The 109433-nt window shown below is 35.8% G+C and overlaps 1 long non-coding RNA gene and 1 pseudogene across 1 annotated transcript; one reads left to right on the top strand and one right to left on the bottom strand.

The window, feature by feature from the left end:
- Positions 1 to 8094: 8094 nt before the first annotated feature.
- Positions 8095 to 10079, top strand: LOC133327239 (pyruvate dehydrogenase phosphatase regulatory subunit, mitochondrial-like; annotated as a pseudogene).
- A 31081-nt stretch (positions 10080 to 41160) lies between these two features.
- LOC133327238 (uncharacterized) lies at positions 41161 to 107419 on the bottom strand. Its single transcript, XR_009754221.1, has 3 exons — positions 107293 to 107419; positions 80268 to 80434; positions 41161 to 41249 (listed from the first exon to the last, which is right to left on the bottom strand). It is a non-coding gene; the product is annotated as an uncharacterized LOC133327238 (long non-coding RNA).
- Positions 107420 to 109433: the final 2014 nt, after the last annotated feature.

Genomic DNA, 109433 nt, shown 5'->3' with positions numbered 1-109433 from the left:
AGCCCCAAAATTTCGCATAGAGTCGTCTTTTGTCTGCAGGCAGGTCAAGTTCGAAGATGGGCTATATCGGTCCACGTTTAGGCATAGAACCGAATTCGGTGAAATTTGGTACTTTGAGTTCTTATTGGGTAGCAAATATCCCCACTAAAAATTATAAATATAGGTCCATTTTTTCGGACAGCCCCCATGTAAGGGTAACCCCAAAATTTCGGTATTTTGAGGTTCTTGAGCGTGTTTTTCAACAGAATTCGCTGAAATTTGGTACTTTGAGTTCTTATTGGGTACCAAATAAACCTACTAAAAATTATAAATATAGGTCAATTTTTTCTGGTACCCCCCATATAACGGTACCCCTCAATTTTCGGTATTTTGGGGTTCTTGACGGCGTTTTTTAACGGAATTTGCTGCAATTTGGTATTTTGTAGTCGTATATGGTAACAAATCTCCCTACCAAAAATTATTAATATTCGCCCCCTTTTTGGGATAGTCCCCATATAACCCCCTTTTATACCCTCCACCATAGTATGGAGGGTATATTAGTTTTGTTTTTCCGTTTGTAACGCATCGAAATACTCATTTCCGACCCTATAAAGTATATATATTCTTGATCAGCGTAAAATTCTATTCGGTATTTTGAGGTTCTTGAGCGTGTTTTTCAACCGAATTCGGTGAAATTTGGTACTTTGAGTTCTTATTGGGTAGCAAATATCCCCACTAAAAATTATAAATATAGGTCCATTTTTTCGGACAGCCCCCATGCAAGGGTAACCCCAAAATTTCGGTATTTTGAGGTTCTTGAGCGTGTTTTTCAACAGAATTCGCTGAAATTTGGTACTTTGAGTTCTTATTGGGTACCAAATAAACCTACTAAAAATTATAAATATAGGTCAATTTTTTCTGGTACCCCCCATATAACGGTACCCCTCAATTTTCGGTATTTTGGGGTTCTTGACGGCGTTTTTTAACGGAATTTGCTGCAATTTGGTATTTTGTAGTCGTATATGGTAACAAATCTCCCTACCAAAAATTTTTTTTATACCCTCCACCATAGTATGGAGGGTATATTAGTTTTGTTTTTCCGTTTGTAACGCATCGAAATACTCATTTCCGACCCTATAAAGTATATATATTCTTGATCAGCGTAAAATTCTAAGACGATTTATGCATGTCCGTCTGTCCGTCTGTCTGTTGTAATCACTCTAGCGTCTAAACGAATTGAGATGGAGCCCCAAAATTTCGCATAGAGTCGTCTTTTGTCTGCAGGCAGGTCAAGTTCGAAGATGGGCTATATCGGTCCACGTTTAGGCATAGCTCCCATATAAGGATACCCCCATTTTCGGTATTTTGAGGTTCTTGAGCGTGTTTTTCAACCGAATTCGGTGAAATTTGGTACTTTGAGTTCTTATTGGGTAGCAAATATCCCCACTAAAAATTATAAATATAGGTCCATTTTTTCGGACAGCCCCCATGTAAGGGTAACCCCAAAATTTCGGTATTTTGAGGTTCTTGAGCGTGTTTTTCAACAGAATTCGCTGAAATTTGGTACTTTGAGTTCTTATTGGGTACCAAATAAACCTACTAAAAATTATAAATATAGGTCAATTTTTTCTGGTACCCCCCATATAACGGTACCCCTCAATTTTCGGTATTTTGGGGTTCTTGACGGCGTTTTTTAACGGAATTTGCTGCAATTTGGTATTTTGTAGTCGTATATGGTAACAAATCTCCCTACCAAAAATTATTAATATTCGCCCCCTTTTTTGGGTAGTCCCCATATAACCCCCTTTTTATACCCTCCACCATAGTATGGAGGGTATATTAGTTTTGTTTTTCCATTTGTAACGCATCGAAATACTCATTTCCGACCCTATAAAGTATATATATTCTTGATCAGCGTAAAATTCTAAGACGATTTATGCATGTCCGTCTGTCCGTCTGTTGTAATCACTCTAGCGTCTAAACGAATTGAGATAGAGCCCCAAAATTTCGCATAGAGTCGTCTTTTGTCTGCAGGCAGGTCAAGTTCGAAGATGGGCTATATCGGTCCACGTTTAGGCATAGCTCCCATATAAGGATACCCCCCATTTTCGGTATTTTGAGGTTCTTGAGCGTGTTTTTCAACCGAATTCGGTGAAATTTGGTACTTTGAGTTCTTATTGGGTAGCAAATATCCCCACTAAAAATTATAAATATAGGTCCATTTTTTCGGACAGCCCCCATGTAAGGGTAACCCCAAAATTTCGGTATTTTGAGGTTCTTGAGCGTGTTTTTCAACAGAATTCGCTGAAATTTGGTACTTTGAGTTCTTATTGGGTACCAAATAAACCTACTAAAAATTATAAATATAGGTCAATTTTTTCTGGTACCCCCCATATAACGGTACCCCTCAATTTTCGGTATTTTGGGGTTCTTGACGGCGTTTTTTAACGGAATTTGCTGCAATTTGGTATTTTGTAGTCGTATATGGTAACAAATCTCCCTACCAAAAATTATTAATATTCGCCCCCTTTTTGGGGTAGTCCCCATATAACCCCCTTTTTATACCCTCCACCATAGTATGGAGGGTATATTAGTTTTGTTTTTCCGTTTGTAACGCATCGAAATACTCATTTCCGACCCTATAAAGTATATATATTCTTGATCAGCGTAAAATTCTAAGACGATTTATGCATGTCCGTCTGTCCGTCTGTCCGTCTGTTGTAATCACTCTAGCGTCTAAACGAATTGAGATAGAGCCCCAAAATTTCGCATAGAGTCGTCTTTTGTCTGCAGGCAGGTCAAGTTCGAAGATGGGCTATATCGGTCCACTTTTAGGCATAGCTCCCATATAAGGATACCCCCCATTTTCGGTATTTTGAGGTTCTTGAGCGTGTTTTTCAACCGAATTCGGTGAAATTTGGTACTTTGAGTTCTTATTGGGTAGCAAATATCCCCACTAAAAATTATAAATATAGGTCCATTTTTTCGGACAGCCCCCATGTAAGGGTAACCCCAAAATTTCGGTATTTTGAGGTTCTTGAGCGTGTTTTTCAACAGAATTCGCTGAAATTTGGTACTTTGAGTTCTTATTGGGTACCAAATAAACCTACTAAAAATTATAAATATAGGTCAATTTTTTCTGGTACCCCCCATATAACGGTACCCCTCAATTTTCGGTATTTTGGGGTTCTTGACGGCGTTTTTTAACGGAATTTGCTGCAATTTGGTATTTTGTAGTCGTATATGGTAACAAATCTCCCTACCAAAAACTATTAATATTCGCCCCCTTTTTGGGGTAGTCCCCATATAACCCCCTTTTATACCCTCCACCATAGTATGGAGGGTATATTAGTTTTGTTTTTCCGTTTGTAACGCATCGAAATACTCATTTCCGACCCTATAAAGTATATATATTCTTGATCAGCGTAAAATTCTAAGACGATTTATGCATGTCCGTCTGTCCGTCTGTTGTAATCACTCTAGCGTCTAAACGAATTGAGATAGAGCCCCAAAATTTCGCATAGAGTCGTCTTTTGTCTGCAGGCAGGTCAAGTTCGAAGATGGGCTATATCGGTCCACGTTTAGGCATAGCTCCCATATAAGGATACCCCCCATTTTCGGTATTTTGAGGTTCTTGAGCGTGTTTTTCAACCGAATTCGGTGAAATTTGGTACTTTGAGTTCTTATTGGGTAGCAAATATCCCCACTAAAAATTATAAATATAGGTCCATTTTTTCGGACAGCCCCCATGTAAGGGTAACCCCAAAATTTCGGTATTTTGAGGTTCTTGAGCGTGTTTTTCAACAGAATTCGCTGAAATTTGGTACTTTGAGTTCTTATTGGGTACCAAATAAACCTACTAAAAATTATAAATATAGGTCAATTTTTTCTGGTACCCCCCATATAACGGTACCCCTCAATTTTCGGTATTTTGGGGTTCTTGACGGCGTTTTTTAACGGAATTTGCTGCAATTTGGTATTTTGTAGTCGTATATGGTAACAAATCTCCCTACCAAAAATTATTAATATTCGCCCCCTTTTTGGGGTAGTCCCCATATAACCCCCTTTTTATACCCTCCACCATAGTATGGAGGGTATATTAGTTTTGTTTTTCCGTTTGTAACGCATCGAAATACTCATTTCCGACCCTATAAAGTATATATATTCTTGATCAGCGTAAAATTCTAAGACGATTTATGCATGTCCGTCTGTCCGTCTGTCCGTCTGTTGTAATCACTCTAGCGTCTAAACGAATTGAGATAGAGCCCCAAAATTTCGCATAGAGTCGTCTTTTGTCTGCAGGCAGGTCAAGTTCGAAGATGGGCTATATCGGTCCACGTTTAGGCATAGCTCCCATATAAGGATACCCCCCATTTTCGGTATTTTGAGGTTCTTGAGCGTGTTTTTCAACCGAATTCGGTGAAATTTGGTACTTTGAGTTCTTATTGGGTAGCAAATATCCCCACTAAAAATTATAAATATAGGTCCATTTTTTCGGACAGCCCCCATGTAAGGGTAACCCCAAAATTTCGGTATTTTGAGGTTCTTGAGCGTGTTTTTCAACAGAATTCGCTGAAATTTGGTACTTTGAGTTCTTATTGGGTACCAAATAAACCTACTAAAAATTATAAATATAGGTCAATTTTTTCTGGTACCCCCCATATAACGGTACCCCTCAATTTTCGGTATTTTGGGGTTCTTGACGGCGTTTTTTAACGGAATTTGCTGCAATTTGGTATTTTGTAGTCGTATATGGTAACAAATCTCCCTACCAAAAATTATTAATATTCGCCCCCTTTTTGGGGTAGTCCCCATATAACCCCCTTTTTATACCCTCCACCATAGTATGGAGGGTATATTAGTTTTGTTTTTCCGTTTGTAACGCATCGAAATACTCATTTCCGACCCTATAAAGTATATATATTCTTGATCAGCGTAAAATTCTAAGACGATTTATGCATGTCCGTCTGTCCGTCTGTCCGTCTGTTGTAATCACTCTAGCGTCTAAACGAATTGAGATAGAGCCCCAAAATTTCGCATAGAGTCGTCTTTTGTCTGCAGGCAGGTCAAGTTCGAAGATGGGCTATATCGGTCCACGTTTAGGCATAGCTCCCATATAAGGATACCCCCCATTTTCGGTATTTTGAGGTTCTTGAGCGTGTTTTTCAACCGAATTCGGTGAAATTTGGTACTTTGAGTTCTTATTGGGTAGCAAATATCCCCACTAAAAATTATAAATATAGGTCCATTTTTTCGGACAGCCCCCATGTAAGGGTAACCCCAAAATTTCGGTATTTTGAGGTTCTTGAGCGTGTTTTTCAACAGAATTCGCTGAAATTTGGTACTTTGAGTTCTTATTGGGTACCAAATAAACCTACTAAAAATTATAAATATAGGTCAATTTTTTCTGGTACCCCCCATATAACGGTACCCCTCAATTTTCGGTATTTTGGGGTTCTTGACGGCGTTTTTTAACGGAATTTGCTGCAATTTGGTATTTTGTAGTCGTATATGGTAACAAATCTCCCTACCAAAAATTATTAATATTCGCCCCCTTTTTGGGGTAGTCCCCATATAACCCCCTTTTTATACCCTCCACCATAGTATGGAGGGTATATTAGTTTTGTTTTTCCGTTTGTAACGCATCGAAATACTCATTTCCGACCCTATAAAGTATATATATTCTTGATCAGCGTAAAATTCTAAGACGATTTATGCATGTCCGTCTGTCCGTCTGTTGTAATCACTCTAGCGTCTAAACGAATTGAGATAGAGCCCCAAAATTTCGCATAGAGTCGTCTTTTGTCTGCAGGCAGGTCAAGTTCGAAGATGGGCTATATCGGTCCACGTTTAGGCATAGCTCCCATATAAGGATACCCCCCCATTTTCGGTATTTTGAGGTTCTTGAGCGTGTTTTTCAACCGAATTCGGTGAAATTTGGTACTTTGAGTTCTTATTGGGTAGCAAATATCCCCACTAAAAATTATAAATATAGGTCCATTTTTTCGGACAGCCCCCATGTAAGGGTAACCCCAAAATTTCGGTATTTTGAGGTTCTTGAGCGTGTTTTTCAACAGAATTCGCTGAAATTTGGTACTTTGAGTTCTTATTGGGTACCAAATAAACCTACTAAAAATTATAAATATAGGTCAATTTTTTCTGGTACCCCCCATATAACGGTACCCCTCAATTTTCGGTATTTTGGGGTTCTTGACGGCGTTTTTTAACGGAATTTGCTGCAATTTGGTATTTTGTAGTCGTATATGGTAACAAATCTCCCTACCAAAAATTATTAATATTCGCCCCCTTTTTGGGGTAGTCCCCATATAACCCCCTTTTTTTATATTAAAATAGTTATCTGATTTGTTACGCGTTTTAATAGTTATCTGATTTGTTACGCGGGCTATATCAAAACTTGGACCCAGGGACCCCATGTTGGATTTCTATATTTGCTTTGACATTAGAAACATGTGTGCAAAATTTTGGGCGCCTATGTCAAGAGGTTCGTCAGTTAATGAGTTTATACCCAATTTTGGGTAAATACTCAAAATAGGGGTACCTTTGTATGGGGGCTACCAGTAAACGTGGACCTACATACATAAAATTTTGCATGGACATTTTGTACTCAAAAAGAACTCTCTGTGCCAAATTACAGCCAATTTGGTTGTAAAATGCGTCTAATAGACAAAAATTACCTTAAATCGGGAGATATGGTTATATGGGGGCTATATCAAAACTTTGACCCAGGGACCCCATGTTGGATTTCTATATTTGCTTTGACATTAGAAACATGTGTGCAAAATTTTGGGCGCCTATGTCAAGTGGTTCGTCAGTTAATGAGTTTATACCCAATTTTTGGGTAAATACTTAAAATAGGGGTACCTTTGTATGGGGGCTAACAGTAAACGTGGACCTACATACATAAAATTTTGCATGGACATTTTGTACTCAAAAAGAACACTCTGTGCCAAATTACAGCCAGTTTGGTTGTAAAATGCGTCTAATAGACAAAAAATACCTTAAATCGGGAGATATGGTTATATGGGGGCTATATCAATACTTGGACCCAGGGACCCCATGTTGGATTTCTATATTTGCTTTGACATTAGAAACATGTGTGCAAAATTTTGGCCGCCTATGTCAAGTGGTTCGGCAGTTAAGTTTTTACCCAATTTTTGGGTAAAAACTTGGGTATTTACCCAAGTATTTACCCACGTCTTTAAAGTATCGTAAAACTATCCATTCTTAATCGATTTGATAACAGAAACCCGGAAATAGTGTGTAAGATGTTGTATTACCGATTCAATATAGTAAATACCCAAATAAATACCCACAAATGGGTATTTATCCAATTTACCAGGTATTTTCCCTTTGGGTATTTACCCGATTATTCCCCATCCGATATTCCCCATCTTCGAATTTGAACTAAGATTGGAAGAAATAATAAGAAGGACAAAGTTTGGAAGAAATCTAAATTTTTTGAAGCGCATTTGGTCCAAAGATACATGGGGTCTAGAATCGATATTTCAATTAGCCACAGTGTATAATCATCCGTTAAAAATTACTGAATTCTTTATTATGGTTTACATAATCCCTGTTTAGAAATGTCGGTATAGGTCCACTTTTTGGTATGTTCCCATTATTTTCATTTCTAGTACCTGTCAGTATATCTATGGTGGAGGGTATCCAAAGTTCGGCCCGGCCGAACTTAACGCTTTTTCACTTGTTATATTTTACTCAATTTCATACCATTTCATTTTTCACAAATTTCAGAATGATATGTGTACGGGATGTTTTAATTGAGTTCAAATATATATGTACTTCACACAGTTAATTTTGTCCGATTCCATTTTAATGGACCTTCAAAAATGCTACGTCTATTCCATTTACAGGATATTGTACATACGAGCATCTCTTGTATGTACTTAGGTACATGGTGTGGTGAACTTTCCTTAATGGTTTTTATTTATAAATTACCTTCCTTCCTATACAAACACTCCTTGTTGTTCCACATTTGCGTTTGCAGATGAAAGGCGTGTTGACTAGGATTTATCTAAAAGTAATATAAACACAAACCTAAATCGTTTTGTTGATTGGGATAATAGAAATCCAATAATGATCAACCCATCTAAGACTAAAGGTAAGGTCACACTAGGCAAATATTTGACTCAAATGTCTTTTATTTTGTTTGGCCACAAAACGTCAAATTTGTGCACTCACATTACACTCAAATATTTGACACATTGTTTGCTCAAACAGCAGGCAAATAGTGTCAAAGAACGAAATGGGAAAACTTGTTTGACCTGTGGTCACATTTGAGCAAATATTTGCACAATAAAACAATTTGATCAAACTGTAAAGAAAATTGCTCGATATTTTCCAAGATATTGTAGAAGAGGAAGAAGCTTTGTTGATTATGTGCTATGGAGCAGCGTCAATTATTGTATTGGAAGAAGAAAATAAAGTTAAAGAAACCGTGGATTCCTGAGTGGGTGCGTCGTAGAAATATTATTATATATAAATTTAACTGATTACAAAAAATAAGCAAATACAAAAGAAACCGAAATTTGACTAGAAATACAAATTAATAACAAAACAAAAAACCAACAGCACTTAATTTGATAAAAAAATAACAATTAAATCAAACAAGAATCGTATGATTTCATTTAATCGCATGAAATCCTGTGGTGTGGCCTGGGATATTCCATGTGAGATTTTAAGTTTTAAACAATGTTAAGAGAAATGTCCGATTATTGAGGTTAATGACTTACCCGGAGGCCTTTGGATACAACATCATTTGGTATCCAAACACTGCAAATGGATAATGGGTGAAACACCGGAAATACAAAATTACTATGGTTCAGCTGACATGAAAACAATTGGGATGTCCGCAGCTAGTTGTATTGGTCGGGCCTTGGCGGATTTAATTCCACCGAAATTGATATACACATATTGGATATTAGTCGCTTCCTTGGTTTACACAATAATGAAATTAATTATCCATTTAAAGAGTTTATGGCGGGTCGAAATTTGCGCATGTCTCCCATATGTATATTCCTCGCTGAAGGAGGCCGGCGCCATATTTGGCCAAACAACGGGCTATGAAAGGCCAAATAGTTTCGATCAGAATGATAAGAAGGGTAAGATGGTGGGCTATATGAGAGGCTAGAGGAGATATTTTAAATATTTCTGTCTCTTTAGATGAGTTTGGCATACCACATTTCCGTATTGCTGAGACCAAAACCTTCGGCAAACCCCATTGTTTGATTTGGTGGCTTCCGAATATAATGCCTTCCGTGTGCGTATCGGTTTGGCTGATTATAGCTCATTTCCAAAATACGATTTATTGTCCAAGGGCACAGAAGTTGTGGATTTGCTGCAGTACTTATGCTCAAATGATGTTGATGTTCCCATGGACTCCATACAGGAATGCAAAATGAAAATGAGAGGTTATGAAAATTATTGTTCTTGGCAAGGCTCTCGGAGAAACAGTGAGTTTTGGGTAGATCTTATAGAAGTATAATTAATGTATATTTTTTAGCTACATGATGATCACCCCAACCATTCAACATACCCGACCCATGAGCTGGATACGCAAAAAAAAAATACCAAATCAATTATGTTCCGGTGTCAATTTGGCAGATGTCACTTCCATGTATACGGCCATCTGTATTTTAGGCCCATATACACGTGTATTGGGAATTCTCCTTAGAAACCCATTGATTTCATTGGCCCTGCCGCTTTGGAAAAGCAACGTGAAGGGGGCGTCAAACGTATGTATATCTAGTTGCTGCTCAATGATCACGATCATGAAATGTATGTTTGGTGTTGGGGCAACGAACACATCTATAGGGATGGTAAATATTGTGGTATGGGGTTTTGTACGCAATTTCGATGAACAGGGCAATAAATTGCCAGTTACCAATGATTATGTCCTGTCGGGGCACTATGAAGTTGAGGTGGCCGGTATGCGTTTTGAGGCCAAGGTGAATTTGCATTCACCGAATTTACCCACCAAATTTCCCGATAAGGAACGTGAAGCGTATTATGCGACATGTTATAAACCGCATCAAGCTGATTTGTTTATGACAAAGCCATAGGTATAAAATAATAAAAAAAAACACAAATTATATGTTGATGTTAACATAAAAACAAATTAAAAAGGAAACAAATTCTTGTAATCAATTGTAAAATAAACGATTGACTGTATTCTCTTATACAAACAAAAATATGTTATATATAAAATAAAAAATAAATTTTTACTGCATACAAAATATAATACAATTTATTTATTATTATAGAAACAACAAGCTGGGATTCAGCCTGTCTATTTAAAAAAATTATTAATGTTTTATTGCAAAGATGAGATTAAACAATTTTGAAAAAATTTTATTTGGTAAGAAATAATAATAATAAATTAATAAAACTCCTTATGTTTATCAGATAAATTTGATTTACATAACCTTGTCCCATTGTAAGAAGCAACTCTATATGGGACCAAATGAAAAATTTAGTATGGGTTGTAGAATGACATGTTTATGGACCCAACTTCATGTAAATGGTCCTTCAAAAAGGGGACGTCTGTTAGGATTCATCTGTTGAATATACCCAAAGTGGTGAAGGGTATCATATAGTCGGCCCGTCCGACTTTACTACTTTCCTTACTGGTTTTAAAGATACTTTCTATTAAATTACAATAAAGTAAATAATCACACTCTCTTTAGGCTTGAATAATATTGATCTCAATTTTGTAATTTTCGAATATTTATGTTAATTTTTTTTATAAATAAATGCATATGTGATGTGTTTTTGCACTGCGGTAGTGCATTTATCACCGAAGTGGCCGCAAATTTCCCGCCATGCATTGTCCCAGAGCATCCTATTGTGCTAAGCACCACAAACATTGCTCTGATTCCACCAAGGCAATGAGTTCTAAAATATCTTACTCTGCCAAATCCTTCATCACTTTTGGTTTTTGGCGTGGATTTTTAATTGGAATTTCATATTCCGAATCCATTTGTTTGTTAATATATATATATATAATTTTTTAATTTTATTCTTTTTCACACAAACAAAAAACTTTTGCTTATGTATGTTATATTATATTGGTCAGATATTTTTGATGAAAATAAAAACCAGTGGCGACTGGACAATGAGTTCTAAAATATCTTACTCTGCCAAATCCTTCATGACTTTTGGTTTTTGGCGTGGATTTTTAATTGGAATTTCATATTCCGAATCCATTTGTTTGTTAATATATATATATATATATATTTTTTTAATTTTATTCTTTTTCACACAAAAAAAAACTTTTGCTTATGTATGTTATATTATATTGGTCAGATATTTTTGATGAAAATAAAAACCAGTGGCGACGGTCTTTTTCTTCATAGGCGATCAAAGTCATTAATGCCGGAATGAAAATAAATCTCCTAAGGTAGGCCAATTATGGAAGTCGCCATTAAAAACTTCAATATCACAGGACAGTAAGTTTAGCCTATGGCCATAATTATCCTCACCATCTGTTGGCTGATGCGTATCACTTGAATCTGCGTGAGGAGAAGATTTAGGTGGAGCTCGAAGTTAATCTGATGTCCTATAGATAGTAGCGAGAACCCTAGGTAAACCAATTTTAGCTACATCAAATTTGGTTTCAGCAGCAGTGATGTCTTCACTTAGACTATCTCGGTCTGTCAAATCATTGAGACATTTAATTGAAGAATTAATAAAAACACACAAACACTATTTCATTGTGTTTGTGTTTTTTTATTTTTTATACAATATGTGTGGAACACGAACATGAATGGAATAAATGAGAGAGAAAATATCCTCTGTTTTTGTTTTATTTTGTTTGCTATTTTTTAATGTAATTTACAGAGGGAAACGGGCGGACATTTAGGCGCTTAGGAAACGACCGACGGTTTTTTATTTAGATGATTAATAATCACATCACTCTTTCTTCTTGGTATGTCACTTTATTTGAAAAATAAATTAGGATGTATGTGTTGTTAAATAAACATTGTAATGATAATGATTGAATGGTGGTGATCGTTGACCTTTGCAAGTTTGATGTTATCCTCGACGATGCCGATATTTTCCTTCGTGAAAGGAGAAACAAAAAAGACGAAAACTAGTTAAAAACAATCCGCATTCATTTGACCAATGTTTGCGTTGATGGAAGAAATAAAAAGAAATAGAAATAAAAACAAAATAGAAAAACAAATGGTTTGTATGCTTAAAAACGTTAAGATAACGCAAAGCGGCGCTTTGACAAAGCTATTCGTTAGGTTTTGCTTTTAGAGTAAGTGATGCAAATGTGGTATAGGTATATAATTTTGTCGGTTGAAGTTTAAAAATAATTTTTTACAGGTGTATTTTAGTCGTTAGTACTAAAGCATTAAAATTATTAGTATGTACTAAAAATCAAATAATATGTGTGATTCACCACATAATCACCAATTTAGGAAAAAACTAGTCATTTCTTCAATAAATACAAGTGCTGGTAATTTGGTATACCTTGAGTCTGTATGCGCAAGACGAATTATCATTACTCCTTCAAACATTTGTCCTCTACGAAAGCCTACCAAGAATTACAAAGTTGACAAACGAATAAATATAATCATGTTTTTACATGATTATATATGAAAAATTATATGCCACTCAACGTATCCGCTAAAAATGTTAACAGACATAAATCTCGAGCTAATTCACATTCATTAAATACAATAAATTAAATAGGATATCAATTGGAAGTGAAAATTATACTACACCACATTAACATCATATAATATAACATATTACCTGCATTTTTTAAATCACTTTTAATGAAGTTTTAAATATTTGCTCAAAAATCTCTTAAATTGTTACTATAATATTATTTTCAGGTTGATTTATGGAAAGACAACACATGTAGCATGTTAAATAAAATTACAATTTACTCTGATAAAAAAATCAACATTTGGCAATCTACGACAATAACGACGACGGCAAAAATATGTTTATTTAAGTACCCACACATACACAAAACCAACGGAAACTATATTCAGGTGCACAAAACTAAAAACAATACAAAATTATATTTTTGACGGTTTAACGTTGCCCTTTGATTTTGGAAAGGACAGTTCATTTTTGGCAACCGAAAAAGCAAAATCAATCGTGAAACCCCACCCCCCCTATAGTGAAACAAAACAAACATACATGAAACATGTGAAACAGAAAATTACAAAATACATCAATTATAAAATAAAAGAAAAAAAAATATAACAAAGTGTCATATACAAAAACACATGAATTACAACACAAATTGTTAAGTTAAACAAGAAAATAAATAAAATAAATTGAAATTGAAATAAATTAAATTGTACATAAAAGTATACTACACAATATTAAAACTTAAGCCTAAAAATAAATAGAAGAGAATAAAATAAAAACTACAATTTTCCTAATTTAAACCTAAATATTGCACTGTCCCTAATAAAATTTGAATTATCATTTACATAACCTAAACATATATATTGCACTTTCCCTATTAAAATATTGAAATTAAATTACCTAACCTAAATCTAAATATTGCACTTCCCATATCACATAAACTACAATTGGAAATTTGAAACTACAACAAAGTGTATTCTATATAAAATAAATAAATTTAATTTGAATAAATTTAAAAAAAATAAAAAATCACATTTTAATTGGCAAAAAAGACAAATTTGCATAGGGTAGTCCTTTGTCGGCTGGCAGGTCAAGTTCGAAGATGGGATATATCGGTCATATTTTATAAAATTTTTCACAAACAGTTTGCTTTCCAGGTACACAGTATTCCCATTCGCCAATTATCATGTTGTAATCAGACAATTTATTTTCTATTGAATGTACTCTTACCAATTTATTTTCATTGTAAGATTGTGACATGATTTTAAATCTACTGATTCAGACGTGTCAACGAGCTTGTTGTTCTGGTTATTATCTTGCAACATCTCCAATACACAAGGAAATTTGTTTATATGCAATAATAAGCTCTCTGATATCGACATAAAAGATGCCAAAGAACACATCTATATATGAAATAAATGATTAAGGGTTTGATGCTTATAATTATTTCCGGTAACCTAAAAGCAATGACCTCATATTTTATATTCTTCGAAGTATAAACTGTTGTCCCACCAATTGCATCAACCCTACAGCAGTAAATTACCGTAAATCCGTCAATCGAATATACTATGGCGAGCAGAAGCGAGTAAATGTTTGCACTTTGGATACTTTTTCGTTGTAAAAATACAAGCACACAAGTTAAAAAATGGTCGGACCGAACTTTGGTAACCCCCCACCATAGGTATACTGACAGATACTTGAAATATAAAGAAATGAAATATATATATGTAAACCATTGTGTACACCAAATATAAATGAATTAATAAAAACTCCAAAGCGTGAACTGATACTAATAACACCTGTAAATTTCGAGCGCAATATTTTTGTTTTGTGTCTCAATTCTTTCCGCCAGGATGTATAATTATATGGAGGAGATGCCTAAATGCTGGCCGATATATTTCATTAACGTCAGGTTCGTGTTTTATATCACGATTTCCTTAAAAAGCGGAATGATTACAACCAATGGCTAAATCGTCTTTGAATTCCATAATTTGTACGGTAAAACTAACCAACCCCTACAGACGGAACTAATCAGCTAAATATTTTAATATAAGAAGGGGGTTATTTAGGAATAGCCCCAAAAGGGGCTAATATTAATAAAATACAAAATTTCAGCGAATTCGGTTGAAAGACGCGCTCAATAACCCCAAATTACCGAAAATTGAGGATGTCTTATATGGGGGCTACCCGAAATAATGGGCATATACAATATATTTATAATTCATAGTGAAGAAATTTGGTACCCAATAAGAACCCACTGAACCAAATTTCATCGAACTCGGTTTAAAAATGCGCTTTAACCCCCAAAATACCGTTATATAATGACTACCAGAAAAGTGGACCGATTTTTAAAATTTTTAGAAGAGTCATTTGGTACCCAAAAAGAACCCAATGTACCAAATGTCAGTGAATTCGGTTGAAACCCGCTCTCAAAACCTCAAAATGCCGAAAATTGGGGGTGCCCTTATATAGGGGCTAACCGAAAAAATTGACCTATATTTATAATTTGTTGTGGAGAAATTTGGTATCCTAAAATAATCCAATTTGTCAAATTTCAGCGATTTCAGGGTGTCATTATATAGGGCCTACCTATATATATGCACCTATATATACCCTTATATGGGGGCTACCCGAAAAAATAGACCTATATTTATAATTTTTAGTGGAGAAATTTGGTACCCAAAAATTATCCAATGTAGCAAATGTCAGCAAATTCGGTTGAAAAACGCGCTCAAGAACCCCAAAATAACGAAAATTGGGGGTGCCCGCGAATCACCATTAACTGCTTCGGAGTTACCTGTTGTCGCGTACCCCTTCATTGGACCCTCACATTATCCATCCACACGGCGGAATAGAGCAAGCACTCTGTTCGCCTCGAGCCAGATAGTAGCCTGTTACCTAATTGTTGTTGTTTCTACACGGAGAAATTATCACAACAAATCACGATATTAACACCAGGTACGTGAACTCAGATTTCTGTCAAAAGTGAGCTACGGCGAGTGTTAGTATTTTTCGTCTGTTTTTGGAATTCGTGTCTGTAAAATTGAACTAAAGCCGATATTCAATTATCTTACGCGTGTGTTACTGCTAAACCATATACAGTCCACTCTAGACGTTGCACGTGCTTTTACATCAAGGAGTGGCGAACGATTGAAACACGCTCTTCCTCTCAGATAATGACGTCGTGAGTTCGATAGTTTTCAATGTATCGCGATCGATTAAGTTATAATGAATGAACAAGCATTTACAATCTCTCGCAAATATTCACATTTTTACGAAAAATTCACGAACGATACAATTTCTCTGCAAGCGTCGCCGATTCGATCTTTCGCGAGAATTCGTTGCTGATGAAGCTCATTTGAAAAACTCAAAAAACAAATGTTAGCGAGCGCTGTTAAAAGCAATAAAAAGGAAAACAAGTGAAAAAACGTTAAGTTCGAATTTTGGATACCTTCCACCAAAGATATACTGACAGGTACTTGAAATGAAAATATAGGGAAAATACCAAAAAGTGAACTCATACCGACAATTCTACAAACCGATTATGTCAACCATGATACAAATTTAAGAAATTGTTAATGGATAATTATACCCTCAGCCTTATGGCCAATGAGGGTGTATACACTTTGACACGGTGATTATGAGCCTCATCGAAATATTGGTTCTAGATCCCATGTTTCTTTCGACCAAATTTGTTTCATCCAAACTTTGCCCATGTTTTTATTTCTTCCAAACTTAGTTCAAGTTCGAAGATGGGGAATATCGGTTCACTCCATCTGGTACCTCCCACAGAGGGGCTAGGCCTAAATGCGGGTTACAGTTCATATATATCTCATTGTCGAACTTTACGTTCTAGTTTTTTATTTTTTAACAGATTCTTAGATCCAAACCCAAAACGCGGAACCAATTAGATAACTATTTTAATATAAACAAGTGTAAAAGCGTTAAGTTCGGCCGGACCGATCTTTGGATACCCTCCACCATAGATATACTGACAGGTACTTGAAATAAAAATATAGGGAACATAGCACAAGTGTACCTATACCGACATTTGTACAAACCGAAACACGCTCTTCCTCTCAGATAATGACGTCGAGAATTCGATAGTTTTCAATGTATCGCGATCGATTAAGTTATAATGAATGAACAAGCATTTACAATCTCTCGCAAATATTCACATTTTTACGAAAAATTCACGAACGATACAATTTCTCTGCAAGCGTCGCCGATTCGATCTTTCGCGAGAATTCGTTGCTGATGAAGCTCATCTGAAAAACTCAAAAAACAAATGTTTGCGAGCGCTGTTAAAATCAATAAAAAAGAAAACAAGTGAAAAAACGTTAAGTTCGAATTTTGGATACCTTCCACCAAAGATATACTGACAGGTACTTGAAATGAAAATATAGGGAAAATACCAAAAAGTGAACTCATACCGACAATTCTACAAATCGATTATGTAAACCATGATACAAATTATAGCCTCAGCCTTATGGCCAATGAGGGTGTATACACTTTGACAGGGTGATTATGAGCCTCATCGAAATATTGGTTCTGGATCACATGTTTCTATCGACCAAATTTGTTCCATCCAAACTTTGCCCATGTTTTTATTTCTTCCAAACTTAGTTCAAGTTCGAAGATGGGGAATATCGGTTCACTCCATCTGGTACCTCATCTAAACTTTGCCCATCTTATTATTTCATCCAATATTAGTTCAAGTTCGAACAGGGGGGATATCGGTCCACTCATTCTGCTACCTCCCACGCAGGGGCTGGGCCTAAATGCGGCATGCAGTTCATATAAAAATAACTAAGGTTAATTATCGAACCTTATGTTCTAGTTTTTTCGTATCTTCCGCAGATGAAATGATTACAACAGAGTCTTAGAACCAAACCCAAACACGGAACAAATCATAGAACTATTTTAATATAAACAAGTGAAAAAGCGGCCGGACCGAACTTTGGATACCCTCCACCATAGATATACTAAAAGGTAGTTGAAATGAAAATGTAGGGAAAATACCAAAAAGTGACCTATACCGACATTTCTACAACGCGATTATGTAAACCATAATGTGAACCATGATCCAGACAATTTTGATTTCATGCAACCTGTGCCTATCTTATTATTCTTCCAAACTTAGTTCAGGTTCGAAAATGTGGACTATCGGTCCACTCCCTCTGATACCTCCCACACAGGTGCTAGGCCTTACGTTTTAACTTTATCTCGATATGCTCCGCAGGTTAAATGATTACAAAGAGTCTTAGAACCAAACCCAAAAACGCGTAACAAATTAGATAACTATTTCAATATAAACAAGTGAAAAAGCGTTAAGTTTGGCCGGGCCGAATATAGGATATCCTCCACCATAGATATACTAACAGGTACTTGAAATGAAAATATAGGGAAAATACCAAAAAGTGGACCTATGCCGACATTTCTACAAACCGATTATGTAAACCATAATATAAATTTCAAAAAATTTTAATGGATAATTATACCCTCAGCCTGAGGGTGTAAACACTTTGACACGGTGAAAATGTGTCTCGTCGAAATATATTTGTTTTAGACCCCATCTTTCTTTGGACAAAATCCGTTTCAGAAAATTATATTTTCATCCGTCTTACTATTTCTTCCAAACTTAGTTCAATTTCGAAGATTGGGAACATCGGTCCACTCCTTCTCGTACCTCCCGCACAGGGGCTAGGTCTAAATGCGGTTATAGTTCATATATATAGTTCTTTATCGAACCTTACGTTCTAGTTTGTTATCTCGATATCCTACGCGGGTGAAAAGATAAAATAATGAAAAGCGTTAAGTTCGGCCGGGCCGAACTTTGGATACCCTCCACCATAGATATACTGACAGGTACTTCAAATAAAAATATAGGGAAAATACCAAAAAGTGGACCTATGCCGACATTTCTACAAACCGATTATGTAAACCATAATATAAATTTCAAAAAATTTTAATGGATAATTATACCCTCAGCCTGAGGGTGTAAACACTTTGACACGGTGAAAATGTGTCTCGTCGAAATATATTTGTTTTAGACCCCATCTTTCTTTGGACAAAATCCGTTTCAGAAAATTATATTTTCATCCGTCTTACTATTTCTTCCAAACTTAGTTCAATTTCGAAGATTGGGAACATCGGTCCACTCCTTCTCGTACCTCCCGCACAGGGGCTAGGTCTAAATGCGGTTATAGTTCATATATATAGTTCTTTATCGAACCTTACTTTCTAGTTTGTTATCTCGATATCCTACGCGGGTGAAAAGATAAAATCAAATCAGATAACGATTTAAATATAAATCAAGTGAAAAGCGTTAAGTTCGGCCGGGCCGAACTTTGGATACCCTCCACCATAGATATACTGACAGGTACTTCAAATAAAAATATAGGGAAAATACCAAAAAGTGGACCTATATCGACATTTCCACAAACCGGTTATATAAACCACAATGTAAACAATAAACCAAATTTCAGAAATTTTTAATGGACAATTATTCTCTCAGCTTTATGTATAATGAGGGCATATACACTTTGACACGGTTAAAATGGTTCTAGATCCATGTTTCTTTGGATCAAATTTGTTTCAGAAAATTTCGATTTCTTCCAAACTTTGGCCATCTTCCAAACTGAGTTCGCAGGTGAAATGATTACAACAGAGTGTTATATGGGGACTACGCCTAAAAGAGGTTGACTATTAATAATTTTTGGTAGGGAGATTTTTTTCCATATACGGCTACATAATACCAAATTTCAGTAATTTCGGTTGAAAAACTCGCTCAAGAACCTCCAAATGCCGAAATTTGGGGGTACCTTTATATGGGGGCTAACAGAAAAAAATTGACTTATATTTATAATTTTTAGTGGAGATATTTGGTACCCAATAAGAACCCAATATACCAAATTTCAGCGAATTCGGTTGAAAAACGCGCTCAAGAAACCCAAAATACAGAAATTTGGGGGTACCGTTATATGGGGGCTACCAGAAAAAATAGACTTATATTTATAATTTTTAGTGGAGACATTTGATACCTAATAAGAACCCAATATACCAAATTTCAGCGAATTCGGTTGAAAAAAAACCCCAAAATACCGAAAGTTTGGGGTACCCTTATATGGGGGGCTACCAGAAAAAATGGACCTATATTCATATTTTTTTGTGGAGTGATTTGGAACCTATTTAGAACTCAAAGTATTAAATTACAGCCAATTTGATGGAAAAATATGACCAAAATCCCCAAAATACTGAAGATTAGGAAGTACCGTTATATGGCGGCTACCAGAAAAATTGGACCTATATTTATAATTTGGTGTGGCGATAGTAAGTACCCAATAAGAACCCAATGTGCCAAATTTCAGAGAATTCAGTTGAAAATTTCAGCACCCTATCTAAATTCCTTCGGAAGATAGCATGATTACAACAGACGGACGGACATGGCTAGATCGTCTTAGAATTTTACCCTGATCGAGAATATATACTTTACAGGGTCGGAAATGAATATTTCGATGAGTTACAAACATATATAAATTAATATACCCTCTATACTATGGTGGAGGGTATAAAAAAATGGGGTTATATGGGGACTACCCCAAAAAGTGGGCGAATACTAATAATTTTTCGTGGAGAGATTTGATACCATATACGACTACAAAATACCAAATTGCAGCCAATTCGGTTGAAAAATGCGCTCAAGACCCCCAAAATACTGAAAATTAGGAGGTACCCATATATGGGGGTAATTGAAAAAATTGACCTATATTTATAATTTTTTGTGGAGAGATTTGGTACCTATTAAGATCTCAAAATACTAAATTACAGCCAATTCGGTGGAAAAATATTACCAAAACCCTCAAAATTTTGAAAATTAGGAGGTACTGTTGTTGGCGTGATACCGAGATGCAGTGAAACCCCAAAAAATAAAGAAAAGAAAAACGATAGAATGTTTAAGTATATATTTTCAATCTTTATTGTAAAGTAGGTGGGTTTCGTGAGAAACAAGACTTTACCTTAGCGTGCGTGAACTACGATAGCAAGAGATGTTTAGCAACGAAAGCGAGAATGTAAGTGTTTACTCTACGAGAGTTCGAAAGCAAGTTTAATCAACGAGAGTTAAAAAGCAAGTGATGTTGCGATGGGCAAGAAAGCTACAGCAAGGCCGTGATCAACGACTACGACCACAGCATTGGAAAGGGCCTCTCTGCATCCGAACTAAGCGAATGTGGCTTCCAGGAGATATAGTAGAAGAGAGCGAAACTCTCCCCTAAAATCCGAACTAAGCGAATGAGGCTCCTGGAAGATATGCAGAGAAGATTTCCCCATTGGGCTCCGAAGAGCGGCCAATTAAAGTGGTTAATTGTAATGCTGCAGAAGGGGAAACAATGTATCGAACATATACATTGCCGTAAGCAATGTATCGAACTTAAACAACTGTTATATGGAGCTATCAGAAAAAGTGGACCTATACTTATAATTTTTGTGGAGACATTTAGTACCCATTAAGAACCCAATGTAGCAAATTTCAGGGAATTCGGCTAAAAAGACATGCCCAAGAGCCCCAAAATACCGAAAATTGGGGGGTACTGTTATATGGGAGATGTGCCTAAACGTGGACCGAGATATCCCATCTTCGAAAATTTCAGCACCCTATCTCAATTCCTTCAGAAGATAGCGTGATTACAACAGACGGACGGAAGGACATGGCTAGATCTAATAGATTTTTTATTGCCTCAAATTTCTTAAACATAACCAAAATTACAGAAATTATTTTAACGAAAAAATGTGAACAAATATAATTTTTTGATTTATATTGTTTAAGTAAAAATCTATTTTGTATGCATGTTTGGAAATGCATGCTTTGGACGCTCGTGTTCATTGTGTTTGTTTTGCATACTCATTAGAAAACTGCATACTCCTTATTGATACAACTTTGAACTGTCAGTTTTCTAATGAGTATTGTTTTTGTGCCAACGACACTTTGCACCATTGTTGTTATTGTTCGACTTCTCTTGTCACGTTCGCTTCGTAACACAGGTAATCTGTCCATCCTAATTATCTTCCCCTATTATTATTCATATCAATAAAATTCTGGAATCAGAAGCTAAAACGTTCGCGTTTTATTTCTTTCCCTTTTTCGAAACGCAATTTCGGCGCCTTTACATTTTGATCCATTCGAGCCGGACGAGAGCTGTTGGATTTATTTCTAATTGCAATTGCTTGTGTTTTCACAGATTACCAGCATCAACATCATAATCACCTTCATCAACTTCATCATCGTCATCTTAATAAACATCAACAACAAATCAGCTAGGTGAGTGCAGTGATTTTTCCTTTTGTGAGCTCGAGGAAAAAAATAAGAATAAACATAAAACTAAAACAAACAAAAAATCATAAAGTTCGACGGCCTATTATTTTTTGCAAAAACAAATTCACAGGCCGCTTTACAACGTTTGTCGTTCCGTGTGACTATCCGTCTGTCGTATATTAGTCGCGGACGGACAAAAAGTGATCAGTGAAAAAAGAAAAAAATGTTAAAATTCTTCCAATTTAATTTATAATTTTGTTCTAAAAAGTGAGTGGTTATTTTTAATACATTTTCCATTTACAATTTTTAAAAAATCCCATTTGATTTATTAAGTGAATTTATTAAATTATTTCAAAAGTAAATAACAATAACTTTTAACTCCCCCACTCACTCTAATATTCATTCAAGCATTTTATTAGAATAGCAAGAAAAAAATAACCAAACACAAAAAAAAAAAAATATTCGCGTTAATTTCTTTTTTCGCTGATCAACCATACACAATTATATTTACATACATACGCTGGCTAACGTACGTACGTTGGTTGTCACCAAATATAATTATATTTACATAGTTAGGTTGGCTGACATACGTACGCTCACGGCCAACCACTAGCCTGTTGTTTGACCATACACACACGCTATACACATACATACCATTGGTTAGGCAGCCGTCGCTTGCCTTGTTGAGTTATTTTTCTTTCGTTTCTTCTTTGTTGCGTGTACGCTACACACATCGGGTCGGTCGAGTGTGGTTAGTTAACACGTTTGTTACAAGGTTGAACATTTTTGATTATTGAATTAATAGTGTGTTTATGATTAGTTGAAATATAATTGTGTAATATAATCACGCCTTTCACCCTACAGTCCGCATTGATCGAAACTCATATAAATAATAATTTTTGGTATTATTTATATTGAATTTAATAAAAATAATATAAATTTTATATATTTATATATATTTATATTTGTAAATCATTTATTTTGATTGAACTTTTCAAATTCAGTGGAAGTTTTATAATTAGTTTTAAACTTTTCCGCAATTTTGTGGATTTTTCGTTATTTTTTCTGGAAAATTAAGTTTTTTTTGTGTAGTTTTTTGGCTACAGTTTTGAGAATATCATACGTGTTTCGGCATTTATCAAAAATTATTCGTCTTTTTGGTTTTTAATCACTTTTTTGTCATTTTTCGATATATTCTTTGGACATTTTTCGTAATTCTTTTGGAAATTTATTGTCAATTTGACAATTTTGGATTGTTTTTCGATTAATTTTTATCGTTTTCACATATTATTTCGAATAGTTAAGTTGTTTTAGCTAATTCGAGCAGATTCTTTTTGAAAATCGTGATAAATTCGTAGGGAATCTTTGCACATTTTGCTGTATTTTGGGGAAGAATTTGGTTTTAGTAGCGATCTAAAATTTTCGTCGGCTTTTTATTGTAAAAGCTTTGATTCCAATTCGAAATAAATAGTCTTTTTCTTGACCATTAGTTTTTTATATTTTCTCGTGTTCGTGCGATTTAATAGACAATTGTAAACATGCCTTCCACTCCTCTCAACACCTACATTAGAGTTTCGGATGCTCTAGTGAAAATGTGCGACAAATTACGGGCTTTGAATGAAGAAGATGTAGATATCTTTATCTTAGAAGGTAGAAGTGCCGAATTGAACAAAATATGGGGAAATATAGAAAATTCGTTTAAAAAATGTATTTTCTTCTTGGAATGGTCTGAGGATTCGTGTCAGGAAGATGTCGAGTCGCTAGAATCGAAACAGGAGGTCGTTATAAATCGGGATCCGTCTGATATTCCTCAAGAAGTCCAGACACAGTCTGCACCTCCTAGGGAAGTCCAGGCTAGCGATACTGATTTAAATGAAACGAATTCGTCCACCCACACTTGTCGAAATGTGGGTATTTAGGCTTCTAGCTCCCCAATATCAAGTATTGGGGATCCTAGAGGTAATTCGAGTTTTAATGGTGAGCCAGAAAATGTAGACATTGTCCATAATTTAGCGCTGCCTCCTTGCGATATTGATGTTTCCGAGGGAGATTTTCTTTCGTGGCCAACATTCAGATACATTTTGAGCGCGGTATTTATAAACAATTCACGGTTGAGTGATATTGAGCGTCTTTGTCATTTGACACGAAAAACTAGAGGGGAAGCTCGCGAGATTGTGTCCAAATTCCCCTTAACGAACCGCAGTTATGGTCTGGCGTGGAACGCATTGAAAGCCACATACGATAATCCTCGTTTGTTGATTCATAATCAGTTTCAAATATTATTCGCTCTCCCGGTACTTCAAGTTGAGACAAGTTCGGGTCTAAAACAAATCCAGCGTGGTATCAATGGTTGCTTGTCCGCAATGTCCATTTACGACGTACGGATAATTGGGATCCGTTCTTAGTTTTTATTTGTCTTCAAAGGCTTCCAAAAATTACGCAAACATTTTGGGAGCAAAGTGTAAAATACAAGTCATCTGTTTCGCTTTGGGAAGACCTCGATAGGTTTTTAACGGAACGGATCCAAACACTCATGTGCCTCCATGGTATGCGAGGAAATTATTCGGTTAAGAAATCTATCACAAATCTATCAAAAACTTCAAACTCATGTGACGAAATCGTACCCATCGCAAAATGTTCCCTCTTCTCCCAAAAATGAGTGTCTCATCTGTCCTCAACAAACCCATCAGCTTTTTGAATGTCCTAGATTCAAACATATGTCACTTTCAGCTAGGTTTTCTACTGTTAAACGTCGTAGATTATGCGTCAATTGTTTGCGTAAGGGACATGAGGTGAAAAATTTCATTAGTCGGTATCGGTGTTCGAAATGTAGGCGAACCCATCATATCTTATTGCACAGGAGTGAGTCGGCCCCAATTCAACTCCTACCGTGTCTTCGCAAATCGAAACTCTATCAATCCATCAAATCCTGCTTCTCGAGATTCATCCACGTCGTCAGTGGTATCTCCACAAGTATTTCACGTGTCTCAAAATAAATCTGTTCTGTTGGGGACGGCTATGGTAAACATTCTACATTGTGGTGTATCATTCCTCGCTAGGGCCTTAAAGACGACTCTTAGGCGGGGTCTAGCCTAAGAGTCGTCTTTTGTGACCGATCGTTTGCAGAATAGGTTGAAATTGCCTGTATGTTCAACAAATGCTACTATCTCGGGGGTGAATTGTGCAATTTCGGCCAAATCTCGAAAAGTTTGTCCACTGAAAATTGGAAGTTCGTGCGATCCCGCCGTTATTTTGGAAATTCGTGCATTGGTTTTACCGTAAATTTCTGGCAATTTACCCTCGTTTACGGTTTCGTCGGATCTAAAATCACAAATGCCAAGTATTCGTCTGGCTGATGTTAATTTGTTCGATTCCCACCCTGTGGATCTTTTATTGGGAGCCGATTTGAATCCAAAAATTTTGTTGGAAGGTTGCCATTCTATTCTTTCTGGAACATTGCTTGCTCAAAATTCTGTTTTCGGTTGGCTTGTCACTGGATCTATCCCATCGCCGGAAATTCAGACCTTTGCCACCACAATTGACATTGCAGAAGGGAACACGCTTAATACAAATTTGTTGCGCTTTTGGGAACTAGAAGATACTCCCAAACGGAAAATGACGACCCCTTCAGATCGTATCTGTGAGGAAAATTACGTAAAGACCACACGTAGAGGCAAGGACGGTAGATATATTGTGACTCTACCATTGCGATCCGAGTTCGGTGTAGACATCACTTTAGGAGAATCTCGCTCTTATGTCCTCAAGCAATACATTCGGAATGAAACCTAATTAATTAGAAGACCCGACGTCAAAGTTTCTTACGATAAGGTCTTCATCGAGTACTTGGAACTTGACCACATGAAACCAGTAGATAAATCGTCTTCCAGTAATTCTTGGATTCCACGGGCTAAAAATTTGATCCGGTCTGTAGTACACAGTTGCAAAGTATGCATATTGGAGAAAAAACGGCATTGTAGTCAAATAATGGCAGCTCTTCCTCCGGAAAAAAACCATAATAAATAGGGCCTTCACTACTACGGGTGTAGATTTCGGTCCCTTCGATGTCAAATCATTCACAGGTCGTGCTTGCAGGCTTACCAAAGGATATGTTTGTGTATTCGTTTGTTTATCTACCAAGGCGATTCACTTGGAGGTTGTTTCGGATTTGTCAACGGATAATTTTTTGACCGCACTTCACCGATCTGTAGCACGTCGTGGGTGTCCAAATTCGATATTTTCTGACAATGGTACGAATTTTGTGGGAGCCTCTCGTGAATTGCGTCGCAATTTTCGAGAATTTATTCGTGAAAGTCGTGATTACATTTGCTTTTGCTACCCGTGGACTTTCATGGCATTTTATTCCAGCTGGTGCTCCACATATGGATGGACTCTGGCAAGCTGGAGTAAAAAGTTTTAAGCAACACTTTCGAAAGCAAGTTCGAAACGTTCGGCTTACATTTGAAGAATTAGCGACTATATTGGCTAGAATAGAGGCATGTTTGAATTCGCGCCCTCTTTGTCCGTTATCAGATAATCCTGACAACTTCGTAGCATTGATTGATCGGCGCCACGTTACTACCTCCTCCTGAACCTGTCGTAGTTCACGAATCTATATCGTTTGTGAATAGGTTTCGTAAAGTTCAAGCGCTTGCGCATTTGTTTTGCACTCGATGGAAGGAGGAATATTTGAAAAATTTGCACATGCGATATAAATGGAAATTTCCAGAACGGGAAATTGAAAAAGGTGATCTTGTTTGTATTCGTCACGAACAGCTTACACCGACGTCATGGAAATTAGGCCGAGTAGAAAACGTTTACCCGTTCGAATTGTCGATGTTCGGACCGCAAACGGCGTTGTAAAGCGGCCTATTTCTAAATTAGTCACTTTGACCGAACAATTAATCTCTTCATCGAACTAAATTCCCATATTTCCCTAGTAGCATGGATTATTCAAATCTCTACAACATCGACATCGTGAGCGAAATCGACGCTCTTTTGGAAAGAGCTGACAGTCTGGGATTGCAGTCTTCGGACGGGGTCGATGCATTGGTGCATCCTAGAGCTTCGGTAAAACTAAATGAATCCGAAACGGAGGCCGTTACTGCGGATCAGAAAAATGAAATACGTTTGTCCGAACCCGTTACTACGGGTCCCTCGTTCGCGCCTCCGTGTGTTAATCTCGACGCCAACCGGTCCGAATACGTATCTTTGGGTTCTTCTGCGCCCTTGGGCCATGTTCGTATGGTTTATACGGGGAGTTTGTCCGTAACAGCGGCCGATTCGAATGCTCCCCATCGATACAGTTGTCGTATTTTCCAACGCCGCATGCAATGCATTTCTTGCCATGACGTTGGATTCGCGCCTTAATACTGTGGCCAAATACCGGGACTGTACTCACTGCCTGGGAAAATGGCACCCAGCCCGAGATTGCCATAGCAGGAAGGCCTGCAATAAATGTGACGGTGGTCATCACTCATTGTTGCACAATGATCGAAAAGATGTGGCACACCCGTCAACCGTTGTTCCGTCCGCGTCAAAGTTCAAAGTCACGTCCGTATCCCATTTTTGTGTCTCGTCCTAGTTCAAGTTCCGAATCACGTTCGTCCGATGATTTCCACAATCTATGCCGTTCAAATGGTCATTCACTTTGCACTTTGCCGTTACAAACGGTGTCGACTATATCTCCAAGTCTAATAGTGAGACTTAAATGTGTCGGACCGTCCTTCCCAGTACGTGCGGTACTGGGAAGGACGGTCCGAATTAAAATTCTCAAACACTTCACCGCCTACCATATTATTATATATTACTTTAAGTAACGAGTCGTAAATTGAATATCTGTATTACAACATTAATAATGTTGCAAGGTAGTTGCCAATGTTTAAGTAAGAATCTATTTTGTATGCATTGTTTGGAAATGCATCCTTTTAACTCTCGTGTTCATTGTGTTTGTTTTGCATACTCATTAGAAAACCTAATACTCCTTATTGATAAAACTTTGAACTGTAAGTTTTCTAATGAGTATTGGTTTTGCGCCAACGACACTTTGCACCATTGTTGTTATTGTTCATATTCTCTTGTCACGTTCGCTTCGTAACACAGGTAATCTGGCCATCCTAATTATCTTCCCCTATTATAATTTATATCAATAAAATTCTGGAATCAGAATAACTATTTATAAAATAAAACTATTTTAAAATGAAAATGGGATTATAGGGGACGACCCCAAAAAGGGGCGAATATAAAAATTTTTTGGTAGCGAGTTTTGTTACCTAATACGACTACAAAATACCAATTTCCAACGCATTCGGTAGAAAAATACGATCATGAACCCCAAAATACCGAAAATTGGGGGTACCCTTATATAGGGGCTATCCGAAAAAATAGACCTATATTTATAATTTTTTGTGGAGAGATTTGGTACCTAATAAGAGATCGAAATACTAAATTACAGTCAATTCGGTGGAAAAGTACGATCAAAACCCCCAAAATACTGACAATTATGAGGTACCGTTATATGGTGGCTACCAGAAAAAGTGGACCTATATTTATAATTTTTGTGGAGACATTTAGTACCCAATAAGAACTCAATGCACAAAATTTCAGCGTATTCGAAAGTTGGGAGGTACTGTTATATGGGGGCTACCCGAAAAAAATTGACCTATAATCATAATTTTTTGTGGAGAGATTCGGTACTTATTAAGAACTCAAAATACTAAATTACAGCCAATTCGGTGGAAAAATACTACCAAAACCCTCAAAATTCTGAAAATTAGGAGGTACTTTTATATAGGGCTACCAGAAAAAGTGAACCTATACTTATAATTTTTTGTGGATACCCAATAAGAACCCAATGTAGCAAATTTCAGGGAATTCGGCTGAAAGACGTGCTCAAGCACCCCAAACTACCGAAAATTGGGGGGTACCCTTATATGGGAGCTATGCCTAAACGTCGACCGAGTTATCCTATCTTCGAACTTGACCTGCCGACAGAAAAAGGGCAAACTTATGCAAAATTTCAGCACCCTATCTCAATTCCTTCAGAAGATAGCGTGATTACAACAGACGGACGGACATGGCTAGATCGTCTTAGAATTTTACCCTGATCAAGAAGATATATTCTTTATAGGGTCGGAAATGAATATTTCGATGTGTTTCAAACGGAATGACAAAATTTATATACCCTCCATACTATGGTGGAGGGTAGAAAAATATCGATCCCTGTTTTTTGAATATAAATGGAATAAATATACTTAGAGCAGTAATACAAGGCTCCTCGAACCAGCGCAAATGAACACAATGTTTATATTTAAAATTACAAATTGTCTCGCGGCAATTTTATTAATGGCAGAATTATAATTCGTAAATAATTTGCTTCCGATTGGGCAATACAATAGTTTAATATTATAAAAAAATATGATTTAATTTAAATAGTTAATAAATTGTAGTTAACCTATTTTGTATATGCAGCGCGGCAGAATTAATATTGGCTTAACGAACGATCAGATAAACGATATTAATTACAAATGATCAACAACAGTAGGCATCAAAGTAATATCTTCCTTTGTACATAATGACTCTGCATGCGTTGTGCGTTTGATATAATATGCACGCGACAACAACAACAATTAGCAACGTAACGGAGTCAGAATGTAAACAAAGTTCAACGACCGACTGCTGTTGAGACAAATTCTGACCTTGGATTAGAGAAAAAGAGAAAATACAAAAATTACAATTAGAACTAAATGGGGATGCCAGTCGGGACAATTTAGGAAGAACAAGTACTGATGCCAAATTAAAAATTAGCAAAGGGGAAATTATGTTTAAGTGCAAATATACAAAATTAGGTATATATTAAATTAGTAACAAACTAATAAAGAATAATAAATAAATAATAGGTTGTTCTCCAACACACGTTCTTGTTGGTTTATTAGATGTATTTATTTTATTGTTTCTTTAAAATCTACTATTTGATGAGTTGTTCGTTAGGAAGTCGTCACCTATACATTTTAGAGTAAAATCCACTTATTTCATGAGTTGTTTGTTGGGTTGGGTTGCGCTGTTTTACTAATACCCTCCACCATAATATGGAGGGTATATTAATTTTGTCATTCCGTTTGTAACTCATCGAAATATTCATTTCCCACCCTATAAAGTATATATTTTCTTGATCAGGGTAAAATTCTAAGACGATCTTGCCATGTCGGACCGTCTGTTGTAATCACGCTATCATATGAAGGAATTGAGAGCGCGCGCTGAAATTTTGCATAGGTTTGTCTTTTGTCTGCATGCAGGTAAAGTTCGAAGATGGGATATATCGGTCCACGTTTAGGCATAGCTCCCATATAATGGTACCCCGAATTTTCGGTATTTTGCGGTTTTTGAATTTTGGTACTTTGGGTTTCTATTGGGTACCTAATGTCTCCACTATGACTGTAGGTCCACTCTTTCTGGTAGCCCCCATATAACGGTACCTCATAATTGTCAGTATTTTGGGGGTTTTGATCGTATTTTTCCACCGAATTGGCTGTAATTTAGTATTTTGAGTTCTTAATAGTTACCAAATCCCTCCATAAAAACTATGAATATAGGTCCATATAAGAGTACCCCAAATTTTTTTTTTGGGGTTCTTGAGTGTTTTTCTACCTTTTTGTGGTAGTCCCCATAAAACCCCTTTTTTATATTAAAATATTTACCTAATTTGTTCCGCGTTTAGGGATTGGCTTTAAGACTCTGTTGTAATCATTTCACCTGCGGAGGATATCGAGATAAAAACTATAACATAGGGTTCGATAATGAACTATATGTGAACTTCAACCCGCATTTAGGCCTAACCCCTGTGTGGGAGGTACCAGAAGGAGTGGACCGATATTCTCCATCCTCGAACTTGAACTAAGTTTGGAAGAAATAATAATATGGGCGAAGTTTGGACGAAATCAAATTTTTCTGAAACAAAATTGGTCCAAAGAATATTTCGATGAGGCACATTTTTAGAGTGTCAAAGAGTATATACCCTCATTAGCCATAAGGCTGAAGGTTTAATTATCCATTAAAAATTTCTGAAATTTGTATTATGGTTTACATAATCCGTTTTTAGAAATGTTGGTATAGGTCCACTTCTTGGTATGTTCCCTATATTTTCATTTCTAGTACCTGTCAGTATATATATGGTGGAGGGTATCCAAAGTTCGACCTGGCCGAACTTAACGCTTTTCCACTTGTTTTTATTATATTGTTCAAATCAAGCCAATGGACAGTGATTGTCTTTATGAGTGCCAATTGCTACTGAAACCTTAGAAACTAATTCCTAAAATCTAGAGTTACTTTACAATTCATAAATAGGAAAATAACCATTTTCTACGTTTAAGACCATGTTCATCGACGCTGCTGTCTGGACGATTGTTATTTTATGCAGTCACACTACTGAAACTTGGTGCGCTGCTTAGCTGCCGCTGTCAAAGAGTATTATGTTTTGTTCATGCAGCAACATTGTTGCTGTCTGTGTTGATTCAACATGATGATATTAAAAGTTTATTTCGCATCTTCTAAAACATAATAATAAGAAATTATTGAAAAAATACATTTTATGTGCATTTTTTTGCAATACAGACAGATATCTACTTGTACAAAACATTTGTCCATATATTCGATATAACCTAAATTATACGCCAAATATTTTACTGGAAACTATTATAAAAATCTTCTTCAATATATTTAGAAATAGATTCGTCATTTATCCTTATCAGTTCTCTTAGTTTTTTTTTCTTTTTTTTTTTTTTTGACAGTTGTTGGTGTGATACCGAGTAGCAGTGAAACCCAAAAAATAAAGGAAAGAAAAACGAAATAGTGTTTAGTGAATATTTGTATTGTATCGAACATATACATTGCCGTAAGCAATGTATCGAACTTAAACATTGCCGCCCACCTTGCCGCGCTAGCTGCGTGGCAACCGGTATTAAATTAGTACGCGACTTATACTATGGTTAGTAATTGCATTGTGAATTAAATGCATCGATATGTATAGTAGTTCAGTGTTATTGAGCAGGAGCGGATATAATTCAATTTGAGATTATTCATTTTTCGACTATTTTGACAAAAAGAATACACGATGAAGTTTTTCTTTACTATTTACAACTAATTTAGTCTCTGGTCGACGAACAATTCCTTATTGGACCTTAGTGATTGCTCATGACAGAGCACAACGAGTTATTGAAATTCATATTAGCTAAGTATATTTCAATTTTTTTCTATTGTGGAATAGAAGTAAATATTACAAATTTTAACTAGAGAAGTCTATTGATAAGACTTAGAGGGATATCGACTATTATTGGATACTGTGGCGAACGAGGAAGAGCGACTAGATAGATGGCCCGATGTTAGTTGAACAGTATCGAAAGGGAGCTAGAAGTTAAGCAAGCCTCTGTGAACTAAGAATGTAAACAAATTCTGTCATATAACAAACGCGACAACACAAAAACGAGAAAGAGATGCCAAAATGAAGCAGAACACAAAGGAAGAATGACTTCTAAGAAACTGCTTTAATTGAAAAGCAGACGAAGATATATACAAACCTTTGACGATACAACACTCTGAATTCGTAAACAACTTCATATCAAAAGTCTCGAGTAAGTTTTTCCCCAAGAAAAGGCAGATATAGATAGAGTACGGAGACGGCTGTTCTCAAAGAGACATGACTAAAAACGATGGATAACCAACAAATTACAATTTTAGAGAACCAAATATTCGATACAAAGGCTACGAAGTATTGATGTAGTATTGATGTATTTCCATCATGAATGGGAATCACGTGAACGAATTCTGCAAGAAGGCAAACAAATTGGCAAGAAAACGCCACGACAAATGGTTGACGTTCAATCTATGACAGCGATAGCGACTAAGAGCTTTGGGGAGGAGTGAAATGTTCGAAAGCAAGGAAAGACCGATCTAGCAACGAAAATCTAGGTACGCGAGAATTACGAAAATTATATGAATTTTGATCGGACTCAACGACTATAATTCCTCTCACAGAACATGTCCGACGGGGAAGGATGCTTCAATTTGGGAACATATGGAAGTCCCCAAAGTCGGAGTAGTGTTCTGTGGCGAGATTCATCCTCAGCAAAATCCAACGCAGTACTAAAGACCTGGACTGAGGACGAAGGCATAGAACCCGTCAGAATCCTGCCGAATATCGTGTCTTGGGCTAAGAGGGAATCCAAAACATTTCGATGCGTCCCTTCCTTCAAGATCTTTGGATACAAATCTGCGCCTAACAACAAATCTGCAGGTCTACAATTGAAGAGGTGGGCATCAGCTAAAGGAAGATGGGGCAAACAAGAAGTAAGATTAGAACTAAGCGGCACTGAAGGAAGATTTCCAGATATTTTTGGAAGAACGAAAGCAATTGCATCAACAAATAAAGAAGAATCTAAGCGAGAACCGATGTGAATTGAACAATTTTTCTTGGAAGTGGCATAAGTTGAACTATTTACCCCAGAAACGGTGGCAGAGATTGACTGAGTGTTCAATTTGAGTCGTTTTTGCAAATGTTCAGATATGAATGAAGCCTCTGAACCAGGGTCGATAAGAGCGCGAACAGGGTACGAAACTTGACCATAGCAGTACCCAATAAGACATTACGATTTTGGGTTGCATGGAACACTTGACTATTCAATACCCTCGGATTAGCGCCAGTGAAAGTGGAAGCTAGATTACCATCAACTTGTGGAGTATTTACAATATTTGTCGCAATAGGATTCGAAGGCCTAGACGATAGGGGAGAAACAATACTAGATGACTGAGGAGAACCAATCCTAGATGATGTGGGAGAAGCAGTAGGCCTATGCAACAGAGTATGATGGCGAATTTTGCAAATATTACAATTATGGATACTGGCACAATTTTTGACGGAATGTCCTACAGAGAGGCAATTTAAACAACAACCTTGTTTCTTAGCCGCTTCAAATCTTTTTTCAAACAAAAGAGTTCTAAATTTTGGACATGAGCGTAATGAATGGGATTCATTTCGACAAAGAATGCAGTTGAACTTTGATTTAGTATTAACAACAGAAGTAGCTACATGGGTTTTAACTTTACTTTTCGAAATCGGACTAGAAGGAGAACCTCTCATGTCTCGTAAACAAGCTAAAGTTTGAATCCTTTCAGTAAGGAATTTGTTTAAGTCTAGCCACGACGATAGCGAATATTTATCTTTTATACTCTGCTCCACAAGGCTACAGTTAGTGATCCGTAACTACATAATAGACAGATATAGCAGAAATACAGCCGTTGATACCACGCTGCAGAGTTTTCAAATTTGAACTTGATTCAGATTCTAGTACGGGAAGGTCAAAAAGAGCTTGAGATGGTTATGCACTAGTACGTATCCTTCAACGACTGCCAAGCCATAGCGAAACTTTTATGGGTGAGTGGAAACTTAGACACGATTTCCCTAGCTTCACCTTTTGTTTTCTGAACTAAGTGACAAAGTCTCTCAATGTCACTTAGGCGAGAGTTATTAATAAATATTGCAGAGAACAGGTCACAGAATGTGGGCTACGACAAGAAATCTCCATGAAAATCATTAATCTCACACGGCGGTAAGTTGAGATTATGCATGGGATTTGAGACATTAGGCGGCAAACTCCAATTAGAAATATAAACTTCTGCAGGATTTGGAAAATCAGCTTGAACCCTATTTGAAATATTGAAATTATCACGAGAACTATTAACATCATTTGTGAAACCTGGCTGATCAACAGGTGGCCGATTAGAAGTACTACCAACTTGTTGTAGATTTGGAGCTAAAGTAGTTTGCGCTGTGCTAGCATTAACAACGACATGAGTTGCAGGAGAAGATTTTACCGACTTAAGATTGTGAATCTTTTCATTGATCTCCGACAAACAATCAATGAAACTTAGGTTTGATGATTGGTACTTCGAATCGGCAGAAGAGATTTTCTCAGATGTTGTACCCTCTAGTGTCAACAAATAGTCAATACACTTGTCGTAAGTGTCTTTGACTTTAGACCATAATTCTATAAGTTCCGAGCTTTGAATTTCAAGGCTGAAAATCGTATGACTTTCTGGTACGAGGCAATAACTTTGATTACATTATCTGAAGCACGAATAAATTGTGTCAATGGAGTGACCGACATGATTCTATAGAAAAACAAACGATAGCGAAGCAAAAAAGTCCAAAAAATCTGTATTTTTACTATTTGAGGTGGACTAGAACCGAATGTAGGGTACACACAGTCAAACTTGCAAAAGGATCGATGAAAAATAGCAAATATAGTCGATAGGATCAACAAAAAACAACAAATTTGTGAAAATTCCAAAAAATAGGAACAATAATTTTCGAAAATAATTTGAAAATCGCTATTACCGAAAGTAGGGTGCACGAAATTTCAAATTATACTATAATTTTACAGACAAATTATTTTTTGTTGTAAAATTAAATATTTATTTTTTTCGCAACAAATTACGATTTTTTCAATAAAAATGTCCAAATAGAGTTTTTAATTAACCAAAAATTAATGCGTCTATAAATTGCCGAAAGTACGGTACTTTTTCGTAAAAGTCCAAAAATCTACAATAGACCAGCAAATATAATAATAATTTTTTATAAAATATTTTTTAAAATATTATTTATAAAATTTCACAATTTTGTACCACGTACCCACTGTGCAGTGGTGAATGACGAATACCGCACAAAGGGAATACAACAAAAGCAGTGTTGAGTGAGCGTCTAACGCACTACAAACAGACCAACGACAACGAATCAACAGAGATGTGTGAGGAGAGCAAGATCTTGTTGGTACGATTGTTCGTTAGTCGGCTCACACTAAACAAGGCGGCTGGAATGCGAGAATGATATTTGTTGTTCATATCACACGATCAACAGAACAACGACAACGATCCAACAGTGAGAGTTGGGGAATGGATATGTTTTTGGTGTGATTGAGTGTTAGCGAACAGACGCTATAATAAGGCGCGTGGAATATTAGAATATTTTTGTTGTGTTTAACGAACAAACAAGGAGAGTTGATGCGATATTAGAATTGTTGGTAGGTTTGAGAATAACAAAACAAATTAGAAAAGGGCACGATGAGTGTTCGTATTGTTGTTAGTGCTTTTTCTCAGTAGTGCTTTTTCTATTTAGGAGCACGCCTTAAGGCAATTGTAGGGCGACCAATACGTGACGTAGCGAAAAATATAGCAAAAAATGGAAAATGTATTTTTGTAAAGCGAAATGTAAAAAACGAAAACACTCGCGGTATGCTCAATATTAAGGAACTGAACTACGTACCTTTGAGTTTATGATGTATTGTTGTTTGTGGATGATGATGCAGTTTTTGATGTTTATGGTTTTGGTGAATATGATGATGAGATGTTGTGTATGGTGAGTGGTGATGATGTTTTTCTCCTTTAAAATAGCGACAAGTGTGAAATTGTTGGTAGATTATCCGACTTAATGGGATCAAAATGCAACAACAATGCTAGGAAATATCCGGCTCGAACGGATCAAAATGTTGGCGTGATACCGAGTAGCAGTGAAACCCAAAAAATAAAGAAAAGAAAAACGAAATAGTGTTTAGTGAATATTTTCAATCTTTATTGTAAAGTAGGTGGGTTTCGGGAGAAAAAAGACTTTACCCTAGCGTGCGTTAACGACGATAGCGAGAGATGTTTATTCAACGAAAGCGAGTGAGCAAGTGATGTTGCGATCGGCAAGAAAGCTACAGCAAGGCCGTGATCAACAACTACGACCACAGCATTGGAAAGCGCCTCTCTGCATCCGAACTAAGCGAATGCGCGTCCAGGAAATATAGTAGAAGAGAGCGAACTCTCCCCTACAATCCGAACTAGGCGAATGAGGCTCCTGGAAGATATGCAGAGAAGATTTTCCCATTGGGCTCCGAAGACGGCCAATTAAAGTTGTTAATTGTAATGCTGTAGAAGGGGAAACAATGTATCGAACATATACATTGTCGTAAGCAATGTATCGAACTTAAACAACAGTTGTAAGAAAACGTTGTATGTACGTTACCATCAAGACCATCTACATGAGCACTACATTGGTTCTTTACTTCGCATTATTAATTTCCCTCCATTATGACGTTATTATAATTAGAAAAATTATATTAGAAGTCTTACCAGTCTTAGAAAAAGGGCATCATCACGCATATTATGTTTAATCTAAACATATTTTTTATTAATTTCTTTTTTTTTTTTTTGACGTTAGAATTTGACTCGTTCTATTTGTATGCATCTTTGTGATTTCCATCACAAATATGCATTGCCAAATTCTAACTAGTGATATATACGATTAAGCGCCACTCTGCAACACTCTCGCTTCTCTCGTTGCTTTAAACGTCACTTACTTTTCGTATTTTATTTCGTCCAGCCACTAGCAACCTTTTTTGTAGGTTATATTATTTACGATAATATTTCTAATTTTTTTAATATAAACCCACTGTCAATATTGACATCCAAATTCTAACTCCATTTGTTTCATTTATTTTTATTTTTTCATATTGCTGCGCAAACAATTGATCCTGATCGAACCGGATAATTTAATCGTTCACGACAATTAATACAAGGGTTTCTTCTTCTTCCACTTTTTTTAGAAGACAACCAACACCACAAAATCACACAATCACCAGTCTCATTCTCACTCATTATTTTATTATATAATAATAAAAAGAAGTGAAAAAGCGTTAAGTTCGGCCGGGCCGAACTTCGGATACCCTCCACCATAGATATACTGACAGGTACTTGAAATTAAAATATAGGGAACATACCAAAAAATTGACCTATACAGACATTTCTACAGTCCGATTATGTAAATAATATTTTTTAATACATCCGTACATCCGTAAAATTGAATCAAATGGTGAAATCTCCACTTTTCTGCGTTCCAGCAAAACAAAAAGTAATTGCGACTGAAATAGATATAGTTTTTCAAAAAGTTTACTGTTCGACCGATTCTACAATCGTCCTTTCCTGGTTAAAGAAACCCCCCTCCACATGGTCGACATTCGTTGCTAAAAGGGTATGCAGGATTCATGAAAATGTTGGTCAGAGAAATTGGCATCTCGTGCGATCTGAAGACAATCCTGCTGACTTAGGCAGTCGAGGCATTTCACCCTTGGAGTTGTCATCGTCACAAATTTGGCCACAATGGCTTCGCCAGGATAGATCCAAATGGGATATTCAAGATTTATCTGTACTTGATACAGATATTGAAAAGTGCACTATAAACGCATCCATCACATAAAGGTCGACATTCTTTTCAAGAAAAATATCCTACAAGTTCTGAAATAAATATGGCTAGATTACGTCTTGTTATGATAGCCCAGAAAGTCCACTATGCAGAAGAGTATAACTGTTTATTGAATGCCAGGTCGATATATGCTAAAAGTTCCCTTTTACCATTGAATCCTTTTCTTGACGATAGAGGCGTTATGCATCTCAGTGGACCCCCAACGCTTGTATATTCAGAAAGACATCCAATCTTATTACCCTACCACTTTCACTTCTTTTAATTGAAAATTTGCACAATATTTCCATTCACGGTGGAATTCATTTAGTCTTGTATATGTTACGCACGCAATATTGGCTACCTCGAGCCATTTCGTTAATTCGTAAAATTATTAGGAAATGTAAACCTTGCTTACTAGAGAAAAAGGTCATTCTCCCAAATTATGGCATCTCTGCCTCCGGAGAGAACAGCCATCACAAGACCATTTGAAACTACAGGCGTAGATTTCGCTGGCCTTTTCGAAATCAAATCTTTCACAGGTCGATATTGTAAAATTACGAAGAGCTATGTATGTGCGTTTGTCTGATTTTCTACGAAAGCAATTCATCTTGAAGCTACATCAGATTTGTCAACGGCAACATTTTTGGCCGCCTTTCATAGATTTATTTCACGGCGCGGGTATCCTAAAACTTTATTTTCCGACAAAGGTACCAACTTTGTCGGCGCTTCAAGAGAGTTAGATCGAGAATTCAAAATTGTATTTCTGTAAAGTCGGATAGGATTTGCTCTCAATATAACCACCAGCAGCTTTTATGTAAATTCATCCCAGCTGGAGCACCACATATGGGTGGGCTCTGGGAAACTGCAGTTTTAAGATTCATTTTCGTAAACACGCTAGTCATTTTAAATATACATTCGAGGAGTTATCAACAATACTTTCTCGAATTGAAACTTGTTTAAATACAAGGCCATTGCGTCCTATGAATGATTGTGCATTAAAGCCGATAGCATTAACTCCACGTCATTTTCTAATAGGGTCTCCTATTCTGACGACCAGTAGCCAAGTTGGTCATTCTGACCAATTAAAAAATTTGCAAATTCTTAAATTCGCAGCCTCTCTATATTTTTTCGTAGAATGGAAAATTTAAATGAGATGGTAGCCACTTTTCTGCCTGATTATGAGGATGATGTCCCCATGGCTTACGGGGATAGAGAAGATGACGACATTGGTATGGTTCCGCTCACAGATTTGGACCCCACTCCAGTAAATGAAAATGATTCCGAAGCTGCACCTGCCGCTCCTCCTAATGAGGTTGCTTCGAAGAAGAATTGGTAGTCCAACCTGCTGTGATCGGGATGTCTTCTGAGCCAGCAGCTCCTCCACGGGAGATTGCACCTGTTGGTTCAGATGGACGCTCCTCTGGAAACGACCCAAAGGCTTCGGCGAATTCATGTGAGGACTCCGAAGGTTCCAGAAGGTGCACCAGAAGCACCACCTAAGGAATTGTGGTGGCTTTAGGAGGCTACCACTAAATAAGCGCATCCGGACCATGGTCAAACTACGTGTTTGTTCCAATTGTTTGGGTGGCAGTCACGTGCTCCAGAATTGTAAGAAGGACCCAGAATGCGAAGAGTGCAGAGGCAGACACCACACACTACTTCACCTGTCCGATCCCTCTTCCCCTTCCGCAAGGTCGTCCGAGTTCCCAAAGACGTAAACGTGCGCCTGCTTCTGCAGGTTCGTCCGCTCAACCGACTCAAGTGAACCCCGTCCGCAGTCTGGCAATACAGCCAATTGTAACATTGGGCCCAACCATAATTGTTCAAAGACGTAAACGTCCGTCCGCTTCTGCTGGTCCGTCCGTTCCACCGACTCAAGTGAATCCCGTCCGTAGTCTGGCAATACAGCCAATTGTAACATTGGGCCCAACCATAATTGTTAAAATTTTCCTGGGTTCACGGCGATTCCCCGTCCGAGCACTTCTGGACCCATGTGCAGGTAACAGCCGAACTTGCAGTTCACTGGTCCAGTCGTTGCGACTTCCTTCCATCCCGTAGGACCTGATTGATTTTCCCAGATCAGTTCACTGGTCCAGTCGTTGCGACTTCCTTCCATCCCGTAGGACCTGATTGATTTTCCCAGTTGTTGGTGTCTGCCCCGGTGATGAACTTCACCCATTTAATTTCTCCCATCGAATCCGCTTCAGCGGACGCAGCTTCGCAATTTGAAGGTATGATGCTAGCGGATCCTCAATTTTTCCGGCCGTCGCGAGTTGACTTGGTGCTGGGTGCAGAAAATCATGAAGACACAGACCTATACTACACCCGGAAGCCTATGGGCCCAACTGACTACACCCGAAGCCTATGGGCCCAACTTCTGTTTGGGTCTTTGCCAGAAAGCTTGCCGGTCCAGAGGTTTTTTGCACAAATGAATGTAAAACTTGTTTTTTGAAAAAATTAAAAAAAATAACAGAATAAAAAAAGTTGTAATCGAATAAATATATTTTATTGTAAATTTTGAATAACTAATTTGCAACATAGTGAGATGTTGCAAGGCCGGCGGCAAATGTTTAATCTAAACATATTTTTTATTAATTTAATATGTTTGTACGTTAGAATTTGACAACACACTATTTGCATGCATATTTGTGATTTCCATCACAAACATGCATTGTCAAATTCTAACTAGTGACATCTAAGATTATGTGCCACTCTGCAACACTCTCGCTTCTCTCGTTGGTTTAAACGTCACTTATATTTCGTATTGGATTTCGTCCAGCCACTAGCAACCTTTTTTGTAAGTACTATTATTTACGATAATATTTTTAATTTATTTTAATAAAAACCCACTGTCAATTTTGACATTCAAATTCTAACTCGTTTTGTTTCATTTATTCTTATTTTTTCATATTGCTGCGCAAACATATTACACAGAAAAATAAATAGTACATTACCTTTAAACCTTTTGCTCTGTTTATTGCTCTTAATGGTCGTAATACACGTAGGACTCTTAGAATTTTCACGACTGAAATCGCATTCGAACTAAAATATAAACAAATGAAAATGTTAAATAAGTTGTGAATATATGTTCCTCTTGTATGAATGGCTAATAAGGTTATGATTTTTTGGCTCTTTATATCATACGATTTTTTAAATCAATTTATTCTTTTTCAAAACGGAAAAAATATTAAATCTTATCATTTGCAAGTATAAATACATCACAAAATGAGATATTCATGATAAAGATCTAAAGCGAAAGTTGCTTTCTATCGAAATTATGTGTAGACGTCGCATTATGCCATCTACCATATGGTGGAGTTTTTATTAAATTTTGTCATTTATATATATATATATATATTCCACAAAATTTTTGTTACAAACATTCATTCGATGTGTGTTTACTTTTTTATGATCTTTTTATACCCTCCACCATAGTATGGAGGGTATATTAATTTTGTCATTCCGTTTGTAACACATCGAAATATTCGTTTCCGACCTTATAAAGTATATATATTCTTGATCAGGGTAAAATTCTAAGACGATCTACCCATGTCAGTCCGTCCGTCTGTTGTAATCACGCTATCTTCTGAAGGAATTGAGATAGGGTGCTGAAATATTATAGGGTTGTCTTTTGCCTGCCGGCAGGTCAAGTTCGAAGATGGGATTTATCGGTCCACGTTTAGGCATAGCTCCCGTATAATGGTACCCCCAATATTCGGTATTTTGGGGTCCTTGGGCGTGTTTTTCAACTGAATTCGCTAAAATTTGGTACATTGAGTTCTTATTGGTTAGCAAATCTCCCTACTAAAAATTATAAATATAGGTCACTTTTTTTCTGGAATTTGCTGAAATTTGGTATTTTGTAGTCGTATATGTTAACAAATCTCCCTACCAAAAATGATTAATATTCGGTCGTCCCCAGAACATAAGGTCGATAATTAACCTTATATATATATATATGGACCGATATTCCCCATGTTCGAATATGAACAGGTTTGGAAGAAATAATAAGATGGGTAAATGTGGATGAAGTCAAAAATTTTTGAAACAAGTTTGGTCCAAAGAAACAAGGTGTCTAGGACCAATATTAAGAACCATAATCGCTTTGTAGAAATGTCGGTATAGGTACACTTTTTGGTATGTTCCCTATATTTTTATTTCGAATACCTGTCAGTATATCTATGGTGTAGGGTATGCCAAGTTCGGCCCGGCTTAACGCTTTTCACTTGTTGTTTCTTGGTTTTAACAGAGATCGCGAGCGGACAACGTCTGGAAGCAGAACTCTGAAATTTGGTATGCAGCTTTGACTATAATGAGCGGAATTTTTTAATTTAGTACTAACTATTATACTAAAAACACACATTTTTTTACTATTTCAATAAAACTGGCTAATTTACAATACGAATTTAAATTATAAATAAAGACCAAATGTCCTAACGCTGAGTGAAATTAGCAAATAATTGACGAATTGTCCAAAATACAAAAATTTTATGGTTTTGGAAATTAGTGGTATACTATAAATTGTACTTAAATTCATCTCCAGTTCGTAGATGGATGATAATCGATATAAGAAACTCAAAACATAAATTACACGTGAAGTGTTAAATGTTACAAAATATAGTATTTTGTCAGTTACGGTAGATAATAATAAAGCATTAAACTCTGCAATATTAGACGAGGGGCACATTATTCCGACCAATTATGACATGCAAAATGATCGAAAAACTTCGCCTTACATAACAACTTGGGTTGGGAGTTCATGATGCACGAAAATTTATAATTTAATGTATTAAATATTTTGAACTACGGAAAATGTGTCTACCCATATGATTGCCTTAAAGATATGGAAGTACTCGTACCAGCACATTTGAGGGCAAACTATGAATAAAAGAGCAACAGTTTCATTATAATAGAATTATGTTCACAAAATTGCGATTTTCCCAACATTAATATATACAAGGAAAAAAATTGGCGTCATTTTCCAAATTCAAAACTGAAATTTGACATTTTTTGCAGAATTTCTATGATCCTTGCTTCCTAATATAAAGAATGAGTGTATTTAAATGTTCTTTTGCTTCTTAAAATGAAAAACATCTACCATAATTTTTGCCCCCAAAACTAAGATGTTTATGTTGTTGACCTTCAATTTATTCCAGTGAATAACCTGCCTCTTGTCATAATCATCCTCACAAAGATTGCAGCTAACAAGTAGTGATCGTGATTTTGATTACTAACACCATCAATTGATGTATTTTAATGTTATTTTTCTTCTAATAACAAACAGTGTAATGTGATACCCTTTTTCTTCCTTATATAAAGAGCGGTGTGTTTTGACTTGTTTTGTTTACAATGAGCAAGTGTCTGCCCGAATTTTTTGTTTGTTGTTTTATTCCCTTTATGCCATAAAATGTTTAAGTCAGAGGAATTCACAGAGATTGTAGTTACACATTATTTCACCTTTCCTAACCACATGTATATATAATTTTTATTTCACAGTATTGAGTATGATGGGCGTGTGTAGGTTTGTGTTTACACACAAAATGTTTTTTTATTTACATTATTATTATTTCCATTTGTAGAAAAAATGATTGAATGAGTATTAAGCAGAGAATCACCTATCACCTATTTTCATTCTCAAAAATAAATGATATTGTGCCTCTCGTGATGTTTATATGCGAGTTGTTGGTTTTAGTTGTTGACCTACATTGATCGAGAGCTCAAATATGACCATTTATACTAATGAAGTTTGTATGCAAATGATACATGGTGCATTAAACTATCAAAAATCAAAACCATAGTAATAAAGCCATATATGTTTATAAAAAATATTCAAATGTGTCTTGTGCACTGCAGCCTATTGGTATCGCAATGATGTATTCGGATGTTTCTTAGCGCCTGATATCAATAGCTCGTTTGTCCCATATATGTTTTCCCCATTTCCAATAAAATTCTCCCCAATACCGAATCTTCATAGATTCTAGCAAGGCAGTTTTATAAGTTTGTTACCTCCTGACTCAACTTCCCGAGCGGTGTCAATCACGTCTACTACTTGACACCACGGGCATATCCTCGGCAGGTTCCCTCAGCGGAGACTGTAGAATGCAGATTCCACTGCTCGGTGGTTGTTGTTCTGCTCTCCTTGCTTGGCATTTTCTCCTATTGGAATATGTAAATGTAGCAGTAAACGACAACCGATTGCTGAGGATCACCGAAATCCTCTGTACATGCATTGCATGAACCACAGCGTTCACTTGTCGACCAACCTCCTTAGAGTTCACTGATCGACCATAGAGTTAAGTAGTCACATAACGTCTACGCGTTATTTTTAACAGGTCTTAGAGCCGCGGCGCGCCGCCATAAATTACGAGAGGTAATTTATTTATTGAAATAAAGAAAAGAATACCACCAATAAAGCCAAGATATTTAGAATATTATATTAACAACTCTTGTGTTTTATTTTCTTTGTTATTTCTTTTCTATTCCATACACTATAACTGCTTGGGAGTTCTCTGGTTGCCGCTTCACCCCGCTGTCAAGAGTTAATTACATTGATCAACCCCATCCACACACAACCACGGCAAGGAGTAAAACAGCCCCTCGCCTAAACAATTGGTTGCATGGAGCCGAATTGAAGACATCCGCCTATATGTTATTGTGATAATTTGTAGTAACAACATCCAAACCTCTTATCCACCTTTTATTCGTTTGGTTAATTTACAGAATTTGCCTCGTCATTTTGCAATAACAACACACGTGCATTCCACGCGCCTTTTTCTAGCGTCACACAGTGGGTTAGAATAGCCTGTTTACTTAGATTAATTAAAAAATAAAATTTTAAGTATCGTTAAAATTTTATGCACGCTTTTACAGTATATAAAATTAGTACATCACTTGTCGTTAAAATAAATGTAAAAAGTGGTATGGTGTTTTTGTAGTGAAACTTCAAAGTCAAACTTCATATAAATTTTAGTGCCAAAAAATGCTGAAAAAAGTGAAAACGTTCCGTTGCAAATTTTATTTATTTTAAAAAGTATTGTAAAAGTTAAACATTTTTCAATGGAACCATGAAGTTCAGGTTATTGTGCGAATACTTCGTTAACATTTGAGTAGCAAATTCTGTTTGGAAGCGATTTAGATGTAGTTATTTATATTGACAATGCCAAAAAAAATTAATATTTCTATATTTTAAATTTATATTAAAGATGACATAAATATATTGTTATATTGCAAAATTTTGCGATGCCCTTTTGTGCCTTTTAGAAGCCATGCATTGTTTAATACAAGTGTTGTAGCAGTTAAATTAGCTAACAGTCGCAATGATCTCGCGACTGATGCTGTTGTTGTGTTTTCTTGTTTTTCATGTTAGTTTTTCCAATTATTTGTGCTTTTCTTTTCCGTATATTATTGTTGAAATTTTTGTTTCTGTTAATAATATTCTTCATTACAATAATATTTTGTTTTTGTTTATTTTATTAATATTCTTTGTTTTTACAAATAGTGATTGTGTTGTGCAGTTTCAAGTAATCGGGTAAAAGGGATTTTTGAAAGGGGTTTTTATTAGCTTTTTTTTGTAGATACAAGTTTGAACGTCGTCGAAGCTTATGATGAATTCAAGCGCTCAAACAATGAATGACAAGATGACATTTTTAGCTGAAAAAATGAAAAAAACGCTAAAAAATCTGCCGAAATAACAAAAATAGATGATAATTTAATAAAAATCCACGTGCTGGTTATTGCTGTATAGAGTGGCCATGAGATTAATAATAAAAAATTTCAAATAGACGACTTTTTGTTGAAACCTTGTTGATACCTTTTTGTTGCCTACCACTTTGCACAAGTTCAGAATTTTTTTTTATCAGATCTAGTAAAGAATACCCATATATACAGAAAAAATATTATATGTTCTTGAAAATAACTGTATATGTGGTGATAATATTGAAATAAATGACGTTTACCACATTTTATACAGGTGTATGACGTTTTCGACGTTTACACCTTTTTGAATATCACAGTCGAAAACCTGAAAATTCGTCATACGGGCCATCCCTGGCTGCGGATGATGATGTGGATGATTAACTTTAAGATGTATAAAATTCAATGTTTAAGTTCTCATATTGTATTCCTTGCACTACATACCTACACTGATATTTGGCATTACATAATAAAATTATACTCAAATATACTTTTAATGGTATTAACTGAAAAATAAAGAAAAATTATCCAAACATAGCCTCCCTGATTTTATCCAAGAACGCATGCTACTCTAACCCACTGTGCGTCACCTAGGTATAATAGACTCTCTGTTGGGTCTTTGTCGCTGCTAGCGTCGCTTGTGCTTTATTCTGTTTTGTGTGATATTCGTTATTCACCGTACTATAGCACAGTATTTTTGGACTTTGATACATAATTATAGTACCAAAACATACTAAATTAGTATTAGTTACAATTTTTAAACTTTTGTCAAAAAGTCAAATTCGCCGAATGTGCCCCTACCCGGGGTAGCTTAGGCATTTTGTGGAGCACATTCGGCGTCATAGCCTGATAATTTTTACCGCTATAGATCTTGTTGAAATTCATATCCTCTACAGGTTTTATTTTGTTTTAATATGTGACCCAACGTTTGACTTTTAAGGCTATATTTTCTAACTGCGGACGTTGACGACTCAAGACCACACACACCATCAGAAATACCTTTTTTCTATCGCATTTTCGTGACTACAAGTACGTTTGGTCTTATATATGTAATTTCGAGCCCTTTTAAAGGAATATTTGTAAAGACAGATTCAAAAACATTTTGCCCGAATGTACCTCGAAGTTATTTTTTATAATTGTTTCCATATTTTTCTGTCAATCTCCTAAAAACATTATACTTTTAATTATTTTTATAAGAATTTACATTGTAATCTTTTAGCAATACTGCCATAAAATATGAAAAGTTGTATGCACGAAAAACTTACGAAATGGAATGGAAATATTCTAAAACATCTCTAAAATACAAAAACCCTTGCTAGAAATTTCAATCCTTGCGACATTTATTTATTTCCATATTCGATACCTATGGATCAAAGCTAGCGATGTACAATGAAAGCTTCATATCGAAAACGCCATTGCTGAAGGTGCCCCAGGCTCCCTTACTTGTTTTACATATTAGTTTGGCAATTTTATTTATAGTTGTCGTGTTTTTACTCAATAGCTATGTGTATTTGAAATATTGTTATAGAATTATCAAAATATTTAGACATTTGTATGCTACAATCGGCAGTAGTTACATATATCCAAGAAAATAATCTGCTAAAAATATTGTTTTTTGACAATTAAATCTATTGTGGTTGTGATTTTACACATTATTCTGCTCAGTGGAAATATTCTTTTTTACATTTCGGACAACCGCACCCTATTACTTACATTCACCTCCTCAAGTACACCCTACAATTGGTAGATTTGGTTAAGTTTGAGGAAATTAAAAAAAATACTTTTTTAGTGGTCTTTATAAAGTAGTTTGACATTGTTAAGAAATTCTCTAAAATTGCCTGCACTTTGTACTACACTAACATAGACATTTGCAATATTAAAAAAATTTCCATATTTTGTGATGTTTGCTGCAATATCTTTTTTGCTATACCATCTTCGTTAAATTTTAACTATTATTTTAATATATCACCAACTTACTGAGTTTTTTCTCCTCTTTTCATTGAAAAATGTCTATAACTCCTCTCACCCGCTTCAAAAGAGCCACTGACATTGTCCTAAAACTTGTGGAAATCTTTGAATGAATTCCAGAATCCCAGTATTCTGCATACAACCTCGAAATTCGCAATACAGAAATTCGAGAGTTATGCGATGAAGTTAAGTGCACTAATGATGAGTGAAAAACATACATTGCGACGTCGAAGAAAAATAAAATACTGCATTTATTGCGTATTCCTAGTGGAGTATTATCGAATTACCCGAAATGCCAAATGCATTTTTAAGTTTCTTACTTACAACATATACCTTGGATGAAGGATCTATAATGACACGAGTAGGATGCGTTTTTCCATTATGAATTATATTTACTACTGCTGTTCCCAATTGCATATTTCTGTCTTGAGGGGGGTGAAGTATCGGTGGATTAAAAACTTTTGTATTCGAAGAAGGGTACCACAAATTAGATGGTCAAATTTTGACTTTGGGTAAAGTCGGAGAAAGGTTTTCAGAAAAACGGGGCAACGAAGTCTGTCATCGACTTTTGACATTTGTAAAAGCCGGAGGTGACTTGGAGAAAACAACAACTTTATTGATTATTGGCTCGTGTAGAAGGCTGTGGTGCCTTTGCTCGCATGTAGTACAACTACGTTTACTATTGCAGATTTTAACTACATGACCACGAGACAAACAGTTTACGCAACATTTATTTTCTTTAAAAATCGAGAATTTGTCCTCAAACGAAAGTTTTAGACTCTGGTTAGGACAATTGGAGCAAGAAGGAATTGAGATAGATCGACAATATTTGGTCTGCAGTCAGGTCAAGTTCGAAGATGGGCTATATCGGTATAGGATTGTGGTATGTAGGAAGATTTAGAAATTGCTACTACTGTGTACTAAATTTGGTACAATTGTGGGTCAATCGATAGAGTTGGAATCCTGAAATTTTGATTATGGTTAACTACGAAGGTGAAGAATTGGGGTATGTAGAAAGTTTTGGGCTATATCGGCCAAAAATTATTAATATTCGAGCCCTTTTAGTTAGCTGATTAGTTCCGTGTGTAGGGGTTGTCCCTACACAGTATGCCATAGTATAGGGGATAGTCGTTACTCGAAATAGTAAGCCATCGTTTGTAAGCATTCCGCTTTCTAAGGAAATCATGAAAAAACCACGAACCTGACAATAATGAAATCTATTGACCAGCATTTAGGCATCTCCTTCATATAATTATACCTCCTGAAGGAAAAATTGAGACACAAAATAAAAATATCTTGTTCGATATTCACATATTTCGGTCATTAATTAGCCATAGCCCTCATAACTATAACCCCAAATATTCGCTAATTCCTACAGTATGTAATGTAACTTTGTAATCTAAATGCATGGTATATTCTACCATGCGTTATTTGTATCAATCCCCGCTTTGGGATTTTCATTAAAAATTGCTAAAATTTGTATTTGGTGTACTCAGTGGTTTGCATAAACCGGTTGGTAGAATTATCGGTATAGGTTCACTTTTTGTTATGTACCCTATATTTTCATTTCAAGTACCTATGGTGGAGGGTATCCAAAGTTGGGCCCGGCCGAACTTAACGCTTTTTCACTTGTTTAATTTAATTTTACTTCCCCATTATTTCGATTTACGTCGGTGTTGGGATTGACTTAAAAAAAATTCCTAACATATATCTTCAGTTGTAGTTTGCTCGCGTGTTAATATGTTAACTTTTTTAGACTTAGGGGTATGTCCAGTTTGAGAACTGTGTGCTGCTTATTTTTCTTATCTAACATGTTATCGTTTTTAGTATCGTCATTGTAGTGCAAACATATATTTACATATATATTTTGGCATAGGCTGAACTTGTAATTGCTCCTCTGGTGGAGTTTTTGACTTTGTCAGCCTGAAGAAGTTGTTGTTTTGTTAAACCAAGTCTGTAGTGTTCTTTGTCATATAGATTTATATTTGCGAAACGTTCCGATAAACCAAGTACATATGTGTTCTATAAGGAGAAAGTTGTCAATTTATACCTAAAGAATCAATGTGCATCTTATATGCATCGATATGTACTTTCATGCATTCGAAAAAATTTAATTTATTGCTGCAATACGTATTAAGGGGACCAAACCCATTCTCGGTTTCAAAAAATTTAATTATTTATTGTGTTAGCATCAGGTGACAGCAAGAGGGCTTCTCAAAATTTAAACGCGTTTTTCTCCAAACAGCGTTTTTGTGAATGGCGGGCACGATAACTCAAAAACTAATAACCCAATTGATTTAAAATTTGGGGACGTTTCTCTGTGAGGGTATAGCTATCGTATGAACTAGGATAAAGTCAATCGGTGAATATCTTCCTTATTTTTTACCTTAGTTTGTGGTCAAAAATAGGCGATTTTCAAAAAAAATTTCGAAGTTCCACCATTTTGTTAATTGTTGTGAGAAGTCAATAATAATTCATATGAGAGCCAGACAAGTACTCTTTCTAACACCGTTGGCATTTTCGGATTCCGATTTTCCAGCAAGGAGTTATCATGCCCGCCATCAAATATAAGGACATTTCTTTGATAACAAAAAACAACAACATTTTTTGCAAATTATTTTTCTTCCTTTATTAAATCTTAAAATATGTATGTGCAAAGTTACAAACCTTAACATGCCTTGGTATTCATTTACCAGCCCATTTAAAACCTTAAAAATAAAAAAATTGAGAATGGGGGGTTCCCTTAAAAGGAGCCATTTCAGTTTATAAAGAAATTGTTTCAGCTGTTATTGGAAGATTACGCTGCTAATTGGTGGATAGGGGTGAAGAACACAGTAACCACTTTTAGCGAAGCAATAAATGTCATAAAAACCCTTTTTCTCCAGGGACCGAAAATAACAGTTATTTTTTAAAATGTGAACAAACAAATCTTCATGTTGGAGACATGGGACACCTATAGGTCATATACCAATCGATTCGTCTTGAGAAAACACTCTCCGTTCCCATGTTAAGGCTTATTATTCAACGGAAAAAATAAACGTCGATTTTTAACTGTTAATAATGATTGTTATTTTTTCCGTTAAAATTAAAAGTCTTTTAAGGATTTTTATTTTTTCCATCAAAAATAAAAGTCTTTTTGGGATTTTTATTTTTTCGTCAAAAATAAAAGTCTTTTTGGGATTTTTATTTTTTCCGTCAGAAAATAAAACTCTTTTTACGTAAATAAACATATAGAGTTTGGTACCAGTTATATAACCTTTGACCTAATACTCAGGGGAATGATTCTTTAATTAATATCCATGATTTGGTACACTAGACTATTTTTTTAAAATTTTATAACAAATATGTTTTATCTTTGATCTTGATTACTTATGTGTACACTTATTGTAATAAGGACAGTGATTTATAAATTGTAATTTTATAACTGATTACAAGTTGTATAAGCTTCTTTACGTAAAAAGAGTTTTATTTTCTGACGGAAAAAATAAAAATCCCAAAAAGAGTTTTATTTTCTGACAGAAAAAATAAAAATCACAAAAAGAATTTTATTTTTGACGGAAAAATAACAATCATTTTTAACAGTTAAAAATTAACGTTTATATTATCCGTTAAAAAATAAATACTTAAAGTGGATTTTTTTTATTTAGGCCCCAAAATAACAGTAATTTTTACCTTATTTGATATAACTTATAACCGTTACGGTCCCTGTTTTTCTCCGCCATTACCTGACTGGCGCATATTTTCTTCAATTTACGAGACCAGACAACAGGTAATTTGAATTGTGGGTGAACCTATAGAGTTGGAATCCCGAAACTTGGATTTAGGATCACTGTGAGGGTGATGAATTGGGGTATGTAGAAAGTTTTGGAAATTCGTACTACTGTGTACTAAATTTGGTACAATTTGAATATTGGGGGAACCGATAGAGTTGGTATCCTGAATCTTGGATTTAGGATAACTGTGGAGGTGTAGGATTGGGGTATGTACGAAATTTTGGAAGCTGGTACTACTGTGTACTAGATTTGGTACAATTTGAATTGTGAAATTGTAGAATTTTTGGATTTATGATCACTGTGGAGGTGTACGGTTGGTTTAAGTAGGAAGTTTTGGAAATTCGTACTAATGTGTACTAAATTTGGTACAATTTGAATTGTGGGTGAATCGATAGAGTTGGAATCCCGAAACATGGATTTAGGATCACTGTGTAGGTTAAGGATCGGGGTATGTAGGAAGATTTGCAAATTGGCACTATTTTATACTAACTTTAGTACAATTTGAATTGTGGGTGAACCAATAGAGTTGGAATCCTAAAACTTGAATGTAGGATCAGTGTGGGGGTATAGGATTGGGGTATGTAGGAAGTTTTAGAAATTGATACTACTGGTAAATAATAAATGGAAATAGTAAATAATATTTAGGCAGTCCTGTAATCTATTTGTGTATTGATGTTACCATAAACATGCTCTCAGCGGGTGAGATCACTACATTGTTGGTTTACGTGTTGTGTGTGATAATGAAGAATTAATAGCAGCTCATACACAAAGATATTGGTGCGCTCTTTTCGTAATGTATACAAATGGGCACACTTCTCTATAGGGATAAATTACACCATATGCACAGTGACAATTGTTATCTCTTATGTGTATAATATTAGGCTAAGTTAGATTAGTTTTGGTAGTTCTTAAGTAGAAATATTGAATAATAACATTATAATTGAACTGACAACCGACAAATCAAGTTGTATAACTTTTCTCCCGCTGTAACAATTATATTTGTTAATCAAATGCAAGTCAAACTGTAAATGGGTAATTTATGATGCAACCAAAGGATAACTATTACAAACCTGAACCCAATGTCCCATAAATCAACATATTGCAACAAAATGAAACCCATACAAAACCGAAATTAACGTCATATCATATAGTTTTGAAATTTTACGTGTATAATATTAATTTGAGCTCTTGCAATGTGGTTTCTTTGTTTTTCTTTAAAAAAGAGCGTTTAGACTACAGATTTAATGGTGATAAAGTTCATTACATATATATATATATATATTGCGTTCGACCATTCTTTGAAAAGTTCAGAATTGATCAAATATGTAACAATTGCACATAGGCATATTAATTTAAGGTTAGTAATTTTTGTTACTAAATAAACATTCAAAACCACCTCGCTAGAATCTTATGATGATTCGGTTATGGGGAGAGATTTCATTAGAAATGGGAAGAACAAATATGGCACAAAGGAACTATTGATTTCCGGCGACAATAAACTTTCGAGATCTTCATGGTTATACTAAGGAAAAAAGGAACACAAAGGGAATATACGACATATTTGGTCTGTTCCAGTACCTTTTTAATTGTAAATCTAGTAAAAGGGAAACATTTCAAAATTGCTCTCAGAGTACAAAATAATTTGAAAAACTCGGGAACGCAAATCTAGTAAATATGCCAAAATTAGATGACAATAATTCAAAATCAACATAACAGCTAATCAGAAGTAGGAATTCCTGCTTACCATTTTTACTCGACCAAATTTCTCGAGTAAAAAGTTTACAAAGAGAACGCCATTTTGTTTTGTGCTCTCTTAAATTTGAGTCAATGTTTTACCAGTTTTGTGGGTTGAGGAACGGCTTTCGAGTAAAAAGTTGCAAAACATGTAAAATGAGTAGATTCTTTTAGGTTCTGGAACGGAACTATTATTAGTATATAACCATTTAATAATGTGATTTTAACTTTTGATAGTTTCATCTCATTCAAAATACTCCTTATAATCAATCATGTATCAATTGCATACAATATTTATAAGGACATATGGACATATTTGGGCTCACGATCATTTCTTGTTTACTATAACCTATGTAAGGGTGATAATGAGGGGATTTGTTGAGAAATGTGGACATATAACGACAATTTTACCAATCGATTTTAGTAAACCAAACCAAATACAAATTACACCAATTTTTAATTATGAAACGGATTAACTCTATTTTGATTCAAATTATGTATTTTATTTACGATAGTGTAAACACTTAGCTCATTTAACATTTAAATTAACGGTCACTTATGTAAATAATACCATAAGATTACACCTCTGAATCTAACACCCTTTTATACAACCAACACTAGATTAGAATCTTGCTTCTCATAAGTAGTACCTAAGCTCAATCTAATTTCAATATAATCGCTATACTCCGATTCCGGACTCTCCGACTAATATTCGTTAAGCAAACACTGAAGGCTTAAGATAATTAACCACGCTTGCCCAAGTTGATTGACTTATTTTAGTGAAGACATTTGGTACCCAATAAGAACCCATTGTACCAAATTTCAGCGAATTCTGTTTAAAAACGCGCTTAAAACCCATAAAACCGTAAATTGGCTGTATTGTTATATGGGGACTACCAGCAGAAGTGGACCGATATTTATATTTATAAAAGAAAAAAATGTACCTAAGTTCAGCGAATTCGGTTGAAAAACGCGCTTTAGAACCCCAAAATACCAAAAATCGGGGGTGCCCGAATAAATGGGCCTAGATTTATAATTTTTAGTGAAGAAATGTGGTACCCAATAAGAAAACTTTATACCAAATATCTGCGAATTCGATTTAAAAACGCGCTTAAAAAAATCAAAATACCGTAAATTTGAGGTATTGTTATATGTGGACTACCAGAAAAAGTGAACCGATATTTATAATTTTTAGTAGAGATATTTAGTACCCAAAACGAACCCAATGTACCAAATTTCAGCGACTTCGGCTGAAAAGCGCGCTCAACAACCCCAACATATCGAAAATTGGGCGGTCCCCTTATATGGGGACTATGCCTATGCCTGCAAAATTTTGGAGATCTATATCGGACATGGCCAGATGGTCTTAGAATTTTACCCTGATCAAGAAAATATATATACGTTATAGGGTTGGAAATTATTATTTCGATGAGTTACAAACGGAATGACAAAATTAATATCGCTTTATCTACGTTCGTTCGAACAGTACCGCGCAGTGTTGTTGTTAGTGCCTTATATGCCTATAGGAATCTACCTACTACTATTTTTCTTTACGCGAAAATAAAACACCAACAAAGTGCATCAACCAGCAGTGCAATGATCCGTGCTCTTATTATTCGCAAAACAAATACTAGTTTTTGTTATTGTAATTTCTAAAAAATAAATAAGAAAAAAACTATGAGCGATACCCTACACAACTACCACAGAACTCTATCTTTCTGCGGATTTTTATTCCGAGCCTGGGTAATATTTCGTGATAGTTGAACCGTCTTGCCCGATAAGAGGTCAACAGCACCTCATTCTTACACTGACATATTTTCCGAAAATTACCAATATTCAGTACAGCCCTCTTATTACTTGTCCATATTCCTTTCACCGTGGGTTGTGTTGTGATTTTCGTCTCATAATTGTAGCATATGGATTGAATCGAAAATAAAACACAAAAAATAAGTTTTCGGTAAACTTCATCCCAAAATTATTATCTGATCATTGTACTTGAACCTCATGGAATATTTCAAAGCTATCGGTGCTATATTTCGCCCTCTAGTGTGGTAATGGTTTATTAAATAATATCTGAATGCGTAAGCACATGTAAATATTTACGTGTAACTCATACATCCGAGTACATACGACAATACAATTGGTATGAATTCAAAGGCCAACCACTCCTCTTTGATATACTATCATCTTCTCTATGTCCTTCAGGAGTAAATATATACGCTAAAGTCAGGATCCATTTGACCCGCTAAATATTGACCGATCTTTATCAAAACAGGCAATCCTGGTCCAATCCCCTTCTCCATGTAAAAAATCAAGATGTTTGGGCCATAATTGCTGCCTCTAGATCGACCAGAAAAACCGACAAAAATTAAGTATTTCATCCATTTCATCCCCTTAACTTTAACCGATCTCCACCAAAAACAATAGGGGTTTTCATTGGGCCGAACCCTTCCTACAATCAAAATTTCGTGAAGATTGGTGCATAACTGTGGCCTGTATCGTGTTTACAAATTATGATGGACGGAGACTAAAGAAACTGATGAGGATCAGTCGCGTGATCCGAAACTGTAGTCTTCCCTGCCTTATCCCTCGGCTAATAATGCCAAACATTCCCCACTAATAAATAGGTGTTTTTTATAAAAACAAAAAACTGGGATTCAGCCTGACTATTTTGCAAAGCCTATATACGGTACACTGATTAAATATCTCACAACATCATATCGCGTTTTCAACACTTATTATACATTTTGCGGCTACTTCTGAAGAATTACTTTGTTCGTATTGTTACAAATTTGAGGGTTTTGAAATATATCTGCACAAATATATTTGCACAAATTGGTGCTTTTGGACTCATTTCACCAACATATTAATGTTTTTTAGTAATTTTTGGACTTCTGGTAATTTTTTGTTTTGTTTTGCTAATTTTATTAATCGGGCAATATGTCGCTTACTCCTCTCGACTTTTCATCCAAGCAGCTGACGCTCTAGTCAAGTTCTCTGCAGAATTTTTTTACCTACGGGATGAAGACCTTGAAATCTATACGCTGGAGATTCGCTGAAGCAAAAGAAGTTTGGAGTAACGCGAAACATTTATCTGATAAGTGTTTAAACAATTTGAAAACTTTAAAAGACGCGTGTTCAGATTATTCCACTTCAGTTGACTCTAGGTATGAAGTTGCTTATAACACTTTTCTACAAATGCTATCCGCAATTAATAGAAAGATAGATGAAATTAAAAATAGGTCGAAAACTATAGTTAATCAGCCACCAGCAAGTGATGCCAATAAATCCGCTAGTCCTAGGGACGTGGAGGGCTCTTTACATAATGATAGCTTGACTCATAGTCTTAATTTGCCTCCATGTGATATAGATGTGTTCAATGGCGACGTTCTTTCGTGACCCACATTTCTCAGTTGTCTACATTAACAATTCTCGCTTAAGCGAAATTGAAATATTGTGTCACCTTCATAAGAAAACCAGTAATGGTATATTCTACATATGTATCATAAAAGACGTCGCCTTTTCGAAGGAAGCTATGTTATATCTGAATCGATTTCAAGGGAACTTGCCAGAGATTACTTGATATTAATTTCAGTACGTTGTGTCAATCGGCCTAGGGGGCTTTAGTGCACCATTTACTTAAAATCGGACGAAAATATATGTATGAGGTGATTGAAATATGATCCGATTTTCACGAATCTTTGCACACATAATTTTAGACGTAATTCAGTACGCTATACCAAAATCAAAAGTTATATATATATATATATATATATATTGGTGTAGCATAAAATGGGACGAAAATATATATGGGAGCTATATCTAAATCTGAACCGATTTTCACGAAACTTTGCACACAGTATTCTAGATTTAATTTAGTACCATATGCCAATATTCTTGCAAATCGAAACATTTGCAGCGGCTTTGATGGAAAATTTACCTAAAATCGGGCGAAACTATATATGGGAGCTATATCTAAATCTGAACCGATTTGCACGAAACTTACCACTCGTCATTCTACACTTGATTCAGAACGCTATGCTAAAATTCGTGCAAATGTAATGATTTTCACGGACTTTGGTGCACCATTTACTCAAAATCGGACGAAGCTATATATGGGAGCTATATCTAAATCTGAACCAATTTTCACGAATCTTAACACACATCATGCTAGACTGTATTCAGTACGCCAAAATTCGTGCAAATCTAATGATTTTCAGGTATTCAGTACGCCAAAATTCGTGCAAATCTAATGATTTTCAGGTACTTTGGTGCACTATTTACCTAAAATGGGAGCTATATCTAAATCTGAACCTTGGGCCAAACCAATGGGCTGTGCCAAATTTCATCCAATTCGGGACGGACATGCATAAATCGACTCAAAATGTGATGCATATTCTCAAAAGGAACCATGGGTCTATCTCGATTCCTTTTGCCTGTTACAAACATATGCACAAAGACATAATACCATGTACCACAGTGTGGTGCAGGGTATAACTAGTGGGGAACCTCGAGACATAGTCTCTAAAGTTTCATTGATGCATAAAAGTTTTAATAAGGCTTGAAATGCATTGAAGGAAGCATATGATAATGTGCGTATTTTAGTAAACAATCACATAAATATTCTTTTCGATCTTCAAGTCCTTCCACATCATCCAGTAATCAATTCAGAGAAACAAACTACCAATTTAAAGGTGGTTTTGAATGCCTCAAATAAAACTTCGAATGGTAATAGCTTGAATGATATGTCGGTCCTACTCTTCAATTAGATTCAGTTCTACTCATTCTGAGATGGAGAGTATTCAAATATGTTTTCAATTGCAATATTACGCAAATGTATCGCCAAATTCTAGCTGATTCACACACATATTCGGCGTATTTTTTTCCGGGATTTTCCCGACAAACCAATACAAGATTTTGAGCTGTAGACCGTGACTTTTGGTGTCAATTGTGCGCCATATCTGGCTATCCGTACTTTCTTGCAGTGTACAGATGACACAGAGGACAAATTTGCTCTTTCTGCACATATCCTGCGTAAATGCATGCACGTTGACGAATTATCTATCTTCAGCTAAATTTGAGTTGCGGAAATGGACTTCTAATGATCTTCTATACTAGAATGTCCTCCAGCTGAACGCCTAATCGTCACTAAACTTCTCGGTTTTTTGAAGCCAGCAGTTCAAAGTCTCTCGGCATTCGTCGGAATGCTCAATTAGATGTATTTTATTTTAATATAAATCCACTTTCTAAAAAATCTAGCTATACCGCTGAGATTGATATACAATTTTGAAAAACAAGCATTTGGACCGATTCTACGATCGTTCTATCATGGTTGAAGAAAATTGCTTCCACATAGTCAACTTTTGTTGCGAATATCCAGAATACAGGACAACGTTGGTCAAAATGTTTAGCATCGTGTATCTTCCGAAGATAATCCTGCTGATTTGGGAAGTCACGGACTAACTCCCGATGAATTGGTTTCTTCTCAAATTTGGTGGCTCGGACAGCATTGGCTCTGTTGAAAAAGTTATGAATGGAAGTTGGGCGACTTGTCCGCTCTTGATGCGGAGGTGGAAATTCATGCAATTTAAAGTCAATTCGAAAATTTCGTTTATGTTTTAGATCATTTGTCGTTGTTAGATAAGGCTTTACGAGTAGTATCATTCATTTTATATCCTACTACTCAAAATATCGTTCAAGGACAAGCTCCTACGAGGCATTGTGAGGCGTCCGGTGGTTACGCTGGTCGCTGTAGAATGAAAAAACAAAACAAGATGTTCGCTACTCTTCCTGATTGTGAGAAAGACATCCCCATGTCGAATGAGGAAAGAGATATCGAAGATGTGAAAAAACCGTATCAAAAAAAAAAAATAAATAAATAAATAAATAAAAAATAAAAGATTACTCGCAAAGAGTATTTCACCTCGAAAACGAGCGAAGCACTTGTGCTCTTATTTCAGTGGCAGAGAAAAATGGAGTACTCCCGCTCGAATTCGATCGAGTTTCACTCACTCTTATTTCGGAGCTCTGATTCATACATATCACAAATGCATTTATTTATTTATTTAAAACATAAATGTTCGTAAATTTCAAATCGAATCTTATTAAAGCATTAAGAGGCATAAAAACAAAAAAAAAATCATTTATAGAAGCCAAAAGTTAACAAAACCGTTTTTTACCCCAGTTTACTGAGCATGTTCAAAGGTACTCCACCTATGTCATTTTACGGATTTTTTGTGGGTAATATAGAGGAAGTGATGCAAATGTGGTATAGGTTGGTAATGTGGTATAGTCACTTTTTTGTAAACTGAAAATTTTGGAATAACTGAAACATGTTCTATAGTTTGCTGTTCTAAAAAAATAAGATATCACTGATCTCTTTAATTTACATAACTCACGTTGAGAATCAGTAGCAAAAATTATTTCTTTCATGAAATTTTTGGTTTGACAGGAGTATTTTAATCATTATTATTAAAGCATCTAAATAATTAGTATGAAGTAAAAATCAAATAATATGCGCGATTGCACCACATAATCACCAATTTAGGAAAAAAACTAGAAATTTCTTCAGTAAACACAAGTGCAGGTAATGTGACATAGTCTCCTTACTTTTTGAAACATTTGAATCACAATGCTAAAATACAAAGGCTATGAGTTTTAACAACATCTCCATACAAAAATATAATTTTGCCATGTGTATACATTAATATATAATAAAAATTAAAGTTCTACTCAAAGTATCCGTTAAAAATCTTAACAGACATAAATCTCGCGCTAATTCGCATTCATTAAAAACAATAAATTATATAAGATATCAATTGGAAGTGAAAATTATACTATGCCACATTAACATCATGTGGTATACCACATTACTTGCACTTTTTTAAATCACTGTTAATGGAATTTCAAATATTTTCTCAAATATCTGTTAAACTGTTAGAATAATATTATTTTCAAATTTATACATGGAAAGGCAACACATGTAGCATGTTAAGTGTAAAATTTCAATTTAATGGGATAAAAAATAAAAATTTGGCAATCTAAAAAGAAATGGGTATACCACATTTGCATCACCTCATATACATAAAATAAAATACATTAGTTATGTTTGAAATGAATGAATGCAAAAAAAATGCTCAACGAAAGGAAACGATCACTCTTCTTCCTGCGCCATTACAATAAAAAAATTAAAAAGTTACAATGACACTGCGACAACATGGACACTCATCTACATTTTTTCGACAACTCAAGAAGCTACCCCCAAATATAGAAATTGTTGGCGGGTGGTACACCAAAGGTACATCATCAGGACGCATTATAAACTATCACTCGACTCAACCAAGAAGTATGAAAGTGAATTCTGCAAGAAGCCTTCTAAAGAAAATAATATACATCACGGACGAACAATAATAGGAAAAATATAGAAAAATACACAGGAATACTGAAGAAAACAGCTATCCCCTACGATTAATAGACGACATAATATATGAATATAATAATAAAAACAAGACACTCCAAAATCCGACATCCAAACCATCAATTTTATCAGTGTACCCTATATACAAAACTTGACGGAGACAAAAAACTTGAAAAACATAAAAGCACACTACAAACGATATTTAAACGAACAAAACCAAAAGCAGACAAGCAAAAACAAAACAATATGTTGTATGAATTAACATGTGAAGGCAGCAGAAAAGTGGATGCGGGCACAAGAATTTTAGACAAAACTAAAAATCCAAATAAAAGATATACATTAGAAAGTCTAAGAATACAACGAACTGACAGATCAATAAACACGAAGGAAGACAATCCTAAGGTTCAGTATTCAATAGCAATAACTTAAACACCAGTTCTGTGATATATTTATGTTTACTGTGATTTTATTTCTTTTATTATTTATTTTATTTAAATGTTGTGGAGTCCCGTTTTTTAATTTAAGTAAATAATAAACAAAATCAAAAATAACAAAATTAAGTTGAAAAATAAGTGCAATATTCATAAAAAGCAGTATATTGATAAGAAATTATAATTTTTAGTTTGTTAATAGATCAATAAAAAACTGCTGTTGAAAATTTTGCAAAAAAAAGCCAAAGAAATGTCGAACAATATATGAAATAAAAATCCAGTGTTTATTTCGATCAAAACAAAATAGCCCAACAAAAAGCATCTATAATTAGGAAAATATTTAAACCGAAAATTTATGAGCGCTGTTCAAAGGTGCCCCCTCTACGAAACAAAAAAAACGGAATATAACCAATTCGGTGGAGCCGTTATATAAGGGGCCTACCCTGAAACTTGGGTCAGTACATAATAATTTTTTGTACCCCGAAATTTGGGTCAAACGGAATGACAAATTTAATGTACACTGCACCTTATAGTGGATCTTGGATCATTTGGGTTCTTTTGTAAGAAGTTCGAAAGACTATTTCTAGCTGATACCTGCTATTTATATTTATTTATCGAATACTCCTGTTTAAATGATTGAAGAAATTATGTCATTGTTTGGAATTCACATGTGTATTTATACAGACCTTCGAACATCTTTTATAGGACCGCCATTTCTAAATTTTTGTAAATTGTATAAAAATTAGGGTGACATTTGTTTGTTGGGATATGTGTTTACTCTTTTAGGTAAGCCAGCTTAATATCTTTATTGTTGTTTTTAAAAAATAAAAAACAAAAAGTAAACACACATCCCTACAAGCAAATGCCACACTGAATCTAAAAATAGACAGCACGGTCATTTGAATGGTCATCGAAACATGTTATGTTCATTCTCTGCAAAGTAGAGATACATAACAGTGGAGTTATGGCACATGGTTACATGTTCGGCCACAACATTTTCTGAGACTTTTAGAGAATTCTCATACAGAGCGTTCTCTAGAAGTACTTAAGCCTGACGTTGTGGACGAAACAAAATTGGATAAGAAGGGGTTTTTGTTTAGTGGAGTGATACGTGACTCCCTGGGACCCAAGCAGAAAACTAAGAGAACTGATGAAGATTTGTGGCGAAATCCGAAACCATAGTCATCTCTGCCTTTCCCGAAAGTAATCAAGCACGAAGATATGCTATACAAAGAGAACCCAAAATACCAAATTACAGATTCCAATTTAATTTCAACAGAGTGCCCCCTCTTGGCTGATAAAATCTCGTTTTAAAATTTTTTCGACCCGCAACCAATTTGTTGATGTGCCAATCTTGTAACAACAGTAAAGTTTTTAACTTTTGGCTTCGATTTCTCAAAATTTCAAATGGGCTAATAAGACTACGAAATAACTGTATTTTATACCATATTAATTTGTTTTATGTCATTTTGTTTTAATAAATTTTAATATGAATTGTTTAATTTTCGAACATTTTTGTATATAGTGTTATATATATATCATATATATATATATATATCATATATATATCATATATATATATATATATATATATATATATATATATATATATATATATATATATATATATATATATATATATATATATATATATATATATATATATATATATATATATATATATATGTACCTATTAGTTAAAAAAAGTGTTCAAAAGTGGCCCCCTTTCCCCTATTTTTTTTTTTTTTGGGTCTCTTGTAAATATTTCAAGGTATTTGAAACTAAGTGGCAAATGTAACACAACATATGGGGGAGTGTTTATAAAGACTAAACTAATTGAATAAATCTAGGGCGACTTACAAAAAAGGATGGTCGAAAGGTAACTCACTGTTAAAATTAGAATTGGTTACTACACATCTCATTTATGTATTAAAGCTACTACATTCCTTTTAATTTCTTCTTTGACTTTAAAATTATATTGAACAGTCTTGTTAATACTGCGAAAGAGTACAGACGTACTCCACCCAAAAATTTTCGACATTGTTAAAACAAAACCGCAAATCAAGTAAACATATTTTTTCAACTACATAAAGTTATGCCTGTGTGAATTTGGAAATAATACATCTGTTATTGTTAAGTTACAAAAACAAGTGCACGTGTAGTTTATTGCAAGTGCATTCATTTGTACTTAAAAACAATAACAAACAATGGATAAATCAAGTGCTTCGACTGACGATGGAAATTTTTACCACTAACAAAAAGCATAAACTGAACGCTGAGGTTGAACATCAAAACAATTGAATCATGCACATCAAGTAAAAACAAGAAGGGCTTATAGATTCGTAATAAAAAAATCTGCATCATACCACACCGGTTGAAGATATCAAGGCTTCATGTTTATTAAAATGTCATCATGTTTGGAGTATTACAAATATAAAACATAACAAACGCTGTGAAGTGTGCCAAAGTCGTCTGCATACCAAACTTCCGGAAAAAAGACCACTACCAAAATTGTAATTTGTACTGCACATAAAATCTTATGCAGCATCATTATGGTTCAACGAAAATAATATGACGCAAGTTATTGAAAAAGTATTAAAGAAGGAAATTCAATTGACAACAACATTTAGAAATATGATGTCTCTTCTAATCAACAAACTATGCAACTAGATCAAGAATACCTATATGGAATGCCAATGGATTAAGAAATAAAATTAATGAAATTGAAATATTCCTTAATACCACCAACTTTGGATACCCATAGTTATACTGACACCTCCACCATAGGTATACTGAAATGAAAATATAGGGAACATACCAAGAATGTAAACCTAAAGTTTGAAAAGTTATATGAGGCTATGCCAAAAGGGCGACCAATATGGATCACATAGTGCAGGCATTAGTGAATATTTGGTATTATCGTTATATGAGGGCTATGACTAATTAATGACCGACACATGTATATTTCGAACACAATTTTTTAGTTTTGCATCTCAATTCTTTCCTTCAGTCATTACATGGAGGAGATACCTAAATATCGTCAGATTCGAGTTTTTTATCACAATATGTTTAGAAGGCGGAATGATTACAACAGATGGCTAAATCGTCTTAGAATTTCACACTTTGTAGGGTAAAAACTGACTATTCCGAGTAACGACTATTGCAGAATACGCCTATATGGGGACAACACCAATACACGGAACAAACCGGCTAACTATTTTAATATAAACAAGTGCAAATGCGTTAAGTTCGGCCATTCCGAACTTTGGATACCCTCCACCATTGGTATTTGAAATGAAAATATAGGGAACATACCAAAAAGTGAACCTATACCGATAATTCTACCAACAGGTTTATGTAAACCATTGTGTGCACCAACTACAAATTTCAGCAATTTAAATGAAAACCACAAAGCGTTGACTGATACTAATAACGCATGGTAGAATATATAATCCTCACACTTCTGCAATTTAGATTACAAAGTTAGATTACACTGTAGGAATTTGCGAATATTTGGGGTTATATTTATATGAGGGCTATGGCTAATTAATGACCGACATATGTCAATTTCGAAAAAATATTTTTATTTTGTGTCTCAATTCTTTAATTCAGGATGTATAACTATATGTGGGATATATTTCATTATTGTCAGGTTCGGGTTTTTTATCACGATTTCCTTTGAAATTCTGTTTTCAAAGGAAATCGTCACAACCGATGGCTAAATCGTCTTAGAATTCTATAATTTTTAGGGTAAAACTGACTATTTCGAGTAACGACGATCCCCTATACTATGGTAGAATACGCCTATATGGGGACAATCATATGCGACTACAAAATACAAATTACAGCGAATTCGGTTGAAAAAAGTGCTCAAGAACCCCAAAATACCGAAAATTGAGGGTGTCTTATATGGAGACTACCGGAAAGAATGGGCCTATATTTATAATTTTAGTGAAGACATGTGATACCCAATACCAATATCAGCGGATTCGGTAAATTGGACGTACCGTTATATGGGAGTTACCAGAAAAAGTGGACCGATATTAATAATTTGTAGTTTAGACTTTTGGTAACCAAAAATAAACCAATATACAAAAATTCATAGAATTCATATTTGAAAAACGCGCTCAGAACCCCAAAATATCGAAAATTGGGCGGCAACCTTATAGTTGTAGGGTCGGAAATGAATATTTCGATGAGTTACTAACGGAATGACAAATTTTGGCGATCTATCTCAATTCGTCTAGACGCTAGAGTGATTACAACAGACAGACGGATAACTTTACGCTGATCAAGAATATATATACTTTACAGGGTCGGAAATGAATATTTCGATGAGTTCCAAACGGAAAAACCGAACTAAAGTTAATTTATAATTTATTTTAAAAGATTTTTATTATACCCTCCACCATAGTATGGAGGGTATATAAATTTTGTCATTTCGTTTGTAATTCATCGAACTATTCATTTCCGACCCTATAGAGTATATATATTTTTGATCAGGTAAAATTCCAAGACGATCTAGCCATGTTCGACAGTCCGTATGTTGCAATCACGCTATACGGTGCTGAAATGTTGCATAGGTTCGACTATTGTCTACAGGCAGGTCAAGTTCGAATATGGGATATATCGAACCACATTTAGGCATAGCTCCCATATAACAGAACCCCCAGGAGTGCGTTTTTCAACAGAATTCGCTGAAATTTAGTACATTGGGTTCCTATTAGAAACTTAATGTGTCTACGAAAAATTATGCATATAAGTCCACTTTTTCAAGTAGCCGCCATATAAAGGTACATCCTAATTTTCAGCATTTTGGGGTGTTTGCTCGCATTTTTCCACTGAATTGGCTGTAAATTAGTACTTTGAGTTCTTAATAGAATTATTAATTATGAATATAGGTCAATTTTTTGGATAGCCCCATATGAGGGATTCTTATGCGCGCTTTTCAACTGAATTCTCTGCAATTTGGTATTTTGTAGTCGTATATGGTAACAAATCTCCCCACCTAAGATTATTAATATTCGTCCCCTTTTTGGAGTAGTCCCCATATAACCCCCTTTTTATACCATCCACCATAGTATGGAGGGTATGTAATTTTGGTTATGTTAAAATAGTTATCTAATTTGTTCCGCGTTTTGGGTTTGGTTCTAAGACTTTGTTGTAATCATATTATCTGCGGGGGATATCGACATAAAAAAAGTAGAGCGTATTGTTCGATAATGAACTATAACCCAAATTTAGGCCTAGCCCCTGTGTGGGTGGTACCAGAAGGAGTGGACCGATATTCCCCATCTTCGAACTTGAACTAAGTTTGGAAGAAATAAAAATATGGGCAAAGTTTGGATGAAATCAAATTTTACTGAAACAAATTTGGTCCAAAGTAACATGTGGTCTAGAACCAATATTTCGATGAGGCACATTTTCACCGAGTTAAAGTGTATACAATCTCTTTAGCTATAAGGCTGAAATTTGGTACAATGGGTTCTTATATGGTACCAAATTTCTACACTAAGCGCGCGTTTAAACCGAATTCGCTGAAATTTGGTACAATGTGTTTTTTTTTAGGTACCAAAAAGTAGCCCCCATATAACGGTATTTTTTTTTTTTGGGGGGGGGGGGGGGTCGGTTTAGCGCGTTTTTAAACCGAGTTCGCTGAAATTTGGTACAATGGGTTCGTATTGGGTACCAAATTTCTTCACTAAAAATTATAAATATAGGTCCATTTTTTTCGGGTATCCGTCATATTTTCGGCGGAGCCCGTTTGAGCCCGTTTTTCAACCGAATTTGCTGTAATTTGATACTTTGTAGACGCATATGGAAAGAAAGCTTCCTAACAAGAATTATTAATATTCGCCCCATTTTGAGGGGTAGTTCCCATACAGCCGCCTTCTTATATTAAAATAGTTAGCTGATTAGTTCCGTGTGTAGGAGTTGTCCACCTATATGGCGTATACTAGTATAAGGTATTGTCGTTACTCGAAATAGTCAGATTTACCCTACAAATTATTGAATTCTAAGACGATTTTAGCCATCGATTGTAATCATAATGACATGTATCCGCAAGCATTTAGGCATCTCCCCCATGTAAGTATACCTCCAGAAAAAATAATTGAGACACAAAACCAAAATATTGGGTTCGAAATTGACATATGTCGGTCATTAATTAGGCGTAATAAATATGACCCCAATTATTCGCTAATTCCTGCACTATGTAATATAACTTTGTAATCGAAATTGCAGTAGTATGAAGATTGTATATTCTATCACTGCTGGCTCCCACAAAATTCGTTACTTTTTCGCAGTAGGCCATCTTGGGGAGCCCACGCCTCGCGGCAAACCTTTTCAGAGTAAGAATTAAAGCATCAGAATATAAATCAGATATTAATTCTAAGTGAACCGCTTTGGACTTGAAGCAAACGAAGACGGCTATATACATTTTGGTAGGTATTCTTCCGCGAGGTTTTAAAGTTATATTTACGGGACCACAGAAGTCTACGCTGATTATTAAAAATGGACGTAAAGCTCTCACTCTATCAGTGGGAATATAACCCATTATTTGGGTCATTACATTCTTACATTCTTTTCTGAAGCTTTGTGCATTCAACAGTCTTCCACCTACTCTTTGTGCATTTAACAGTCTTCCACCTACTCTAAATAGTTTTTTATTTGAGAAATCTCTTCTGAGAAACTCTCTTTTTGAACTGCCTCCACTGATTTAAGAAAATACCAATTCAATTCTTCAGCTATAAGACAGATAGATTTGGATATATTTCGTTTCTTAACACGATCGACATATCGGAAAACGTATGAAACCACTCTGATAAGGTTTTTATATGAAGAATGGTCATTTATTAATTTCAAAAGAATGTTCTCAAAACATTCGTTATCTGTCCTAATATCTGTGGTCAGTAATACTTTGGATTTTCTTATTTCCAATGATTTTTGCTTCTTAATCAACTCGAAATGCTTGTTTACTTGCCATTTGGAAATATCGTCTAACAAAAATGTGGGTCCTTCAAACCATATCGATGATTTAATTTCATCTACACTGCATCCTCTTGACACTATGTCGGCTGGATTTTGTTTAGTTGGCACATGACGCCAAATACATTTTTCTGGCCATTCTTGAATTTCTACGACTCAATTTGAGACAAATGTGGCCAGTCAAGAAGGATGGGTTTTTAACCAGTATAATATAATTTTAAGAATCGGACCAAAAGTATATTTTTTCAACATCAAGTTCATCATTGGTTAAATTCGTAACCACATATTTGCCATGAGATGTGCTGCTAAGAGCTCCAACTTGGGAAGAGACATAGTTTTGAGGGGAGCTACTTTAGATTTATCTGTTAGCAGCCTGCAAGATACTCCATTAGAGTCCTGTCGGCTGGATTTTGTTTAGTTGGCACATGACACCAAATAAATTTTTCTGACCATTCTTGAATTTCTGCGACTCAATTTGAGACATACGTGGCCAGTCAAGAAGGATGGACTTTTAACCAGTATTTTTTCATCATTGGTTTAATTCGTAACCACATTTGCCATGAGATGTGCGGCTGAGAACTCCAACTTCGGAAGAGACATAGTTTTAAGGGGAGCTACTTTAGATTTAGCTGTTAGCAGCCTGCAAGATACTCCATTAGAGTCCTGCGAACGAATATAGAAACAACATCCATAGGCACGCATCGATGGATCTGAGAAACCATGAATTTGTATTCTAGATGAAACATTTGCGTATACGAATCTTGGGATAATTCAATTCGAACTTTGAATGATTGAATTTAAAATCGATTCATCCCAGTATAATTTATTAATCCAAAGTTCTTGCAATAACATTTTGACTTTGGTTATTATTGGGCTCAAAACGCAGAGGCGATCAAACAAACGTAAAGATATTGACAAAATGTGTCTTTTAGTAGCCTTCAGATCTTGAAAGCCTCCCTCTATGTAAAATTTGAAAACATAATTTCTTGGGGCCCAATGAATTCCAATGCCCTTGCAGTCTCAGAAATCTGGTTGATTCAGCAGACCCAGTCAAAGATCAATAAATCAAATAAATATCTCTTTCATCCATTAAAACTTGACTATACATTTTCTCAATATCTGCAGTAAGTACGTATTTATGTGAGCGAATCGAAATGGATCGAAGGAACTGTATGGATTAACGGAACTATATATGAAAAAAAAAACAAAAACAGAACGATGAAGGAGACAGATGCAATGGAACTATGTTGGAGTCGGATCTATATGGAGCAAAGGAACTGTATGGAGTAAAGGAACTATATGGAGCAAAGGAACTAGATTGCCCAACTCTAGTTTTTTCCATGTGAAAGAATTATGCATTTCATGAAAGAATTATGCATTTCTTTAGATGTGCCGTCATGAGAAAGTTTTCTTTCCAATGCCAAAAACCGCTTTTTGGCTGTTTCAAAGGACGAACCCAAAAGTTTCACATCTTCTTTGAAAGGTAAAGACACTTGAAAGCGTCCCGACGATAAACGCCGTACATATTTTTGAAACTGTTTCTCGCATTTATGATGTTCCTCTGATCGAAGTTTTGCACAATTATTTGGAATTTCTTCCATGTTTCTTCATTGTCTATGACAACGTTCAAGTGACATACTTTTCAATTCGACCCCTTTGATTCATCGTATTTGCCAGCTACGATCCAGCCAAGAGAAGTTTTTTGCAGAACCGGATAACTCGGATTCGATTTGATTCGGCATACACGAAGAAGTTCGAAGAAAATTTAAGTAATAAATCAATTTTACGAGGTTCATTGAAATTAGGGTATTCCATCTAGCAGTGGAAATCTACTTATTGGGTTGAAGACTAGTTATGGAACTCAATACCCAGAATGTAGATGAAAATTGGGTTGAATTGAGTCTCGGCATCACAGACAATTGAACTTTATTTTTCGAAATGGAAATTCCTTCCGGTATGCCAATTAAATTTAACCTTCCACTTTCTCGTTTTATTTTAAGGACTTGGTACAAGTCCTCGGTTATCAAATTAGGTTGAGAACCGGAATCTAACAGAGCTCTAGCCAGAATATATTTTCCTGAGCTACTACTAACCTTCACTAATGCTGTGACCAATATTACGCTTTCATTCGATGCAGTATGAAATGGTGTGACCCACCGCAAACTCTATACTTCACTCCTGAATTGCATTTGGCAACCGTATGACCTTTTGCAATTAATGCAAGCAGGGACATCTTAACTAAACTCAAATCTTTGCAGAACTGGTACGGCAGTGAAGGAAGTACAATTACTTACATTATGCTTTTCAGAAGTTGGTTTCTGTTTAGAAACTGAAAATGACGTTTTAAAGTTCTTTTTAGGCTGGTTATCAAATTTTGGTTTATTAATGTTGGGTCTTGCAGCAGAAGATTCTTCAGCTGATATATGCTGATATCTTTTATTTAAAACAGCATCGCAATCAGACCATAATGGGAGCTTCTTGAAATCAAATCCCATTAGATTCAGTGACGGATAGACCTTCGATATAACTAAATCTCAGGAAGACCAAAAAGATTAGCAATATTATCGAAAACAATGCCTTGGGATAATTTTCTTCAGAAATCTGAAATCAGACAAGTATGAAATTAAATGATTGAATTTTTCTATGTCTGTCAATGTAGGGTCTGTGTGAACTAAAGTTTCAAAAAGACTGATTAATTTGTATATTCGGAATATTTTCCGCTAAATTTAGGCCATTACATATTTGGCAATTTTATCCAGTGTCAGCTTTTAATAGCTATTTAATGATTATTTTAATTAAATTATTTGGTTTACGAATCTAAACAATCTATAGCACCCTTAATATTGCCTTGTTTCGATAACTATCGATAGCACTGTTTACCCAATGGAGTAACCGAAAACAAGTAGTAAATTACTCACGTGGCACTAGTACAAACTAATCAAAACAAAGAATGTAATGTGAAAAAAGGCAAAATTAAATAAATAAATTTAATAAATTAAAAATATATATGTCAATTTGCCGATTTAAATTATTTTGATTACTCGAGTTTCACTCGAGAATGTATTATGGAGTTTGTTTTCGCGGATTAGTGTGGTGCTACGAATGTATCAAATTACAACAAGTGGAATGGCTGACAAAGCGAAAACGATTCACAAAATATATATAATTTGAAATATCAAGCGTGTAGGGATAATTAGTGGAAATTGTGAAGAAAGAAGTTTGTATAATAAATTCTCTAACACTGAGTAATTTACAGGTTGGGATTCACACAAATTATGTTCAACGCTGTTGCCTGTGAATCAGACGGTAATCAAAGCGACGGGGCATCTGGATCTGAGGACAGCACTAGGTTTCTTGATGGGGAGTGTATTCTGTATTTATTTTATTTAATTGTTTTTTTTAATATTGTCTTCTTCTTCCTTGCAGGATTTTAGGAAGTCTGTTTTGCACAAAATTAACAAAACACACCGACACTTTATATCCCGGGTTTCGGCACCAAAATTTAATTTATCTAATTTTAACGGCGGAAAGAAAGACGCTATTGATGGCGGTTTAATTCAGAACAATAACTTTTTATGTATTCAAATTCATTACCCTATTCTTCTACATCTAACCTAATTGTAATTTTACATTCTATTTAGATATACTTGTTACAACTATGGAATTAATGTTTACATTACATTATTTATAAATTATGACATTATTTTTAACTTATGACATTATTAAAATTCAGAAATAAATAAAATAAAAAATCAAGTAAAATAAATAAAGTGAAATAAAAAAAATTGAAAATAGGATGACCAGCATAGTTAACCTTGGCGTTAACATTACTGGTCCCTTGCAGTAACTGCAACTAAAGAAATGAAAAACCAGAGCTAACATCGCAGGCGTATAGATTCGCTACGTCCGTAGCCACTGGAAGGAGAGAATGAATAGTGCATGTGAGAAACTTAATTTATTGGTGGAATTCATTTCGAAGAAAACATTAATAAATACAATGAAAACCTCAGTTCGGACGGGAGCCATAAATTGCTCACCCGAATATGGTACTCTGAGCAGTGGACAATTACTGACATTACTCTCGGATAAAAATCCACTCCGATGACAATATCAATGCCGGCAGATTTGTGGACATCGGGATCGACGAACAACAATTGAGGGAATGTTTAGAGTAGCCTTTTGGAAGTGATCCGAAACCAAACAACGAATCGAATTCAGGAGGCATCGAACCGTCACTTTCGCGTCGATCCGAACCAGAAATGTGGGCAATAACATTATATTGTTCTTGTGGATCAATGACGTTTGGGATCCTTGGGACGAAACGGAGGGCCTTGTGGGTTTAACAGCGCGATAATCAGTGAGGAGCTTGGTTGGCACGGAAATCACTCATGCGGCTGGAGCTGTTTGCTTTAGGCATCGTTCTTAACGTAACATAAATATGGATAAAAGGAACGGAAGAGAAAGGTAAATGGAAGAAATTTCGAACTCAGTTACCAGAAGGAAGAACGATAACCAAGCTCGTATCGGACGAGTTATGATGTCTTTCTGAGTCACGACGTCATCGACTGGAACATGCCTATCGGAACCAAGGTACGTCTTAGTGACTCTACCCAGTCGCCACGAATTCGGCGGAAGATTTTCGTAAAAATCATTTTTTGAAGTTTGTCACTTCGTAAGCTTTTGGAGTTCTGGAAGATATTCAGTTTTCCAGTGAAAACAGAAACTTTGTGGACGGATTTAATGTCGATCCACACGGCAAGATGGCAACTATAATGTGGATCGACAAGAATCGGAGAACCAATCAGGAAATGGCCGGGGTCAGAGCTACAAAATCGAAAGGCTCGCTTGAAATCGGAGAAAGAGGACGCGAATTTGAACACGCCTCAATCCTCGAGAGTATTGTAGAGAATTCCTCGAAAGTATACTTGGATGAGCCGGCGAACTTATAGAAGTGGGTTTTGAAATTTTTGACTCCGGCCTCCCAAAGGCTACCCATATGAGGTGAAATAAAATGTCAGTTCAGTTTATGAAGAGTATATTGAGTGATCAAAGCCGATCGCGAACATTAATGAATTCTCAAGCAAAAACTTTGGACGCCCCTACAAAGGCCGTAACATTGTCAGATTACAAGGGAAGGGCATGTAAGCTCCAAATGAATCGACTTTGTGGCAAAACATACGAGCACGCACACTTAATCTTTCGTGAAACGACAACCGCGCCCACAGTATCTTTTCACATCAAACAGTCCACCAAAATCAAGACCGTTACGGGAAAATGGACGAGAATGGATAGTCCGCTCAGAAGGGAGGGCAGCCATGATCTGCTTCTGACAATGCTTTTTGTAAAGAACACAAGTTTTGCAATCCTTTATGACTGCCTTGATCATGTTATTTACCTTGGGTGTCCAGTATTGTGAACATATCATTCGAAGAACAAGTTGATTGCCGCCATGAATGGTAATCTGATTAACAAATTGTACATAGAGCCTGGAGATCTTGCAACTGTACGAGAGTGTAATCGGACGTCTTTCATCGAAAGGAATTTCAGGTGACGGATCTAACCGGCCGCAAAAACAAATCAGACCATCAGCATCAAGATATGGATTTAAGCTTAGAAGCAAACTGGAGGACGAAACCGTCTTTCCAATGTACAATGATTTTTACTCCTCTGAATATAAGAACTTATACTATGTAACAAGAATATGACGGTCAAATATCCTCCGTTGAATTGAAATTGGAAAAATGAACACGAACAGACTTTGGCTCGACGTCTGTTTCTGTTGAATGAATGAACTCTGGCCATTGGTCTGGAGTTTCACGAAAATAATGTCTCGTGGCAACACACCGCGGCTCGCTAAATCTGCTGGATTAGCTTCCGAAGGAACATCGTGAAACCTGGATGGATCAACTACTTGAATAATATTCGAAACTCTATTGGCAACGAATGTTTGCCAATGACGAGGAGGTTTGGAAAGCCATGAAAGAACGATAATGAAGTCAGTCCAGCAGAACAAGGAATACTTGGAAATATTAAGGGCAGGAAGTAACGTGTCAATCATGTCTGCTAGAAGAACAGCTCAACAAAGTTCCAATCTTGGAATTGACAGTGTTTTCACTGGAGCAACTCTTGTCTTGAAATACACCAGGTGAGTGAATACGGACGTACCAGTAGTTATTCGCACATATATTCGGATGCATCGCATGGAACTCAATGTCAGCCGAAGGAGTAAAATTGTCCCACCTCTATCAACAACAGAGTAGTTTGACTGGAGTTTTTTTACATTCGGACAATGTGGAGGGATTTATAACATCATCCCAACCAGTGTCATCAAACTATTTCTTCGGCATGATAACTTTCGCCGCAACAATGCATGGCGAAAGCCATCCAACAGGATCGAATTATTTGGAGATCTGAGACAGGATCTCCCTTTTTGTATAGGAACATGAAGAGGGAAATGGCGTTTATGTAGAGAAAAATTCATCAGAACTGGCATCCCACCAAATCCCTAGGGTTTTGGCTATGCTATGATCATTGAATTCAAAAAAGGCTTCATGAAATAAATCATTATTAGGAAGATCTGCAAGAATGCCTCTCGAATTGGTTGTCTCTTTCCGAAGGCAAAAGTTAGCGTAGTGGAAACGTTGAGCTCTTCAAAATATTTATCGGAATCCGAAGGAAACTTTTTCCTAAGAATATTCTCCACTTTCCAAAAACGACATATCTCTCTGTCTAAGGAAATTTCACAGAAATTGGAAATTAAAGAGGCTGATGAAGAAGAAACGGCAACGAGGCTAGTGAAAATCCATCCAAAGATGGTTTCGTGGCCCATCAAGCCGTCCCGTTCAGATATGAATGTGCCTTGAGAACCCGAATCTAGGAGTACACGAGCGTCATAAGTTACTCCTAAGTGAATCACATTCCCCAACAAAACACCCCGAGAGTGAAACATGTTTGAATTACTCCACCCCCTGAACTGTAATAAGCTTGGAGAAAATGGAGTGGAGTTTGGACTTAAAGTGGTAGAGCTCGTAGGTGTATTGGATGGATACCTACTTGACGAACGCTCATGAAGTATAGCGTTCTGCCGCGTTTGACATTCAAAGCAGTTATTTTGGCTCGTAAAATGTTTATGTTGTGATGTTTCGAGAAACAATTCAGACACAGTCCTTGTTTCTTGATCTAGGACATTTTCGAATAATATGAGCCGAATTTGGGCACAAAGACAATTTGGAGCCGTAACTTTGGTATGGAAAGCTGAACTTCGAATTTTTTGAATTGACGTTGGATTTAGTTTTACGATCATCAGACTTCGGATAATTGCGAAGACGTATTCTAAAGTCCGATATCGATTCGCGAGGAAAGAATCAAGGTCAGCCCACTTTGGAATAGCACTGTTGCACAGAGTTGAAAAGCACAGAGTTGAAAAACAAAACAAAAACAAATATTGGATCCCAACTTCTAACATCGATATCGTACAGAGATAACACAGCAATGCAAGAATTTATATCGCATAGCAATGACTTAATTGCACTCGCCGACTCGGACTTAAGTACAGGAAGATTGAATAGAACTTTTAACTGGCCATTAACAAGAATTCCCTTATTTTCGAAGCGATCGCATCATCCTTTCTAAGCAAGTGCAAACGTTGATTTGTCAAAGGTGAACGTTGAACTATATCTCTAGGTTCGCCTTTAGTCTTCTGGGTCAAATAAATCAATTGTAAAATTAGGACTCTGGGCGAAGAGTTCGAAGGTGAAACATAAGGCTCTTTGGGAACTGTTAGTCCTTGGAGATCCTCAGACAACATCTGTGAGGCGAGCCAAGCACTCGCAGTAAGTAATATAGGCACTGTTGTATTTGGCCTTGAATGTCTCAAGCTCCGAAGCGGCTTCTGCATCTTCTTCTGGTTTATCATCCTCCTCGTTCTGTTCCTCGCTAGCTCGATCGGACATAGATTGGTCGTGCGCTGATTTGATGTCTACCCATAAGGACTTAACTTCAGAAATATGAATCTTAACCAATTGGGCAGACGTCAAAGGAACAAGAAAGAATGTACAGCACCAACTACTTTAAATATGTACAAGTAATATATTAATATATGAATGTCGCAAACAAGTTACAGTGCGACCATATAAAATGAACGACGGTAAGGTGCACGCACAAGTAAAGAGAATACCTTTACTACTGTTGAGTGAAAACACACATAAGAGCACGCGGGCGGTTGGCTGACCGCACGAACAAACGAACCAACAGCGGCCGCCAAGCAACACTGAATTAATGTACGTATGAATGTTTGTTGTGTGAGAACAAGCAGTGCTACGGCAGTTAGATCTATAACAACAAAAACTACAGTGGTAAGGAACACTGGTCGTTGGATGACCGAACAAAAGAACAGCAAACAAACAAGAATAGAAATGATATACGTATGTCGAGCGTAATAAAATGAATTAGAATAAATAATGAAAATAATAATATGAAAATATAATAATTGAATATTCCACCAATGTTTTGAATTTTATTAATTTGAAAATGAAAGAAATTTACACTGCAGCTGGAAACACTGTGCTTTCGAAAAAAAATTCAAAAACCAATTGCCGTCTGCAAAACGCACATGAACACCACACATAAGAATGCACTATTGTTTACTTTAGGAATGAAAAGCACAAACTTACCTTGTTTTTGATGAAATTAATGGTGTAAACAAATGTTATTTGTAGAATTTTGCAACAGCTATCCAATTATCCGGTGCGAATGGGCCAAATTGGTGGAATATTATTGGTTGAAATTCCGTATAGAATTTGGAAGTGAATCTTACTAAGAACAGTGATGTTTGTTGGTTAGAAAAGAAGTATATATATTTACATAAATGAAAAAAGGAACAACCAGTGTAAAAAGCAAACATTTGCATTTTGTACATTAACATTTAGTACCAAGGGTTAGATGCAAATTTAAGCAAATGAAAGAACATTTTAAATATCAAATAGGGTGATCAGCATAGCTAACCTTGGCGTTAACATTCCCTATAATAATTTTTACAAGAATAAAAAATAATTCTGTTGGCAGACTTCGTACAATTGGAAAACATTTTGTTGCCTCTGGGCAATATTGGCCCTAAAGTGTTAAACAGATACCATGTTTTAGATTTAACCTTCCGGCATTAAGTATAGCTATTTATCATAAATGTATATAAGTTTTATTCCATATTTATATGAAGGTTTATGTAAGAAAAAACTTATATTCTAAAAAAGAGTAGACGCCTCTCTTTAATTTACTTTCTGTTCTGTAAAATATGATCTCATTTTATTTATTTATTTACTCAATACAAAGAAAGCTTCTATGCCAATTATACATGTATTGGAGATAACAATAATAAAAAGAGCTAAAACTCTGGTAGTGATGTTTTACCTTATAAATATTATTAAAACTAATTAAATTAAATGGCTCCCCAGCCAATATGAATGCTGACAACAAAACAAAAATGGTTGGATCCCATAACAACATGTGCCCAAGATTATAAAGTATAATATAAAAAGAAATACATTTATATTTTTGTACTTGATACAACATTCTGTCTTCACGTATCATTAATTGAGTATTGAACATTACGGGAGTACAAGCATTAATCTTCTGCTTAGAAAAGATTTGATATTTTGTATTCCCATTGGCTGACAAATTTAGGTACAAAAATGTATCAATATCGATCCCCGAACGAACCAACAGCGGCCGCCAAGCAACACTGAATTAATGTACGTATGAATGTTTGTTGTGTGAGAACAAGCAGTGCTACGGCAGTTAGATCTATAACAACAAAAACTACAGTGGTAAGGAACACTGGTCGTTGGATGACCGAACAAAAGAACAGCAAACAAACAAGAATAGAAATGATATACGTATGTCGAGCGTAATAAAATGAATTAGAATAAATAATGAAAATAATAATATGAAAATATAATAATTGAATATTCCACCAATGTTTTGAATTTTATTAATTTGAAAATTAAAGAAATTTACACTGCAGCTGGAAACACTGTGCTTTCGAAAAAAAATTCAAAAACCAATTGCCGTCTGCAAAACGCACATGAACACCACACATAAGAATGCACTATTGTTTACTTTAGGAATGAAAAGCACAAACTTACCTTGTTTTTGATGAAATTAATGGTGTAAACAAATGTTATTTGTAGAATTTTGCAACAGCTATCCAATTATCCGGTGCGAATGGGCCAAATTGGTGGAATATTATTGGTTGAAATTCCGTATAGAATTTGGAAGTGAATCTTACTAAGAACAGTGATGTTTGTTGGTTAGAAAAGAAGTATATATATTTACATAAATGAAAAAAGGAACAACCAGTGTAAAAAGCAAACATTTGCATTTTGTACATTAACATTTAGTACCAAGGGTTAGATGCAAATTTAAGCAAATGAAAGAACATTTTAAATATCAAATAGGGTGATCAGCATAGCTAACCTTGGCGTTAACATTCCCTATAATAATTTTTACAAGAATAAAAAATAATTCTGTTGGCAGACTTCGTACAATTGGAAAACATTTTGTTGCCTCTGGGCAATATTGGCCCTAAAGTGTTAAACAGATACCATGTTTTAGATTTAACCTTCCGGCATTAAGTATAGCTATTTATCATAAATGTATATAAGTTTTATTCCATATTTATATGAAGGTTTATGTAAGAAAAAACTTATATTCTAAAAAAGAGTAGACGCCTCTCTTTAATTTACTTTCTGTTCTGTAAAATATGATCTCATTTTATTTATTTATTTACTCAATACAAAGAAAGCTTCTTTGCCAATTATACATGTATTGGAGATAACAATAATAAAAAGAGCTAAAACTCTGGTAGTGATGTTTTACCTTATTAATATTATAAAAACTAATAAAAATTTAAGAGTAAGAAAAATTAAATTAAATGGCTCCCCAGCCAATATGAATGCTGACAACAAAACAAAAAAGGTTAGATCCCATAACTACATTTGCCCAAGATTATAAAGTATAATATAAAAAGAAATACATTTATATTTTTGTACTTGATACAACATTCTGTCTTCACGTATCATTAATTGAGTATTGAACATTACGGGAGTACAAGCATTAATCTTCTGCTTAGAAAAGATTTGATATTTTGTATTCCCATTGGCTGACAAATTTAGGTACAAAAATGTATCAATATCGATCCCCGTTTTGGTATAACCGCATATATGGTTTTACTTGTTTTAACAAAAAATTCAAAATAGTTATGTAAGAAAAAACTATTATATATTAAAGTTGAAGCCGAATTTATTTCGATTATTAAAATATAAACTAGCACGGTTAGGAATTCCTAATAGTATTATAAACATATGTTTATTACGAAAATAATAAAAGTTGAAAACAATTTTCACCTGAAGGAGAATCATACAACGACGAATCTGTTCAATGGCGACAACGAATCTGTTCAATGCGACATAAAAAAATGTATCGCTTATTGTAGTGGATACCAACGCTTTTTAATCAATCATATCCGCTCCCAGTTGGCTATCCGCAAAATGTTCCACATGGCCGATATCATATTTTTTGGTATTTGAAATTCTACGTAACTCAATGTATGTATATGACTCTCTTATGGGTGTACATTCTATTTCAAAAGTAATTGATTCACAAGTTCAATTATCTAAATTCATAGCAAAATTCCGGTTAAGTCTTTCAGTTCAGCTCAGTGTTTTGCTAATATCTACGCTTCATTCTCTATTATAAACCTATATATTTTCATTACTAAATACTCCTTATTCACACAAGAACGCAAGAGGTTCCTAACAAGAATGCGACTAACGGAATACAGGTACAGTATGGTGCATTATTGTTACGGATATTGTGCCAATTGCCTGGCATGTGGTTTCGAATTTCCTTTACACGTTTAAAAGTTTTGACGTATAGTTTTACCTGACCATATTTATATAATAATATAATATTAGAAATACTTATAAATATATAAGATTCTCAAAAAAAAAAAAAACTAAAAACTAAATGTGTATATTAAGGAGATGTATACTTATGTACTTACTTGAAGAAAATTGATATTAGAGAGACACACACGACTAGTAGATCCAATAAATTAAAAGCAGATCTACAGAAAGCGCCATCGTGAAGTACAAATCCGTATGAAATCAATTTTAACACCAGTTCTATTGTGAAGACAGCCGTAAAGAAATAGTCGAATTTATTCAGCACCTGGAAGAAAGTCACTTGAAGTTAGAATATAGTCCCGAAACCAACAAAGAATATTCAAAAGTCGGACGTGCCGACTAAATGATACCCTTCTCTATTTTAGGCACATACGATACATGTCCCTAATTTTTACAGTATTATACTAGGGTAGTTACATCCAAAAAGCTGGACATTGGGTTTAAAAAAAACAACTGGACAAAACAAAAATAACTGGACATGGTTAAATTTTGGTTTATGTAAATACTTGTTATTAAATTATCCACCTCACGACGACAAATGCAAATACCTTGTTAACCAGGAAGTAAGGCATCAACGAATTTCTCAATGATTTGGTATCGCTGGTAACGTAAGTATTTCGATTTGTCACAAGTGGCATCTGGGTATGAACGTTTTTTTTTATTATAAATAGTTACTGGGATGAATATTTAACAAAAACAACTTAGGAAACTGATGAGTATTTGTAGCGATATCCAAAACTATAGACTTTTTTGGCTTACCCCTTGGTGGACAATGCCATATTTTTCTCACTAATAATTGGAATTTCGCCTGACTGTTTTGCACTACCAAAATATATATAAACCGTTAACACTCTCGATTCTGGCATTGTGGTCAACTAGAAGAAGAAGTTAAAGCGATCGGATGTGTGTTTTCCTAGCTCCAATAATTGTGACGGTTTTGAAAAGTTTAAACACTAAAAAGTTAATAAATATACCATTATATGATTGCTAGTGCAGCTAGTGAGATTGGTTACTATATATAAGCGAAAAATAGTGCATTTTAACTAAAACATTCATGTGTTTTAAAACAAATATTGAAAGCATAAGAAAAACACACAAAAATAGTGGAGAGAGACTGAGGAAGTGCACAGATCAAAACATTTTGAAGTTTATGCCAAAAGTCAAGTGTGAAGCAGTCCATTATGCTAAAAAAAGAGAAAAGTAAGAAGTTGTTTTTTACAATTTCATCCTTAAACTGCGCATTAAAAATTAGCCATTTTAATCCAGATTTGTTAATCAAATGTCGGCCTAAAAGTATGCTTTAAAAACTCAAATTTTTAACTTTTGTTAATAAAATGTCGGCCTAAAAGTATGCTCTATAAACATAAAATTTTTAACTTTTTTAATCATATGTGGTGAATATATACATGTGCCTAAAAGTATGCAAAGATTTGGAATACATTATAAAATAAAAATTTCAAATAAAACAATAAAAAAACTAAATTATTAAAACTCAAATTTTCTATATTAATTAATAAAATAAAATGCCATCAAATACTGGCCGTAGAAGCCTGAGATCAAAAAGGATAGTTTGTGCTCACTGTAAACTTGATATAAATGAAGATAAAGATGATTATATTGAATGTGATAAATCCTCCAAACTTTATCATATAATATGTACGAAACTGGACAAGAAACATTATGAGCATTTATTAAAACATGAAGAGGACGAATATATTTGTCAAGTTTGTGATGGTAAACCGGATGCTATAATAACAAACCAGTTAAAACGTATGGAGGAAAAACTTGATAAAATTGATCGCCGCACAGAGTCAGTTCAGTTCATGTCGTGTAAATTTGATGAACTTAATACAAAAAAAAAAAATAGATAATGTAGAGGAAGAAAATACAATCCTTAAATCGGAAATAAAAACATTAAAGGAATCCGTGAAAATGCTAAATGGCCAACGGGTCAAAAATGATTGCGTCATAAATTGACTTAGTGACACAGGTAATCAAAGTGCTGTGCAAGCTGTTATTGCCCTCTCAGAAACAGTTGGTGTTCAAATGAATGAAGAGAATATTGAAGAGGCATACTTTTTAAAAAAGAGAAACACAAACAATAAAAATCAGTCGTTGGTTGTTAAATTTAATTCAAAATCGGCTAAAAACAAAAAAAAAGTTAAAAGAGAATGAAAGTACAAAGTCAATATATGTGAACGACTTCCTACGCAAAGAGTTATTGGAACTTTTCAACTACGGCAAATCAATAAAAACAGTGGGCTATAAATACATATATACATACGGTAACAAAATTTACGTTAAAAAAAAGCACTTTAAATAAACCGAAACTAATTCGAAGAAAAAAAGATATCGATGAAATATTACTTAAAGCAACACCAAATAACTTCCAAGGAAGAAGATCGATGAGCATTTTATCTGTTCCAGAAGAAGAAGAGGATACTGATGACAATGCTGTTGAAGTTAATGCCGACTTTGTATCACTAGTAAATCACCGTATTTAAATACAAATTGAATATTTTGTCTGTAAATGTATTGCATTTCCTCATTAAACAAATTTAATACATTTAAATCAGTAGTGGCAAATCTTCCAGTATTGCCGAAGATCATTGCTATACAAAAAACGTGGTTCCAAAGGAATATAACACAAATTTATGCAGTCCCTGGGTATAATGCCATACACTGTTGCCGCAATGATGGATATGGAGGTACATCATTTTATAAAGGGTTCCCATATTCGACGGACGCATGTTTTTTTTAAATCAAAGAAAAAATAAAAATTTGGCGGTTGGCCATATTAATCATTTAACTTGTTCCAAGTAGATGTGTTTACATCAATTGTTGAATATGATATCTCTCAAATGGCCGCCTCTGGCGTTGATGACGTATTGTGCCCTTCTTGCTGCATTTTCTATCATTTTTGCTAACATTTCGGCATGGCGGCTATTTCTTGAGCTCTTCTACGGTCCTTGGCTTGTTAACGTAAACCTTTGACTTCAAATATCCCCACAAGAAATTCAGATTCAAATGGATAAATTTGATCATATCGATGATCCATCTGATGATTTAGAGATAATAACATCGCCAATTACAAAAATAATCAAAGCAAACACAACTTTTACGACAGTTAAAGGTTTGTCGAGACCAATTTTAACTCCATGGGAGAATAAACACCTAACTTCGCTCAAAATATACAAAGAAAAGCTATTGGCTAAGAGAAAGAGAGGCAAGGATGAAAAAATAAAAATTTCCAGCAAAATATGTATGAATTCCTATATAAGCTGGAATCTAGAGAAATTGGAACAAAATCCACGTAAAAGTTGGAATTTTCTTAACAAATGCTTAGGAAGAAAAGATAAGCATACTATTCAACTTATCAATGAAGCCAATGAACAAGTATATGACGATAATGATTACTTTTTAAATATTCCTAAAATCTTGAAAAACAAAATTATTCACAACAAGACAAGATACGCATCAACTTTTTCGTTCAATATTGAAAGCAGAAATAATATTATGAGCCTTATCGAACCGCTTATAATGCCAAAAGTCCAGGTCATGATGAAATATCAGGTAAAATTTAAAATACATCTAAAGATTATATTTGGGAGCACCTATTATTAAATTTCAACAATATGGTAAACAAGTATATATATCCAGAAGTTCTTAAAATAGCTAAAATTGTACCAGTACCCAAACTGCCAAATGCAAAAAAGCATGTGATTTTAGGCCATTAACCTTATTGTCATTATTTGATAAAATATTTGAGAAGTTGTTGCATAAACAGCTCTCAACATATCTCGAACAGACTGGTCAGGTGTATCCAATGCAATTCAGGTTTCGGAAAGGAAGCGGAACGCAGGATGCGATGACCTTTCAAAAGGTTTTGACCTTATAGATCACACAATATTGCTGTCTAAACTTCCATATTATGGGATTAGTGGTAATGCGTTACAACTGATTGGAATTTATATTACGAATAGAAAACAATTTGTTGAAATTAATGGTGCAAAAAGTAAAACTGGTACTGTGGGGTATGGTGTACCACAAGGGAGTGTTCTGGGACCGCTGATGTTTACATTGTATATTAATGATATATCCAATATGAATCTGTATGGAAAATTAGTTCTATATGCGGATGATATTGATATATCATCATATTGCTATTTGGATGATATATCATCATATTACTATTTTAAGGGGACAAATGGAACAGGATGCTGCTAAAATTATGGGTTACTGTAGATTAAACAAACTTGTAATACAAATAAGACAAAAGTGATCAGATGTCGACCTCGATGTCCACAATATAATCAAGAATTTCATATACAAATTGGAGATTTAAAAATTGTTGAGTGCCAAATGTTAAAGTATCTTGGCATATATATGCAAAATAATTTGGCATGGAATGTGCATATGGATGAACTAAGAAAAAAAGTTGCGCCTGCTATTGGTATCCTCCATAAATTCAGAAATACATTTAATGTAAAAACGAAACTTTTGATATATACTTCACTAATTCAAAGTCATTTCAACTATTTGGCAATCATATATGCCCACAAAAATAATATATACTTGAAATCATTGCAGAACCCAAAATAAAGCACTTATAATAGTTTTCAACTTGTCGAGATTTTACCCCAAAACAGAACTCTACAAACATATTGCAAAAAATATTCTCCCTATACATGGTACTTATAAACTTCAAATGCTGACATATATGTTTAAAGTTACCCATGATATCGGTCATCAGTCAATACAATTTGAAATGAGTCAAACCTTTGTCGATACGAGGAATAATTCTGTTTTAAGAGTAAAAAGATGTCGTTTGGAATTAACGAAACAAAAAATTGAGCATAATGGATGTTTACTTGTTAACCACCTGCCCAATGATATAAATAATAATATAATATAAATACACTGCGTATCATAACTATAGACACACTCTTAATTCAATTGGTATGTTAGTTGACAAATCAAATGGACCCATTAAGTTATTGTTCACAATAAAACGATCAAAAACACATGTTATACAAGGAAAATAATTAGTTTATTCTTTATGCTTTCGCCGAATTCTGCACTTTCAAAATTGCTGGTGTTGTATAACTATAGACGCCCTTTTACAAAATTAGCAAAATTAATTTTTTAAAACTTAAATAAAATAAAATAACTATTATAAATAATGGGTAGGGCCTCCCTTATTTTGAATAAGTTCAAAAATTTTATCCATCACACTGTTGTTCAAAATTATTCGCAAGTCTTCATCGATTGACCGCTATTCATCGAAAATCACTTCATCGAAAATCACTTCTCTCGATCGGATTCTGGTCGGAAATTTTAATATTTTTCGATTTTAACCATACTTGAGTATGGCGACTTTTATGAACTGGTGCGTTGTCCTGCTAAAAAACGAGTCCTTGATTATTGTTGCTTTCCCAAAATGGCAATAATTTGTCTTCCAAGACTTGAACGTACTCCATCCGACAACATGGAAATGTCAAATAAAGCATTCCGTGGCTATAAAATGCTCCCAAGGCCATTAAGGAACCGCCACTGAAATATCGTATTAAGAAATAACGATATTTCGGTAACCGCCACCTTGGGAGCATTTTATAGCCACGGAATGCTTTATTTGGCATTTCCATGTTGTCGGATGAATTCAATGGGGTACGTTCAAGTCTTGGAAGACAAATTATTGCCATTTTTGGAAAGCAGCAACAATCAAGGACTCGTTTTTTAGCAGGACAACGCACCAGTTCATAAAAGTCGCCATACTCAAGTATGGTTAAAATCGAAAAATGTTAAAATTTCCGACCAGAATCCGATCGAGAACATGTGTGGAATATTGACTCATCGTGTCTATGCAGGAAACCTCCAATACCAAACGGTATTTTACCTCCAAGAAGTGATTTTCGATGAATAGCGGTCAATCGATGAAGACTTGCGAATAATTTTGAACAACAGTGTGATGGATAAAATTTTTGAACTTATTGAAAATAAGGGAGACCCTACCCATTATTTATAAAAGTTATTTTATTTTATTTAAGTTTTAAAAAATAAATTTTTCTAATTTTGTAAAAGTGCGTCTATAGTTATGCAACACCAGCAATTTTGAAAGTGCAGAATTCGGCGAAACCATAGAGAGTAAATTAATTATTTTTGTTGAATAATATGTGTTTTTGATCGTTTTATTGTTAACAATAACTTAATAAGTCCATCTTATTTGTCAACTAACATACCAATTGAATAAAGGGTGCGTCTATAGTTATGATACGCAGTGTATAACAAGAATTTCATTATTTAAAAAACCGATAAAGTCATTTTTATAATGTAAAATTTAATTGCTTCTAACGTAATTTATTTTTTATTGTTATTTAATTTTTTTATTAATATTTTGTCATATGATAAAACACGTATTTGGATTTATATTGTAAACCAATTCGCCTCAATAAGGTCTTGAAAACGCTGTGGCAAAACATACATATTGTAATAATATATATTTGAAGTAATAAAAAATTAGGTAAACTTTTAAATTATTTTACTTCCTTTAAATGATCGAACTAGTGTGACCAATTTGTTATTACTTTGTCGAAACGTTATTGAATATTTAGCATTGCATCTTTTCCATCACCGTTCCTTGCTTGCCATTATGAACTCCAAACCTTTTCTCCTTGCTTATCTTAAAAATATTCCTTTTCATTTGTTGCGTAGCCTTCCCCCCTGAAGTTGTGTTCCGGAGAATAGTTCGTAATATGGCCCATATTAAAAACATTTTTGCGAAATTATAGCTATTTCGGTTGGAAATGAAGCTAGCACCTTCAAATACCGCAAATGGGGCGGTCCCCTTAAATGGGAGCTATTCCCAAACAGGAAACCATATATTTTTGCATTTATTGTTACCCAAGATTGAAATAAATATAAACTTATCACAACCAATCCACAACCTACCTGTAGTTCGAAGATGAGCTATATCGTTTCACGTTTAGGCATTGCCCCCATATAAGGGTACCCCCAAATTTTCTGTATGTTGGCGTTCTTGAGCGCGTTTTATAACCGAATTCGCAAAGGTATCCACTAAAAATTATAAATATTGGTCCATTATTTTCAGGTAGTCCCCATATAATGGTATGGTATAATTTTCGGTATTTTGAAGGTTCTGAGCGTATTTCCTCCCTTTCAAACATCATTCATATTCGCGTCCTATAACGGGTAGTCCCCATATAACCCCCCGTTTATACCCTTCACTATAATATGAAGATTATACAATTTTTTAAATCCCTTTGTAACTCGTCGATATATTCATTTCCGACTCTATAGGTCCATAGGTAATGAGGGTATTAATATAGGTCCACTTTTTTGATGCATTTCCGGAATGGAGCAAAAAGTGATGTTTCCATTGTTAAATTCCCGTAATTATTTTACATAATATTAAAGATGGAAATGCATTTAATTCAATTGGATTTGTGGGATGTTGTTGAAAAGGATACGCCAAATCCTGTTACCGCGGAGTTCACTAGACAAGATCAGAAAGCCAAAGCAACTATAGCAATGTGTGGGGAAAATTTGCAAATACATCTTATAAGAACATCAACATCAGCAAAAACCATGTGGAATACATTGAAAAGAACCTATGAGAGAAAAACTATGACGTCTAAGTTGCATTTGTTACGTCGCCTATATGACACAAGCATGACAGAAGGTAAAAATATGCAATATCACATCAATAGTTTGAATGTTATAAGGGCACAATTGCTAGATATGGGTGAGGAAGTCAAGGATAATTCCATGGTGGTCATTATGTTGAACAGCTTGCCGAAGTCTTTTAGTGCAATAGTTACGTCAATTGAAGGTCAGCCAGGAGAGACTATCACACTGGAATATATTCAAGAAAAACTTGAAGGTCTGAAATGGTAAATTCTAATAATATGGTAGAAAATTAAGCTTTTAAAAACACAGCAAGGACAGTTTAAGAAACGTAAGCATTAAGTATTATCATTGCAAAAAGCTGGGACATTTAAAGTAAGACTGCTTTATATGGAAAAAGGGGATATATGAAGAAAGCAAATTGGTGTCTGGTCATGTATTCTTGAATGTTTCTAATAGCAACAATGGATGGGTTATCGACTCCGGAGCATCCATTCATATGACTAATAATTTTGAATTCTTCAATAAATTGGAGAACAGTAATAGTAAAGCGCACGTAGTTTACGTAAAAGCTTTAGATGCAGAGGGGACTGGAGAAGGATTAATATATGGAAAACACAATAAAATACTCCTTCAAGATATGTTATATGATCCCGGTCTCAATGGAAGTCTAATGTCTGTGAAAGCTATGACCTCAAAAGGAAGCATGGTTATATTTAATGAAGACAAATGTATCATTCAAAAAGGAAGAGAGTTACTAGCCGAGGGTTTAGCAACTGAAAATCGGTATGCTTTAAAAGAAAGAAATGGATGCAAACAGAACACATATACAAATCATTCATTAGCATGTATTCATTTGTGGCATCGACGCTTAGGTCACAGAAATATTGCTCATATCAAGAAATTACAAAATTTAGCTGAAGGCATTTGTATACAGGATTGTAATGACAATAAATTTTGTGATATATGTACAAAATCCAAAATGACTAGGAATCCATTTCCGAAAGGGAGCAACAGCAGGACTAAGGAGGTATTGGAGCTCGTCCATTCGGATGTTTGCGGACCCTTTCAAGTAAGCTCTCAGACTAGAAAGAAATATTTTTTTACTTTCATCGATGATTTCTCGTGATATACGAAAGTTTATCTTTTATCGAAGAAATCTGAGGTAAGGATTTCATTGCCGAAGTTGAAGAATAATGGTATAATTGTGCAAACAACAGCGCCATATTGTCCGGAACAGAACGGAGAAGCGGAGCGTAAAAACCGCACTTTAGTTGAAATGGTAAGAGCTATGGTGAATGAAGCAAATTTACCTAAAATGCTGTGGTCCGAATGTGTTATGGATGCAAATTATGTTCAAAACCGATTACCGTCTAAAAGTATAAATTAAACTCATTACGAATTGTGGTTTGAAAAGAAACTAGATTTAAGTAACATCAAAGTCTATGGTAGTAAAGCTTATATTCAAATTCCAAAATGTAAACGTCGTAAGCCTGATGATGTAGCGATTGAAAGAATTTTGGTAGGATATTCCGAAACAGCGAAGGGATACTGAATTTTGAAAAACGGAAGCAATGAAATTATTATAAGTAAGGATGTCACATATCATGAATTTGATATGCAGCATAGGAAGGAAAATCTAACTGAACAATCGATTCCAATACAATTTTCAAGCTGTAAGGAAATCAACACAGAAGAGTATGAGTTGGATTTTGAGTCTGCTGATGAGGATGTAGAGGACGTCACTATAGACCAACCTGTTATTAACGTTGATGCTGAAATCGAGGAAAGTGACACAGAAAATCGCCGGACTGAAAGACTGAAAAGAAAGACTCCTCTGAATTATAAGCAGTTTGTCAAAAGCCGATCTATTTTAGGAATGATTCTTCATCTATCGATCACGACAAGACCAGATATAGCTGCAGCCGTCTCTATTTTATGTCGAAGAGTTGAAAACCCCGAAAAATGTGATTAGGAAGTTGCTAAGAAGGTCGTTAGATATCTGAAGGCAACAACGGAATGAAAATTAATAATTAAATCAGATTTGGATTTGATTATCAAATGCTACACGTTTCTTCTATCGATCACGACAAGACCAGATATAGCTGCAGCCGTTTCTATTTTATGTCGAAGGGTTGAAAACCCCGGAAAATGTGATTAGGAAGCTGCTAAAAAGGTCGTTAGATATCTGAAGGCAACAACGGAATGAAAATTAATAATTAAATCAGATTTGGATTTGAATATCAAATGCTACACGGATTCAAATTGGGCAGGAGATCTCGAGGATCGAAAATCAACAAGTGGTTATCTAATTTTGCTGGGTGACAATGCAATTTCTTGGTCTTCAAAGAAGCAGTCAACAATTGCGTTATCGTCTACAGAAGCTGAGTTTATAGCGACATCGTAGGCAGCTCAAGAACTATTGTGGATCAAACAATTACTACATGATATGTCAATTACAATCTCACATCCGATTCCGATGTATGAAGACAACCAGACAACCAAAGTTTAGTTCAAGAACCAAACATACTTATGATAAGTATCATCACATAAGGAATTTAGAGGGTGATGGTGTAATTGATTTATTGTATTGTCCAACCGATCAACAACGAGCTGATTTCTTGAACAAACCTTTGGCTTCATCTAAGTTTATCTTATTAGTTAAGGATTTATTTTGTTGAGAGGGTATGTTAGATATACTTGTTTCAATTTACTTGTCAACAAAATACATAAGTAACCTTTGAAACCTAAATATTGTATTAGAGAAATTTTCAATAAATTGTGTATTCTTGCTGTCTTGAATTCTTAAGTAGACGTGTTGATATGTTTATCTTTAATTCCAATATCTTGCATTCCCGCTTTCGTAGTCAACGCACGCTAAGGTAAAGTCTGGTTTCTCACGAAACGAATTCACATTACAAATAAAGATTTTTTATATTTAATGTTTTCTAAGCACGATTTCGATTTTCTTTACTTTTTGGGTTTCACTGCTACTCGGTATCACGGCAACCATCATCATCCAAACCAACAATACATCATAAACTCAAGGGTACGTAGTTCAGTTTCTTAATATTGAGCATACCACGAGTATTGTTGTTTTTTACTTTCGTTTAACAAAAACAAAATATATTGTTGTTACTTGTTTCGCAACATCACAATTACAATTGTCTTAATGCCTACTTTCCTAAATAACTTGTTTCCTAGTAATCTATGGTGTAGTGTTTTTTGTTATTTCTCACTAAATGCTACATATACACCTGGATTTCTTTTTCAACTCGCCAGCCACTAGTGAGAAAAAGGGGTCTACAATCCGAAACGACCCGAGTCTTACTCGACCAACGTCTGTCACTTCAGCCCGTTGGGTAAAAGCAATAGGGCTGCTACAACAACAACAACTAACTACAAAAACAATTTCAGTGTGTCATTATTCTAATTTCGTTTGTTGATCTCAAATTTACCAACAACTAATATATCACATCAACTCTTTTTGTTTGTTCATATAAACATAACGAAAATAATATTCTAATATTCTACGCGCTTTTTTCTAGCGTCTGTTTATAGCATTCGATCTACTAGCAAATTATTTCTCTCCACCACTATTACTGTTCTATCGTTCGATTCCCAACACTTACTGTTCTCGTTGTTTTGTCTATCGTATGATAAAAAATATCATTCTCGCATTCCAACCGCCTTTATGTGCGCTTTATCGACTCTGGCTCAGAGGCTTCATTCATATGGGAACATTTACAAAAACGTCTCAAATTGCCCACTCAGCCAGTCTCTGCCACCTTTTTTGGTGTAAATAGTTCATCCTACGCCATTTCCAAAGTACTTGTTCATTCCACATCGGTTCTCGTTTCAATTCATCATTAAGTGTCTACGCCAACGCTTCCTTCAGTGCCCCTTAGTTCTAACCTTACTTCTTGCTTGCCAATCTTCCTCTAGCCGATGTTCACCTCTTCAATTGCAGACCAGTAGTTTTGTTGTTAGCGGCAGGTTTGTATCCACAGATCTTAAAGAAAGGGACGCCATGAAATGCTTCGGGTTCTCTAGCCCACAACACGATATTCGGCAGGATTCTGGCTGGTCCTATGACTTCGTCCTCAGTCCAGGTCTTCAGGACTGCGTTGGATTTTGCTGAGGATGAATCTCGCCACAGAACACTACTCCGACACTGGGGACTTCCCAAATTGAAGCATCGTTCACTGTTGGGCATGTTCTGTGAGAGGAATTATGGTCGTTGTGTCCGGTCAAAATTCATTTAGCTTTTTATCCTCATACCACTTACATAGATTTTCGTTTCTAGTCTTCGTTGCTTTCGAAAAGTTTATTTCTCCCCAAAACTCAGAGTCTCTAACGCTGTCACACATTGAACGTCAACCAATTCTCTTGCCGTTTGCCAATTGGTTGCCATTTTTGCATTGTTTCCATTCTTCATTGAAACAATTTACGCTTCTAGACTTCTTATCACATATTTGGTTCTCTAAAAGTATTTGTGCTGGTTTCCTTCAGAAAAAAGTTCTCAGTTGCTCTTCTTCGAAACAAACAGTTACTCGATATACCCTTTGATATGAAGTTATTTACTGGTAGAGCGTGTCGTATCGTCAAAGGTTTTGCATGTGGCTTCGTCTGTCAACTAAGTCAGTTTCATAGAAATCATTTCTTCCTTGTTCTGCTCCCTTTTGGCAGCTCTGATTGTTGTTGTTTGTTGATTGTTTGTCGCGTTTATCATGTCACTGAATTTGTCTACTTTCTTGATTCGCACAGACACTTGCTTGCTTAATTTCTAGATCCCTTTGGATACTGTTCAACATACACCGGGGCATCTATCGTAGTCGCTTCTTTCGTTCGCCAACTCAACTAATAATAGTCGATTTACCTCCAAGTCTTATCGCTAGACTTCACTGATTTGATATTTGTATACCCTCCACCATAGTATGGAGGGTATATTAATTTTGTCATTCCGTTTGTAACTCATCGAAATATTCATTTCCGACCTTATAAAGTATATATATTCTTGATCAGGGTAAAATTCTAAGACGATCTAGCCATGTCCGTCCGTCCGTGTGTTGTAATCACGCTTCTTCTGAAGGAATTGAGATAGGGTGGTGAAATTTGGCATAGGGTTGTCTTTTGTCTGCAGGCAGGTCAAGATTCGAAGATCCACGTTTAGGCATAGCTCCCATATAAGGGTACCCCCAATTTTCGGTATTTTGGGGTTCTTGACCGTGTTTTCAACCGAATTCGCTGAAATTTGGCACGTTGGGTTCTTATTGGGCCCTAAATGTCTCCACAAAAATTATGAGTATAGGTCCACTTTTTCTGGTAGCCTCCATATAACGGCACCTTCCAATTTTCAGTATTTTGGTGGTTTTGATCGTATTTTTACATCGAATTGGCTGTAATTTAGTATTTTGACTTCTTAATAGGTACTAAATATCTCCACAAAAAAATTATGAAATAGGTCAATTTTTTCGGGTAGCCCCCATATAAGGGTAGTCGTATATGGTAACAAATCGCCCTACCAAAAATTATTTATATTCGCCGCCTTTTTGGGGTTGTCCCCATATATCCCCCTTTTTTATATTAAAATAGTTATCTAATTTGTTCCGCGTTTTGGGTTTGGTTGTAAGAGTCTGTCGCAATCATTTAACCTGCGGAAGATATCGAGATAAAGTTAGAACGTAAGGTTCGATAGTGAACTATACATGAACTATGGCCCGCATTTAGGCCTAGCACCTGTGTGGGAGGTATCAGAGGGAGTATACCGATAGTCCACATTTTCGAACCTGAACTAAGTTTGGAAGAATAATAAGAAAGGTACAGGTTGGATGAAATCAACATTTCCTGGAACATGGTTCACTTTATGGTTTACATAATCGCGTTGTAGAAATGTTTTGTTGTTTTCCCTACATTTTCATTTCAACTACCTTTTAGCATATCTATGGTGGAGGGTATCCAAAGTTCGGTCCGACCGAACTTAACGCTTTACTTTTTACTTGTTAATATTTACTTTAATTACACACTTTAAGAGAATGGAATCATACTTAGGTAATATGCAATTTCAAAAACTCGTTGTGCTCTGTCATGAGCAATCACTTTAGGTCCAACATTAAATTGTTCGTCGAACAGTTAACAAATTAGTTGAAATAGTAATCATTACTTTGGGTTTCATTTGTCAAAATTAGTTGTAGCAAAATACATCATCATACTTGAATTAAACAAAATATTGCTCAAAACTGAGCTACCATAGATATTGCTGCATTTTATTCACAATGTAAATACTAACCTGGAATAAGACGCTATGTAGTCTAATTGGTGTTGCATTACGTTGTAGCGCTGCAAGGTGAGCGGGATATGTTAGATATGTTGTTCACATTTTCCGTAGCATACCAATTATTATTCCAATAATTGGCCACTCATTTGAGTCAATGGTAGAATCTTCTCTGCACTTCTTCTGGAGTCACATTCGCCTGGTTCGGTTTGTAGGAGTTCGCTCAGTTCGGATGCAGAGAGGACTTTCCAGTGTTACGGTCGTCGATGTGATCTCGACCTTGTTTACGCTACATTTGCTCAGCGCGACTCACTAAAGTCTTGTTTCTCACGAAACTAATTTACTTTACAAATAAAGGTTTGAAAATATCCACTAAACACTATTTCGCTTCTCTCTTTTTTACTTTTGCGTTTTTTTTTTGCTACTCGGTATCACTCCAAGTTGCAGGAACTTAATAAACAGTTTAGAAATACATATCCGTTCAATATTTCTTATCTAGAAATAACTTTACAGAATGAAAATGCAGGTACATATTATAAACAATTACAGAAAATCGATAACGAAAATAAGTACATTGTCGAAGATCAAATACAAATCTTGGATACAATAGCAGCATTATTAGAATCTGTTTATTTATATAAAGAGATTGATGGCAATAACCACAATCATTTAAATTTAGAAAATGACTTCTTAAAATGTATTTCTATGAAAACTTATTATTAATTTAAAAAATATATCATTACGCATTTTATCTCAGTCAATAAATCAAAGGAGGTCATCAACGACAGTTTCAACGGATTTTTTATTACTGCAGAATCGTTGTTAAGCCCGCACTATAGGGACTTAGGTGTTGACATGTACTGTGCAGTGAGAGGCTCTCCTAAAAGATCCAGTACACGATAGTACTCAGGAGCCAAAATAAAGCATGTAAATAGAAAATAAAACACTATAGTTTTATTAATAAAAGGTTCGACCAATACCGATATTTATTGATTGGTAACGATATTACCTTAAAACACAACGATATCTGCGGTGGCTTACAATAAAGCCTTGGTGATCACAACAATATGTTTGGCCAGTCAGGTTACAACGAAAGTTATACAAGTAATAATACAACGTTTGTTTACGCAAATATGCCAAATGGTGGAGCAACACCAAAATATAAACAAAAGTCCCTTGAAATCTGTCAGCCTCAGACTACTACAAGGATGTAATAGTGATAAGCAGACAGATTCCAATGGCTACTCCAGGCAATTTCAATTTTTTCTGAAGTCGTTCGGAAATGAAAGATGACTCAGAAGCGCCCGAGCAGGAAAACAAGCAAAATGTTTAACAATATTGACCATGGTTGTTGCCATTAGAACTGCCTTGTTCTGCGTGGCGTGAAATGTTTGTCGAATAGCAGTGTCCGTTGCGGGCGAACGAATTACAGCGGAAGAAGACGAACAACCATTATCATTTAAATTTCGTGGTCGAAAAACTGGTGCCGAAGACATTAAATTAGAATTTGTTTGAGTTACCATCTGACTCGGAGCGATCACAATAGAGCTATCTCTGTGCAATAGATTATAATGTCTCTGTTTGCACTTTCGACAAGTACGACTAGTAAAATTTTTGACTTCGTGTCCCCTACGAAGACCTTAAATCTATTGGTAGGTGTACAATTTAAGAACCGATAGCAATATGGACGAATAATGCAACAAGAATCATACGACGAGCGAGGTGTAGATGTTGCACATGGAGGAGAAACGGACATTTTTCTATTCTTCGAATGTTATACAGTATTAACATTTCTCATTTCATGCAAAAACAGAAGATTACGAATTCTCTCTGTTAAGAATACATCTAACTCTTTCCAAGAAGAAAGAGTCGATTTTGATTTAACGCTGCGACGACGATGGAATATGTAACAATACGTACGTATGTAAATTAAGAAATAGGTACCCATGAATGGGCTGTGCGTACGTATGTCACACGCGTTTATATGAATATATATTTGTATAGTTTTAAAGAAGAAAATATTCAAAACAATATGAACGCTATGAAAGGCGAATGAAAAGTAGTTTTTCGACTAATTTTACAACAACGAATTATTGAATTTAAACTATATTTAGAGAAAATTTGTCGAAAAAGGAAAACAAAAATTGTATAAGTTTGATACGTTCTGACTCAACTTCTCGAGCTCAGTCAATCACGTTTGCTGATTGACACCACGGGCATCTCCTCTGCAAGTTCCTTAGCGGAGACCGTAGAGTGCAGATGCCACCGAGCGGTGGTTGTTGCTGTTTTGCTCTCCTTGCTTGACCTTTTCTCCCATTGTAATATGTTAATGTAGTAGTAAACGACAACCGATCCTCAGCGATCACCGTAATCCTCTTTGATTGCACGAACCACAGCGTTCACTTGTCGTTTAACCTCCTTAGAGTTAACTGGTCGTCTAACCGTAGAAGTAACGTCTACGCGTTTTTAACAGGTCTCAGCGCCGCCACCATAAATTACAAGAGGTAATTTATTTGTTGTTTTAAGAAAAGAATACCACCAATAAACCAAGTCTTTTATTAAGATTATTAAACTAATCATTCTTGCGTTTTATTTCTTTTGAACTTTCTTTTCTTTACCATACGCCATTAACTGCTTGGGAGTTCTCTTGTTGTCGCCTGCACCCCGCTCCCTTGAGTTAATACATTGAACACCCCAACCACACACACACACCACCACGGCGAGGAGTAGACCAAACCCCTCGCCTCAACATTTGGTCGTATCGAGCCAGATAGAAGCAAGTCACCTAGTTGTTCTTGTTGCTGACGGAGAAATTATTTTAAATCACCTCTCATCTCATCACCACATCAACAAAACACCACACTAACACCAGGTACGTAAACTCAGATTTCGTCAAAATTGAGCTACCTCGTGTGTTAGTCTTTTTGTTTGTTAATTTCTAACAATATTAAATTTGGCATTGGTCAGCTTCCAATTATCCCTACGCGTGTGATTTCAATCGTTCGCCTATTCACCTAAATACAGTCCACATTTGTTGCTATTGTCTGTTGTAGTGATCATAAAAATCATTGTTGATCATTGGAGAACAAATCTTTGTTGTTGCTATTTTTGTTTGCTCTGAATTTCATATTTTTAATATCACCATAGCAACACACATCTCCTGTTCTCATTCGCTGTGTGATTTAAGTCATTTTAGTCGTCTTGTTGTTATTCCCCTCCTTTGTTATCCAAGTAAAGAAATTACATTCTAATATTTGCAATAACAACATAAAAAACTCTTCTCCTCCTATTTTTCGTTTGGTTTATTTGTTGTTGTATTATTCCCCAACCAAACGATTCTTTGCTGTTGTTATTCATTTATTCTAAATTTGCATTACCAAATATACAATAACAACAATCACCCTAACAGCCCACGATCACGTTGTTTGGTTTATTTGTTGTTTCGATCCATCACCAACCATTCTTCTGTTGTTATTATTGTTCTAACGTTGGTCAGTTCTCACTGCAGAATTTGCATTGTCATTTTGCAATAACAACACATGTGTATTCCACGCGCCAATTTCTAGCGTCACCTTGGTATAACAGAAAATATACCAACAATTGTTGTCGTGTGTTGTGTGAGTGCGTAGCTGCTTACGCATAGACATTTCGCTGCTAGCGTCGCTTGTGTTTTATTTGTCTCTGTTTGCACTTTCGACAAGTACGACTAGTAAAATTTTTGACTTCGTGTCCCCTACGAAGACCTTAAATCTATTGCATTACCAAATATACAATAACAACAATCACCCTAACAGCCCACGATCACGTTGTTTGGTTTATTTGTTGTTTCGATCCATCACCAACCAAACATTCTTCTGTTGTTATTATTGTTCTAACGTTGGTCAGTTCTCACTGCAGAATTTGCATTGTCATTTTGCAATAACAACACATGTGTATTCCACGCGCCTATTTCTAGCGTCACCTTGGTATAACAGAAAATATACCAACAATTGTTGTCGAATCCAACTCTCACTGTTGGATCGTTTCTCGCGTCGTGTGTTGTGTGAGTGCGTAGCTGCTTACGCATAGACATTTCGCTGCTAGCGTCGCTTGTGTTTTATTCCGTTTTGTGTGATATTCGTTATTCACCACACTACAGCACAGTGGTACCAAGCGGCAAGATTGTGAATTTTCAAAAACAATTATATTAAAATATATTTTCGAATTATTTTAAATAAATACTGATTGGTAGTAGGGGTTTTTAGATTGTTGGACATTTGCACCCTACATTCGGCAGCTATTGCACACAATCGAAGCATAAAAAGTGCTTGTGAAAAATATTATTTTTTTTAAATATTTCTCCCTTTTTTTGTTGTTTTCAATTAAAAGCATTGCAGATTAGTCATTTTGGAAGGCTTTCAGCATTTTTTGGACTTTTGCACCCAACACTTGGTAATTTCGTACATTATTCGGAGTAAGGAAATACTTGTTTTTCCTATTAGTTTGGCAAATTTTATTCATTGTAGTCGTGTTCTACTCCACAACTTTGTATATTTGAAATCTTGTTGTAGAATTATCTACATATTTTGGACATTTGCACCCTACAATCGGTTGTGGTTACATATACCCAAGCAAAATTACTTGCTAAAAATATTGTTTTGTGACAATTAAATCTATTGTGGTTGTGTTTCAACACATTAATTTTGCTCAGGGGATATATTATTGTTTTCTTTACTTTATTATTTGCATTCACCTCTTCAACTACACCCTACAATTGGTAGAAATGGTTTATTTTGAGGAAATTTGAAAAAAATACTTGTTTTTTGTGGTCTTTTTAAAGTAGTTTGGCATCGTGAAGAAATTCATCAAAATTGTCTTCACTTTGTACTGCTTTAATATAGACTTTGAAATATTTTAAAATTTTTGTCCATTTTGGGAGTTTTGCTGAATTATCTTTTGGGCTATAGCTATCTTTGTTGGATTTTAACTTTTATCCCCCAATAATTTGTTGGAGTTTTCATCTTGCGGCATTTTTATATATTACATACTGAGTTTCCTTTCCCCTTTACCTTGAAAAATGTTGATAACGCCTCTCATCCGCTTCAATAGAGCCACTGACATTGTCCTAAAAAGTGTGGAATTCTTTGACAGAATTCCAGAATCCGAGTATTCTGTATACAACCTCGAAATTCGCAATACAGAAATTCGAGAGTTATGGGACAAAGTAAAGTGCACCTATGCAAAACCTTGCGACATCTCAGAATGCACAGTGTGATATAATTGATGTCGTCGAGGAAAAATATAATACAGCATTTATTGCGTATTCTTGGTATCTATCCACCATAAACCGGCATCTCAATCGCCTTCAAAGTCTTGTGAGTAATTGTTCCCCTGCTATAGCTCAACCAATTTCACAATCTCAACCAGTTTCATCTCCACCGAGTTCACCATCTCCACCAAATTGTCACAATTATATGTCACCTATCACCTTGTCTCCACCTTCAACTTCGAATTCTGTGCAGTCCACCACTCCTATAATTGCTTGTGAATTTCAAAATTCTTCCACCACCAATGGCTACACAAATCCATCTGTCGATAAGCATAGTCTAGTTGTTCCACCTATCGACATTGAAGTTTTCTCGGGCGATTTCATATCTTGGCCCACTTTCCGGGATCTGTTCACCACCATATTTGTAAATAATTCTCAAATATCAGACATTGAACGTCTCTGTCACCTAATACAGAAGACCACCGGTGAGGCTCGTGAGATCGTTTCCAGATTTCCACTCACCAATTGTAGTTTCCCTTTAGCGTGGAAAGCTTTGTCTGATACGTATGACAATAAACGAATTGTGGTAAATTGTCATCTCAAATATTTGTTTGAAATCCCCTCCTTAGACTTTGAAACTATTTCTGGCCTTAAAACTATCCAACGAGGGATAAATAGTTGCCTTGCTGCAATGTCAGTCTACGACGTTACCACGGATCATTGGGATCCGATTGTTGTTTACATTTACTTGCAGCGATTGCCAAAATTGACTTTGACTCTTTGGGAGCAAAGTATAAAAACTAAATCGTCGTTGTCCTCTTGGATAGAATTAGACGCATTCCTCACAGAGAGGATACAAACATTGACTTGCTTAGAACACATCCTCTCCACCAAAAATATGTTGTCGTTGCCAAAGAAAATGACTTCTCCAATCTCCTCTAGAAAGTTGCCACATTCTAGTAGCGCTACTCCAAACTCAACCAAAAAATTGTTGTCGGCACATCATGCAAAATGTGTTACCCCACCTCAAGCTTTAAATTCACCCTCCAAAACTTCTTGCTCCATTTGTCCTAATCAGAGCCATTATCTTCGACTCTGCCCCCAGTTTCTAAAACTTTCGTTTGAGGACAAATTCTCGATTGTAAAGAAAAATAAATGTTGTGTAAATTGTTTGTCTCGTGGACATGTAGTCAAAACGTGCAATAGTAAACATAGTTGCACTACATGCAAGCAAAGGCACCACAGCCTTCTTCACGGCCACCAATTAATAAAGTTGCTGTTCCCTCCAATTCACCTCCGGCTTTTACAAAGGTCAAAAGTCGAGAACAGACTTTGTTGCCCCGTTCTTCGGAAAAACTTACTCCGGCTTTTACTAAAGTCAAAAGCCGAGCATCTAATTTGTCTCACCCTTCTTCGAATAAGAAAGTTGTAAATCCACCGATACCTCACCCCTCCCAAGATACCAATGTTCTCTTAGGAACAGCAGTAGTAAATATTGTTCAAAATGGAAAAACACACCCTGTTCGTTCTATTATTGATCCTTCTTCCAAGGTATCTGTTGTAAGCAAAAAACTTAAAAATGCACTTGGCATTTCTAGTAATTCGAAGAAAGAATCCAACCATGCTACACCAAGAGAAATGTGTTCTCTTAAGTTGTCTTCCCCCAAAAATTCGTCTAAAATTGTTGACGCAAAGGCATTTGTTCGGCCTAATGTCAAGGGGAAATTGTTTTCACATCCTCCTATTTCAACCTTGAAATCTAAAATTCCTTTAGATTTAGCTGACACCTTTGACGGCAGCCCAATAGATTTTCTACTTGGTGCTGATCTTTACCCCCAAATACTGGAAGCTGAACCACCAAAATTAGTTTTAAAATCGTTGCTGGCCCAAAAGTCTATATTCGGGTATATACTGACCGGTTCAGTTCCTGCCACCTAATCTCCCACCCATAATAGAAATCGATCACCTTATCCTATAAATATACAAATCACTCGTTTACAAAACTCGTGTCGTTTGCTAAATTTGTAACATGTACATTGAAGCTCACTTGAAATCTGAATCATTTTAATTGTTAATTGCTACTTTGGGGTCGTAGCAAGGGGGCCGGAATGTATAAGTTTGATACGTTCTGACTCAACTTCCTGAGCTCAGTCAATCACGTCTGCTGATTGACACCACGGGCATCTCCTCGGCAAGTTCCCTCAGCGGAGACCGTAGAGTGCAGATGCCAACGAGCGGTGGTTGTTGCTGTTTTGCTCTCCTTGCTTGACCTTTTCTCCCATTGGAATGTGTTAATGTAGTAGTAAACGACAACCGATCCTCAGCGATCACCGCAATCCTCTTTGATTGCACGAACCACAGCGTTCACTTGTCGTTTAACCTCCTTAGAGTTAACTGGTCGTCTAACCGTAGAAGTAACGTCTACGCGTTATTAACAGGTCTCAGCGCAGCCACCATAAATTACAAGAAGTAATTTATTTGTTGTTTTAAGAAAAGAATACCACCAATAAACCAAGTCTTTTATTAAGATTATTAAACTAATCATTCTTGCGTTTTATTTCTTTCGACCTTTCTTTTCTTTACCATACGCCATTAACTGCTTGGGAGTTCTGTTGTTGTCGCCTGCACCCCGCTCCCTTGAGTTAATACATTGAACACCCCAACCACACACACACCACCACGGCGAGGAGTAGACCAAACCCCTCGCCTCAACAAACATAAAACTATTATTTATTTGTAAGGTATTCCCGTTAATGAACTTTGACCGATTATAAAAAAGGGAATCCGCGACGCGTTGTGAAGACGGCCCCATAAACAAACGAAACACTTTGTGTGTGTATCTATTCGCATGTAAGTGACTGGCTGACAAACTAGTCAGAACAACAAAGCGACGATACGTATGTAAATTAAGAAATAGGTAGCCACGACTAGCTGTGCGTACGTATGTCACACGCGGTATTTGCCGCTCGATCTTACCTTGCCTTCATGCGGTTGCTAACCATTTTTATTCGATGGCGAACTGCATCGTGGACTTTACAAAAAGAGTTTTGAGTGTCTTCTTCTTGGTTCACATCGTCGTTTGGGGTAGCACCGAATATCAAATCGCCAGGTAGCTTTAATTCATTTCCGAACAGAACTTTGGCTGGGCTCCGGGATGTGGAATCATGAATGGCCTATCTATAAGCCAATCAAAACTTTGGAATATGCTCATCCCAGTCTCGTTGGCCACTGTCCACCACTTTCCGTAGATGTTCTTCCAGGGTACGATTGAATCTTTCCACCACGCCATCTGATTGTGGATGTAGGGGCGTCGTTCTGGTTTTCTTGATTCCGTAGGAGTCACACATTTCCTTGAAGATCGCTTATTCAAAGTTCCTACCTTGATCGGAATGAACCTCCGATGGAACACCATAGCGACAAATCCAATTTTTGCTGAACACATCCACAATTGTCCTGGCTTCTTGATTTGGGATAGCATAAACCTCTGGCCATTTGCTGAAGTAATCCATGACCACTAAGACATACCGGTTCCCAGAGTCACTTATTGGGAACGGTCCAGCTACATCCATTGCGATTCTTTCAAAAGGGGCTACCGAATTATACTGCTGCATGTAGCCTCGACTCTTCCGTGTTGGACCTCTTACGCACCTTTCACAATTGGCAATCCAGTCGGCAATGGATTTTTGACAGCCGACCTTGTAGAATCTCTGCTTTACCTTTTCAGCGGTTTTTGCTATGCCAAGATGTCCTCCACTTGGCCCATCGTGAAACTCCGACAAGACATCTCTTATTTTGAAGTCTGGGACGACGATCAAGTTCCGGTGAGCTTTACCGTCCTCACTTTCCCATTTGCGATATAAGCAACCATCTATTATAAGTAGACTGTCCCACTGGGCCCAATAGTATTTTAAAAGAGGGCTTTCGGAGGTAATTTCTTTGCGACTAGGTCGCTTGCCCGTTTCTATGGCCGAAATTATTTTGCCCAGAATGGGATCTTTTCGTTGTTCCGTCGACCAATCTTCACCCGACTCAAACTTCAATAGTCGGTCATCAACGATATTCTCTTTATTCTCAGCCTTTGAGCAAAGCCTGCATTCTACCTTGCATGGCCGACGAGACTGGGCATCAGCATTACCGTGTTTTCCGCCTTTTCTGTGCTCTGGAGCCTCTCAATCCAACGGGCTAGTTGACCTTCCGGATTCTTAAACTGCAGCACCCATTGGAGAACAACGTGGTTGGTCGTCAGCAGAAAATGCTGGCCATATAGGTATTTGTGGTAGTGTTTAACGCTCTCAAGGACATCAAGCTGCTCTCTCCTCGTCACACAGTAATTCCTCTCAGGCTTCGACAATGTCCGGCTGTAGTACCCGATGACTTTTTCCTGTCCGTCGATTTCCTGGGAAAGGACGCCACCGATGCCGCACGCACGTGCGTCTGTGTCCAGAGCAAACTTGCCGCCAGGTATAGGGTATGCCAAAATGGGGGCTCTACATAGCATGTCTTTGAGCTCTCTGAATGCCTCTTCTTGGTCGTTGCCACACTGAAACCTCTGGCCTGTTTGCGTCAAGCGGTGTAGACAGGCGGCGATGTTGGCAAAATTTGGGACAAATCGACGGTAGTAGGTGCAGAGACCCAGAAAGCTTCGCAGCTCATGGAGATTTCGGGCTGCGGCCAATCTCTGACGGCTTGAATTTTCTCCTTATCCGTCGATATGCCCTCCGGCGTCACGTGGTGCCGCAGAAACTTCACCTCTCGTTGGAAGAGACTGCACTTCTTTGGGTTTAACTTGAGGCCTGAAGACGAAAGCTGCTGTAGAACATCCTTTAAGTTCTTGATGTGTTCGTCGAAGTTGCGTCCCATGACTATGATGTCATTCAGGTATATGAGGCACGACTTCCACTGCAGCCCTTTTAACACACGCTCCATCAGCCTTTCAAATGTAGCCGGGACGGTGCAGAGTCCGAATGGCATGACATTGAACTGCCAGAGACCCCCATTAACGCCAAACGCTGTTTTCTCTTTATCTTTCTCGGCGATCTCTACTTGCCAGTACCCACTCTGCAGGTCGAGGGTGGAGAACCATGACGTCCCGGCTAATGTGTCCAATGTGTCGTCGATTCTTGGGAGCGGATAGCTGTCTTTCTTGGTGACATCATTCAACTTTCGGTAGTCCACACAAAATCGGGTGCTTCCGTCTTTCTTCTTAACCAAGACCACTGGGGAGCACCATAGACTTGACGATGGTTCTATTACACCACTCTTTTCCATTTCACTTATCAGCTTCTGGACCTCGTCTCTTTTTGCCAGGGGAACACTTCTTGGAGGCTGTTTAATGGGTCTCGCGTCTGCTGTATGGATTTCATGCTTCACCACTGATGTTCTTCCTTGGTGCTCTTTTGTCAACGCAAAGGTAGAGGCATATTTCCATAATAGCTGCTTAGCCTTGTTCCTCTCGGAAGGTGATAATTGGTGTGTCCACTCTTTTATGTAGCCGTCGAGGTGCTTCTTCTCCATGGCTGCTGGCTTTTCGGTGCTAGTTTCCAAATTAATTACAGCTTCAGCTGGTGTGCATTGTCCAACTTCGGAAAATTGGCAAATTTGCTCTTGCTTGTTTGACAGGTTCAAAACTCTAACAGGAATCAATCCGTCCTTGTTGTTTTTCACCAGGACATTCGCTATTAGGATGTTACTGTTTATTTTTTCTGCTGGTTCCACCACCCACAACTTCTCGGCTCCACAATCTCCATTCATTGGTAGCCATATTATTGCTTCGGCACAGGGCGGTATTATCTCTGGATGGTCCGTAGTCATACGCCTAATGGGTGTACTTTCATCGTAGCCCACGTTTAACGGAATTTCGACGTTAGACCAGGTCATCACACGCTCTTTCATATCCAGATTGATACCAAAGGCAATCATTGGCAATAGTTAGTCTCAGGGTAATCTTGCCGTGTACTGCCGCGGGCTCCCCCGTTGTTGTGCGCAGTCTGACTCCATAAAGTTGCGTTATTTTTCCCTTTACCAGAACTGATCTTATGATGGACTTTGATGCGCCAGTATCTAACGTCAGAACTAGCTTGTCACCATTGATGTACCCAGTTGTTGTTAGGTTGTCACTTTTCTGTTGTACTATTGCTATGGAGATTGTGGGGCCATCGTCGATGGGAGCCAGTTCATGCCCCGCTGGACTGGCTCGATTTAGTTTAACGGTGACTCATTGGTGGACTGTTGAGCCATTCTTTTACCATCTTTCGTTGGAGGTGGTGACAATGACCTGGATCGTTTGCGCTTAGCTCTGCATTCGCGCGCAATATGACCTGCTTTATCGCAGTTGTAGCATCTAATCCTGGGCTTGGTCATCCCTACTAACTTTGTTTCTTCTATTACCTGCCTCATGGCGTCCTTGATCGAGTTAACACTGTCTCGAACTGTAACTTGAAAACATTGAATGGCGTAGAGCCGTCGAATACAGGAGGTTTGATTTTTAGTGTGTTATCAGGAACTCGCACCGGACCACCTTTAATTTCCAGTTCCGACATTTTCTTCTCCAGATTCGTAAACCTGTGGTCGTGGGCCTGAAATTTCTCATCCACAGACAGAATCTTCTCGTCAACCGACTGCACTTTCTTGTCAAACTCTTTAATTTGGACCTCCACGGTTTCCACTCTCCTTCTAATAACTTCTGTAATGTTCTCGAATTTCTCGTTCATTCTACAATTCTCTGCCTTGAGTTCATCTAACTTTCTGGAATTCTGTTCGAACATTCGTCTCGTGTTTTCTACTAACTTTCTGGAATTTTCCTCAAACATTTTAGCCAGCATTTCTCTGAAATCGTCACCCCTGGCAGCTACTGACGAGACTTCCCCACCATTGGATTCGCCCATTTCCGATAAATCCACTTCATCCTTACTGTCAAACTCGTATGTATCGATGTTCATACCACGGCGCTCGAACTCATCCAACAGACGTTTTTGTAGTTCAGCCTTGTTGCCAGTAGAGGACAATTCCAATGTATTGAGCCCCTTCTTCAAGTCTTCCACTCGTAGATCCTTAAAGTTCATCGTAGTATTATCGTAATCCCACTTCTGACGCCAATTGTTACGTTCTTGGATTTTACTTAATCCCGTGTAGACGTTGTATTATTTCCCAATACAGTTCGTACTAAATAAAATGCGGGTTCTTTCTGATTACGAATATTACAATGATTTTATTGACACAACTTTACTTTGCACTTTACTTGACGGTTTAAATTCGCGATCTGATTCACAACTGACTCACTGCCTTGCCATTTCCCCTATTTATATGAGCCTTGCCTGTCGCTACAGAAGTTTCTAGGCGATCTGGTAACACCTAGAATACGAACAATCAACCAATGCAACAAACACATACAAACTTACATTGAGTGAACAATAACAACAGCACATATACAGGCGAGGGAGTAACAAAGAAAGAGGAATTAAGCGATCATCAATGATGACGTTTAACAAACGTCATAAATGAAAGAGGAAATAAAAGGAGGTACAAAAATCTATACAGTAGTTGTTGTTGTGAAGTTATTCGAATAAACTGCGTAGTAGAAATTTACGTTACAATTCAAACAAAAAATATAAACAATATTACCTTTTGCACAACGATATGTGCGTAGCCTATCTTGTCGTAGCATGGAAAACTGCCAAGGTAATAATACTATCTCAAAAGATAAAAACATAAGAAATGCCAAAATCTGCGAGCCATAGGTTTGCTGCCTTATATTATTAAAGTTTTTGGGACATCAACAAATCTTTCTTTATTGGAGCTTGTCTTATAGATTTAGAAAAAAACATTTATATATTTTTATATAGTATAAATATTTTACGTGAATAAATTTAAATAAACACAAAAATTATGTGTTTCCATTAGATCATAGTATATATAATAAACATTTTTACTGAAACCGTATATTATGGTATGAACTTACAATATTCCTACTAGCGTCAGCTTTTAAAGGATTTTCCGCTGCTAGCATAGCAGATGAAAACATTATGCAACATAGAATGAAATTGCCAAAGTTACTGTGATTACATAATCGATGACAGAATACGCGAAACCTAGAAAATATATGTTATTAATAGATTTGTCAATTGCCATTACGTAACCTTCACATTTAACTTATCATAAACAAAATTCAAGAAATTGTAATTTCAAAGCTTTAATGGCTCTGCATACATTAAATTGAAACAGCTCGTGTAGTAGAATTCTGAAAAAAATATACCATACAGGTTCGAAGGCATGTGCCACTGAAACAACTAAATTAATCACTAAATTGCTAATATTAACGAGAGAAAAAAGAACAAAAAACGACAATAGAGTTTTGCTGGAAAGGGCGGGGGTTTTGTCAAAAATGGATTGAGATCTGTCTAAACAAATCTGAAGAAACCCACTGTGGGCTTATAAAGACATCAACAATCGACTGTCCCATTGTTGTCGGTAATTCAATGCATATGGGTTACTTCCTGTTGATATGGTGAATGTTATATCCACTCGAACAGATTGTAGAATACTACTTGCACCAAAAAAATAAAAATATTCTTCGATAACAAACATATGGGTTGGTCCGGACATCAGCAGAAAAAAACAACCGAATCATATTATGCGTGTCCAAAAAAAAACATTTCCCGTATGTGAAGGATTGTTTCAAAGCAGTAATTGGACTGGAATCCAACAGTAAATGTTCGCAGTCAATTAGCACAGCGGAGTGGTTCCGAATAATAGAGGAAAATTTTGCTGTGTTATAAAAAAATGGCATTACATTACTTATGAAAATTGCAGGAAACTTCTGTTTGTGTTTTTTTTTTGCAAAAAAAAATATAAATATTTTCTGGGAGGAATATTCCAACAGCAAACTTAGAGAACTGGTGAGGATCTGTAGCGAGATCCGAAACTATAGTATTTTCTGGCTTACCCCTTGGTGGACAAAGGCCTTTTTTTGCCCGCTAATAAAATGTTGTGCTTATAGCAACATACACAGTCGAATTTCGTATGAGTGTTTTGCAGTAACACAGTACAAATTAAACATCAACACTACCGAATTTTGATTGATCGGCTGAGGTATTCCGGAATTACGAGTGGCACCCAAATAACAAAAACATCAATAAACGACTTGGGACAATAATTATAATTTTTAATGCGGAGATGTAGTGATACCGTTATGAGAACCCATATTGCAGCCAATTTTATTGAAAAACGCGTCAAAAATCCTCATATTGGGTCCATCATTATATGGGGCTACCCTTAAACTTGTGTCAATCTTAAACATGTGCTGTATTATAGAAAACTATATCCAAGTTGGTTGGAAAACGTGTCGAATATACCGAATACTGGGGGTACCGATATATGGTGGCTAACCTGAATCTTGGATGAATATTAATACTCGGAGGAAAAAAACGCCTCTCTAACATATGTTCCAAAAATATTTTGCAGCAAACATATATATGCTTGGGTCCCAAACATATATATGTTTACATCCAAACATATATATCTTCACATCCAAACATATATATGTTCATATACAAACATATATATGTTTACATCCAATCAAATATATATTTACATCGAATGTACTGCTATATTAAAGTTCGCATAGGTGATTTGATTACCAAATTTGACAAACTGAATCTGCATGTCACTAATAGCATCCTTCTTCAATTCACCAATTGACTGTTAATGAGTTCTATGCTTTGTTTTTCCATTATCATGCAAAAACAGCATGCTTGTAATACAAATCGTCACAACAACAAAGCACTGAATACATGTGTTTATTCGTCCGCGCCTCCCTAACACACACCCTTACCAACGAGTCAAGTTTGTTGGTTCTTTTTGTTTGTTTTATTATTACCTTCTTAAGTACATTCTACGATCTATCAGCTGGGCTAATGCATCCACGTGCGTTTCTTCGGCAGCAAATATTACACACAAACTCACAAATATGTGTTTTTTGGTTGTTCCGTTCTTTAGCTGCCGTATCATACAACCATTAAATGAAATAATGTCCCCTGCACTCCACACTCAAGAGCCACCCAAATTTCTTGTCTTTTGCTTTTTTTCTTTTGTTCTAATATT

The sequence above is a fragment of the Musca vetustissima genome, unplaced genomic scaffold (assembly GCF_032173495.1).
Source record: "Musca vetustissima isolate MV318-11 ecotype Yass unplaced genomic scaffold, APGP_CSIRO_Mvet_v1 utg2261, whole genome shotgun sequence".
Classification (NCBI taxonomy): Eukaryota; Metazoa; Arthropoda; class Insecta; order Diptera; family Muscidae; genus Musca; species Musca vetustissima.
The sequence above is the reverse complement of the archived record's forward strand: the minus strand, read 5'-3'. Positions and strand labels throughout refer to the sequence as shown.